Source organism: Lepidochelys olivacea (assembly GCF_965140295.1).
Source record: "Lepidochelys olivacea isolate rLepOli2 genome assembly, chromosome: 7".
NCBI classification, from domain to species: Eukaryota; Metazoa; Chordata; order Testudines; family Cheloniidae; genus Lepidochelys; species Lepidochelys olivacea.
The window spans coordinates 86,824,993-86,969,171 of record NC_140417.1 but is presented as its reverse complement, the minus strand read 5'-3'; the positions used below and the strand labels follow the sequence as shown (position 1 = coordinate 86,969,171).

At 42.3% G+C, this 144,179-nt stretch overlaps 1 long non-coding RNA gene across 1 annotated transcript; it reads right to left on the bottom strand.

Annotated features, from left to right (window-relative positions):
- Nucleotides 1-79,653: 79,653 nt before the first annotated feature.
- On the bottom strand, nt 79,654-136,188 carry LOC311523712. Its single transcript, XR_014712410.1, has 3 exons — nt 136,133-136,188; nt 128,764-128,882; nt 79,654-79,784 (listed from the first exon to the last, which is right to left on the bottom strand). It is a non-coding gene; the product is annotated as an uncharacterized lncRNA (long non-coding RNA).
- Between the last annotated feature and the right edge of the window lie 7,991 nt (nt 136,189-144,179).

Sequence of the window (144,179 nt, the reverse complement as noted above, 5' to 3'; positions counted from 1 at the left end):
TTGAAAACGCTATTTGTGTTCCAAAGTATGATAAATTGTGAGGGTATAAAAACTCTCATACCAGCATAAATCAGCATAAAAACCACAGTATGACAATATTTAGCAGAGATCTGAGGACAAAGAATATCTGCAACTATTTGTCCACCATAAGGACAGCAAAAAAAAATAAAGGAATTAATGCTGAAGCCTGCTTAGGTGAAAACCCTGCCCAGAGCCCATTGATAATGAGGATGCAGAGTCCATGAAATAAATGCTGTATTGACTGTTGGAAGGAAATATTCTTGTGCTGGAAATTCTTTCAGAAAGAAAGAAATCACAATACAGGACCACTTCTTGTCCTGTACAAGAACCAGCTAGCTGTTCAACCCTATCCAGTGGAATTGCAGAGAAGAGATCATCTGATATCCTTTTAAATTTATTTGTCTCCACAGTACACTAGGTGCTTTCCAAAAAGCAGATGAAGACATGGTCCATGTATTCGAAGTTGCCTAGAAACTTCATACCAAGAAACACTTGAGACGCCTTTACTACAATGTAGAGTCCCTTGTCAAGACAAATTTCCAGAACAGTAAGATACTGCTGACAAGATCAAGGATGAAAAGTAGCACCTACATACTATTGGACACTCAAAATGCACACAGAGGGTAGGATTATTTGCAGTGACATGAGAAAAAGTAGTTTTAATAATAGGTGTATTATTTAGAAAAACTTGGCAACAGCCCACAATTCAGTCTACATGGGCTTCTCCAGTATCCTGAAAGCAAAGATGTAATTCAATGCCTTTCCTGCCACAGACAGGAGTCTACCGCTATCCCAAGTGGAAACAAAGTGCGCTCTACCTGATGCCCACCAGATTCTCCATTAACTTGCAGAGAGCCCATACAATCTTGCAGATACAGTGCATGAACACTTTCCTCTGACACACCTCTTTATTTTGAATGGATGCTGCCTTCATGCTCTTGTTGGGGAAGAGGAAGAACTGGTTCCCTACTTTAGCACATCAGTGCAACGAGAGTAAAAGAGCCTTACGGGAGGGGAGCATCATATGGGCCCTCTCTTTCGAAAGAGATCATGTGGGATGCTGAGCTCTTTTGAGAATCTTACCCTTATTTATGTGCTTAAATGAGAGAGAGAAGCTGTTTTGGAAATCTTGTCCCAGTTGTGGGTGTTGAGGGCTTGAAAATCTGGCCCACAGGGAAGCATGTAATGGAAGGGGCTGGCATTGGCCTTCTCTATGTTAAAGAGGGGAAAAAAGTGTTAACAAGTGTGTTACTGATTCACAGAAAGCGAAACAAACTGGTTACAGTCAAGTGGTTTGGTTAAAGAGTGTGCCAGCAGCAAGCAATCTTTTCCTTAATTCCCACCCTTAGAAACACAGAATAAAGTAAAAGCAGAGAGGAATTATATACACAACCATAGTCACACGAGTACCATGTAGGTTCAAGACAAGGGAAAAATATTGTATAACAATAATGACAAGCAGACAAAATACAGCCAACTGCTGCCTCCTGCTGTAGCTTATGTAGAAAGGTCCCCCTGGGCTGTCCCCCTCTACTGTCATTTTGGTCTCTCTCAAAACTCTATTGAGTCTCCAGAATTTTATTACCAGACACCCCTTTTTTACATGTTCTCCCAAACACTACACTAAATTTACATTACAGCATATTATGGTTTCACTTAATGTGTTTTTCTCTTTTATAGCTGCATGTTTTCAACTTTCTTGCCTCTGAAAAGACCCCCACAGTGGAAAATCCAATCAAGTTTCAGTACAGCAATCAAGCTTTTATTGCGGTTGTGATTTTAGTTTGTTCCCAGGTGCACAGTCATTACTGTATCCTCTTTCTAACATATTTTCAAAACCTAACATTTTGTAGCAAGATGGTTCTGTTAATAAAATCTGCTTATTTCTTTGTTAGTACAGTACAGCACATAAAACAAAAGGAAGCTGCTGTTTCTCTTATGTATCTTAGAAAAGCCACACATCAACAGCCATCTAGGTTACCCAATAGTGCATTGTTTCTAACCTCACAAAACTTCACCTGATTTATTCAAGTTTGCTAATTTTTCACCACTCTTGTGCAATATATGACATGACTTTTCCCTGCAATTTTTGTCTTTATTTTTATTCCTCAGAACTAAGCAAAATAAAATCCCGTTATTTTAGGAGAAGGTGGATTCTCTTATTAGCTGCTTCAAGAAGGGCTTTACGGAGTAGAAGTAAGGTTATAGTACAATGCTCCTTTTATAATGCAGAGAAGGAGAGCACTGGGTTTGTACCTGAGGCCTCAATCCTGCAAGCTGATAGACACACATGACCGTACAAAGCCCCATTGGCTCCACTGAGGCTCCATGAGGTTGCAGGGGTTCACCCACATACATTCTATTGCAAGATCAGAGCCATAAGGTGATAACAATTGTAAGGACTGAGTGTACTGAAAGCTTAAAATAAAAAGTGCCCAGTAACTGCATGCAGTTCATGAACAGACAGTATGATCTGTTTCATGTAAATATGTTGGCATATTTGGAAGACAATTGCCAACCCCCGGGGAGGCTTTTGTGCTTGTCCATCCTGATAAAGGTCTCCTTTATTTTTAATAAACCAAACCAATCAAATTGGCCACTTCCAACACTGCACTATAATACCAGCATTGGCATGAGTCTGAGTGTTGGTGTGTCACTCAGAGAGGTAAGTGTCTTATCAAAGGAGCCATATTGACTACCTTTATTTTCAACTATTTTAATAAACTGCACTGGACTTAGTCTACCTGGAACTATTTAAGCAACACTGCAAACATTTTAACTTTAAGATATGTTTTACTTTTCATTCTTTCTGATAATTATTGTAAAGTGAACAAAGTAGATTTTAATTATATTGTAAAGGATGTTGAGATTTTTCAAGTGAATACTTTCTCTCTTCACTGTTCTACAAAATGGTAATTTACTCTATTACTCTTTCCTCTTGAAATTGACAAATTATTTGTAATTCAAAGAGAGCTCACAAATTTTAATGCCACTTTAAAAGAATGTGGGAATGTTTTAAAGTCTGTACCATTATTATTAATTTACTTACAACGTGGTAGTTTATGTGCCCCATTCAAGATCAAGGCCTCATTGTGCTAGGTAAAAACTCAAGAGTAAAAGCCTGTCTGCCCCACGGAGCTTGTAATTTCATATTTTGTTCCTTTTATTCTCGCCTACACAGCTTCTTTACTATTTAGCAGCTCCCATTACCATTAAACTTCCATTCTGTTTTCTAATGTTTCAGCCTAGTTTAGAAAATATATGAAATTATTAGGAAAGAAGTTTGCTGTTTAAGTAACTGACACTACGACTTTGTTTGGTTACAGTGTAATCAAAGACCTGTAGATTGTGTGGTGCTTAAAACTGGAGGTAAATTGTGATAGCAAAGCTTTTTAATGGCATAAAGAAGGGAAGACAGAGTGAGAGTTGCTACTGACTGCAAGCCACAAGCTGTTGTTTGAAGGCGCTACATTATCCACTTACAGTCCTATTTCCAGGGGTTTATAAAATGATTAAGAAAATGCTCCATGATGAAACTTATTACATAAGGTTTTATCCTGAAGCAAACTTAAATCTGGTTGAAATCAGTTTACTTCTTTATAAGTTATATTTTTGCAATTTCAGAATGCTCTTTTTTTGTGCTCTGATTTATAATCAATGTCTTCAGCTGAAGCCATCATATTTTACACAGTTATTAGTCCATGATGTAGACTAAAGCTTCTAAGCATTTCAAACAGAAATAAAAACAGCAGCCACTCTGTACAATGTGTTTGGAATGCTAAATTCATGTTCAGAAACCTAGGTTTGGGTAGAAAGATTCAGGACTATGCATATGGGTGCTAATTTGTAGGATCTGTAGCAGTCAGCTCCCCAGAGAGGTGGGTTGCTGAAGTAGCCCTATCTGTGGTACTCAGGCAGCCTTCACTGTGCCCAGTGAAACAGTGCCAGGTTTCTGCATGTATTATTTAAAACCTAGTTAAAATAAGCTACCAACTAAACCTCACACCAACTAACCCAATAAGCCAACTCTATTGTGTTGGTTTGCATTGAGTTTTTCAGTCTTTCCTGCCTACCTCACCACCATTCCCCCCGCCTCACCCCCAGCATCCTGCCAGACAACTAGGAAGCTCAACAAACCTCTTTTTCTCTGAAATCCTTTTCATATTGGATGAGTCACGTAGACCTCAAAAAAATATTCCAATATTATAGCATGCGAATGTTCCCACTTGAAAAAAAAAAGTCCTGTTTGTTTAAATGTTACTCTGAGGCCTGGAAAGGCTTGCTGTTCCCACCAGCTTGGTAATAAAATCATAGTCATAGAAATTTAGGGCAAGAAGGGACCTTGAGAGGTCATCTAGTACAGCCCCCTGCACTGAGGCAGGACCAAGTACACCTAGACCACCTCTGACAGGTGTTTGTCTCACCTGATGTTAAAAACCTCCAACGACAGGGATTCCACACTCTCCCCCCCCGCCCCCCGCCACCACCTTGGAAGCCTATTCTAGAGCTTAACTATCCTTACAGCTAGAAAGTTTTTTCCTAATATCTAAACCTAAATCTCTCTTATTGTGGCTTGTTCTCTAGGCTCACTGGCTTAATCAGTCCTCTTGTAACACCGTCCTCTTGTAACATCCCTTAACATATTTGAAGAGTGTTGTCAGGTCACCTCTCAGTCTTCTTTTCTCAAAACTAAACATGCCAAGTTTTTTACCCTTTCCTCATACGTCAAGTTCCATGTTCTGATGTAGATTGTTCCAGGCATTCAGACAAATACTGCAAGAAGATTGAGGATATTTGTGAAAGTTCAGAAAAATACATTTGATTGGGCTGTTCTTACTACTGTATGCACAAGTATCTATTAATAGACTTAAATGAAAAATACAGTATTTATTACATGCAGTGATGAATTTGGCCCACTATATTCACTGTCTTAACAAATGAAAAATTTTGCACAGTACAGTATTTTTTTAAATAATAAGGCCAACTTGCATAACAATGTCAATGTTCCTCTCCGTTTTCATGATATTGCTAACCCTACTGGATGTAACAAGCAATGGGAATGTTACAGGAAATGCTTTTTCTGATGAGATTTACAGCCTAATTTTGCAGTCTCAGCAAGGTTGGATATGGCGAGGGTAAACGTCTTGTTGGTTTCTTATCAGAACTAAATTTCTGAGGACTCCCCATTACTAGCTTGAGCATGAACTCCTACAAAAGGACCTGATCCAAAGTCCATTTGAAGTCAATGGGAGTCTGTACATTAATTTAAACAGTCTTTGAATCAGGCCATTGTTTTCCAAATTACTATTATTACTGAGGGAGAATATTACAACACGTTATTGGGGCCTTTCTTCTTTTATTCATATACAGTATTTATAATTCATTCCAAAAAATGTTTATAGTGGCATTAATTCTTTGTCTGGATTCCCCCCCCAGACCTTGATATACCTAATTTTCTTAATGTAGCTTGTGCAGCATCAATGGCTGAATCAACAGGAGAGCTGGCTGTATTTTAAAGAATCCTTATTGAGATTACAGGAACAAACCGTGCCGATGCATAGAAAGAATAGTAAATATGGCAGGTGACCAGCTTGGCTTAACAGTGAAATCCTTGCTGATCTTAAACACAAAAAAGAAGCTTACAAGAAGTGGAAGATAGGACAAATGACCAAGGAGGAGTATAAAAATATTGCTCGGGCATGCAGGAGTGAAATCAGGAAGGCCAAATCACACCTGGAGTTGCAGCTAGCAAGAGATGTTAAGAGTAACAAGAAGGGTTTCTTCCGGTATGTTAGCAACAAGAAGAAAGCCAAGGAAGGTGTGGGCCCTTTACTCTATGAGTGAGGCAACCTAGTGACAGAGGATGTGGAAAAAGCTAATGTACTCAATGCTTTTTTTGCCTCTGTACAAACAAGTTCAGCTCCCAGTCTGCTGCACTGGGCAGCACAGCATGGGGAGAAGGTGACCAGCCCTCTGTGGAGAAGGAAGTGGTTTGGGACTATTTAGAAAAGCTGGACAAGCACAAGTCCATGGGACCGGTTGCACTGCATCTGAAAGGAGTTGGCGGATGTGATTGCAGAGTCATTGGCCATCGTCTTTGAAAACTCCTGGTGGTCCCGGAAGACTGGAAAAAGGCTAATGTAGTGCCCATCTTTAAAAAAGGAAAGAAGGAGGAGCCGGGGAACTACAGGCCAGTCAGCCTTACCTCACTCCCTGGAAAAATCATGGAGTGGGTCCTCAAAGAATCCATTCTGAAGCACTTAGAGAAGAAAGTGACCAGGAACAGTCAGCATGGATTCACCAAGGGCAAGTCATGCCTGACTAACCTAATTGCCTTCTATGATGAGATGACGGGCTCTGTGGATGAGAAGAAAGCAGTGGATGTGTTGTTCCTTGACTTTAGCAAAACTTTTGATACGGTCTCCAACTGTATTCTTGCCAGCCAGTTAAAGTAGTATTGGCTGGATGAATGGACTATAAGGTGGATAGAAAGCTGACTAGATCATCAGGCTCAATAGGTAGCGATCAATGGCTCCATGTCTAGCTGGCAGCCAAAATCAAGCAGAGTGCCCCAAGGGTTGGTCCTGGGGCCGGTTTTGTTCAATATCTTCATTAATGATCTGGAGAATGGTGTGGACTGCACCCAACTGGAAGGGGTGGTAGATATGCTGGAGGGTAGGGATAGAATACAGAGGGACCTAGACAAATTAGAGGATTGGGCCAAAAGAAATCTGATGGGGTTCAACAAGGACAAGTGCAGAGTCCTGCACTTAGGACGGAAGAATCCCATGCACTACTTCAGACTAGGCACCAAATGGCTAGGCAGCAGTTCTTCAGAAAGGGATCTACGGGTTACACTGGCCAAGAAGCTGGATATGAGTCAAGAGTGTCCCCTTGTTGCCAAGAAGGCCAATGGCATTTTGGGCTGTATAAATAGAGGCATTGTCAGAAGATTGAGGGACGTGATCGTTCCCCTCTATTCGACATTGGTGAGGCCTCATCTGGAATACTGTGTCCAGTTTTGGGCCCCACAGTAAAAGAAGGATGTGGAAAAATTGGAAAACATCCAGCGGAGGGCAACAAAAATGATTAGGGGACTGGAACACATGACTTATGAGGAGAGGCTGAGGTAACTGGGATCGTTTAGTCTGCGGAAGAGAAGAATGAGGGGGGATTTGATAGCTGCTTTCAACTACCTGAAGGGGGTTCCAAAGAGGATGGATCTAGACTGTTCTCAGTGGTAGCAGATGACAGAACAAGGAGTAATGGTCACAAGTTGCAGTGGGGGAGGTTTAGGTTGTATGCTAGGAAAAATTTTCACTAGGAGGGTGGTGAAACACTGGAAGGGGTTACCTAGGGAGGTGGTGGAATCTCCTTCCTTAGCGGTTTTTAAGGTCAGGCTTGACAAAGCCCTGGCTGGGATGATTGAGTTGGGGATTGGTCCTGCTTTGAGCAGGGGGTTGGACTAGATCAGTGGTTCTCAAACTAGGGCTGCCGCTTGTTCAGGGAAAGTCACTGGTGGGCCGGGCCGGTTTCTTTACCTGCCGCCTCCACAGGTTTGGCTGATCGCGGCTCCTACTGGCCGCGGTTCGCCGCTCCAGGCCAATGGGGGCTGCAGGAAGGGTGGCCAGCACATCCCTTGGCCTGCACCGCTTCCCGCAGTCCCACTAGCCTGGAGCGGCAAACCGTGGCCAGTGGGAGCCGCAATCGGCCGAACCCTTGGATGCGACAGGTAAACAAACCAGCCCGACCCACCCGTGGCTTTCCCTGAACAAGCGGCAGCCCTAGTTTTGAGAACTACTGGACTAGATGACCTCCTGAAGTCCCTTCCAACCATGATATTCTATGAACAGCTGTGCTATTCTGTGCTAAGGGATCAAGTGGCAAATTGTGATAATTGTTGCTGCTTCAGCCTTAGCTAACTCAAACATACATGCCTGTGGGTGAATTTTGACCCTGTTAAACCTTGACCACACACCATAATGCTTTGTACAGTACTGCTCCTGGAGTTTGTAAAAGAGGTTATTTTGTCTGAATTGTCTCCTATTAAATTCTTATATATACACTACAGAAAATAAAAAAAAGTCCATGATCATTTATGGTATTAATATTTTTAGTAAGAGCCAGTAATATTAACTGCTATAAAATAGCACAGCTAGGTACATTTTGATCACTGAAGTTCCTTGTAAACTATATATGCAGTACATCCACTTACAGAATCCTAATCGAATTCCAAGATGGAAAAAAAATTCTATCAATACATACTGGGGATTATTGTATGAAATTAATCATTAATTATTCCACATTGCTGGTTCGCTGTCAGTGTTTGCACTTAATCCAACTTCCAAACCAGTGACCAAGGTTTAGAAATAACCTTGATACTGTCCCACCTATAGATAGCAAGGGACAGAAGAAGTAGGGAGGTAACACTTATTGGACAAATTCTCAAATCTAATCTGCAGGGCTTCAGAGGCCCAGTTCAGACCGCCAGAGAAAGTCAGAAAAGCCTCAAAGCATATCTAACTTCTGTCATCTGTTAGTGGGCCCCTGAGACCTGTTATGTCAGCTGGAGGTGATTAGAGCACAGCACCACTCTGACCATGCCCCCGTATATTCCCTACAGGGGAAAGGCTGGAAAGGGGTGGCTTAGATCCGATTAGGAGTGGTTCCATAACAGCCAGAGTTTTACCAGACCAAAGGAATTCACAGCTGCTTAGTCACAGCAGCTATTTGGCCCCTTAGTGGTGCTAGAGCAGCACAAAGAGGCCCCTAAAAAACATAGCAGCACATACCATCCCCTCCACAGACAGAGCACATAGATACAGATCTTCCGTGCAGAGAGGACGACACCAGCCCCAAACTGTGTTCTATGGGGGCTGTGTAAGCCTTCCTCCAGCCAAGCCGGCTGGGTGTTTTATGGATGAGTCAGTACATTTATGGTCTTATAGGTCCACAGGCCATTTCCCCATACATAAGTTTAGGGGGAGAGATGAAAATGTAAGGAGCTGCAGGAGCTACTGTAACCCTAAAAGCAGTAGTAGCAAACACTGAGCAGCTCTGCTCGTAGTCTATGACTGGAGGAAAGGGATATCTTCTTCACTTGGCATCCTCAGAAGCGGTCTCTACGCTAAGCAATTTTACCCAACAATTCTTAGTGGTGCTATTACAGGGTCAGCTGCATTGGTGAACTCCAGTGGAGGTGAGACTCCCACAGCTTCCAGCATTTTACCAACAGGGGTGAAATCTGACTTTTTATTTAATTTATTTATTTATTTGGTGGTGAAATTCCCCAGTGTAGACAAGGCAGGAGATTCTCTAGCTACTTCACTGGATTAGGGTTTCAACCCACAATGTTTTGGAGAAAAGACTTTATTTCAAATTGCGGCGAAGGAGGTCAAGTAATTTCCTTCAATTAATTTGCAATATGGCATCCAGTGACTTCACTGTTCTCTTGCCCATGACCCAATCCTTACCCTCCCAGTTGTGTGTATTTATCAAGGCAGTGAAATCCACTTACAGAATCAATAACAGCCACTTTCTTAGGGTGATTTCCAATTAATTGATTTACCCCAAGAGTCAATACTGAATGGCAAAAACTTCTGCTTAACTTTAGAACATAATTAGCATAAATTCTGTGTAATGGGGACACACACAGACTTTGCCAAGCAGGGTTAGCTGGTGATTAAGTGTTCAAGAGGTGCGAAATTCCAAGTCTGATCATTTAATACAGGGGCTGCTGAACAAAGTTTTAAAAGCTATGAAGATAAACTGAATAATAACTCACTGCATTTCAAGTCTTCTCGGGTGGCTTTATTAATCTGGTTTCTTCCCAGAGTCAGAATAGCTACTTAAGTGGAACAATAGGGCATCCACTCATAGATTAACAGATTATAAATCCAGAAGGGACCTATGTGATCATCTAATTTGACTTCCTGCATAACACCAGGCCATAGGATTTACCCCAAATACCAACTTTTGAACTAGAACATAACTTTTAGAAAAAACATACAACAATTATTTTAAAATTTGCCAGTGACAGAGAATCCACCACAACTCTTGTTAAATCGTTCCAGTAGTTAATTACCCTCACTTTTTTAAAAAAATTGCAACTTTATTTTCAGCCTGAATTTGTCTGGCTTCAACTTCCAGCCCTGGGATCTTGTGATACCTTTGTCTGCTAGACTGAAGCAGCCTCTCATCAAATTTCTGTTCCCCATGCAAGTTCTCATAGACTGTGATCAAGTCACCCCTTAACCTTCTCTTGGTTAAGTGAAGACTATGGCTACAACTGCACACTTTATAGCAGTGTTGCTGTAAGTATGCAGTGTATGCAATGTAGCTGCTCTTTGTCAGCAGGAGAGAGCTCTCCTGCTGACAAAATAAAACCACTCCCAATGAGGGGCGGTAGCTTTGTCAGCAGGAGAGCATCTCCTGCTGACAAAGCGCTGTCCACACCAGCACTTTTCATCAGTAAAAATTTCATGATGATCGGGGGATATTTTTTTTCACACCCCTAACCGACAAAAGTTTTACCAGTGTGTAGACATAGCTTCAATAGACTGCGCTCCTTGAGTCTGTCTGTCTCTAAGGTATGTTTTCTAATTATTTAATGATTCTTAAGGCTCTTCTCTGAACCCTTTCCAATTTATCCATTTCCTAGCTGTCTCAGTTAAGAGCAGTCCTACTGTCACCTCCCCCAATATCACTGAGTTTGGATGCCCATTATATTGTCATTACCTTGCCCTCCTGCATTCTAACAGACAGTGTTGTGCCGGGGCTTGCTCATGATTATACCCTTCATTCAAGATAAATGTAAGAAACAATCAAGCTCCTTAATAGGACAGATAAGCTAAAACAACAGGAGCCATTAGCCAAAACAGGTCCATGCAGGGCTAGTCAGAAAGGTTTCACTGGGTATCATTTGTTGGAGAGGTGTGTGTGGTGGGGAGTGTAGATGCAGGCAGAGAAACTTCACCGAAGGAGGGTGAAGGCAGCAAGGAAGCACCAGACGCAGCGGCACTGGTAGTGTGATCCTGAGAAAAAGCTAAGATAGCTCTGAGGCAAGCTGCAAGTTGGAAAGGGGCTTGGAAATTTAATAAAATGGAACTAGGCTCCTGTGGTTTGATTCCTGCTGCATTCAGGGTCTTTGCATGCATTCTTGTAAACAAACAATATTGCAGTAAACATATTTGATTCCATCAATTTCTGCCCCTGAAGGAATATACCTATAAGCTTAAGTGTTCAACACTTAATCAATTTTAGCTAAGCACTCAGGACAAAAGGAGTAATGTAACATCTATGCATTTTATGATCCAATCTCTTTGCATTATTCAATTTTTCAGTCATTCCTCCCTCCCACCCCAGTAGAGTATATGCATCGTTCTCTTAGCTTTCTTCTGAAGGACTTTTCTATAAGTATTATGTCTCTTTCCAACCTCAGTACTTACATGAATGTGTGTAACCCTTCTGCCAGATGGTGCCAGCAGCAATAAGGGCCGGGTTCAGTATCTAGGGGTTCCTTTTCAACAAAACAACACAAAACCAGCTCAAGCCCCCACCTAGTGACCTGGGACAATTACACACCACCCCCTGGATGCCTCTGAGAGTCAATATTTCCCTTCTCGCAAGCACAGAGTCTGAGTGTAGCAAAAACTTTTAATAACTCAGCATTAATTTGGGAAAACACCTCAACTAGGGTTCATAAACACAAACTGTGAGCAAAAGACCCACCCCCAAGTAAGTTGGGCAGTATCCTTTTCCCCTTAGGGTCTTAAGTCCAGCAACCCAAAAGTCCCTTTAACGTGCCCCATCCCTTCTCTGTACCCCACTCACAGTTACTATCCTTGGCCAGTGTAGCCCCAGAGTTCAGAGGTTCATCCACAGAGTTCACCTCCCACCCTGTGTGGAAGGTGGTGTGGGGATAAGGAGGCAGCTTACACATTGCACTGCTCAGGCACTCGCCAGCCGCCCTGCTGGCTGCTTGCCAAGATGTCTTCAGGGCCCCCCCACACGCTTAACACAGCTCTCAGTGATTTCAGATGTTAGTGGGGGAACCTCACTGCTGGTGTCCACAGGGCAGTCTCTTGCAATAGAGAAACTGTCCCAAAGCCGGTCTAGTACTTAGACCTAGATATCAGTGATTTCAGCTCTGCAGTGTGTAACAAGACTCTCAATTGAGTCTAAATTAGTTCTATTATTATACCATGGAGAGAGGAAGGGTAAAATGGTGTCTAGGACCCTTACACAGGGCCTCCACCACGAGGTACAAGTACTTATCCCCACCCTCTCTCAAGTCATTGGGCTTTGGAAGCCATGTCCCCTGCCTAGTGAGCGCCATTCAGTTGTGGGTGAGTTCCTCATTAGAGTGTGCCAGGTACAGTTCTGCTGCCCTTGGTTCGCACAACAAGGATCACAACCCTCTATTACTCCTGCCCCAATAACAGGGAGACTGGGGATCCCACACCAGCCACAAGGGATCATTTGGGTGTGTCCATACAAACAAGATCAGCTTCTGAAATCTTTTCCCATAGCTCACCGCTAGATGTCAGGGGAGAGCTCATTCAGACTCTGCTTACATGTGGATACACTAACCCTCCTCATCAGACAGGGCACGGTTTGGTGTTTCGACACCACAAGTCTTCAACATGCAACTTTGCTTGATTGTTTGCACACCATTCCCTGAGTTAGGTTATAAAGATTTATTTGAAGTGATATAGATTATGACATTTTAGGAGAGATTTTAATTCTGCCTCAGCTCAGTAAAGAAATTAAAATATTTATTAAATTTGTAATTTCAGCATGAAATGTTTTATATATTGTGCCTTTGGCACATGTCCAAAAAGCATTTATCAAGCAGCCCAGCTATGCATTATATTAGCTTTGCTTTTTATTGTACATAAACAAATTACCAGTTATTGCAAATGATTTATTAATTCAGTCATCTTCACACATGCACCAAAATTCTACCAAATGAGCTTCCAAAATCTCACTTAACATTGGGCATACAAAGATCTGGAATCAGGGTCACAACAACACAATACTAGACAACATTTTGACCTTTTGCTCAAAATCCTTTTAAAGGTAGAATATGAAAAGCTAAATGGGGGAGATTCCACTGACATATCGATGTAGAGTATATTAACAGTAGAAATGAATGCAATCCATACATCTTTCTAATGGTCTACAGAAGGGGGTCTTCAGACTTTTTCATATTGTAGATCACATCTTAATGGAGAGGCTGTTCCATAAATGTCCACACCCTTCCACAATCACACAGCCCACTTAACCCTTTCACACTAGGATCAACAGCTGCTAGTGTAGTGTCAAAACTGCCTTTCCCTTTAAAGAGACAAGGTGGATGAGGACCAACTTCTATTGGTGCGATACACAAGCTTGTTCAGAGAGTGGAGCCAACAAGTAGACTCTCTGTAGCATGTTTCCCTTAAGACACTACACATTTCCAAACAAATGCATAGGGGAGTTATTTCCTACAGAGTCCCCCAGGGTTTCTCAAGCACAGCAAAGGTTTTGGTGGAAAGAAAGGAAAATACCCAGTGGTACTATGGCTGGGGTAATCTGTGCTGCCACTAGGAGAGAGCTGTTGTAAAATATACTTGACTGAAGTAGTACCCAAGGGGACTGTCAATAGCCCAAAACAGCCAGTGTGCAGTTCCCTCTCGAGCCATACCCCAGGCAGGCCCCCAACGCTACAGTCATGAAGGTGGGGTGTTATGGAAGAGTTTGGCAGTTCTTTGCCAACTTGGTAACATCCTTACAATTGGAGTTAATGCCTGGGAGATTCCACCTGTTTGAAGGTTCCAGAGCATGGTTGTGATCTGGGCCCAACATAGTTATATGCACTAAATCTGATTTTAGACCCACTTCTAAAAACATATATCCCATAAACCCTTATGTGAAGCTCTATTTCCTCAAGCACTATTCTGAGCTAATAAAAATGCTCTCTGAAGTTTGACAAGTTACTTTTGGCACTCATGTCAGAAAACTTGAGGCCAAGAACTAACTGGTTAGAGAAGTCAGAAGTACATTTCACAGAAGCTACAGGTACTTCAGTTTGTGATATGTTACAGTCATTTTGAATTTGTGTTGCTTAAACCATCCCATGAAGCCAACAAAAAAGCTTTTAGAAGTGAAAAAATTCCAAACATTGTAATGCAGGAAGATGAGATAAACTCATGGCTGTTCAGGGTAAAGAACAATAAAACTGAAATGTCAAAAAAGATTTGTTTTTTTTTTAAATAAAGTCTTCCACCTGCCCCAGCAACCCCAGATTCAAAGATATAAAGCCTAATTCAATGCATCTGAGATGCGATATACAAACCTCACACTGGGCAACAAGGAGCTTTTCTGGACTTCAGCCCCACTCTGCCACACCTACAAGAGATGCAAAGGCTGGAGGAGGGGTTAAAAGGAAGCAGAACAGCTCAATTGCGGGCAGACCAGGGAAGGAGGCAGACCTGTACCTCACAGGGAAGGCAGAATCTCTCCCTACAACAACTGCCTAAAGGTCCCTCCCTGAAGGAAAGGAGGACCTGCTTCAGGTACACCCAGAGAGGCAGACATTCCCCACCCTCCATATGGACTCAGTTTATTTGTGTTAATTCCCCTTGTTTTGTTTGTCGACCACCCCTGAAGGGGAGAGACTCAGAACTGACCTGGCCAGAGGTCTAAGGTGTGAGAGGAGGCAGCTGCTGCTCGAAAAGGGAGATAGTTGCCATGCTATGCCTGACCACGAGGAGGCTCCCTGTGGTGAGCTGACCCCCTTCACACTTTCCTGTACAGACTGTGAACTGTGGACAATCAAGGGGTGGTAAGAAATGGCCCTGAGAGGGCAGCCTTAAGGTGCTCCTGGGTGTCGGACCCTTTTGTTGCCCTCACAGGACCCTGTGGAATGGGAGGACCTGGATTACTCTATCAAAATTCCCTCTGCAGGTCAAAGAGCCTAAGCCTTTGACCACTAGACAATGCTCCCCACAAGGAAGGATCATCACAGTATCACAAATGTATTCAGACCTTTATGTTACTTATATTGTCAAGGTTCCTCCCCCACTCTGAACTCTAGGGTACAGATGTGGGGACCTGCATGAAAAACCTCCTAAGCTTATCTTTACCAGCTTAGGTCAAAACTTCCCCAAGGTACAAAATATTACACCCGTTATCCTTGGACTGGCCGCTACCACCACCAAACTAATACTGGTTACTGGGGAAGAGCTGTTTGGACGCGTCCTTCCCCCCAAAATACTTCCCAAAACCTTGCACCCCACTTCCTGGACAAGGTTTGGTAAAAAGCCTCACCAATTTGCATAGGTGACCACAGACCCAAACCCTTGGATCTGAGAACAATGAAAAAGCATTCAGTTTTTTACAAGAAGACTTTTAATAAAAAATAGAAGTAAATAGAAATAAAGAAATCCCCCCTGTAAAATCAGGATGGTAGATATCTTACAGGGTAATTAGATTCAAAAACAGAGAGAACTCCTCTAGGCAAAACCTTAAGTTACAAAAAAGATACACAGACAGAAATAGTTATTCTATTCAGCACAGTTCTTTTCTCAGCCATTTAAAGAAATCATAATCTAACACATACCTAGCTAGATTACTTACTAAAAGTTCTAAGACTCCATTCCTGGTCTATCCCCAGCCAAGACGACTACAGACAGACACAGACCCTTTGTTTCTCTCCCTCCTCCCAGCTTTTGAAAGTATCTTGTCTCCTCATTGGTCATTTTGGTCAGGTGCCAGCGAGGTTACCTTTAGCTTCTTAACCCTTTACAGGTGAGAGGAGCTTTCCCCTGGCCAGGAGGGATTTCGAAGGGGTTTACCCTTCCCTTTATATTTATGACACGCCCCCCAAATCTCAGCTAGGGTGAAACACTGGCTGGGATTTCTTCCTGGAGCTCTAGGAAAACAGAGTTAATAAGACACATGCATCTCTAAATATACTACCAAGTACATAAAGACTAACAATATTTTCCACATCTCAAGGACGATTTTAACCAGTTGATTCTGGGAAACTTTCACGGGAGAGTGCATCAGCCACTTTGTTAGAAGCTCCTGAGATGTGTTGGATGTCGAAATCAAAATCTTGGAGAGCTAAACTCCACCCAAGAAGTTTTTTGCTAGTTTCTTTGACGGTGTGAAGCCACTTTAGTGCAGCATGGTCAGTTTGCAGGTGGAAACGCCGTCCCCAAACATATGGGCGTAGCTTTTCCAGAGCGTAGACAATGGCATAACATTCTTTTTCAGTGACTGACCAGTTGCTTTCCCTCTCAGACAGTTTTTTGCTGAGAAACGCTACAGGGTGGAATTCTTGATCAGGTCCTTTCTGCATTAAAACTGCTCCCACACCACGCTCGGATGCATCTGTGGTTACTAGGAACGGTTTGTCAAAGTCTGGGGCCCTTAGTACAGGGTCAGACATGAGTGTCGCTTTAAGCTTGTTAAAGGCCTTCTGACACTTTCCGGTCCACTGAACAGCATTTGGCTGTTTCTTTTTGGTTAGGTCTGTCAGTGGGGCAGCGATTTGGCTGTAGTGCGGTACAAATCGTCTGTAATAACCGGCCAAGCCTAAGAAGCATTGAACCTGTTTCTTTGACTTTGGGACAGGCCACTTTTGGATAGCATCCACTTTGGCCTGTAGGGGGCTGATAGTTCCTTGACCCACCTGGTGTCCAAGGTAAGTCACTCTGTTTAGGCCTATTTGACACTTCTTAGCCTTAACAGTTAGTCCTGCCTCCCTTATGCGCTCAAGGACTTTTTGTAGATGTTCCAGGTGGTCTGCCCAGGAATCCGAAAATATGGCCACATCGTCAAGGTAGGCGACTGCATATTCTCCTAATCCCGCTAGGAGACCATCTACAAGTCTTTGGAAAGTGGCGGGTGCATTTCGCAGCCCGAAAGGGAGTACATTAAATTCATACAGCCCGAGATGTGTGATGAAGGCTGACCTTTCCTTGGCAGATTCATCTAGCGGTACCTGCCAGTACCCCTTGGTTAAGTCCAAGGTAGAGATGAACTGGGCCCGTCCCAGTTTCTCTAATAGTTCATCTGTGCGTGGCATGGGATAGTTGTCTGGGCGAGTTACAGCATTTAGCTTACGGTAGTCCACGCAAAAACGTATTTCCCCATCTGGTTTGGGAACTAGAACCACTGGAGATGCCCATGCACTTTCAGAGGGGCGGATTACACCCAGCTGTAACATATCCTGGATCTCCCGTTCTATAGCAGTTTTAGCTTGAGGAGACACCCGGTAAGGTTGGACCCTAATTGGGTGAGCATTACCTGTGTCAATGGAGTGGTATGCCCGTTCAGTCAGTCCTGGGGTGGCTGAGAACGTTGGCGCGTAGCTAGTGCACAGCTCCTGGATCTGCTGTCGCTGCATACGCCCAAGGGTCATGGAGAGGTTCACCTCTTCCACACCACCAGCACATTTCCCTTCGTAGTAAACACCTTCAGGCCACTCAGCGTCGTCTCCTCCCTGGGCTGTAAACTGACAAACCTTTAATTCTCTGGAATAAAAGGGCTTTAGAGAATTAATATGGTACACCTTAGGCTTTCGGTTGGAGGTGGGGAATGCTATGAGATAATTAACAGCTCCCAGGCGCTCCTGGACCGTGAATGGCCCTTCCCACGATGCTTCCATTTTATGGGCCTGGAGCGCCTTTAAGACCATGACCTGGTCTCCTACTTTGAAGGAACGCTCTCTGGCATGTTTATCATACCAGGCTTTTTGCTCTTTTTGAGCATCCTGTAAGTTTTCTCTAGCAAGGGCTAAAGAGGTTCGGAGGGTGTTTTGTAGGTTGGTTACAAAGTCCAGAATGTTAGTTCCTGGAGAAGGTGTAAATCCCTCCCATTGCTGCTTCACCAACTGCAATGGCCCCTTAACCTCACGGCCATATACAAGTTCAAATGGGGAAAACCCTAAACTGGGATGTGGTACAGCTCTGTAGGCAAAGAGCAACTGCTGCAATACTAGGTCCCAATCATTGGAGTGCTCATTTACGAATTTACGTATCATGGCCCCCAAAGTTCCATTAAACTTCTCCACCATGCCATTTGTTTGATGGTGGTAAGGAGTGGCAACCAAGTGATTTACCCCATGAGCTTCCCGAAGGTTTTTCATAGTTCCTGCCAGGAAATTAGTCCCTGCATCTGTGAGGATGTCGGAGGGCCAACCTACCCTGGCAAAAATGTCTGCTAGTGCCTGACACACACTTTTAGCCCTGGTGTTGCTTAGAGCTACTGCTTCCGGCCATCGGGTGGCAAAATCCATGAAAGTCAGTATGTACTGCTTTCCTCTGGGTGTCTTTTTCGGAAAAGGACCCAGAATATCCACAGCTACTCACTGAAATGGAACTTCAATGATGGGGAGTGGCTGGAGAGGGGCTTTGACCTGGTCTTGGGGTTTTCCCACTCTTTGGCACACCTCACAAGACTGGACATAGGTAGAAACATCCTTGCCCATTCCCTCCCAGTGGAATGATCCCCCCAAACAGTCTTTGGTCCTGTTCACCCCAGCATGGCCACTAGGGTGATCATGGGCTAAGCTCAAGAGCTTGGCCCGGTATTTAGTTGGAACTACCAACTGTCTCTGAGGATGCCAGTCTTCCTGGTGTCCCCCAGAAAGAGTTTCCTTGTATAAAAGTCCTCTTTCTACAACAAACCTGGATCGATTAGAAGAGCTGAGAGGTGGTGGGTTGCTCCGTGCCGCCGTCCAAGCTCTCTGGAGGCTTTCATCTGCTTCCTGTTCGGTCTGGAACTGTTCCCTTGATGCTGGAGACATCAGTTCCTCATTGGATTGGGGACATAGGCTTGGTCCCTCTGGAAGCGATATAGGGGATGGAGCTGTTTCTGTTGACTGTGAACCGCTCTCCGCTGGTGCACTATGTTGGGATTCAGGCTCCGGCTGAGCCTCTTGTGTAGGGTTATCGGCTGCTGCCAGTTCAGGTTCGGTGGGGCCCTCTGGTGTTGAGGTTGCAAGTACTGGATTCAGTGCTGACACGGGGTCTGGTGTTGGTTGTTCGGCTGGTTCCGGTTCTGGGACTGGTTCCGTCTGGGTCTCTGGGACTGGATCCACTACTGCTGTTGCAGACATTGGCCTGGGGTCCAGGTCCATCACCTCTGACCGGGTCCTGATAGAAGTTTCCGGAACAGAGCTAGGCCTCACGGCTTGTTTAGCCTGGCTGCGGGTGACCATTCCCACCCTCTTGGCCTGCTTCACATGATTGGCCAAGTCTTCCCCCAACAGCATGGGGATGGGATAATCATCATAGACTGCAAAAGTCCACATTCCTGACCAGCCCTTGTACTGGACAGGCAACTTGGCTGTAGGCAAATTGAAAGAGTTGGACTTGAAGGGTTGAATCGTCACTTGGATCTCTGGGTTGATTAAATTGGGGTCCACTAAGGAAGCATGGATAGCTGACACTTGTGCTCCGGTGTCCCTCCACGCGGTGACCTTCTTCCCACCCACACTCACAGTTTCCCTCCGCTCCAAGGGTATCTGGGAGGTATCTGGGCCTGTGGACCTCTGGTGTGATTCCGGTGCAATGAACTGTAATCTGTTGGGGTTCTTGGGGCAGTTGGCCTTTACATGCCCCAGCTCGTTACACTTAAAACATCGTCCAGCTGACGGGTCACTGGGGCGAGGACGGTTGCTGGAGAACGGGGTGGTGGGACGATAAGGGGTCTGGAGGGTTCTTTGGGAGGTAGGTGGGGCTTTGGGCGGCCCCCGGTAATAGGGTGTGGTCTGGGGTGGTCCCTTCTGGTCTCCGCTCCAACTGCGACCAGTTTTCTTCTTCTCTGCCACCTCCACCCATCTGGCTCCAATCTCTCCTGCCTCAATTACAGTTTTGGGTTTCCCATCTAGGATGTATCTTTCTATTTCCTCAGGAACACCCTCTAAGAATTGTTCCATTTGCATTAGGAAGGGCAAATTTACTGGAGATTCAACACTTGCTCCTGATATCCAGGCATCCCAATGTTTTACAATGTGGTAGGCATGTCGGGTAAATGACATGTCTGGTTTCCACCTTAGGGCTCTGAACCTCCGACGAGACTGCTCGGGTGTTATCCCCATTCTGACTCTCGCCTTGGATTTAAACAGTTCATACTTGTTCATGTGTTCTTTAGGCATTTCAGCTGCCACCTCAGCTAAGGGTCCACTGAGCTGCGGCCTCAGCTCTACCATGTATTGGTCAGTAGAGATGTTGTACCCAAGGCAGGCCCTTTCGAAGTTTTCTAAGAAGGCCTCAGTATCATCACCTGCCTTGTAGGTGGGGAACTTTCTGGGATGGGAAGTGGTACCTGGAGAAGGATTGCTAGGGTTTGTTGGTATATTCTGCTGGGCCTTTATCCTCGCCATCTCCTCCACATGCTTCCTCTCTTTTTCCTTCTCCTCCTCCACATGCTTCCTCTCTTTTTCCCTCTCCTCCTCCACTTCCCTCTTGTGGGCAGCCTCTTGGTGTTGTTCTGCCTCCCTTTCTTGTTCCTTCTTCAGCTGCATGAGTTCTATCTGTCTTTCATGTTCCCTTTGTTTTTCCTCAGCCTGAAATTTGGCTAATTCCAGCTGTAGTCGAGCTGAGGATTTGGCCATTCTAACCTCTCTGTTTTTAACTAACTTTACACCCGAGGTTTAGAAATAAACAAACAAAACTTGGCTGTAAAATTTTGCTGTGCTGGAACAGAATACCTATTCTCGGATAGTGATTGTCAGCCTACAGAAAAAGACAATTCCCTTGTCTCTGCTCTGGGCCCAAATTAAAGCAAAAAACCTCCAACTACTTGGAAACCTGCTTACCCAGCCCAAAGAAAAAAAAATTTCTTTTCAAACCTGTGCTCCTTGTAAAACAAAAAAAAAAAAAATCAAAATCCTAAAAAAAACCCTGCCACTTTTGTCTCCAGGCAAATGGGTAGAGCACACCCCCCCTATTTACTTTTAGGAAGAAAAGAAAAAAAACCTCTGGGTTGGAAGACTGTGAATTTCCCTGCAGGAGTTAAGTACCCTGCCTCCAGGCAAAGAAAACCTGCAATTCACAAGATAATCCCCTTTTGTCTCTGCTTGGCCACAAAGCAGAGAGAAACCAAGCTGCTTTCAGTTTCAAAGCTGCTTTCTGGACTTCCTAAAAATTCCTTTTTAAAATCTGTATTTCTAGTTCAAAAAATCTCAACTGGATCTCAAATGATTTCAGGTTAATCCCACCACTGTGCCACCATGTCAAGGTTCCTCCCCCACTCTGAACTCTAGGGTACAGATGTGGGGACCTGCATGAAAAACCTCCTAAGCTTATCTTTACCAGCTTAGGTCAAAACTTCCCCAAGGTACAAAATATTACACCCGTTATCCTTGGACTGGCCGCTACCACCACCAAACTAATACTGGTTACTGGGGAAGAGCTGTTTGGACACGTCCTTCCCCCCAAAATACTTCCCAAAACCTTGCACCCCACTTCCTGGACAAGGTTTGGTAAAAAGCCTCACCAATTTGCATAGGTGACCACAGACCCAAACCCTTGGATCTGAGAACAATGAAAAAGCATTCAGTTTTTTACAAGAAGACTTTTAATAAAAAATAGAAGTAAATAGAAATAAAGAAATCCCCCCTGTAAAATCAGGATGGTAGATATCTTACAGGGTAATTAGATTCAAAAACATAGAGAACCCCTCTAGGCAAAACCTTAAGTTACAAAAAAGATACACAGACAGAAATATTTATTCTATTCAGCACAGTTCTTTTCTCAGCCATTTAAAGAAATCATAATCTAACACATACCTAGCTAGATTACTTACTAAAAGTTCTAAGACTCCATTCCTGGTCTATCCCCGGCCAAGACGACTACAGACAGACACAGACCCTTTGTTTCTCTCCCTCCTCCCAGCTTTTGAAAGTATCTTGTCTCCTCATTGGTCATTTTGGTCAGGTGCCAGCGAGGTTACCTTTAGCTTCTTAACCCTTTACAGGTGAGAGGAGCTTTCCCCTGGCCAGGAGGGATTTCAAAGGGGTTTACCCTTCCCTTTATATTTATGACATATGCTTTTTTCAGCACTTCAAGTAAACCCAGAAGTCAAAACATGACTTTGTCACTACTTAATTTTATATTTTTGCATAGACTTCCTGCACTTCGTACATGTGTCAAATCCTCCCAGGTATGCAAAGAAGTGAAAACTAGCAGAATATATTAACTCTAGCAACAATAACCCTATTTCTGTTCTTGCCACCAAAGGGACTGCTCAAGGTTGATATGAAGGGAAATAGCAACAGCGCTTCCTGAAGCAAAAAAGTGTGTGTCATAAATATAAAGGGAAGGGTAAACCCCTTTAAAATTCCTCCTGGCCAGAGGAAAAATCCTCTCACCTGTAAAGGGTTAAGAAGCTAAAGGTAACCTCGCTGGCACCTGACCAAAATGACCAATGAGGAGACAAGATACTTTCAAAAGCTGGAAGGAGGGAGAGAAACAAAGGGTCTGTGTCTGTCGGTATGCTGCTTTTGCCGGGGATAGACCAGGAATGGAGTCTTAGAACTTTAGTAAGTAGTCTAGCTAGGTATGTGTTAGATTATGATTTCTTTAAATGGCTGAGAAAAGAATTGTGCTGAATAGAATGACTATTTCTGTCTGTGTGTCTTTTTTGTAACTTAAGGTTTTGCCTAGAGGGATTCTCTATGTTTTGAATCTAATTACCCTGTAAGGTATCTACCATCCTGATTTTACAGAGGTGATTCCTTTACCTCTATTTACTTCTATTTCTATTAAAAGTCTTCTTGTAAGAAAACTGAATGCTTTTTCATTGTTCTCAGATCCAAGGGTTTTGGTCTGTGGTCACCTACGCAAATTGGTGAGGATTTTTACCAAACCTTTCCCAGGAAGTGGGGTGCAAGGGTTGGGAGGATTTTGGGGGGAAAGATGTGTCCAAACTACGTTTCCCAGTAAACCCAGTTAGAGTTTGGTGGTGGCAGTGGATATTCCAAGGACAAAGGATAAAATTAATTTGTACCTTGGGGAAGTTTTAACCTAAGCTGGTAAAAGTAAGCTTAGGAGGTTTTCATGCAGGTCCCCACATCTGTATCCTAGAGTTCAGAGTGGGGGAGGAACCTTGACAGTGTGCCTATTAAGTAACCACTTTATTCATGCCTACATGATTTGTCACTAAACCTTTCATCCTGCTATTGACTCTATTAGCTTCCTAAATGAATGTTCCTCATAGAAATAAACACACATTGGAGGCCTATCTGCATTGGTGAACAGACCCATTCTTGAAAACCATTGTCAGCAACAGGTCCCAATGCTGAAAACTGGTTACACACATATGAGGACAGGACAAAACTTTCTTCAGCAAAGTTGAGCAATTGTTCTTTAGACTTGGTGAAAACAAGTGCAGGTGAGCCACAGTGGAAAACATGGAATCCTGCCACTTCTGTGAGCACTCCCACCAAGGGAGTCCCACACGAAGCTCCAGGGCACTACATGATCTATTGTACATCTTGTGATATGTTCCAGCATCACATTCATAATCCAGAGTATTTCAATTATTTCCTTAAAGGGATGCTGTCAACTTGGGAAAAAAACCAGTCATATTTCCATCTGAAAGTTATGCAATTTCTACTGTTACGAGCCCCTTTAAATATCACTAATTGAGAGACCAAAGAAAAATAACTCTCTCATCAGTGTTTACTTTGTGCATTTGTCAGCACTTTGTCTCAGATCCACAAAGGTATTTAGGCATTTAAACGTGGATTTAGGTAATAGTCCCAGTTTTAAACACCACGACAATCTACAAAACCCCACTCAACAGCCCCCAAGCCTGTAGGCATCTAAATTCATAGAATCATAGAATCATAGAATATCAGGGTTGGAAGGGACCCCAGAAGGTCATCTAGTCCAACCCCCTGCTCAAAGCAGGACCAATTCCCAGATAAATCATCCCAGCCAGGGCTTTGTCAAGCCTGACCTTAAAAACCTCTAAGGAAGGAGATTCTACCACCTCCCTAGGTAACTCATTCCAGTGTTTCACCACCCTCTTAGTGAAAAAGTTTTTCCTAATATCCAATCTAAACCTCCCCCACTGCAACTTGAGACCATTACTCCTCGTTCTGTCATCTGCTACCATTGAGAACAGTCTAGAGCCATCCTCTTTGGAACCACCTCTCAGGTAGTTGAAAGCAGCTATCAAATCCCCCCTCATTCTTCTCTTCTGCAGGCTAAACAATCCCAGCTCCCTCAGCCTCTCCTCATAACTCATGTGTTCCAGTCCCCTAATCATTTTTGTTGCCCTTCGCTGGACTCTCTCCAATTTATCCACATCCTTCTTGAAGTGTGGGGCCCAAAACTGGACACAGTACTCCAGATGAGGCCTCACCAATGTCGAATAGAGGGGAATGATCACGTCCCTCGATCTGCTTGCTATGCCCCTACTTATACATCCCAAAATGCCATTGGTCTTCTTGGCAACAAGGGCACACTGCTGACTCATATCCAGCTTCTCGTCCACTGTCACCCCTAGGTCCTTTTCCGCAGAACTGCTGCCTAGCCATTCGGTCCCTACTCTGTAGCTGTGCATTGGGTTCTTCCGTCCTAAGTGCAGGACCCTGCACTTATCCTTATTGAACCTCATCAGATTCCTTTTGGCCCAATCTTCCAATTGGTCTAGGTCCTTCTGTATCCTATCCCTCCCCTCCAGTGTATCTACCACTCCTCCCAGTTTAGTATCAAATTCACTCAGCACCTACATTTTCTGCTTTAAAAGTTCCCTAGGTGCCTAAGTTTCTGCTTTGGGCATGAGCACTGTTGCATCCCTCTAGGCAGCCAGACATAGGTGCTAGAAATAGCAGTGCGGGGTGTTTTGCTGCACCCCCTGGCTTGAAGTGGTTTCCATTACATACAGAGTTTACAGTTTCTTTCAATGGCTCTCAGTACCCCCACTATACAAATTGTTCCAGCATCCCGACAGACATCTAGCTTTTGTCTACGACCCAGTGCCATTCACAAATTGGGGGAAAGATAGGTGGTGAAGAGCACATCCAACCTAGGGGGCCTAGGCTGGGAGGCAGGCTGGATATCTCACCGACTGTATCAGGTCCCATTCAAGATCTCTCTGAAGGAGATGGTGGAGCCCCATCAGAGGCAACCTTGTAACTTTAAGCCCAGTAGTTAGACCACTCATTGCTGGGGATGAGACACACCCAGGTTCACTTCCCCACTCTGCCGGAGAGGGAGAAAAAATGTGATTCAGGGTCTCTCCTTCCCCTCAATCCCTTGGGGCATAGTTAATTTCATTACATCATTGCTGGTGCACACTCTTTCCCAAGCCCTACCAAAGGATGCCCATTGGTAGCAGCAGAGTTGAAGCTGCATGGGCATAGGTAGGAAACAGTAGCAGGTGTTTGCACAGTGAGAAAGGGGATTTGGCGAGAGGAATCAGTGACCCTCAGAATGTTTGGGTTTATTGCTCTCAGTCCTGCTCAAAAAACCATTTTAAACAAACAAACGGAGAAGCAGAAAAATTTTTAACAGTTTTCCTAACGATTTTTAAAAATCAGGACATACTACTAAATGGATGCTTTATCAAAAATCAATTCAGTTTTAAAAAGGCAAATGTCTCTTTTAAGCATAGCCAAAATAAATAAAATCTTAACATAATGCAGGTTATCACCCCAAACACCTTTTTTATCCTTTAAAAAGGGTTAGTCAAGCCATCATGTATACCTAGACAGTGCGCACATAGTGGTAATATATATTTATATTAGGATAGCATGCATGTACTTAGTTGAAGATGACATATAGCTATAGAAAGTCTAGTAACATATTATGGTCTCCAGAACTAAATATGGGACTTGATGCCAAGAACTTGTGCAATTACCTCCTGTAATTCTAGGAATTTCTTCTACTGTGCACAGAGATCATCAGTCTATCGTAATTCCATGGAAAAAGGAGGTATATACAAAATTTGTCTTGGTTTTTCCCCAGTTCATCCTGATTTCTCCTAGTCTGTCTTTTAGGCTGTAAGCTCTTTAGAGGAGGGTCTACTTCCACCACTGTAAGGGCTGAAAAACTAACTCTCAATTTCCAATTGCAGTGTTGTTAGTGATTTGCTGGGTGGCAACAGCTCCCCAAAGAATCAGCAACAGAATAATCAAATACCACAGCATTGCTTTCAAGACTGAAACATTGGTTGCACATGAAGAAAAAGAACTTTTAAGAGGTGTAACAGTATCAACTGGTGACCCCTGCAACAATATATTTTACATCTCTCTCTCACACACACACCTTTTGTTCTTAATCATACCTTTCAGAAAAAGTGTTTCCCCATCTTCCCTCAGATACAGAAATTTCTACCAAAAAAAAAAAAAAAAAAAAATCAGCCTGCCCTTGGGCAATATGGCTAGGCCAGCAACAGCTCTTTTACACTCTAAAAATTTCTCCGTTTGAAAATCCATTTTCTCACATCCATGCAGGACTAGTAATGAGATCTTTATACCATGAGCGAGGAATACTACAGGGGAGCCTAACACCAACTTCTAGCCCTCAAAGGTGCAGATATAGCCATTTTAAGTCATGACTTTTTGCTTTTAGAAACAAGTCAAAAACTGGATACAAAAGTATTAGTTCAATTAATTAACCGACAATATTTATACAACATCAATATTAAGGCAAGGCAGGCATAATTTTATGCATATTGAAGGTTTAAAATCATCAGAAAAATGTCTGACAAAAATTATGCAAGATATTGGCACTGTATAATATAAGAAAAAATTGAGGCAATAGCTGTTGGCTTCATTTTATTGCCTGTTAAGTGTTACAGTGTTCATTTATCAGCCCAAACTTTTGAAATGCTACAAAATGTAGATCAGAACTGTCAGTGCAAATATTAAATGTGTATTTGTTCTTGCAAGCAATTGTATTGGAACATATCTCTTCCTCATTATTAAGAACTAGAAGAAACAGATATTGTTCATAAGTGGTAAATGAAAAGACAAAATGCAGTATCCCAGCGGTGTTACAGCTTTCAAGTTTTCTAATGAGCTTCAAAAGTTTGCCCCCCAAAATGCCTGTGATTGTAGCACTATGGGATAATTGAATCAGAGGTGGTGAGCTAAGGGGCTCTTGATATTCTGATTCAACACACATGCATGTTGCATATATAGTAATAATTTTTATTTATAAGGGATTTTATCCCAGGAATACAAATGCATTTTACAAACTCTGTAGAGAGGAATCATTTCATCTGTGCATCTGAACAGCACTTCTTGGCTGGAATGCGTGGCTATTTGAAACACAATGCAACTGCGTGCTGTAGAACAGGAAGTGGAGAATATTGTATCCATGTTTCAGAATATTTAATTATATTAGTGGTTTTTAAAGTGTGCAGGAATGGCCATTTCTGTGAGCTCTTGCATTTCAGGACTCTGAAAATTCCCCATCAGCCAGTGCAATTGTCAAATGCCACATGGGGGGGATCTAAAATGTTTATCAGGATTCAACACTACAAATCTGGCATTTTGGTCTCTGTCACACTGTTCAGCAGACAGCAATCCCTTCCAAACATGGAATGAGAGGGCTTTCATGATCTGTTCATCACTCCGGATGGAGACAGCTTGCAACATAAATTCTAATTTATCATTTGTAAAGAGTTCAAATGGGAAGGGAGCTTTGCTGAGAGGATGAGACCTGGAAAGATGTTTGGAGCAGCGGGAACTATATTTTACTCATGTTTTGCTGTAAAATGTTTTGCTATTTCTATTTTATTCATTTTAAGTTGCCTGTCTCTTACACACACACACACAGAGTTGTATATATTTATACACACTTGACTAAATAAAATCCTGTCCAGCTAGGGTGACCAGATATCCCAATTTTACTGGGACAGTCCCCATATTTGGAGCTTTTTCTTATATAGACGTCTATTATCCCCCACTTCTGTCCCCATTTTTCACACTTGCTAACTGGTCACCCTATGTCCAGCACAGCCCTTCATGAAATCTAGAGTTGAGACAAAACAAGAGAATAAACCACAGAATTACAGATCTTGAAAATATTTACTTAATTCAATTGATACTGTGCTCCCGCTCATTTTTCAACCTGACATTTCCACTGATGGATAATCTCCTTTTCCCTTTTAGACAGCCAATTCTATCTTCCTTGTAGCCTCTCAACATATCAACTTCCACACAAGGATTGTCTGTCATTTTATACAATTATTATATTTGTGAGCATGAAATGGCAGCAGCCTCTTACGCCCTTTTTGCCACCATCTTCCTCCTTGGCAGCATTATTGATTAGTACTATATCTAGGTCTGCACCTTATATGTTCTGTTTGGATTTATTTCCTTGCCTTTTGAAACTTCCACACATCTACAGTCACTTTTCCTCAGCATGGTAGAGTCACATTTACATTTAAAATGCAATTCATTTTGCATACAAAAAATATGCAACTTAATGCTGGCTGTGAATTTAAAGGAATCTAATTGGGTCAACCATATAAACTGAGGCATTTAAATTAAATGCCATAACTTCTTGGATCATACTATCCATATGCTACTGGAGTGACTTTATGTCTAAAACATGATTTATCAAAGTAAACCAAAATTAGTTTTTGGAAATGATTCAGTGCTACCACTCTGAACAACACATTTTGCCAAAAGAACTTACAATGTGTAGAAGATGCTAAATTGTGGGGTTTACAGAGCACAATAAATCTTTTGGCTATTACTGATGCAAATGTACTTATCATAATTTCAATTCTGTGTTCAAATTAAACATTTGGAAACAATAAAGCTCCTTGATGCAGTTTTAATTAGCTCATTTCTAATTCTGAACTAAAATAAATTAAGGATTCTTTTAAGTGGCATAAAAACAGGGCAAGAACGGAGACAAAATATCAAGATAAAGTTTTCTACTTAATGTATTCATTGTTTAAAAGTTGTCATGATGGCTTAAGTATCACACTGCAATAAGTCAACTTAATAAAATCAAAAAGTACTGAGCTAAGTTGTCCTGCAGCATTGACAATTAACAAAAATATCCTTTTATGTATTCATACCATCAAGAAATCTTGAACATCATAAAAGCATATACGCATGTGACTGAAGCTGCTGTAATATATAGTGCAAAGTGATGATCCTAAAGGTTTCTGTAAAAGCGTTGTATTCTGGAATTCAGACACTGATATTGAACCTTGAGTGGCGAAAGTCACTTCGCCTTCTTAACACAAACCAAGATGAGATGTAACTGTCCTTTTAAGTCCCTAAGCAATGTTCAGATAACGCTGATATGTCATAATCTATAACTAAAAAAACCATCAGTACTGAATCTGTTCTTGCTGTTTTCTCATCCACTGGAACCCAACCAATGATGACCTCAGTGACCCCATGATTAACGACAGAATTAATACTGAACTAAAGAGACATTTTGCACAATTTCAAGCAGACTCAGTGAGTAATGTATTCATTTCTCTTCTTCCACTCCCCCCTTCTTTCCATTTATTTCTATTACTCATTAAGATTCAATCCTACCAAGTGGGAACAGCTTTCAGATCTCTGTTTGAAATGGCAAATAAATGGAAAGAGTAAGGGATTCTCTATGCACTGAAAAGAAAAATAAAAACCAATATGTACTACTCAATGTGTTACCCACTACAATTAAGAGAGAAGTACCCAGTCCCTTTATTCCAGATATACTCAACCAATAATAAAGACTACACTCTGAACAATCACAGCACTATCTAAATAATCATCCAGTTAATTCCTAAGGCAATTCATGCCACCAAAGTTTATTTGGCAGATCTGGCTGGGTAGATTTGTTTTCGGGTGGTGTTTTCATGTCCTTTCTGAGGGCAAATGTGATCGACATTTAGCCCATACTTTGCCCAGCTATTGGTATCTAATTATATCCAATACTAATGCTACCTTAGTTTTCCCTGGTCTCATGCTGCATATCTTTTCTGGAAGGGTCTTCCTACCCAGTGCTATATTTTAAATATAGATCTATTACACATACCATAATAGTAATTGATATCATTACATTTTAAACATTGGGAATTTTAAACTTGACAAAACATCGTTTTTCCTCAACCTTGTTCGCAGACCAGGTTGAAACGCATTTACTGAAACTTTCCAAAGAAAATTCAGCTTGAAACACAGCATGGAAATTTCAGCCCAAAGGGTAAAAGTTATGGTTAGAGTTCTGCACAGCTGAAAAGTGCGTCTTATAACTGAAAGTATTAGACAACTTTAAGCATAGGTGTCACTACTCTGCCTATAATCCAGCAATTTTATATAATTAACAATATATAGCCTAGGATTCATAATGAAGACTAACATTCTGTGGCATGTGGTATGCTATTAGTAAACATGAAGGTACTTCGCAAACTGGCTTTTTGGCTGTGGCATGCATCGTTTTTAAGCAAAATAAAATAATCTGGCATGTCTTTCACTTCTGAGAGCCAGGTCATATTTCACAAAACACTGCAGGGCATATTGGATGGGAAGTACAGTAAAGTGCAGGACTCTCTGTAATTTGAGAATGACAAAAGCCTTGAGAAATAGAGAAAATATTTATTATATAAAGATAGGGATGAGAAATAAGACATATGTTTCCGTTAGGCAGTTTATCACACAATACTTCATCCCCTTCTCTCACTTCATGTAAACAACTGATATTGGGTTGTTTTTCCCACACACGCACTTATGAAATAATTAAACTAAACATTTCTTATTTATTGGCAATACAATTATCCTGTGCCTAGTTGTTAAATACTACCAATATTAGATCCATCAGACATGAAAATCCTACGTACGGATATGTGATGCATTTATGGACCCAAAGTCCTTCAGAATCATGCAAATTCACATTTGATGTAGAGCTGCAGCAACCAGAGCCAGAGAGGCCAGAGAAGCAGCCCAGGGAGCTGGAGGCAGAGCAGCAGCAGCGCAGAGACAGAGTGGTGGAGCTGGGGCTGGAGCAGCCCGGAGCTGGGTGCGATGAGCAGCTGAGGAGAGTGAGGGGGACCCTGGGCAGCAGGCCCAGCACAGGGAGACACCTCAGCCAAGAGGCTCTGCAGGCCAGGCTTGGATCATAACCCCTACAGGGCGGGGGCGACACTGGAAAGGGTCCTACCACTTAGAGCCTGAGAGTGTGTGGCCACCACCAGAGCAAGTGTCCAACCCACAAATATCCCTGCAGCACAGCCATGGCCTGAGAAGAAGGCCTGGGACTTACAAGGAACAGACTGTGAACTGCCCTAGAATCATAGAATATCAGGGTTGGAAGGGACCTCAGGAGGTCATCTAGTCCAACCCCCTGCTCAAAGCAGGACCAATCCCCAATTAAATCATCCAAGCCAGGGCTTTGTCAAGCCTGACCTTAAAAACCTCTAAGGAAGGAGATTCTACCACCTCCCTAGGTAACGCATTCCAGTGTTTCACCACCCTCCTAGTGAAAAAGTTTTTCCTAATATCCAACCTAAACCTCCCCCACTGCAACTTGAGACCATTACTCCTTCTCCTGTCCTCTTCTACCACTGAGAATAGTCTAGAACCATCCTCTCTGGAACCACCTCTCAGGTAGTTGAAAGCAGCTATCAAATCCCCCCTCATTCTTCTCTTCTGCAGACTAAACAATCCCAGTTCCCTCAGCCTCTCCTCATAAGTCATGTGTTCCAGACCCCTAATCATTTTTGTTGCCCTTCGCTGGACTCTCTCCAATTTATCCACATCCTTCTTGTGGTGTGGGGCCCAAAACTGGATACAGTACTGCAGATGAGGCCTCACCAATGTCAAATAGAGGGGGACGATCACGTCCCTCAATCTGCTCGCTATGCCCCTACTTATACATCCCAAAATGCTATTGGCCTTCTTGGCAACAAGGGCACACTACTGACTCATATCCAGCTTCTCGTCTACTGTCACCCCTAGGTCCTTTTCCGCAGAACTGCTGCCTAACCATTCGGTCCCTAGTCTGTAGCTGTGCATTGGGTTCTTCCGTCCTAAGTGCAGGACCCTGCGCTTATCCTTGTTGAACCTCATCAGATTTCTTTTGGCCCAATCCTCCAATTTGTCTAGGTCTCTCTGTATCCTATCCCTGCCCTCCAGCGTATCTACCACTCCTCCCAGTTTAGTATCATCCGCAAATTTGCTGAGAGTGCAATCCACACCATCCTCCAGATCATTTATGAAGATATTGAACAAAACTGGCCCCAGGACCGACCCCTGGGGCACTCCACTTGACACCAGCTGCCAACTAGACATGGAGCCATTGATCACTACCCGTTGAGCCCGACAATCTAGCCAACTTTCTACCCACCTTATAGTGCATTCATCCAGCCCATACTTCTTTAACTTGCTGACAAGAATACTGTGGGAGACCGTGTCAAAAGCTTTGCTAAAGTCAAGAAACAATACATCCACTGCTTTCCCTTCATCCACAGAACCAGTAATCTCATCATAGAAGGCGATTAGATTAGTCAGGCATGACCTTCCCTTGGTGAATCCATGCTGACTCTTCCTGATCAGTTTCCTCTCATGTAAGTGCTTCAGGATTGATTCTTTGAGGACCTGCTCCATGATTTTTCAGGGACTGAGGTGAGGCTGACTGGCCTGTAGTTCCCAAGATCCTCCTTCTTCACTTTTTTAAAGATTGGCACTACATTAGCCTTTTTCCAGTCATCTGGGACTTCCCCCGTTTGCCATGAGTTTTCAAAGATAATGGCCAATGGCTCTGCAATCACAGCCGCCAATTCCTTTAGCACTCTCGGATGCAACTCGTCCGGCCCCATGGACTTGTGCACGTCCAGCTTTTCTAAATAGTCCCTAACCACCTCTTTCTCCACAGAGGGCTGGCCATCTATTCCCCATGTTGTGATGCCCAGCGCAGCAGTCTGGGAGCTGACCTTGTTCGTGAAGACAAAGGCAAAAAAAGCATTGAGTACATTAGCTTTTTCCACATCCTCTGTCACTAGGTTGCCTCCCTCATTCATTAAGGGGCCCACACTTTCCTTGGCTTTCTTCTTGTTGCCAACATACCTGAAGAAACCCTTCTTGTTACTCTTGACATCTCTTGCTAGCTGCAGCTCCAGGTGCTATTTGACCCTCCTGAATTCATTCCTACATGCCCGAGCAATATTTTTATACTCTTCCCTGGTCATATGTCCAACCTTCCACTTCTTGTAAGATTCTTTTTTATGTTTAAGATCCGCCTAGGATTTCACCGTTAAGCCAAGCTGGTCGCCTGCCATATTTACTATTCTTTCGACACATCGGGATGGTTTGTCCCTGTAACCTCAACAGGGATTCCTTGAAATACAGCCAGCTCTCCTGGACTCCTTTCCCCTTCATGTTAGTCCCCCAGGGGATCTTACCCATCTGTTCCCTGAGGGAGTCGAAGTCTGCTTTCCTGAAGTCCAGGGTCCGTATCCTGCTGCTTACCTTTCTTCCCTGTGTCAGGATCCTGAACTCAACCAACTCATGGTCACTGCCTCCCAGATTCCCATCCACTTTTGCTTCCCCCACTAATTCTTCCCGGTTTGTGAGCAGCAGGTCAAGAAAAGCTCCCCCCCAGTTGGCTCCTCTAGCACTTGCGCCAGGAAATTGTCCCCTACGCTTTCCAAAAACTTCCTGGATTGTCTATGCACTGCTGTATTGCTCTCCCAGCAGATATCAGGAAAATTAAAGTCACCCATGAGAACCAGGGCGTGCGATCTAGTAGCTTCTGCGAGCTGCCAGAAGAAAGCCTCATCCACCTCATCCCCCTGGTCCAGTGGTCTATAGCAGACTCCCACCACTACATCACTCTTGTTGCTCACACTTCTAAACTTAATCCAGAGACACTCAGGTTTTTCTGCAGTTTCGTACCGGAGCTCTGAGCAGTCATACTGCTCCCTTACATACAGTGCTACTCCCCCACCTTTTCTGCCCTGCCTGTCCTTCCTGAACAGTTTATAACCATCCATGACAGTACTCCAGTCATGTGAGTTGTCCCACCAAGTCTCCGTTATTCCAATCACATCATAATTCCTTGACATCACCAGGACCTCCAGTTCTCCCTGCTTGTTTCCAAGGCTTTGTGCATTCGTATATAAGCACTTGAGATAACCTGCTGATCGCCCCTCGTTCTCAGTATGAGGCAGGAGCCCTCCCCTCACAGACATTCCTGCCTGTGCTTCCTCCCGGTATCCCGCTTTCCCACTTACCTCAGGGCTTTGGTCTCCTTCCCCCGGTGAGCCTAGTTTAAAGCCCTCCTCACTAGGTTAGCCAGCCTGCTCGCAAAGATGCTCTTCCCTCTCTTCGTAAGGTGGAGCCCGTCTCTGCCCAGCACTCCTCCTTCATGGAACACCATCCCATGGTCAAAGAATCCAAAGCCTTCTCTCCGACACCACCTGCGTAGCCATTCGTTGACTTCCACGATTCGACGGTCCCTACCCAGGCCTTTTCCTTCCACGGGGAGGATGGACGAGAACACCACTTGCGCCTCAAACTCCTTTATCCTTCTTCCCAGAGCCATGTTCTTCTTCCCAGAGCCCTGATATTCCAGAGACACTGTTTTGTGATGTTCCCTGCCACAGAGCGGGTTGATGGGTTTCCTTTAACCTTTCCCATTTTTCCTTATTCTTTTTAAAATTAATTATTGATTAAATAATTTGCATTTGCTTTAACTTGTATGTAATGGTCAGTGGGTCAGAGAAGTGCCCAGTGCAGAGAGAGTACCCCGGAGTGGGGACACCCTAGCCCCTGTCCTAGGTGACTGCAGCAGGGTTTGGGGTCGAGCCCCCCAGGAATCCTGGGCCCAGTCTTGTTGGGGTTACGAGTACTCTGCCAGACAGGAGAGTGGAAGGGGAGTCCTCAAGGGCAGGGAGGCCACTGGGTAAAGGAAGTGGGAGCGAGGACTCAGATCCTTTCGTTAGCCCACTTCACCGGGGTAGTGCGGAAGCCAGGAAAGTTCCCTACAATAGCGGGACTAATTTCCCCGCTTACACAAAGCACTTAAGCATACAGGTAGCAACATTGACAGTAATGCCTGAAAACTGCATGGAGACTATTTAAAAACACCATAATAGAGCTCAAACTAAATGTATATCCCAAATTAAAAAAAAAAAAAAAAAAAGAGGACCAAAAAAATGCCACGATAACTAAAGAGCAAAGTAAAAGAGGCAGTTAGAGGCAAAAGGACATCCTTTAAAAACTGGAAGTTAAAATCACACTAAGGAAAATAGAAAGGTGCATAAACTCTGGCAAGTCAAGTGTAAAAGTATAATAAAGCAGGAGAGAAAGGGTAGGAATAAATAGTCAATTTTCACAAGGGAGAGATGTAAATCAGTGGTTCCCCAAGGATCTGTACTGGGACCTGTACTGCTCAACACGTTCACTCTCTTTTCCAGAACATGAATTAACTGTGAGGTGTCAAAATTTGCAGACAATACAAAATTACTCGAGACAGTTAGGTAGAAAAGCTGATTGCAAGAGGCTACAAAGGGATCTCACAAAACTGGGTGACAAAATGGCTGATGAAATTCACTGTTGATAAGTGCAAAGTAATCCCAACTATACATACAACATGATAGGGCCTAAATTAATTCTTACCACTCAAGACAGAGCTTGGAGTCATTGTGGATAAGACTCTGCAAACATCTGCTCAATGTGCAGCAGCAGTCAAAAAAGCTAACAATGTTAGGAACCATTATGAAAGGAATAGATAATAAAACAGAAAATGTCATAATGCCACTACCTATATCCATTGTATGCCCATACCTTGAATACCGCATGCAGTTCTGGTCACCCTATCACAACAGATAATAGAACTGGGAAAGGTGCAAAGAAAGGCCACAAAAACCATTAGGTGATGGAACAGCTTCCATATGAGGAGAGATTAAAAAGATGGACTATTCATCTTAGAAAAGAGATGACTAAAGGGCAATATGATCATCAAAGGCATGGAGAAAAAAAAAGTGTTATTTACACAAAAGCTAGGGGTCACCAATGAAATTAATAGGCAGCAGGTTTTAAAAAAAACCAACCAAAAAAAAAAAAGTACTTCTTCACACAATGCACAATAAACCTGGGGAAAGGCTATCAGCCAAGATCATCAGGGATGCAACCCCATGCTTTGGGTGTCCCTAAATCTCCACTTACCAGAAACCTGGACTGGATGGCAGGGAATGGATCACTCAGAATTGTCCTGTTCTGTTTATTCCTTCCGAAGTATCTGTCACTGGCTACTGACTGCGACAGGATATTGGGCTAGATGGACCACTAGTCTGACCCAGTGTGGCCATTCTTATGTTCCTATGTCAATGAGACTATTCACATGCTTAAAAAAGTTAAATGTGTGCTCAAGTGCTTTGCTGCTTCAGATACATGGGAGGGATGGTGGCCTCCAATAAAACAATAGTTCAAGAGTAGCAAAAGACTACTAGGTATTCCTCTGCTCCTAATGGAAATATGCTATCTGCACTGGGTGAACTTGGAGAGGAGCAAGTAACCTCATTCCCACCCTATAAAAATGGCCTCAGTTGCTTTCCAGAAGGTAAAGGGAAGGTTAACGAAGGGATGTAGGCAAGGAAAGCTATGGCCATTTCTCCTGCTCCCTGGGTTTCAGTTTCCCCTGCTCCACACAGGACCACCTGATGTTGGTGACTTCAGTGTCTTGTCTTTTATCAATGTTCTTTTTGTACAACCAGGGTATTTCTCCACAACATTTCATTTAAAATTACAAGGATAAAGAAACGGGGCGGGTGAAGTAATATCTTCAATTTCTGTTGTTGAGAGGGTGTAAGTGTGAAAGCTTGTCTCTGAGCTCTGCTTCAGGTCTGGGTAAGTAACTCAAAGGCTACATCTACATTACAGTACTTGCAACTGTGCCACTGTAGCACATGTAGTGGAAACGCTCTAAGCAGATGAGAGCGAGTTCTCCCATCAGCTTAATAACTCCTACTTCTGTGAGAGGTGGTAGCTATATCCGTGGCAGAAGCTCTCCCACCAACATAGTGCTGTCTACACCTGAGCTTAGTCAGTATAAATTTACATCGCTCAGCCATAATCCAGTATTTCTATTCAGTCCATTATTTTTCATGTCTGGCAAAGTTATGAATTTAAGCTCCCAGGCTTGTCTTTTGAAAGCATTGTGCAGGTTTCCTTTGTGGATGACGACTGATAGATCAGATATCGAGACATTGCTTTGTGGAAAAACGTGTTCACCCACAGGTGATGTGGTGTTTTTCTATCTTTTATCATTTTCCTGTGAGAGTTAATTCGAGAGCGCAGTGATTGCCTGGTTTCACCTACATAGTTGCTATTGGGGCATTTTGTGCATTGCACAAGGTACACCACGTGGTGTGATAGGCATGTGTATGACACATGGATCTTGAAAGATTTGTTGTGGGGAGTGTTGATCATTGTAGCAGCATCTGTTGTTCTGGCAGGGTCTAGTGTCACTTGAGTTGATGTTTCCTGGTCTGTGGGGAGCCTGGAACCTTAAATTCATAACTTTGCTAGACAGACATGAAAAATCATGGACTGAATAGAAACACTGGATTTATGGCTTATTACAACAATTTGTAACCCACTAACAATCCCCACCCCTATCTGCTTCCCCCCCACACTCTTCCTTTCCTCCCTATGATTAGAGGGGTGTTAATTGGCCACGTCACCTTGAATGGTCCCTTAAAATGTGTTAACTACTTGTGCTAAACAATCTGTTCCACCTTGTGTTTAGCTGTGACATGTTGAGTACATTTTCCACACCTGAAGAAGAGCTCTGTGTAGCTTGAAAACTTGTCTCTCTCACCAACAGAACTTCTTCCAATAAAAGATATTACCTCACCCACCTTGTCTCTCTGATATCCTGGGACCAACAGGGCTACAACAACACTGCAAACAAGTATACATAGTCAGCCATTCTTACTCCTTTCCTACTATGCAATTCATTTATATAAGGAAAGGCTATAAAATCAATAATCTTGGTTTGAGTTGTTTTATATTAGACTATTATTTGTTTTAAATGTTGCCATAGCTGTGCCAGCATAATCACATAGGGTAAATCATAGAATCATAGAATATCAGGGTTGGAAGGGACCCCAGAAGGTCATCTAGTCCAACCCCCTGCTCAAAGCAGGACCAATTCCCAGATAAATCATCCCAGCCAGGGCTTTGTCAAGCCTGACCTTAAAAACCTCTAAGGAAGGAGATTCTACCACCTCCTTAGGTAACGCATTCCAGTGTTTCACCACCCTCTTAGTGAAAAAGTTTTTCCTAATATCCAATCTAAACCTCCCCCACTGCAACTTGAGACCATTACTCCTCGTTCTGTCATCTGCTACCATTGAGAACAGTCTAGAGCCATCCTCTTTGGAACCACCTCTCAGGTAGTTGAAAGCAGCTATCAAATCCCCCCTCATTCTTCTCTTCTGCAGGCTAAACAATCCCAGCTCCCTCAGCCTCTCCTCATAACTCATGTGTTCCAGTCCCCTAATCATTTTTGTTGCCCTTCGCTGGACTCTCTCCAATTTATCCACATCCTTCTTGAAGTGTGGGGCCCAAAACTGGACACAGTACTCCAGATGAGGCCTCACCAATGTCGAATAGAGGGGAACGATCACGTCCCTCAATCTGCTCGCTATGCCCCTACTTATACATCCCAAAATGCCATTGGCCTTCTTGGCAACAAGGGCACACTGCTGACTCATATCCAGCTTCTCGTCCACTGTCACCCCTAGGTCCTTTTCCGCAGAACTGCTGCCTAGCCGTTCGGTCCCTAGTCTGTAGCTGTGCATTGGGTTCTTCCGTCCTAAGTGCAGGACCCTGCACTTATCCTTATTGAACCTCATCAGATTTCTTTTGGCCCAATCCTCCAATTTGTCTAGGTCCTTCTGTATCCTATCCCTGCCCTCCAGCGTATCTACCACTCCTCCCAGTTTAGTATCATCCGCAAATTTGCTGAGAGTGCAATCCACACCATCCTCCAGATCATTTATGAAGATATTGAACAAAACCGGCCCCAGGACCGACCCTTGGGGCACTCCACTTGATACCGGCTGCCAACTAGACATGGAGCCATTGATCACTACCCGTTGAGCCCGACAATCTAGCCAGCTTTCTACCCACCTTATAGTGCATTCATCCAGCCCATACTTCCTTAACTTGCTGACAAGAATACTGTGGGAATGAAGCCTACACCTATGGAAGAGGTTTTTCTGATGGTTTTACTTCCCTGAATGATGGTAAATCGGTTCATGGAAGCATTCTTCTGTCGACATTGCTGCAGCTACACCAGCGCTTAGATCCACATAGCTATGTCAGTCATGGATGTGAATTTTTCACTCCCCTGACTGATGTAGCTATATCAGCCTATATTTTAACTGTAGGCTAGGATTAAAACAATTAATTTTAATCATCATTTCCCGAATCCTTGTAGTTTTGTGTTTATTTCTCATTTTTGAGAGCATATCTCTTTGCACAATTTGTCAAGGCAGAGAGTATTTGCGGGGGGGAGGGGGTTCCCTACAATTTTCTTGCATTGTTCCAAACAGTAAATCAGAATACACATGCGTTAGTAAGACAACAAATGTATTCGATATCATCATGCAACTCCAACTTACTATTAAAATATTTTGGCCCAAATCCTCAAAAGGTATTAGGCACCTAATTCCCATTGAATTTAATGGTAGTTTGGCACCTAAATTCCTTTGAGGATCTGGGCCTTTGTGTATGCAAATTTGTAATTGCTTCAATGAGCAATACTAAACTTGGAAAATTTGGTACATCCATCCATTTATTTAAATATCTGTATTATAGAGCACCCAGACAATCCAATCAGTATTCTGCTGAATGTCAATTTATCTCATGTAGCCCTGTTTTGTCCCAAGATATGAGAGAGACAAGGTCGGTAAGGTAATATCTTTTATTGGACCACCTTCTGTTGGTGAAAGATATTTTATGGGCAGTTTTGAGAGTATTCTTGGAATCATTACCAAAAAGTATTACAGACTATGAAATATCCAGAGATCTGAAAATGTCTTATACTTCACCTCTTAGGAGTGTATGGACTGCACAGGCATTTACACACACATGCTATGAACAGCAGACAGTCTAACTGTAGACTAGTACATCATAGTTCTTCCATTGTAACTTCCTACCATGGAATCATAGAGTATCAGGGTTGGAACAGACCTCAGGAGGGTCATCTAGTCCAACCCCCTGCTCAAAGCAGGACCAAGCCCCAATAGGATACACCATAAGCGAATAGGTGCAGAACACACTGAAGCATATAATAAAGACTGCCACAGCCACTCAGCCTTCACATTTGTGCTTCTGTGTTGCCACATGTGGTGGTCTAAACAAATGGGGCAGGACAGAAGAAAGAATCTATATTTCCACAAACATTACACCCATTAAGGCAAAACCATTCTACTTTGAAAGAAAAAGACTGACAAAGGTGTCAGAAATATTTCTCCTCCATAACAAGGTAACTGAAAGTTGCCATTTTGGTCTTACACGCATCTTAGAACTCTTGAGCAATGCGCAAACAGCTTTCACGGCATACTTCACAGAGCAGGGATGAGACAGTTCCAAAACAGGAGAGTCAAAATGCATTATTTGTTGGAATTAGACTAGACAGGGAAGGAAAGTAAGACTTTTACAACTGTCTAGTGATGCAAACTGGAAAGTTAATTTTCTACAAGTCTCTTTACGATGGTTGCGGTTCCAAATAATGAAGGATTATCTCTCTCCATTGCTGACTGTGCATTACAGAAAATCATGTCATTTACAATGACAAATGCCTTTGTGACTGAATGCAACTTCCCAGCATAAAATGCACTGAAACCAAACTATATGAAAAGCCAGAAGGTGGAAAATGGTGCTTGAGTTGCAGTCTCAGGGGCTCAGCCAAGATCTGACTTGTTACTTAGCCAGTGCCAGACACAGAAATCACATTAGCATTATAAATTAATCTCATTACTTTACTTACGCCAGAGAAATATTTGTAGACAATGCAAGATCAAGAAAATACTGGTATTAACTTTACTAAAAGTTTTCACTTTCAAACCAATCAATATTTCCTGAGTTTCAGCTGTAACTAATCATAATGAAAATGTACAGGTTTAATCAACCCAAAATCAATGTAGTCAAGTAAAAACAGAATTAGTACTGCTCCCTCTCTCCTTGTGCATCGACTCAATTCTGCAGCTATCAAAGTAGCACCTATAATATGGTTTAATGTTAAATCATCTAAAGAAGAAACTTAAGGAACACAGATATAGTTACATGCATACCCATTTCAAATTTGGGCAGGGAAAGAAACTGTTGACTAAAATGTAAGTGACTTAAGTGCCTAAATCCCTTTTGAAAATTGGATATAGGCACCTAGGAATATAAAGTCTCACTGAAAATCAACGGGACTTATGCTGTTAAGTACCTATGTCACTTCTGAAAATGTTAAATAAGAAATTGAGTAAGTTCAGTTTGTTTTACCTCAGGCTACCTATTCTCTAGTCCCTGACCATGGCCACTCCACACTAAGCAATCTTTAAAAAAAAATTCTCACTAATGCTAGCATTGAATAGGTGATATCACTTGTGGAAGCCCTAATGTGAACTAGGCATCTGCAGCTTCCATCATGTTTACCACTGTAATAGGGTAAAACTGGTAGGAATTTCTATGAATTTTCCTCTCTGTTCTTCTTCTTGGACCTGCTATAACAAGGGTGTCAAACATACAGCCCATGGGCTGAATATGACCCATGGAATAGTTTCATCTGGCCCGCAGACTTCCCATGCATCTTTGGACTTTTCTAACTGATCCCAGAGCCCACATTAGAGGGTATGATTTGTAAAGGGTTCTAGTGTGTTGCTCTCTAACTCCTCCATGTGGATCCTGCTAGTGTGCACTGATGAAGACCTGTTTCAAACAGGACTACCATCAATGTGCACTAAGGAATATTCAGCGTGCGCCAGCTGGGTCCACATAGTGGAGTTAGAGCACAACATACTGGTGTGCTCTACAACATCACACCCCTATAGTCCACACTCTGGCACAGCAATCCAGCAAAACCTGATGTACAGACATAGAACCACTTGGTCATGTTTAAGAGATGATGGTAGAGGCCTAAATCTGATGGAAGCTGGCATGTGTCATGGCAAAGCGAAAGGATACTGAAGAGCACTTACCTGCCCGCTGGAAAGTAGAAATCCCAACCAGGCATTGCAAAGGAAAGAAAACTTCCAATAAGTCAAAGGATGAATGCCTATTGCAACCAGTAGAATGACAAATTCCCCTTTAAGTTGAAAAAAAATTGGGGGGATACCTCTTCTTCTGTGCTTCCCTTCCTTGATTTATTCAGCTTGTGACAAATGGCCATCATATCTTTATCCACGAGGAGAACGATAGGTCAAGCATGTTTTGCATTTCAAGAGAAATAGAGGGGTAGCCATGTTAGTTTGTATCAACAAAAACATCTGCTTGCATCTGAAGAAGTGGATTTTTTACCCATTAAAGCCTATACCCAAATAAATCGGTTAGTCTTTAAGGTGCCACCAGACTCTCCATTGTTTTTTAAGAGAAAGAGAGAATTTCATATTTCTTTGTGGACATGAGTCCACAAGCTTGACTGGTAAAGAATAGAAAGTTGTGGTAAAAGAATACAACATTCAAAGAGACTAAGAAGCAAACCATGATGAAAATATAACAAGTACACAAGAAAGTTACATGAAGACAAATACTCTGAATTAGCAAAGCCAGTCATTGAAAAAGCAGCAGTAAGTGTTTACTGATGTTCAGCAAGTAAGTGATGCTGCTGTTAAGGCAAGCTACGCGATTACCCATTAAATAGTGGTGCCATCTAAACCATTATCTGAGGAAGAATTTTTGAGGAACTGCAGGCTAAAACTTACAAACTCGTTTGTCCAGGTAAGCAGAAAACTTTTGCAAATATCAGCCTCTCAAGAAACACAATTGCTGAGAGAAACAATGATTTATCTGAGGATTTGAACAGTCAACTCCAGGACAGAGCAAAGTCTTTTTTTTCAGATGCATTTGATGAAAGCCCAGATGTAGGTGATGTCTCTCAGCAGGCAGTGTTTATTCATGGAGCTGATGAGAAAACGTGTATAGCTGATGAGAAAATGTGTATAGCAAAGTAGCTTGTAGAATTGCTACAGATGAGAGATGCAATAACAGCAAACGTCCTCTTCAGCAACTTGGTGGAAGCTCTGAACAAATTGGATGTGGACTGGACAAGCACTGGGAGTCTAGCCACAGATGGGGTACCCTCAATGGTGTGCAAGAAAGCTGGAGTTGTGACAAAATTAAAAGGCCAAATTGAAAATGATCAACCATAACCAACAGTTCAGCGGTTTTCACTGCATTTTACATCAAAAAGCTCTTTATAGTATGTCAAGGTTCCTCCCCCACTCTGAACTCTAGGGTACAGATGTGGGGACCTGCATGAAAAACCTCCTAAGCTTATCTTTACCAGCTTAGGTCAAAACTTCCCCAAGGTACAAAATATTACCCCCGTTATCCTTGGAATGGCCGCTACCACCACCAAACTAATACTGGTTACTGGGGAAGAGCTGTTTGGACGCGTCCTTCCCCCCAAAATACTTCCCAAAACCTTGCACCCCACTTCCTGGACAAGGTTTGGTAAAAAGCCTCACCAATTTGCCTAGGTGACTACAGACCCAGACCCTTGGATCTTAAGAACAATGAACAATCCTCCCAACACTTGCACCCCCCCTTTCCTGGGAAATGTTGGATAAAAAGCCTCACCAATTTGCATAGGTGACCACAGACCCAAACCCTTGGATCTGAGAACAATGAAAAAGCATTCAGTGTTTTACAAGAAGACTTTTATTAAAAAATAGAAGTAAATAGAAATAAAGAAATCCCCCCTGTAAAATCAGGATGGTAGATATCTTACAGGGTAATTAGATTCAAAAACATAGAGAACCCCTCTAGGCAAAACCTTAAGTTACAAAAAAGATACACAGTCAGAAATAGTTATTCTATTCAGCACAATTCTTTTCTCAGCCATTTAAAGAAATCATAATCTAACACATACCTAGCTAGATTACTTACTAAAAGTTCTAAGACTCCATTCCTGTTCTGTCCCCGGCCAAGACGACTACAGACAGACACACAAACCCTTTGTTTCTCTCTCTCCTCCCAGCTTTTGAAAGTATCTTGTCTCCTCATTGGTCATTTTGGTCAGGTGCCAGCGAGGTTACCTTTAGCTTCTTAACCCTTTACAGGTGAGAGGAGCTTTCCCCTGGCCAGGAGGGATTTCAAAGGGGTTTACCCTTCCCTTTATATTTATGACACGCCCCCCAAATCTCAGCTAGGGTGAAACACTGGCTGGGATTTCTTCCTGGAGCTCTAGGAAAACAGAGTTAATAAGACACATGCATCTCTAAATATACTACCAAGTACATAAAGACTAACAATATTTTCCACATCTCAAGGACGATTTTAACCAGTTGATTCTGGGAAACTTTCACGGGAGAGTGCATCAGCCACTTTGTTAGAAGCTCCTGAGATGTGTTGGATGTCGAAATCAAAATCTTGGAGAGCTAAACTCCACTGAAGAAGTTTTTTGTTAGTTTCTTTGACGGTGTGAAGCCACTTTAGTGCAGCATGGTCGGTTTGCAGGTGGAAACGCCGTCCCCAAACATATGGGCGTAGCTTTTCCAGAGCGTAGACAATGGCATAACATTCTTTTTCAGTGACTGACCAGTTGCTTTCCCTCTCAGACAGTTTTTTGCTGAGAAACACTACAAGGTGGAATTCTTGATCAGGTCCTTTCTGCATTAAAACTGCTCCCACACCACGCTCGGATGCATCTGTGGTTACTAGGAACGGTTTGTCAAAGTCTGGGGCCCTTAGTACAGGGTCAGACATGAGTGTCGCTTTAAGCTTGTTAAAGGCCTTCTGACACTTTCCGGTCCACTGAACAGCATTTGGCTGTTTCTTTTTGGTTAGGTCTGTCAGTGGGGCAGCGATTTGGCTGTAGTGCGGTACAAATCGTCTGTAATAACCGGCCAAGCCTAAGAAGGATTGAACCTGTTTCTTTGACTTTGGGACAGGCCACTTTTGGATAGCATCCACTTTGGCCTGTAGGGGGCTGATAGTTCCTTGACCCACCTGGTGTCCAAGGTAAGTCACTCTGTTTAGGCCTATTTGACACTTCTTAGCCTTAACAGTTAGTCCTGCCTCCCTTATGCGCTCAAGGACTTTTTGTAGATGTTCCAGGTGGTCTGCCCAGGAATCCGAAAATATGGCCACATCGTCAAGGTAGGCGACTGCATATTCTCCTAATCCCGCTAGGAGACCATCTACAAGTCTTTGGAAAGTGGCGGGTGCATTTCGCAGCCCGAAAGGGAGTACATTAAATTCATACAGCCCGAGATGTGTGATGAAGGCTGACCTTTCCTTGGCAGATTCATCTAGCGGTACCTGCCAGTACCCCTTGGTTAACTCCAAGGTAGAGATGAACTGGGCCCTTCCCAGTTTCTCTAATAGTTCATCTGTGCGTGGCATGGGATAGTTGTCTGGGCGAGTTACAGCATTTAGCTTACGGTAGTCCACGCAAAAACGTATTTCCCCATCTGGTTTGGGAACTAGAACCACTGGAGATGCCCATGCACTTTCAGAGGGGCGGATTACACCCATCTGTAACATATCCTGGATCTCCCGTTCTATAGCAGTTTTAGCTTGAGGAGACACCCGGTAAGGTTGGACCCTAATTGGGTGAGCATTACCTGTGTCAATGGAGTGGTATGCCCGTTCAGTCAGTCCTGGGGTGGCTGAGAACGTTGGCGCGTAGCTAGTGCACAGCTCCTGGATCTGCTGTCGCTGCATACGCCCAAGGGTCACGGAGAGGTTCACCTCTTCCACACCACCAGCACATTTCCCTTCGTAGTAAACACCTTCAGGCCACTCAGCGTCGTCTCCTCCCTGGGCTGTAAACTGACAAACCTTTAATTCTCTGGAATAAAAGGACTTTAGAGAATTAATAGGGTACACCTTAGGCTTTCGGTTGGAGGTGGGGAATGCTATGAGATAATTAACAGCTCCCAGGCGCTCCTGGACCGTGAATGGCCCTTCCCATGATGCTTCCATTTTATGGGCCTGGAGTGCCTTTAAGACCATGACCTGGTCTCCTACTTTGAAGGAACGCTCTCTGGCATGTTTATCATACCAGGCTTTTTGCTCTTTTTGAGCATCCTGTAAGTTTTCTCTAGCAAGGGCTAAAGAGGTTCGGAGGGTGTTTTGTAGGTTGGTTACAAAGTCCAGAATGTTAGTTCCTGGAGAAGGTGTAAATCCCTCCCATTGCTGCTTCACCAACTGCAATGGCCCCTTAACCTCACGGCCATATACAAGTTCAAATGGGGAAAACCCTAAACTGGGATGTGGTACAGCTCTGTAGGCAAAGAGCAACTGCTGCAATACTAGGTCCCAATCATTGGAGTGCTCATTTACGAATTTACGTATCATGGCCCCCAAAGTTCCATTAAACTTCTCCACCATGCCATTTGTTTGATGATGGTAAGGAGTGGCAACCAAGTGATTTACCCCATGAGCTTCCCAAAGGTTTTTCATAGTTCCTGCCAGGAAATTAGTCCCTGCATCTGTGAGGATGTCGGAGGGCCAACCTACCCTGGCAAAAATGTCTGCTAGTGCCTGGCACACACTTTTAGCCCTGGTGTTGCTTAGAGCTACTGCTTCCGGCCATCGGGTGGCAAAATCCATGAAAGTCAGTATGTACTGCTTTCCTCTGGGTGTCTTTTTCGGAAAAGGACCCAGAATATCCACAGCTACTCGCTGAAATGGAACTTTAATGATGGGGAGTGGCTGGAGAGGAGCTTTGACCTGGTCTTGGGGTTTTCCCACTCTTTGGCACACCTCACAAGACTGGACATAGGTAGAAACATCCTTGCCCATTCCCTCCCAGTGGAATGACCCCCCCAAACGGTCTTTGGTCCTGTTCACCCCAGCATGGCCACTAGGGTGATCATGGGCTAAGCTCAAGAGCTTGGCCCGGTATTTAGTTGGAACTACCAACTGTCTCTGAGGATGCCAGTCTTCCTGGTGTCCCCCAGAAAGAGTTTCCTTGTATAAAAGTCCTCTTTCTACAACAAACCTGGATCGATTAGAAGAGCTGAGAGGCGGTGGGTTGCTCCGTGCCGCCGTCCAAGCTCTCTGGAGGCTTTCATCTGCTTCCTGTTCGGTCTGGAACTGTTCCCTTGATGCTGGAGACATCAGTTCCTCATGGGATTGTGGACCTAGGCTTGGTCCCTCTGGAAGCGATATAGGGGATGGAGCTGTTTCTGTTGACTGTGAACCGCTCTCCGCTGGTGTACTATGTTGGGATTCAGGCTCCGGCTGAGCCTCTTGTGTAGGGTTATCGGCTGCTGCCAGTTCAGGTTCGGTGGGGCCCTCTGGTGTTGAGGTTGCAAGTACTGGATTCAGTGCTGACACGGGGTCTGGTGTTGGTTGTTCGGCTGGTTCCGGTTCTGGGACTGGTTCCGTCTGGGTCTCTGGGACTGGATCCACTACTGCTGTTGCAGACATTGGCCTGGGGTCCAGGTCCATCACCTCTGACTGGGTCCTGATAGAAGTTTCCGGAACAGAGCTAGGCCTCACGGCTTGTTTAGCCTGGTTGCGGGTGACCATTCCCACCCTCTTGGCCTGCTTCACATGATTGGCCAAGTCTTCCCCCAACAGCATGGGGATGGGATAATCATCATAGACTGCAAAAGTCCACATTCCTGACCAGCCCTTGTACTGGACAGGCAACTTGGCTGTAGGCAAATTGAAAGAGTTGGACTTGAAGGGTTGAATCGTCACTTGGATCTCTGGGTTGATTAAATTGGGGTCCACTAAGGAAGCATGGATAGCTGACACTTGTGCTCCGGTGTCCCTCCACGCGGTGACCTTCTTCCCGCCCACACTCACAGTTTCCCTCCGCTCCAAGGGTATCTGGGAGGTATCTGGGCCTGTGGACCTCTGGTGTGATTCCGGTGCAATGAACTGTAATCTGTTGGGGTTCTTGGGGCAGTTGGCTTTTACATGCCCCAGCTCGTTACACTTAAAACATCGTCCAGCTGACGGGTCACTGGGGCGAGGAGGGTTGCTGGAGAACGGGGTGGTGGGACGATAAGGGGTCTGGAGGGTTCTTTGGGAGGTAGGTGGGGCTTTGGGCGGCCCCCGGTAATAGGGTGTGGTCTGGGGTGGTCCCTTCTGGTCTCCGCTCCAACTGCGACCAGTTTTCTTCTTCTCTGCCACCTCCACCCATCTGGCTCCAATCTCTCCTGCCTCAATTACAGTTTTGGGTTTCCCATCTAGGATGTATCTTTCTATTTCCTCAGGAACACCCTCTAAGAATTGTTCCATTTGCATTAGGAAGGGCAAATTTACTGGAGATTCAACACTTGCTCCTGATATCCAGGCATCCCAATGTTTTACAATGTGGTAGGCATGTCGGGTAAATGACATGTCTGGTTTCCACCTTAGGGCTCTGAACCTCCGACGAGACTGCTCGGGTGTTATCCCCATTCTGACTCTCGCCTTGGATTTAAACAGTTCATACTTGTTCATGTGTTCTTTAGGCATTTCAGCTGCCACCTCAGCTAAGGGTCCACTGAGCTGCGGCCTCAGCTCTACCATGTATTGGTCAGTAGAGATGTTGTACCCAAGGCAGGCCCTTTCGAAGTTTTCTAAGAAGGCCTCAGTATCATCACCTGCCTTGTAGGTGGGGAACTTTCTGGGATGGGAAGTGGTACCTGGAGAAGGATTGCTAGGGTTTGTTGGTATATTCTGCTGGGCCTTTATCCTCTCCATCTCCTCCACATGCTTCCTCTCTTTTTCCTTCTCCTCCTCCACATGCTTCCTCTCTTTTTCCCTCTCCTCCTCCACATGCTTCCTTGCCTCCATTTCCCTCTTGTGGGCAGCCTCTTGGTGTTGTTCTGCCTCCCTTTCTTGTTCCTTCTTCAGCTGCATGAGTTCTATCTGTCTTTCATGTTCCCTTTGTTTTTCCTCAGCCTGAAATTTGGCTAATTCCAGCTGTAGTCGAGCTGAGGATTTGGCCATTCTAACCTCTCTGTTTTTAACTAACTTTACACCCGAGGTTTAGAAATAAACAAACAAAACTTGGCTGTAAAATTTTGCTGTGCTGGAATAGAATACCTATTCTCTGATAGTGATTGTCAGCCTACAGAAAAAGACAATCCCCTTGTCTCTGCTCTGGGCCCAAATTAAAGCAAAAAACCTCCAACTACTTGCTTACCCAGCCCAAAGAAAAAAAAAATTCTTTTCAAACCTGTGCTCCTTGTAAAACAAAACAAAAAAAATCAAAATCCTAAAAAAAACCCTGCCACTTTTGTCTCCAGGCAAATGGGTAGAGCACACCCCCCCTATTTACTTTTAGGAAGAAAAGAAAAAAAAACCTCTGGGTTGGAAGACTGTGAATTTCCCTGCAGGAGTTAAGTACCCTGCCTCCAGGCAAAAAAAACCTGCAATTCACAAGATAATCCCCTTTTGTCTCTGCTTGGCCACAAAGCAGAGAGAAAACAAGCTGCTTTCAGTTTCAAAGCTGCTTTCTGGACTTCCTAAAAATTCCTTTTTAAAATCTGTATTTCTAGTTCAAAAAATCTCAACTGGATCTCAAAATGATTTCAGGTTAATCCCACCACTGTGCCACCATGTCAAGGTTCCTCCCCCACTCTGAACTCTAGGGTACAGATGTGGGGACCTGCATGAAAAACCTCCTAAGCTTATCTTTACCAGCTTAGGTCAAAACTTCCCCAAGGTACAAAATATTACCCCCGTTATCCTTGGAATGGCCGCTACCACCACCAAACTAATACTGGTTACTGGGGAAGAGCTGTTTGGACGCGTCCTTCCCCCCAAAATACTTCCCAAAACCTTGCACCCCACTTCCTGGACAAGGTTTGGTAAAAAGCCTCACCAATTTGCCTAGGTGACTACAGACCCAGACCCTTGGATCTTAAGAACAATGAACAATCCTCCCAACACTTGCACCCCCCCTTTCCTGGGAAATGTTGGATAAAAAGCCTCACCAATTTGCATAGGTGACCACAGACCCAAACCCTTGGATCTGAGAACAATGAAAAAGCATTCAGTGTTTTACAAGAAGACTTTTAATAAAAAATAGAAGTAAATAGAAATAAAGAAATCCCCCCTGTAAAATCAGGATGGTAGATATCTTACAGGGTAATTAGATTCAAAAACATAGAGAACCCCTCTAGGCAAAACCTTAAGTTACAAAAAAGATACACAGTCAGAAATAGTTATTCTATTCAGCACAATTCTTTTCTCAGCCATTTAAAGAAATCATAATCTAACACATACCTAGCTAGATTACTTACTAAAAGTTCTAAGACTCCATTCCTGTTCTGTCCCCGGCCAAGACGACTACAGACAGACACACAAACCCTTTGTTTCTCTCTCTCCTCCCAGCTTTTGAAAGTATCTTGTCTCCTCATTGGTCATTTTGGTCAGGTGCCAGCGAGGTTACCTTTAGCTTCTTAACCCTTTACAGGTGAGAGGAGCTTTCCCCTGGCCAGGAGGGATTTCAAAGGGGTTTACCCTTCCCTTTATATTTATGACATAGTACAACTTCAAAAAATGAATCATATGATCGATGTGGGTTGCTAAAACTACACATTTTATACAAGCTAGAGTCACAGCCACCAGCACTTCAGAAGGCTGCTGGAAGAATGTGACATTCATTGTGGACTGCAGTATCACGCTGAGCTGTGTAGAAGTTCTTTTATGAACTGTGTGATGAGAGCCAACTTTCCATGGATTAGAAAAGTAAAACTGTCACTGAATTACAGGACTATTAATGGCTTCAAGTCCTTGCTTTCATAATGGATACCGGAACTTGCTCAACAGAAGAATACAGGGGGCACAACCAAATTGTGACAGCATACTATGACAACATGCACAGTTTTGAAATTAAGCTACAGTTGTGGGAGAAGCAACTTTCCCCCCATAACTTGGCACATTTTCCTGTCTTGAAATCACTATGTGACACTGTTAGGACTTAATGTGATGACATAGAAAGGTATATGGTCAAAATTGCTGATCTGCTAAAGGAATTTCAAGAACATGAGTAGAGTTGGCAGTTTTCAGCATACTATTTTCTGCCTGTGTGCATGATGTACCAGAGGAGTTTCCAATGGAGTTAGATAACTTGCACACACTGTTGAAGGGCAAGTTTTCCATTACTGGTTTTCCCAAGTTTTCAATATTATCCCAAACAGAAGTCCTTTGCATCAAGAATTCTTTCTATGTTTGGAGGCTTGTACCAGTGTGAACACGTATTCTCTATCATAAATATCAACACATCTAAACTACATTCTCAACAAAGTGACACACACCTGAACACAATACTCAAGATAGCCTCAGACCAGCCATTTGCTCCAAAAGTTGATGCATATGTTCAAGCTAAGAGATGCCAGGTGTCAGGGAACAGCAGTAGCTGTCGCTAAAATCTAAAATTACCAACATGGCTTATTTCATTGAGTGACAGCGATTTAGATAGCACAGGTTTCAGAGTAGCAGCCGTGTTAGTCTGTATTCGCAAAAAGAAAAGGAGTACTTGTGGCATCTTAGAGACTAACAAATTTATTTGAGCATAAGCTTTCGTGAACATTCAGTGCATCCGCTGAAGTGAGCTGTAGCTCACGAAAGCTCATGCTCAAATAAATTTGTTAGTCTCTAAGGTGCCACAAGTACTCCTTTTCTTTTTTAGATAGTATAGTTATGCATTCTGTAGTTTATAAAGCATATCATTGAGAACCATAGCTGAAGTCAAATTACCATTGTGTGGACGCTGGTTAACCAAAACTATTTCCCAAAGGACTGATAACATGTTCCAAGATTTGAATGAAGCTTGGGACCTAGCCTGCTAAATTCTAGAAGATTGTGCCAGATCATAATGCTTGAACCTAGTTGTTTGGTACAATTTATAAGATACCCTAACTTACTGAACAGCTAACACCTACTTGTTGCATGCATTATATTGCTTTTTAAGTCTCATGCAGCTTCTCTGGTGGACTTTGTCATCTCTCATGGAGCTAACTAGAACTCACTGCCCAATGTGCAGCTGACACCTCTTCCTTATGCAGTTATTCAGCTTGACAGTTCAAACAAGTTTCCCCAGCACAGCTTGTCAGTTATTTGCTCCAGAAGTCATGGGATTTTGGATTTTACAATGGCGCTCTTTAATCCAGAGCTAAGTAGCTTTCTGGACTTGCTACCCTAGTTCCAAAGCCTCTCAGGATATATCTACACAGACATAGGTGCCGACTCCATGGGTGCTCCGGGGCTGGAGAACCCACAGGGGGAAAATGGTGGGTGCTGAGCACCCACTGGCAGCCCCTCCCTTCAGCTCCTAACCTGCCTCCCCCGCCAGTGTTTCCCGCCTGCAGGCCCACTGATCAGCACCTCTCCCCCACTCCCTGCACCTTCCTCCCACTGCGATCAGCTGCTTCGTGGCATGCAGGAGGCTTTGGGAGGGAGGGAAAGAGAGGGAGGGTGCGGCACACTGGGGTGGGGAAGGACGGAATGTGAGACTAATGCACTACAGGTGAGATTAATGCATGAAGCATTTCATAGATTCTAATCACTAAATACATTCTTATAAGATTAATACCTGTTTTGAGCAAAACTAGCATACAGGTGAACTGGTCTGGTCTCCAGCTATAAGTTTGTTGGTTCTTGGCTAATGCCTGCAGCCTGGGCAAGAACTGGCATCTGGCCTGCCAGTGTCACACAGGTGTGGTGTGGTTTGCTGTGCCAAGACCAACCATGCCTATGGCATCCAGGACAGCCCCCGGTGGTGCTATGGAGGATGCTTCATGCATGCTGAACATCTGCTCTTTTTGTACTGGGCTCCTTGGAGGTCATATCAATTAGAATGTTGCTGATACAGAGGCCAGCACCATTTAGCTTTTTTACCTTTGTCTGGCTCACACACAATCATGTGTGCATCATTCTCTACGTGGAGGGTGCAGGAAGGTGCTGCTGCGTAAGTGCCCATGGCAAGTTCAAGTTGTTGGGCCGAAGTAACCACTGGAGTGATTCCCAATTCATTTGGCTACTTGGACTGTACATTGGACAGAGGATTTCCTCTAGAAGATGAAACTGTTATGCATTGCCTGTGCAGGTAGTTAGGTGCGTGCGTATTTGGTCACAAGAATCTACATACTGAAGTGCTAAAGCTGGATTATACATTTCAGTGTATGTCTACACTGCAAAGAAAAATCTGTGGTGCCAAGATATGGAGCCGAGCTCCATTGACTCAGGCTTGAAGGGCTCAGGTTGCAGGGCTAAAAATGGCAGTGTACATGTTCCCACGCAGGCTGCTGTAAGGTCTCTGAAGTCTGGCGAGGATCTGCTAAATTTGGCCCCACAGCCTGAGTCCTGTGACCTGGGCCCTGAGACTTGGCCATGCAAGTTTTCTTGGCTGTGTACACAGGCACTGACTTTCTGATGTGCCGGGGGGTGCTTGACCCCAGGCCCTGCCCCAGGCCCTGCCCCTACTCCACCCCTTCTGCCAAGCCATGTCCCCACCCACCTCTTCCTGCCCCATTCCAAGTGAGATTAATGCATGCAGCATTTCATAGATTCTAATGTAATGTAATCTCACACACACACACATTATATATGTTTGCTTGCTTTAACCTGTAAATAACTCATTTCTTTTTTCCTAGTTAATAAACCTTTATTAGAGGATTGGCTACAGGCTTTATCTTTGGTATAAGATCTATGGTACCAACTGACCTGGGATAAGTGACTGGTCTCTTGAGACCAGAAGCAACCTGAACGTGGTATGATTTTTGGTGTAAAACAAATGACCATTTATCACTAATCCAGTTTGTTTGGGTGGTAAGACAGACTGGAGAGTCTAAGGGGACTGTCTGACACGCCACAGTAAGACTGTTATAGTGATCCAGGAGTTCACATTTGTTCCTGGTTTGGGGAAATCTAAATATAAACACACACCCCATTTGGGGTCCTGAGGTAGACACTCACAGTCATGAGTCACTCCAGACATCATGACAACCTGAGTTTGTCAAGCTGGTTCCAGAGGCAGTGTGTATACATTGAAGGAAGCCAATTAAAGAAAAAGACAAAGAAGAAGAAAAGAAATAGGGGATAAGTGGAGGTGTTGAGGAAAATGAGGTAACATGTCTGGATTGCCTATTCTGTTCCTGACTGGAATATAGGATCCTAAGATACTTGATTCCAAGTCATAACTTGTGTTCATATAAAGAACAATGCAGTTATAGTAGCATGATATATACATATGAATTTACTAACCATTTTGAACTGAAGCTGCTTTACTGTCATATCAACAGTTTAGCAATAGCATGTTGTCAGCACCTGCATCTTATAGTGTAAGACAATATAATTTTTTTGCAGTTATAACTAAGCTACAGAATAAACGCTTTTATGAAATGTCCTCTGCAGAGCCAGATTTGATGAGTGATTTGCATGTCACTATTCAGAAAGCATCCATTTTCCATACCTACAAGTAGTCAGCTCAAAAATGGCTCAGTTTTAACCATTTTTACTTGCTGTTTGCTCCCATGAATATATCCAGACGTAAAATGTTAATCTATTTTAGGATTTTATACTGCTGTCCATCATCATAGTATCTGTGCACTAATATGTCAGCATGTACCTACACACAAACATGAAAAACTAAAGTAACTTTTTTTGCAATGCTCCTGTTATAACTATTTTTTCATAATGTGCTCTAATTAAAAATATCTAATACTATACCACAGTAAAATGGCTCTATGAATATATACAATTGCTATTGTCAGAGGGTGCACCTGCCCTATAGCATTCCCAGCTATCCAAGTGTGGCACTGGAGGTGCTGTCTGCCTCAGTTACCCCTAAAGTCATCAGTAAGTTCAACAAGGCCTTATAAAGTGAAGAATGCCCCTTCTGAGGGGTTTCATTTATTAACCAAAGGCCCAATGAAAATACTATCAAACCTTCACCCCAGTATTTTAGCTGGGAGACAGAATTGGTCTTAATTTATAAATTTCCACCTTGGTCCATCACTCACCTCCAGCAAGGTTCTGTCACCTAAGGTCCCTTCCCTGAAGTCAGACCTTTTGCCATTATGTGGGGAGAATCCTTCCCCAGAGCCATGGATCTGTGGCACCCGGTCAACTGCAGATCTGCTCCGGAGTAGCGTGTAATTTCTGACAGGCTGGTTATCCTGCTACTGTCTGGGACCTTCTTGTTCCTCAGAGTATACCCTCCAGGCCCCTTGGCTCTGATGAGCTCTCCTGGCAGTTTCTCTTCCCAGGAGCTTCCAATCTCTGGGAAACACCTAGCTGAGCCCTGGTAAACCTTTATCAGGCTCATTAGCAGCCAACAAGTCACCAAGGGGTTTAATTACTTCCAAGTAGATCTGAGTTGGCTCATTCTCCCTTACAGGAGCCTGACACAAGTAAGCTGATCACTGAACCCCATAAATGGCCAGCCCCCATGGCAGTTATAGATTTATTATACCATACTGTATGTTGAGAATGGTACAATGTTGGGAAGCAGCTGCTTCAAAGTAATCAACAAGGCTCTGGATTACACTGAAACTTGAAAATAAAGTTGGTCAACACATTTTACTAATGAGGCTAGAAACCATCTGTAAAGAGAGTTATTTTCAGTCACACAAGAATTATATTTGCTTAATTTACTTACTTTATAGCCTGTAGCTGTATTACCTCAGACTCCAATCATGTTACATCTCACAGGATTAGTGGGATTGAATCTAGACAGGATTTGCGTAGGAAACCCTTGAGAAAAACCCTGCGTACAACTGGAAAGGCTGTTCATGGTCTAATAGATAGCAGTCTTTCCCTTTTAATGAGTATTAAATCCCATGTATTAGGAGAACATAGTACCTACAAGAACTCAGTCTTTTAGATGGGATGGCACTGGGTTTTGTATCTTGTACAAATAGGGTTGTCAGTCTATGTACCTTACTAAATTTCATTTGAATTAACTGCAGCATACTGACACCCTAAACAGCCTTTCCACATGTTCAACAGGTTGATATTCATTTCCTGTCAAACTTAGTTGTGTAGAGGCGTTTTTGTTTATTAAATAGTCACTGCATTTCACCTCAGACCACTCAGTTTCAGTGGTGTGTGAAGTAAAACCTGCAGGTGGAAAGTGTGGCTGCTACATTAACCTCAGAGTGCAGCAGGCATTCCTCATTCCTGCTCTATTAGCCCATGAGGAGTGGGGAGCAGAGCCATGCTCCTGCCACTTCCTTATGGGGAGTCTAGCACTGGCAGCAGCATTCGCCTCTGTGTATACTTCTGTGTGAATTTAGGAACACAAGGTTTGTAACCCTACTTGGACTGTTGCTTCTTGTAAAGCCAATACCATTAGGATCACATGTTAGCAAGTAGTAGTAGTATAGAGTTTTCTTTTGGGCATTCCTTTATTAGCAGGTTCTTGCAATGCAAGTATTTGATAGGAACTCTAAAACGTTATATATTTGAAACAGAGGTTTAAAGATGAAGGTTTTTAGTTGGGGACATGTCGGAACCCTTCTTAATTGCTCCACATGTTTATTCATTAAGGGTCCTTTGAAAATGCCCCTCAGTCCAGCATTGTGGCTACCACAATGTTCATTAAATTAGAGCTGACTGAAAAGAGAAATTCTGTCCCACAAGAAGTTCAAGTTCTTTAACATTACGTAGGATTTGTTGACTTTTTTTGCAGATTGAAAGCATCCACACAGAATTCCAACTCAAAAATATTAAGCTGTTTCATTTCTACATTCTTAATTGAAAATGATTTGACATTCCCAAATCAAAACATGTTGGGTGGACATTACAGCTGACAGAGAATTTCTTAACTAAATGTTTCATGAAAACATATTTTTTTAGAAAGTTTCATCAGGTCCTGGATCGAATTTCTAGTCAAATGAGAGAGAGAGAGGGCAGTGGGGGGGAACAGCTAACAGTCCAGTTAGGACTTTTCTGGGAAATCCAGGTTCAAGTCCTGCCTGATTTGGAGCAAGACTTGAATCTTGGTCTCCCAGAACTCAGGTGAGTGCCCCAGCCACCAGGCTATGAGGTCACACACACACACACTCTCTCTCCCTTTCCCAATGAATATTTAATTATTTCTATAAAGTAAAACAGCTTCAACAGGAGAGAGCCTGACTCTATAGCTTCCTCGGAATCAGTCAGAGACTTGAACCTTATCTCCCATATCACAGGTAAGTGCCCTAACACTTATATTGACTATTTTTGGGTGGCTGTCTGAAAAAATTCAAGGAGTCTAGTTTTCATTCCACTGTGGAACAAACAAAATGTCAGCATTTAATGTGAAATGGAATTCTTGTTTTCCAGTCAGCCCTAGATGACATTAATTTCTGCCTCTGCCTGAGCTGCCATGATACCTCATGGAAGCTGTAATTCCAGGTCACCCTTAATCACCATTTTTCCCCTACGGGACCAGCTTTGTGGCTGGACTACATCTTCCATGATGCACTATAGTATCTCCCTGTTGCTGAGCCACTCTAATGAATTGGAGGACTTGTGGCACCTTAGAGACTAACAAATTTATTTGAGCATAAGCTTTCGTGAGCTACAGCTCACTTCATCCGTTTCTTTTAGATATTCCTAATGGAAAATCCCACAAAAATGGAGTCTCTGGAAAATGTTGTGATCAAACCCATTTTCTTCATTTGAAGTATTTTGATCATTATTTTAATTAAAACGTGGGCAACCTCAGTGAAGTCTAACTGATATTATGGAACATCTTACTAGAATATATATTAAAACAGCTGTATCGGTACAGCTCCAGCGCTGTATGTGTAGTCATGGCCTAAACCACTGTTATTCAGAAGACAGTGGCACTATATTGTAAATCTAACAAGATTAAAATACCTACAAATGGGATTAATATACAGTGAAATATATTTTGATTTATTTTTATTTACCTCCCCATCCCAATCTGGTAGTGGCCCAAAGGTAGAGCCAAAAGGTTGAATGTGATTTGAGATGTGAACATGAAACCAGTATGAGTTGCCATATGACAAAAAAGATTACCATTAGATTTGTATGAAAAAAAATTGCATCAGAACCATATATTAATTTTATCACTCACTCTGCAATTAATCTGCTGGCATTTCACAGCCAAATGATTAAATTTCTGTTTCAATCCCCTCACAACCATCTAGCCTTTAAGATCAACTAAGCAACTAAAACCTTCAGGCCCTGGGGAAAATGTTTAAGACTTCTTCCTTCATCAATATTGAATGCTACATATATAGAGCTGAATGAATTCTAAAAACCACATTTTCTATGAATACTTGTTTGAATTTTTAAATAAATTTGCTTCAGCTGAATTCACATCCTTGTGTTCACTTCCTGCAACTAACCAAGCAAATGAGTGAACAGAAATGTCCACAAGAACAGCATCTTTTAAGCAAATACAGCAGAATATTCAGACACAGCCAATTTCAAATTCATCTGTTTGAGTATTCAAACCAAAAACTTTATTGCAAGAATTAGGTGTGATGAAAGCATATAAAATTTGCTGTAATTTCATTAGTTTGTGTACATGAAATCAAGTTTAAAATTCTGTTTTAACACTTCTTGAATATGGACAGAGGAAGAAAAAAAATCCATTCAAATGTATATATACCTGTACTGCGTATTCAGTCAGTAGAATAGCTTAGGATCTCTCAAATTGAAAAAAGTATTGTTTAGGATGCTATTAAATACAATACAGTCAAATATATTTCAAGTCCCTTTCACAAACCAGACGAGACAGATCAGCTGTTTCAAAGGACGTGTAAGATTATATTTAACACTGTCAAAGATGAGATAGCAGCAATATCAAAAGTCTGAAACATCGGATCTTGTCTCAGAGTACATAATAAATGATGTATGTTCACTTGATTTTCTCTTGAAGATATTCTTGCTGGTGAAGTTAATTGGTTGTGCTTGGAGTTTGTTTTGTCTATTGACATAGTAACAGAAACTAATGGACACATTATACTAGAGCATTGAGGATTAAAGTAATTCCTTAAATTGATTTAATTTGTAATGACTTTTGAACTCTGCTGGGAGCAATGCCAAGAATAGTATATGTTTCTAAGAAATTAAATAAATGTCAAAGATGATGTAAGCTTTTTTTCTTTTCAGAATTTGTATACACAAAGATTTAGAATTTCATTTGGTATTGTCAAATAGTACTGCCTTCCTGATGCCCTCCAGGTGTTAGATTTAAAAGGACTAAATTCTGAATTGACAAATCATAGTGAAAGTTACACATCAGGCCTGATTTTTAATTCCATTGCATCTGTATGGTACTGGAACTGGGGTCTGAGAGGAAGATGGCTTTACGCGGCCTGAGCACCATTCCATAGTCTTGGGACTGCTCATAGCATAAGTGAGAGTAGCCTCAAGGCTACTCTAATTTGCATTTGGCTAGCACAGCCTGAAGGGACTGTTCTAGCAGCTGAAAATAGCTACACTGCAAAGGTGCTCCAGGTACATGTCCTTTCATCCTTGCCACACTGGTATACGCCCTTATTCTGAGTGCAGTGAGGATAATGATGTAAAAGGGGCAATAAGACAAGGGGAAGTTGTGCTGATCAAATCTAGGTTAATGAGAAAATTGGTGGCAAAGAAGCCTAAGTCACACCAATTTGGAATTCTGCAGTTGGGTAGAACGACTAATCCCATTTACAGCCCCCTGCTGGTACAGAAGGTTGGACAAGAGGGCTAATTCATTCTGCACTGCTGCCCTCCTGTGAGTACTTTTTGACATGCAGGGGAAACTCCATTGGCCTCCCTCTGGGAAGCTGACTGTGGACCTTCTGAGTTGTCACAGAGAAGGCAAGAAACAGTGTGAATGGTGGAGACATGGGAGGAAAGACCACAGACTTGCTACTTTTTCTGTATTTCAAAAAGGAAAACACTTCAAAGTATTCCTTTGAAAGGGAGAAAATGGAAAAGAAAGAAGGATGGAGAAAATGGGAAAAATGGCAATTGAACTTCCCTCCCTTACTGTCCCCTGTGATCCTAGTGGCAGTTTGTGGAAATGACTACTTTTAGCTCACTTCTTAAGGATAATGCTAACCAAATTCACTTTTCTCAATGGAAAGTTAGACTTGAAAATGGTTATTGGACCACAAACTGCTGTTGAAAGGAGGGAGGTACGGACTGTATTATACTAGAAATATTTTTATGTTATTGTGCGCACACAGAGAGAGAGACTAAAAATTTCATTCTTCTTATCCTTCTACTAGAGGGAAGATGCACTGCGTGACTCTCCTCCCCAATACTCTAATAAGAGTAAGCCATGGAAGGGTATGTGCATTTATAGGCTATTGATGTATTTCTCAGCTGGTTGGCATGCACTGCCTGTTGTAGCTTTTTGCTATATTGAATTGTGATGGATATGAATGAGATCCCTAAAGTGGGTTAACACTTCTGAAATGGCTCAATTTGTCAGATTCTATTAAGGCTTCATCTTTTTTTTTCTTGTGGGGGAGAGGCTTCACTTCAATGTAGCAAATGTAATCATCCTAAAATGTCTAATAGGGTTGACAAAATAATGTCAAAATGACTGAGTAGGGAGATAAATTGATATGAGTTCAACTTTCTGCACTTGTATATTTTAATGAAAACACAAATCATGAGCCTGTTACATATAATACCCTCAACAGCAGCTAATTGGAGGATTTCAAACTTGAAATTTCCTGGAATATGAAAATATCAAACTTCCATGATTTAGTTTCAATTTGTTACCCTAGTTTACTGTACAGTTTAAAAAGAGAAAGCATTACCCATTTTATAGGTATTTTTAAAGATTTGTCTTAAATACAGTAGAGTGAATAATCTGCAAGAGAAAAAAAAGTTATCCTAGAGCAACTTGCACTGCAATTTTATTCAAAATTGTTCAAATTTTTGAGATTAATTCTTAGTTTCAGTATTTGAAATTCAAATCTATTGACTAGCTTTGATTGTGCATGTAGGTCACATATTATATAGTCTGTTTCCTCACTGGCCATCTAATTAGAATCAGATTTCCAGTGTAAATAATGTCATTCTGGAGTTTCAAAATTCACTTTTCTTCAGTGAATTCTATAATACTCTTAAAATGTGTTTTTCCATAAATATTCTCGCCAGTAAACTTGTTAGCTAGAATATCTGCTAGAAAACAATGGACATTTCAGAGACTATGTACTGAAAATTAAATCAAATTTCATTAGTGGCAGAAGATAATAGAGAGGGACACCCATGAGTCAACTACAATGCTTCTCAAGTGAAAGGGAAAGTCAGCCAATAAAGCCAACTACATTTACTTGGAAAAGGCAGTGCCTTTGTCCACTCCTCCTCCATCTTTAAAAAGAAGCTAGGGCTGGCAGCACCACTCTACTGAAAGGTTTCAGAGTAGCAGCTGTGTTAGTCTGTATTCACAAAAAGAAAAGGAGGACTTGTGGCACCTTAGAGACTAACCAATTTATTTGAGCATAAGCTGAGCTGTAGCTCACGAAAGTTTATGCTCAAATAAATTTGTTAGTCTCTAAGGTGCCACAGGTACTCCTTTACTCTACTGAAATAGTCTTGAACTCAAGAGAATTCATGGCTCTTTCTGCACCCAGCTGCTTTGCAGGTGTACAAAGGAGAGCTAACTGAGCATTCTCTCCCATCTTGTGCTCCCGCAGTTACCAGACAATCCACCCCAAAAAAGACAACACACAGAATAAAAGTGAATTCCGTTTTTCATTAAGCACCAAGATTCATATAAAGTCAGTTCTTGGTTTTCCAAAACCAATCATTTTGCTAGTAACAATTTTAAATGAGAAATCAGACCAATGACTTATTATCAAAGATTGGAGATGGGGACAATCTCCTAAACCATCTTGTCTCCACCAGCAGAAACCTATATGACAGGTTTCAATTTTAATTTTGGAAGATACCAAGATACAGATCTTAGAGCGATCTTGAAAAACTTAATACTACGACCACCTACCATTTTAGCCTAAGGAAGACAGGAGGTCACAAACTCAGGAAGATGTCTGAATGACAGCTCTTATGCAGTTTTATCTTACTGTGAACTGAAGGCACTTTTTATGCCAAAGCCAATGCTTCAGAAATTATCCACGCTAGTGCTGTTTTTGCTAGTGCTGTTTTTGCAGATAATACATAAAGATTGATGGTTGTATGGAACAGATGGACAAGAGGCATGGTAGAGGTAGAGAGAGCTTTGGAGATGCAGAAAAGAGCTTTTCCTTTTGTGAAAGATGGGAAACTACCAAAGGGTCTCAAGAAGTGGGAAACTGTGTGTGACACTGTGATTGCATAAGCCTGGAAATGCCTTATTTACTGCCGGGGGCCAGCAATCACAAAATGTAAGGAGGCCTTGCAAGAGACAAAGGGCAGGCTGGACTTTTTTTCCAGCCAGAAACACTTACAAATCTTGGACTCATAGGAAGGATGAGATCAGACTAGGAGAGGACACATCTCAGGATTTTTATTTCAGTGATGTGCAACTCTCAAGTACTTTTTAAGAGTACATTGCTTGTGGTTAACAAATTCCTTTGCTGAGTCTATGTTCCTTCCTTGCCTGCCACATTATCCTCAAACAGGATCAGGTAGAAGTCCAGAGTGTCTGTTGTCTATGGGGAGTTCTAGGCACACGTGTGTAAGCAACCAGAGGTCTTGGGAAGCTCAAGCACTGATTTCAGGTTTTATGGTGCCAAGGCATTGGCATTCCAGATCCCAAAGGAAAGACATCAGATAAATGATTTGAGTCTGGGAGTGTGTCCTATATACCAGAGCTAGAAACAGTAACAAGCTTATACCCACACCCAGTTGATGTGGAAGCTTGTGGACCCAGGAATTGGGTCCACTTTGTTGTATACTTAAAGTTAACAATGTTCTGAGATTGTCTAATAACAGGCTCAAATGGGATTATTTAATAAAAGATTAACCATGTGAGATTAGTACAGCATTATCCAGAATACAGAAAGAATAGATACATTTCCACTCATGGTGTAAGGAAGAGACCTGGCCTCTGTGTCTTTCTCCCCTATAACTGGTGAGATGGCGACAGTTCGCAATCCCTACCTAATTCCCAAAAGCTCAGTCTTCTTATAGGTCTTTTGTGAGACAAACAAAACTTTTTCAAGGGAAAAATACTTTCCCATGGCTAAAAATTTACCTTGTGTTCTGTTTTTCTAACAGATGGAATTTCTTCAGTTTACCCAATTGATGAGGAATCTCTAATCCTGTCATCATTCCTGACAGCTGTGATAACCAGCAGTTTTTATGGAGTTAAAAGCATTGCAGAAAAAAATTGCAACAACAAGTACCTCTTATCACCCAGTCTTGTTTATACTATACTTCTGAAAAACACTTTATCAGTTTGAGGGGTCTTTTCCCCTCAAACTGAGCCAGCAGTGTGCCCTTGTTGCCAAGAAGGCCAATGGCGTTTTGGGATGTATAAGTAGGGGCATAGCGAGCAGATCAAGGGACGTGATCGTTCCCCTCTATTCGACATTGGTGAGGCCTCATCTGGAGTACTGTGTCCAGTTTTGGGCCCCACACTACAAGAAGGATGTGGAGAAATTGGAGAGAGTCCAGCGAAGGGCAACAAAAATGATTAGGGGTCTGGAACACATGACTTATGAGGAGAGGCTGAGGGAGCTGGGATTGTTTAGTCTGCAGAAGAGAAGAATGAGGGGGGATTTGGTAGCTGCTTTCAACTACCTGAAAGGGGGTTCCAAAGAGGATGGCTCTAGACTGTTCTCAATGGTAGCAGATGACAGAATGAGGAGTAATGGTCTCAAGTTGCAGTGGGGGAGGTTTAGGTTGGATATTAGGAAAAACTTTTTCACTAGGAGGGTGGTGAAACACTGGAATGCGTTACCTAGGGAGGTGGTAGAATCTCCTTCCTTAGAGGTTTTTAAGGTCAGGCTTGACAAAGCCCTGGCTGGGATGATTTAACTGGGAATTGGTCCTGCTTGGAGCAGGGGGTTGGACTAGATGACCTTCTGGGGTCCCTTCCAACCCTGATATTCTATGATTCTATTCCCTACACATCTATGATTCTATTCCCTACACATCTATTTTCCCCACAAGATAATTAGATACAGCCTAGCACACAATCCGATGAAATTCCTGAATACTCACTCACTCATGGGTTAGGAGCCAATGCTCTAGGCCTTAGAATTCAAACAAACTCTCCACTAATACCATTAGGATTTGGGGAGAATAGTTCATATATTAAACAGGACTAAAAGCTTAATCTTTACTAACAGGTGCTAACAACTTGAAACAGACAAGTGACCATGTGCTGGTACTGGGACCAAAAATTGTAACAATGGTCAGGAAATGGGATGCTTGCCTAGATCACAAAATCACTACAGCATCTGGCAAAACTCTGAGTAATTAGTACTTGCCCATAAAAGATTGGCTGGTGCTTCAGGTAAGGATTTCAGTGCACTGGCAGAGATGTGTAAGAGAAGCTTGCATAGCTCATTCTTGCATTCTGACTGGTTTGAGCAAGTACTGATAGAATCTCACATCCAGCGACAGCAAATTCATATTTTCTTTTTACAATGTCGTGCCTATGTCCACCTGTTTGCTACATTCTAAACGGTTTATTTAGTTTATACAGACACAGTACAAAATAAAATGTGAACACGTTCATTCTGTCTGGTCTCTATCTCCCCCTGCACAAACACAATGACTGCACAAAGAGGAGAGCTTGCCCATGTAGAAACCTAGGAGAAGATTAATCAAATCACAAAGAATATCCAAGACAAGAAGTATTCATTCACCCAAGCAATGAAGTAGAGCACCAAATTTTTCACACGACCACAAGGTGATTCAATTAAGACAGCTGCCTACTATGATAGATAAAGACTTAAATATCTCCATGGTCCCATATTCAAGCTGAGGAGCTGCCAAAGAAATTTGAGAGAGGCTTAGGAAATGGATTTAAAGCAGCAGCAAGGTGACTCAGAATTTTATCACCTAAAATCTGATTGATTCATACTGAGGATGTCTTGCTGGACCACTTAAAAAGAGAGAAAAAAATGAGGAATATCACAGGCCTTATACAAGCTCATCTAATAGACACCAGTGCATTATAACTTAATCTGTATTTTTCAATAATTTATTGTAATATGAAATGTTGAAATTAAAATTCCTGAGGAATAATAACCTGAATATAATGCTTTAGCATGTAGACTACAATTTAATAAAGACTTGTCTCCTTTACAAAACTTGTAACAATGTTTTCACAAGGAGTTCATAATTATGGCTCACTTTTAAAAAAAAAAATCTGTGTAGAAAGATATTGTTCTGGAAGCCTGATGTGAATAATCAAATAAGCATATGATAGCAAAAGAGAGAAAGATCTCTTATAGTTTAATGTTTAGGTGCTTAACGTTATCCCTTCAACTTCCACATCATCCAACAGCCTTTTGTTCTAGTATGTACAGCAGAATAGATGAAGTAGAACTCCATCTAGATAGAGTCTTTGGTGATTGCTAGTGTGATATTTCTCTTTCACTATTTTATCCAAAATATTCAGGGCTTTTATGTAGAGCATTCAGTAGTGAAATGCTCCTCTGTTTGTGAGGCTTCATTTAAAGTAGCATTACTTGCTGTGAAAGTACTTGATATTTACATATAGACTAATAATTGATGGCCCTAGAGAGAATATCAAGCTATATTTCACTTGAGTTTTCTGCTGAATTCATAAATTGTGAGAAGAGGTTGAGTGGTTCATTACTGGCAAAGTGCCAACAAGAAATTTAGATTTGTATAGTATTTATTCAAGATTCATCTGGTTTTTGGGGTTGTTTTTTTTGTTTGTTTGTTTTTTTCAAAAAAAGACTATTAAAAGGGAACTTACCAACACAAGAGAGGACCACAGACAAGTGTGTGCGCACATGTGGGATAGTCAACAAATGAAATCAGCTCATCTAGATATTTACCTAGTTTTACAACAGGCTACATAAAAAGCACTAGCGAAATCAGTACAAACTAAATTTTCATACATACAATGACTTGTTTACATTGCTCTATTTACTATACTCTGAAATAGAAGTACAATATTTATATTTCAGTTGATTTTTTAATTATATGGTAACAATGAGAAAGTAAGCAATTGTTTAGTAATAGTGTGCTGTGACATTTTTGTATTTTTATGTCTGATTTTGTAAGCAAGTATTTTTTAAGTGAGGTGAAACTTGGTTACGCAAGACAAATCAAACTCCTGAAGGGTGTACAGTAGTCTGGAAAGGTTGAGAGCCACTGCACTAATATACTACACCATACACCCACAACCCATACACTCCTATCCAGACACCCCATGGTCCTGGCTGTCTGGATTTCTTCAGCAAAAAATACAAGTGAAATAACAGTATCCTTCTCCTTCACTGCACCAACGAGGATAGTGTTTGTCTTAAAGGATGCAGAAAGATGATAATCTAGTAACCTGTATCTACAGTTTACAAATGGCACCTGCAATTCTCCTATAATCACTTATGGTGGGATCAACTGCAGGTAAAAATGATCAATTTTAAGCTCTCTAGCTGACTGACTGAGGAATGAGCGAGAGGGTGAGCAACGAGGTGACTGAATAAAGAGGCAGTGAACAGTGCATGATTATCTTTAGCAACTGGTGAGTCACATGCCAAAATGCATAATTCTATGCCGTGTCTGTCCTTGTCTACTCATTAGCCTCTTTAGTAAGACAAGAATATAAAAGTAAGTTTTATCATTGAAACTTTAGACCCTAATTAAACAAGCCTTTTCTTTCTTAAAGGGAATTCAAAGACAGGAGAAGATGGGGCTGCAACCAAGTACATCACACACAAAAATGCAATGCCATATGGCCAGAAAACTGTAACTAATTTACAAATCGTGATTTTGTAAAATAACTATTTCAGCTATATTGTTGCAAATAGGGAGTAAAGGAATAACAGACATCCCTCAAAATAATTATGAAATTTTCTTCTGGTTTTCATCTGATCAGGTTAAACAAAGCAAGACAGATTACTCCAGAGACCTAGGCTATTTATCATCAGTATTTTAAAAGTCTGAACACTATTATCTGCATTAGCTTAACCAAAATGTAATAAAAAAAACCCACTTAACAAAAACAGTTTTAAAAGCTTCCCTTAAAGATACTGAGCAACACCAGAAATTGTTACAGGATTCAGGACATTGGATTTTCTTCTAAAAGCATTCCCAATAATAGCAAAATTAGCCTTCTTTCAATACATTTCCTCTTCTGAGTCTTTACAAAATATTAACTGCATTATGATGAAAGAAGGCTTTTTTATCTTCGGCAAGGTAGCAAAATACATTCAAGATTAATTATACTCTGTTGGTAAACTTAACATACATCTGCAGCATTTGGGGTATCTATTTTACAACCTTATTTTTTTTCCCACTGCTATTTAAAGAGAGCAGGGATGAGGGCAACTTTGGGAAATACCCAGGAGACGTTCTTCAGGGAAGGGAATGCGCTCGGTTTCCCAAGGTTAAGGGTATTGGAATCTAGCTTAATTTGTACCGTCAGTGCCAACTGATTGCCTAAGCTTTAATGATATGCCTCCTGGAGCAGTACTATCCTGCTATTAAAGATGAGGGCCCTGGATATATGCCAGGGGGCAGGGAAGGTAATGAAATAGAATAATAGTTTATGTAAAACATTATTTACTTCCTTATATACAAGGCAAGGCTGAAAGGGCTAGAATCCATAATATGTGGATTAGTTAAGTACTTATACAAGGAGATCAACTTAATTTGGTTTAAAATTAAAGATATGCAAGGGCAAATACTCCCATAGCAAATAAAAACATTTGAGACCAAGTGATCTCAGACGTGACAGCCCCACTTTACAAGCACCCCTCAGCTTCAGAGTTCCCAGCTCCCAGGCACATCACTGCTACAGTTCCTAGACAAATTTCAATTGCATACAAAGTGTCCCTTGCTCTCTAGAGAATGCCACCATCACAGTCAGAGTCCAAAAACAGCACATCATCTCAGACCTGGATGCAAACAGAGTATACTGTTCTCTGAGAGCAAGGGATTCTCTCTCTGGTATAAAGTCTTCCTGTTAAAAAGATGGGTTTCTTAATGAGACCCCAGTAGTCAGTCCCTCCCTCCCAGGGCTTACAGTTTGTAAAACCACTTCAGGGTACTAAAGGTATTTTCCTTCCCCTTTCTATTAAGCCTATTAACTCCTCCTCCACTTACCAGGTAAGGGTATAAACACCCACATCATATAAGGGAATAATGGAAACTCTAAATCCAGCCTGAAGTCAAGTTTAGGCAAATGAGTTAACAGGGGGAATGATCTTCAAATGTACTATTTAAATGTATTCATCTGGATTTTTAAAGTCTGACTCTATCAAATCTGGTTCCGATAGGGTCCTGGTGCCCATATGCATGGGTAAGGGTCAACAGCATCACGACTTCCTTTTTTTAAAAGCATTTCAGTTTTTTATATACCAAAAACCAACGGGGCTGATTCTGACCAGTAAAGAACGACAATGTGATACTGAAAGAGCAGTACTTAGGCATAATTCCTATTATATCAAAACCACAGAAGATGGGATTACACAAAGATTTACAGAAAAATTAAAAGAGTCATCATAATCAGAACTAGAATTAGAAACTTGAGAAAGTTGTCATCATCATTAACAACAGAAAGAGCCATTAAACCTTAACTTTGTTTACAAAAATCTTTTAGAATAAAGGAAGGTCTGTTTACCTTGTGAATTCTAGGACTGCTGAGCCAGACAAGATGGGTTCTGGGAGGGAACTGGAAGGATTGCTGATAGAGTGAGGATACGTCTACAGTATGAAATTATTTCGAAATTATCCTATTCGAATTTTCGGAAGCTATTTTATACATTCGGTCTTCTGTGTCCCCACTAAAGCGTGTGAATTCGGCAGATTGCATCCACAGTACCAAGGCTTGCATCGAATGTCAGAGCGGTGCACTGTTGATAGCTATCCCACAGTTCCCGCAGTCCCCGCCACCCACTGGAATTCTGAGTTAAGCTCCCAGTGCATGATGGGGCAAAAACATTCTCGCGGGTGTTTCTCGGTGCGTGTCATCAGAAAGTTACGGCAGACAATCGTTTCACGCCTTTTTGGTGTGCAGACGCCATACTGCTTTCAGCAGATGGTGCACCGCTGCTCTCCTGCTACTATGAATCCACCTCTCCAACTCAACTCAGCTCAGCCATCGTGAACCAAGCAGCACAGCTTCCACCGCCAACTCTGCTCTCCCGCTATTGCCACACTTCCGAGCTCCTCCATGTTGTCTGTCCTGGGCTCCCAGCTCTGTGAAAGCCACAGAAGACAACCATTTTCCACTGTTGTTCGGCTACTGTGAACCAAACAGCACAGCTTCCGCCGCCACTCTGCTCTCCTACGTTTTGCACCCTTTTTCCAGGATTACCCTTGCAGGCGCCACAGCCATGGAGCCCGATCAGATCTCCGCTGCAGTTTTCACCATTGTAAATACCTCGCGCATTATCCAGCAATATGTGCAGTACCAGCAAAAACCGGGCGAGGAAGCGACGGCAGCACAATTACTATACTGATGAAGACATGGACACAGACAGCACGGCATGTGGCGATTGGGAGATCATGGTGCTGTTGGGCCAGGTCCATGCTGTAGAACGCTGATTCTGGGCCCGGGAAACAAGCACAGACTGGTGGGACTGCATAGTGTTGCAGGTATGGGATGATTCCCAGTGGCTGAGAAACTTTCATATGCATAAGGCCACTTTCATGGAACTTTGTGACTTGCTGTCCCCTGTCCTAAAGCGCAAAGACACCAAAATGAGAGCAGCCCTCACAGTTGAGAAGCGAGTGGCCATAGCCCTGTGGAAGCTTGAAATGCCCGACAGCTACCGGTCAGTCGGGAATCAGTTTGGAGTGGGGAAATCAACTGTGGGGGCTGCTGTGCTGCAAGTAGCCAACGCAATCATTGACCAGCTGCTATTAAGGGTAGTGACTTGGGGAAATGTGCAGATCATTGTGGATGGCTTTAATGTGCTGAGGTTCCCTAACTGTGGCGGGGAGATAGATGGAACACATATCACTATCTTGGCACTGGAACTCCAGGGCAGCCAGTATGTAAACCGCAAGGGGTACTTTTCAATAGTGCTGCAAGCACTGGTGGATCACAAGGGACATTTCACTGACATCAACATGGGATGGCCAGGAAAGGTGCATGACGTTCGCATCTTCAGGAACTCTGATCTGTTAGAATAACTGCAGGAAGGAACTTACTTCCCAGACCAGAAAATTACTGTTGGGGATGTTGAAATGCCTATAGTTATCCTCGGGGACCCAGCCTACTCCTTAATGCCGTGGCTCATGAAGCCATACACAGGCACCCTGGACAGTAGTCAGGAGCTGTTCAACTATAGGCTGAGCAAGTGCAGAATGGTGGTAGAATGTGCATTTGTATGTTTGAAAGCACGCTGGCGCAGTTTACTGACTCAGTTAGATCTCAGCGAAACCAATATTCCAATTGTAATTGCTGCTTGTTGTGTGCTCCACAATATGTGTGATAGTAAGGGGGAGACATTTATGGCGGGGTGGGAGGTTGAGGCAACTCACCTGGCGGCCAGTTTCACACAGCCAGACAACAGGGCGATTAGAAAAGCATAGCAGGGCATGCTGCACATCAGAGAAGCTTTGAAAGCCAGTTTCATGACTAGCCAGGGTACGGTGTGAGAGTTGTGTTTGTTTCTCTTAAAGTTACCTGCCCCCTATTATATATATGAAAGGAAATAATGTCACAATTGTTTAAAAACCTTTCTTTACTATTTGTTGCACAAAACTTTGAGAGAAATCAGAAGCTAGATGGGGGGGGTCATAGGGTTAGGGGGGTGGAGGAGGAGGGAAGGACAAGTCCAGAAACCAAATCAAAATTTAGGATATGCCAGCTTTCTGCTGCTTGTGCAATCCTCTAGGGTTGACTGTGTGGGTCCCCGTAGCCTCCCTCCCCGTGTTCTTGGGCGTCTGGGTGAGAAGGCTATGGAACTTGGGCAGGAGGGAGGGCAGTTATTCAGGGGCTGCAGTGGCAGTCTGTGGTCTTGCTGCCTTTCTCGCATTAGATCCACCATACAGCCATGTTTCACCATACACCATACATGTCAGTTTGCTCTCCCATGAGCTTAACCATAGCATCCTGCCTGCTCTCATTGCGCACGTCCCTCCTCTCTTCGTATTCATGTAACGCTTTACGCGACTCTGCAATTGTTTGCCTCCATGCATTCAACTGGGCCCTATCAGTGCGGGAGGACTGCATGAGCTCAGCAAACATGTCGTCGCAAGTTCATTTTTTCCGCCTTCTAATCTGGACCAGCCTCTAGGACGGAGTAGATAGGGGTCGCATTGAAACATTTGCCCCTGCTGCAGGAGCAGAAAAAGGGAGGGTAGTATTTTAAAAGATACATTTTAGAGAACAAAGGGGACACTGCTTCTCAGTGAAACAGGCAATTCATAGTACACAGCACATGTTCTTTCTGTACAAGGTCTCATTTTGCCTCTTATACTGAAGTGCCTGCCACTTTGGTGTGAGTAAGACATCATATGCAGCCAGGCAACAGAATTCAGCTTGCAGGCAATGGCCAGGCAACGGAATTCAGCTTGCAGGCAGCCTGCAGGCTCTCTGGGATGATTGCTTCACACAACACCCTCCCCACACACACACACACACACACCCCGCAGGGCTCCGATGAAGCTCTGAGCAGGGATGAGCCCTTTAAACTAAACACAAACAGCCCAGCTCAGCTGGGTTTCCCCCCACCCCCCATCGCGTGGCTCCGATCAAGCTCTCACTCACCAGAAGTGCCTTCTCCTGGGTCATGATCCGGGAGCATGCTTTGGGAGTAGGGGGATGCTATTGGCTCCAGCGTTAAGAATAGTTCCTGGCTAGGGGGGAAAACAGATTCCCCACTTGCCGCCTGTGCACTGTCCTCCTCCTCTTCATCCTCCAAAAACTCATCCTCCTCGCTCCATGCTACTCCCCCCTTGCAGGTGTCCATGGATGGTGGTGGGGTAGTGGTGTCATCGCCCCCCCATAATTGCATGCAGCTCATGGTAGAAGTGACCCAGAGTGCCCGTTCGCCTCCCTGGCTTTTTGGTACGCTTGCCTAAGCTCCTTGATTTTTGTATGACACTGTTCTGTGTCTCTGGAGTAGCCTCTTTCCGTCATGGCCCTAGAGACTTTAGCATTTGTATTTGTGTTCCTTTTATTGGAACATAGTTCTGCCATAACAGATTCGTCTCCCCAACATGCAATGAGATCCAGTACCTCCCGTTCGGACCATGCTGGAGCTCATCTGCGAATCCGGGACTGCGTGGTCTCTTGAGATGGTGGGCTCTGCATGGGAGCCTTTGATGGTGGACTCTGCATGGTCGCCTCTGATGGTGGACTGTGCTGATGGTCACTTGTGCTGATGGTGACCAAACAGGAAATTCAAAAGTTCCCAGGGCTTTTACTACCTACCTGGCTAGTGCATCAGAGTTCAGAGTGTTGTCCAGAGCAGTCACAAGGGTGCATTCTGGGATAGCTCCCAGAGGCCAATATTGTCAAATTGCGTCCACAGTACCTGTAACCAGGAACTGCGATCTTGATTTTAGCGCTACTCCACTTGTCGAGGTGGAGTACAGAAATCAGAGTAAAGAGCCCTTTAAATCGAAAAAACTGGTTTGGTCATGTGGACGGAACCAGTTTTATTTCGAGGTAACTCGGCTAATTCTGAAATAACCGCATACTGTAGACCAGGCCTGAGTGGGAGCCCCAGCTGGGTTTGTGGTACTAACTAGATTTAACGAAAGCTTTTAACTGAATTGCTTTACTCTTCTTCTGGACTCTCTTACTGCTCACTCCTCTCATCAGACTCTGCTGTACCCAGCTTCCATGAGTCACAAGAAACAAGGTCATCATAAGCCTTAGCAAAGCCTGGGGACACATCCCGGCTGTGAGTAGGATATGCATTTGTGTATTGAGGAAGCTCAGGTAAGTGACATTTGGATAACTGTGCTTGCACTGTAGACTGACTAAATGAAAGTTGTGGCTCTAGCAGTTGCCAGTAGCTACTATTATAGGAAGGGTACAACAAATTGTCCATTGTAATTTTCTCTCTCACATACACACACACTCATTCAGTTTGGGGTGGAAATTTCCATATTTGGTCCCTGTTCAAAGATGAAATTTTGAGCAAAATCCCTTGCAATTATTTGAGTTACAAGAGTAACAAAAAATACATTTTCCTAAAAGTAGAAATACTTTCTTTTTTCAAGTGTTTGCATATGAGCAAGTAGCATATCCACCATGTTCCAAAACGGCAGATGTGTACACTCAGAACTCACCCTTTTCTTGAGATCCAGCTTTAATGAGTTACCACAGTCATAACAGAACAGCCATCAAACCTGTTTTGCAAGTTTAACTGTTCCCTGAGATTAGCATAGACTAAAATCATCTGATGAGAGGCCTATTCCTATAGTCAGTGTGAGTTAACAAGCTGCACCTGCCACAGCAAGTCAGCAAAACTCAGCTCCCTCCATGGTTCCAGCTCCTACTAACCTACTTTATCAGTGTACCCAGGCACTCTGTTACAGAATAATTTAAGGGAATAATTTAAACAGCTGGACTTTTCAATAAGACCCTTGATTTATAATAGATTATAATGATTAAAACAGGCTTTGGGAAATATGAAAAAAATAGGCTGTAAAACAAAGATGATGGAGATTTGAAAATACTACACCCATCAAGAGAGGAGATAAGAACAGAACTAGGGAGTTTGGGGCTCCCATCCCATTAGGCCACCTCAAACACAATATCTAGGCAGTTCTGCAGAATAAATCATATAAAGTTAATCCTAACTCAAACTAGGTAGCACCTCAAATTCCACCTCATTCCATTATTAAAGTTATGAATGTTTAAACTAATGAACTAATTTTCTTCAAAGATCGCTTGTTTGGCAGTGTACATTCAGACTTAAAAGTCAGGACAAGTCTGAACACACTCAATAATAAAAATAATGCACAGTTATCTCTATTCTTTATTGGACCTAACAGAAGAGAAACATGAATAAGGTGCTTTGCACATTCTTGTCTTTTTTCTTATTGTTTCTTTTGGGTTTTTCTTTTTTTTTTTTTTTTTTTTTGGTAAAAGTGGTTGTCTGTATAACAATTCTGAAGTAAATTTAAAAATGCTTTGACATAACAGAAGTCCAAATAATAATGAAAAACATATCTGGGTGGCTTGGCTCTGGGGAGGGGATGAGAGGGCTCCTCCAGAAAGGTGGTAGGACTTGGGGCTTCAGCTGGCCCAGAGCTCCTCTGGCTAGGTGCGGGGGGAGGTGCTTGGGTCTTCTCTGGGTGGGGGGCTTTTGGCTCCAGCCACAGGGGGCGCAGGGAGTCTCAGGGCTCCGGCTGCCAGGGAGTGGGGGCACGGGCGGAAGGGGTGGAGTCGGCAGCTAGCCTCCCCAAAAGGGGGCTCCGCCCACTGCCCATATGCCCACCACTCACCTCCTTTTAAGGGATGGAACTACAGATTTCATCCTCACTGCTGGATTTCCTGACTTTTGGTATCTCAGCCTTAAAGTTACATAAACACTATTTTTTGAATGGTCTCTATATTGTAGCTTGTTTTCATTCAAGTCTGCAAAGTTCTTTGGGATCCTCCCTGATGTAACAGTCGAGATAAAAATAAGGTAATTTATATAAGTAATGTCCAAGAATACATGGCTCCAGAGTTTTGGTTCAGCCTATGAACTAGAGAGGAGCCAGCCTTAAAGTCCAGATTCAGCAAATGGTGAGTTTATTGGTCTCTGGGCTTTTGGTTAGGGCTCATCTCTCATGCATTTCAAACAATATTCAAATAACAGATTCCAAGGCCAGAAGGGACCATTGTTGTTATCTATTCTGACCTCTTGAATAAGCCATAGAACTTCATCAAAATAACACTTAGAGTATATCTTTTAGAAAAACATCCAATCTTGATTTTAAAATTGCCAGCGATGGACAATCCCCCATCACCCTTGGTAAATTGTTCCAGTGGTTAATTACCCTCTCTGTTAACAATGTCCACCTGTTCCCAGTCTGAATAAGTTTAGCTTCAGCTTCCAGCCATTGGCTTCTGTTACACCTTTCTCTGATAATTAAAGAGCCCATGATCAAATATTTGTTTACTAGGTAGGCACTTATAGACTGTAACCAAGTTACCCCTAAACCGTCTCTTTATTATTATAACAACAACAGAAGAACTTCTTGTTCAACAAATTATAATAATGAAATAGTAGGGAAAAATAAACTTCACTTGCAAGGGGGGAAACAGTAATGCAGTATTGCTGCCTCAGAACTTTAAGGAATCTTCATAAGTATGGTTCATTGCAGTAATAAAGTCAAAAAACTATTATTCAAAAAGAACAATTACAACAATGCAAAGTAGCCAATCACAACTCACTGTGAGAGCTTCATTACAGCAACAGACTAATATTACAAAAGAAAATTGTAATACACAAGTTATTTTGAGCAAAAAGAGTACTATAGGGCAACATAAATGTAACAGTATTTTTTATCAGCAACAATATTTACATTCAACCGTTATTAACAAATTTATTTGAGCATAAGCTTTCGTGAGCTACAGCTCACTTCAGAAAGCTTATGCTCAAATAAATGTGTTCGTCTCTAAGGTGCCACAAGTCCTCCTTTTCTTTTTGCGAATACAGACTAACATGGCTGCTACTCTGAAACCATTCAACAGTTATATATACCAGCAAGAGGAGATAGTGACACATCATAACCTAGAATGACAACTGGAGGTTTACACTAAATCACAAGAAGCATAACAAAATGCAGGAAGCTTTTCACTTTTTTCCCAAAAACACAACCCTGTCATTGCTAGTTTGGGGATAAAATTAAACTCTATCTCCACAGAATCTCACCCACCTGCTCCTGTAGTAGGCCCATAACCTCTGGCTGAGTTACTGAAGTCTTCAAATCTTGATTTAAAGATGTCAAGTGACAGAGAAGTTACCATTTACTCTGGTTCAAACCAGCATGTGATCTGTGCCCCATGCTGCAGATGTAAGCAAAAAAAAGCATCCTAGGATTGCATTAGCCTTTTTTCATGGCCACATGACATTGGTGGCTCATAGTCATCCTGTGATCAGCCAATACACCCAGGTCTTTCTCCTCCTCTGTTGCTTCCAATTGATATGTCCCCAGCTTATAACAAAAATTATTGTTGCTAGTCCCGAAGTGCATGAGTCTGCACTCTTAAATATCATCTAATTTCTATTACCCAAGATTTTGAGGTCTGTATGATATTACGGTCCTCCTTTGTATGAACAATAACTCCCAATTTTGTCTAATCTTCAAATGTTATTAGCACACTCCCACTTTTCATGCCAAGATCATTAATAAAAATGTTAAATAAGTTTACTCCCAAGACAGATACTTGAGGAACTCCACTAGTAACGTCTCTTCCCCCTGATAGTTCACCTTTCAGCATGACCTGTTGTAGTCTCCCCCTTACCCAGTTCCTTACCCACCCTTAAATTCTTGCATTAATCCCCATCTTCTCCAATTTAATTAATAATTTCCCATGTGGAACTGTATCAAATGCTTTACTGAAATCCAGGTAGATTAGATCAGCTGATTTTCTAGACAAAGGAAATACAGTAATCTTAAAGAAAGATCAGGTTGCTCAGGTACAATGCTCTCCTGGAGGTACTCTGAAAGCAGAGTTTCTGGGGAGGGCTGCCTTATTTCGTCCTCCACGATAGGACACTTTACCACGCCAAGCCAGTAGCAAGTATTCTGCAATCATTGCAGCACAAAGCATGGCAGTGAATGGTCCTGGGTTTTGGTCGCATTCAAGCAACATTCGGTCTATATCTTTCTGTGTTAGCCTCAGTAGAGTGATATTATTCATGGTCACCTGGTTGAAATAGGGGAATTTTTGTAAGGGAACAGTAAAAGGACCCCATTCATACTGGGCTGTTTGCGCTTGGCTAAAAGGGATCATCCCAGAGGATAGCCACATGGTGGGGGGGAGGGGTGAAGGGATCATCCCAGAGAATAGCCACGTGGTGGGATGGGGGTAGGTGTGTGCTGCACATCCACCCGAAAACCACAGCCCCTCCTTTTAAATGTGAAGCCCAACCCATCGCTTGCTCTGGGAAAGGAGGGCGCTGCAGTTTGAAACCATTCCCACATGTTATGAAGGCATAAGAAGCCAACCCCGCGTACCAAAAGGCTTACCATGGCTGACTGGAAACCGAATTCTGTTGCCCAGCCGTGTGTGATGTGTCACCATACCGACAGGCGCTCAATATAAAAGGCAAAATGCAACCTTGTACCTAAAGCACAAGTGCTGTCTGCTGTGAATTGCTTGATTCACTGTGAAAGAGTCTCCTTTTGTTCTCAGAAATTTTAAATTTCTTAAATTTTACTCTCCCTTAAATTTTACTCTCCCTTTTTATCTCCCCCCAGGTGCAAATGTTTCTACGCTCCCACTATCATCTCCAGCCCAGAGGTTATCAGAGATTAGAAGGCAAAAAAAATGCACTCGCGATGGCATGTTTTCTGAGCTCATGTAGTCTTTCCGCACTGATAGGGCACAGCTTAATGCATGGAGGCATTCAGTGGCAGAGACCAGGAAAGAATTAAGTGAGTGCGAAGAGCGGAGGCAGGACACGATGCTGAGGCTAATGGGGGAGCAAATGGACATGATAAAGCATCTGTTGGGGGAGCAAACGGACATGATGAAGTGTCTGTTGGAGCTGCAGGAAAGCCAACAAGAGCACAGACCCCCGCTGCATCCACTGTATAACCACATGCCCTCCTTCCCAAGTTCCATATCCGCTTCACTGAGATGCCCAAGAATGTGGGGACAGGGGAGGCTCCAGGCACCCAGCCACTCCACTCGAGAGGATGGCCTAAGCAACAGAAGGCTGTCATTCGAACAGTTTGATTTGTAGTGTGGCTACAATAAACAATGTGTCATTGTCCTTCCCTCCTCCCGCACCCCACCCAGGCTACCTTGTACATTATCTCTTTTTTTTTTTAAAAGAAAGAGAGAAAGAAAGCATGGTTTCAAAACAATAGTTACTTTATTTCGAACAGGGAAGGGTGGTTGGCTTACAGGGAATTAAAATCAACAAAGGGAGGGGGGCTTTGCATCAAGGAGAAACACACACAACAGTCACACCGAAGCCTGGCCAGTCATGAAACTGACTTTCAAAGCCTCTCTGATGTGCAGTGCGTCTTGCTGTGCTCTTCTAATTGCCCCGGTGTCTGGGTGCTCAAAATCGGACACCAGGCTATTTGCCTCAACCTCCCACCCCACCATAAACATCTTCCCCTTATTCTCTCAGATATTATGAAGCACACAGCAAGCAGCAATAACAATTGCAGGGAGGGATAGCTCAGTGGTTTGAGCATTGGCCTGCTAAACTTAGGGTTGTGAGTTCAATCCTTGAGGGGACCATTTAGGGATCTGGGGCAAAAATTGGGGATTGGTCCTGCTTTGAGCACGGGGTTGGACTAGCTGATCTCCTGAGGTCCCTTCTAACCCTGATATTCTAAGATTATTCAGTGGGAATGTTGGTTGCGCTGAGGTCTGATCTAGTCAGCAAACAGCACCAGCGAGCTTTTAAATGTCCAAAGGAACATTCTACCACCATTCTGCACTTGCTCAGCCTATAGTTGAACTGCTCCTTACTACTGTCCAGGCTGCCTGCGTAAGGCTTCATGAGCCATGGAAGCAAGGGGTAGGCTGGGTCCCCAAGGATAACTATTGGCATTTCAACATCCCCAACGGTAATTTTCTGGTCTGGGAAGTAAGTCCCTTCTTGCAGCTGCTTGAACAGCCCAGAGTTCCTAAATATGCGAGCACCATGCACCTTTCCCAGCCATCCCATGTTGATGTTGGTGAAATGTCCCTTGTGATCCACCAGTGCTTGCAGCACCATTGAGAAGTACCCCTTGCTGTTCACAGACTGGTTGGCAAGGTGGTCCGTGCCAAGATGGGGATATGCGTTCTGTCTATTGCCCCACCACAGTTAGGGAAACCCATTGCAGCAAAGCCATCCACTATGACCTGCACATTTCCCAGAGTCACTACCCTTGATAACAGAATGTCAATGATTGCATTGGCTATTTGGATCACAGCAGCCTCCACAGTAGACTTGCCCACTCCAAAATGATTCCCGACTGACCGGTAGCAGTCAGGCGTTGCAAGCTTCCACAGGTCTATCGCCCCTCGCTTCTCAGTGTCAGGGCAGCTCTCATCTTGATATTTCTGTGCTTCAGGGTGGGGGAAAGCAACTCACAGAGTTCCATTAAAGTGGCCTTATGCATGTGAAAGTTTCGCAGCCACTGTGAATCGTCCCATACCTGCAACACTGTGCGGTCCCACCAGTCTCTGCTTGTTTGTCAGTCCCAGAATCAGCATTCCACTATATCAACCAGCCCCACTGCCGCCATGATGTCCCAATTGCCACAGCCCATGCTTTCAGGAACATCTGTTTCCATGTCCTCATCAAAATCCTCCTTGTGCTGGCATCTCTTAGCCCAGTTCTGTATATACTCCAGCATAATGCGCGAGGTGTTTTCAATGCTTACAACAGCAGAGGTGACGGTGAGCTGAGCAGGCTCCATGCTTGCCGTGGTATGGCGTCTGCACAGGTAACCCAGGAAAAAAGATGCAAAACGATTGTCTGCAGTTGTTTTCACGGAGGGAGGGGCAACTGACGACATGTACCCGAAACCACCCGCAACAATGGTTTTGCCTCATCAGGCATTGGGAACTTAACCCAGAATTCTAATGGGCAGCAGAGACTGCTGGAACTGTGGGATAGCTACCCACAGTGCACCACTCTGTAAATAGATGTTAGCCATGGTAGTGAGGTGTAGCCAGCCAGCCAGCCCCACCCCCGACCAGCATTGCTGGAAACACAGGAGGAAGCCGGAACAGGGCACTTAACATATATTCCAGCACAGCCTTTGAAGCTGTGAAAGCACAGGTGTGCTGCTACAATGTGCCTCTGGGAACAGATACGACGATTAAGCTCACAGCAGGCAGAGGCCCTGTGACAGACATGGCTCTTAGCCCCTACTAAATAGCGTGATGCACACACACCAACATCCTAGGTGGGAAAATATTTACCCTGATAAAAGAAATGTCCAGTAGTCGAAACTTATTGTTTCTCTCCCTTGCAAGTGTAAACTACTCTTGCGAAAGCTGGCGTCACCCCGACAGACCAGCCTCAATTTGGCATAAGAAAGGAGAAAGAGAATAAAGGAGTACAGAGGTATAAGTAGGGGACCTACAGCACCATGATTTTTGAGTGCTTTTCACTATCTATCTGCTGGTCAGATAAGTGACAGCCTCCCAAGGCTTCTGCAGCTAAGAGGGTCCCTACGCCTTGTCCCTTATTCGTCTTTCCGCGGAATTGAGTGACCGATCCCGGCTTGGCACCACTGGAATCGAGAGATGCAAGGAGGGTAAGAAGCACCCACACCTGATCTCCTACCTTTAGTGTACATATATTTTGAAATAGAGCTCTATACTTTGTTTTCTTTCTTTGGGATTGTGGCTTCAGTTTTGTAACTTCTTTGTGTGTGTAACATCTCTACATTTAAATAAGTAGGCACTAGCAATTTTGTAACCACATGATTAGAATCTAGCTTAATAAATTTTGGTAACCATTTGTGCATAAGCCTGACTTGTTTTCTCTGGTTTACTGTAAAGCAGCCAACACAATTAAAGAACCTCAGCCATTTTGGCTCTAAAGCCTGGCCATTAGGTGAGAGTACTAAGAGCCTAGCGTTGAGTTGTGCCGCCTCCACGGGGCAAACTCTTGGGGCACCTGTCAGTCAATCCTGGCTGCCCGCTGCGAAGGAGCTCTGAGCTCTAGCACTTAAAGTCACGGGTGTGGAGAGGCTCTTAGTGCTGCCATTGGGGCACCTGTCAGTCAGTATTGACTGCCCGCTGCGAAGGAGCTCTGAGTTCTAGCAGTTAAAGTCACGGGTGGTTAGGACCTTGGGGCATCCGTCAGCCTAGCCCGGGCTGCCCGCCGCGAAGGGACAGTGCGTCCTAGCGGTTAAAGTCACAGATGGTATAAACGGGCATAGCTGGCACCTCACCAAACATCCTTGGCCGTCGGCTAACATGAGGACACACTCTGCCGACTTAATGCATTTAGTGGGGACATACGCAATCGCCTGTATAAAATCAATTTCTAAAAATCGACTTCTATAAAATCGACCTAATTTAGTAGTGTAGACATACCCATAGATACTAAATTTGCAATTCTCCAGTCATAGGGCATGACCCCCAAGTTTACTGATTCATTAAAAATCCTTCTAATTGGTCTTGTCATTTCTTGTGCCAGTTCCTATAATAATCTTGAATAGAGATTATCTGGAACCCCAATTTGGTCCCATTAAGATGTCTGAATATGGTTTCTACTTCACATGCGGTAATTTCTAGTTCTGTATCTCGGTTCTAATTAGCCACCTGGCAACTGCCCCCAGTATCCTCATTATCCTTATTAAAAAGCAAGTCCAAGTATTCACTTAGGTGTGGGGGCCTACCTAGATTATCTTAATCTCCACCCCATCCTCAATGCTTAGAGGTCCCACTACTTCTTTCCTTATATGTCTAAATAACATTTTACTATTGGTTTTAATTTCCTTTACACGATCCAGCTTTGCTTAGCTTTTGGCATTTTTCATTTTTTCCATGCACTTACAGGTAGCTTTCTTGCTAATCCATTTCTTGTAGGCTTTCTGTTGTTGGGAGTTTTTTTTTAAAATAGCCTTTTGAGACACTTGTTCATCCAAATTACTGAACTTTTCTTCATTTCACAGCATACAGCTCCATGGGAATATGTGATACCCAAGTTCAGAATAAAACTAAATCATGTGGCTATCTGGTGATCATGGAGGAAATCACTTCTTACTCTTTTTGATGTCAGGTTTCAGAGTAACAGCCGTGTTAGTCTGTATTCGCAAAAAGAAAAGGAGTACTTGTGGCACCTTAGAGACTAATCAATTTATTTGAGCATGAGCTTTCGTGAGTTACAGCTCACTTCATCGGATGCATACTGTGGAAACTGCATGATGATTATTTATAGCCTCAGCAAAAAGAAGTTTTCACTGTGGAATCTGTTTTCCATTGTACAGCACTAAACTTGTGCTTTCATAGGAGAGGACTGATGCAAATAGGCAAAATGTAATTTCTGCTGCCATCACATACCTTCACTAGCTGAAAACTCCTGTATACTCAAATATAACATTCAGAATCACATCAGAGAAAAGAAGTAGGAATGTCCTAAGGCTAGACTGTGGAGACAAGGCAGCCCACAGAATCTTCCTGTGGTTCTTAGATAAATGTAGACTGAAAATGTCCCACGTGTCACCAACATACTGATTTTGTTCATGCTCAGAGATCTCACAGAACCTGGTAAAACTAATAAAACATTTATTTTAAATCTGCAGTCTAAGTGATGTACAGGAAGTTTTTGTCTGTAAGAAGAGAAACAAAGACCAAGGTATGACTTTCTGCACAGGGAAATTCCAGGAGGGCAGACTAGATAATTGTGATGGTCCCTTCTGGCCTTCAAGTCTATGAGTCTCCTACCAAGCCTGCCTCAAAAGCTGAAGCAGTAGCCAACAGTGCCTACTAAACATGATGCCATGTCAAATTACAGCTGGAAAAAGTTACTATATGAAATATCTGCAGGGTAAAAATCAGGGTTTAGTGTGTGAAAATATTTGAGAAATTAAAGAAAAGACAAAGATATACATGTGATATCCTGACATCACACTATAGGGCCTGAGCCATTGCCAAATTAAAACAACTGGAAAGCCTACTATTGACCTCAGTGGTTTGGATGAGGCCCATAGTTACTACAGAAAAATAAACATTGATTGGAATTAATCCTGTGTGTTACTTCACTGACATTAATGGGAGCACTCACATTCATAAAGTTAAGCATATGCATAAGTGTTTGCAAGACTGGGGCCACAAGCATTTGGAGCCAGATCCTTGGCTGTATTCAGCTTAACTAGCCCCCCTAAAGATTCCTTGTGTTGGGGAACCCTTGTGTGATGTTGACCAATCACTGCAGCTTGTTATGGCTACATAGCAGCACCTCTGCCTCCCTTCTGGTCTCTCTGAAAGCAAACACCTCAGGTCTTGGCCCTCTTGTCCTTTACCTGTTTTGGGGTAGAATTTTGTGATTCTTCCACTGTTAGACTGGGACTCAGGTGGCTTAAATCTGCCTTTACACCCAGACCTTCCTCCAATCTTGCACCAGCACAGCTTACATGAAGCTGCACATCTGCGTCTTTAAATTAAAAAAGAAGGAAAAAAAACTATATATGGAAGAGTTATATTTAGATGGAACTAGTTAAATAATGCCCCTCAAATACAATGCCCCATGGATGGATGGGTTCACTGATGATTTTTTTAATTAAAAAAATTGATTTATTTGTTGTACTCTGTCACGGTTCCTCCCCCACTCTGAACTCTAGGGTACAGATGTGGGGACCTGCATGAAAAACCTCCTAAGCTTATCTTTACCAGCTTAGGTCAAAACTTCCCCAAGGTACAAAATATTAAACCTTGGACTGGCCGCTACCACCACCAAACTAATACTGGTTACTGGGGAAGAGCTGTTTGGACGCGTCCTTCCCCCCAAAATACTTCCCAAAACCTTGCACCCCACTTCCTGGACAAGGTTTGGTAAAAAGCCTCACCAATTTGCCTAGGTGACTACAGACCCAGACCCTTGGATCTTAAGAATAATGAACAATCCTCCCAACATTTGCACCCCCCCTTTCCTGGGAAATGTTGGATAAAAAGCCTCACCAATTTGCATAGGTGACCACAGACCCAAACCCTTGGATCTGAGAACAATGAAAAAGCATTCAGTGTTTTACAAGAAGACTTTTAATAAAAAATAGAAGTAAATAGAAATAAAGAAATCCCCCCTGTAAAATCAGGATGGTAGATATCTTACAGGGTAATTAGATTCAAAAACAGAGAGAACCCCTCTAGGCAAAACCTTAAGTTACAAAAAAGATACACAGACAGAAGTAGTTATTCTATTCAGCACAATTCTTTTCTCAGCCATTTAAAGAAATCATAATCTAACACATACCTAGCTAGATTACTTACTAAAAGTTCTAAGACTCCATTCCTGTTCTGTCCCCGGCCAAGACGACTACAGACAGACACAGACCCTTTGTTTCTCTCCCTCCTCCCAGCTTTTGAAAGTATCTTGTCTCCTCATTGGTCATTTTGGTCAGGTGCCAGCGAGGTTACCTTTAGCTTCTTAACCCTTTACAGGTGAGAGGAGCTTTCCCCTGGCCAGGAGGGATTTCAAAGGGGTTTACCCTTCCCTTTATATTTATGACACGCCCCCCAAATCTCAGCTAGGGTGAAACACTGGCTGGGATTTCTTCCTGGAGCTCTAGGAAAACAGAGTTAATAAGACACATGCATCTCTAAATATACTACCAAGTACATAAAGACTAACAATATTTTCCACATCTCAAGGACGATTTTAACCAGTTGATTCTGGGAAACTTTCACGGGAGAGTGCATCAGCCACTTTGTTAGAAGCTCCTGAGATGTGTTGGATGTCGAAATCAAAATCTTGGAGAGCTAAACTCCACCGAAGAAGTTTTTTGTTAGTTTCTTTGACGGTGTGAAGCCACTTTAGTGCAGCATGGTCGGTTTGTAGGTGGAAACACCGTCCCCAAACATATGGGCGTAGCTTTTCCAGAGCGTAGACAATGGCATAACATTCTTTTTCAGTGACTGACCAGTTGCTTTCCCTCTCAGACAGTTTTTTGCTGAGAAACACTACAGGGTGGAATTCTTGATCAGGTCCTTTCTGCATTAAAACTGCTCCCACACCACGCTCGGATGCATCTGTGGTTACTAGGAACGGTTTGTCAAAGTCTGGGGCCCTTAGTACAGGGTCAGACATGAGTGTCGCTTTAAGCTTGTTAAAGGCCTTCTGACACTTTCCGGTCCACTGAACAGCATTTGGCTGTTTCTTTTTGGTTAGGTCTGTCAGTGGGGCAGCGATTTGGCTGTAGTGCGGTACAAATCGTCTGTAATAACCGGCCAAGCCTAAGAAGGATTGAACCTGTTTCTTTGACTTTGGGACAGGCCACTTTTGGATAGCATCCACTTTGGCCTGTAGGGGGCTGATAGTTCCTTGACCCACCTGGTGTCCAAGGTAAGTCACTCTGTTTAGGCCTATTTGACACTTCTTAGCCTTAACAGTTAGTCCTGCCTCCCTTATGCGCTCAAGGTCTTTTTGTAGATGTTCCAGGTGGTCTGCCCAGGAATCCGAAAATATGGCCACATCGTCAAGGTAGGCGACTGCATATTCTCCTAATCCCGCTAGGAGACCATCTACAAGTCTTTGGAAAGTGGCGGGTGCATTTCGCAGCCCGAAAGGGAGTACATTAAATTCATACAGCCCGAGATGTGTGATGAAGGCTGACCTTTCCTTGGCAGATTCATCTAGCGGTACCTGCCAGTACCCCTTGGTTAAGTCCAAGGTAGAGATGAACTGGGCCCGTCCCAGTTTCTCTAATAGTTCATCAGTGCGTGGCATTGGATAGTTGTCTGGGCGAGTTACAGCATTTAGCTTACGGTAGTCCACGCAAAAACGTATTTCCCCATCTGGTTTGGGAACTAGAACCACTGGAGATGCCCATGCACTTTCAGAGGGGCGGATTACACCCAGCTGTAACATATCCTGGATCTCCCGTTCTATAGCAGTTTTAGCTTGAGGAGACACCCGGTAAGGGTGGACCCTAATTGGGTGAGCATTACCTGTGTCAATGGAGTGGTATGCCCGTTCAGTCAGTCCTGGGGTGGCTGAGAACGTTGGCGCGTAGCTAGTGCACAGCTCCTGGATCTGCTGTCGCTGCATACGCCCAAAGGTCATGGAGAGGTTCACCTCTTCCACACCACCAGCACATTTCCCTTCGTAATAGACACCTTCAGGCCACTCAGCGTCGTCTCCTCCCTGGGCTGTAAACTGACAAACCTTTAATTCTCTGGAATAAAAGGGCTTTAGAGAATTAATATGATACACCTTAGGCTTTCGGTTGGAGGTGGGGAATGCTATGAGATAATTAACAGCTCCCAGGTGCTCCTGGACCACGAATGGCCCTTCCCACGATGCTTCCATTTTATGGGCCTGGAGCGCCTTTAAGACCATGACCTGGTCTCCTACTTTGAAGGAACGCTCTCTGGCATGTTTATCATACCAGGCTTTTTGCTCTTTTTGAGCATCCTGTAAGTTTTCTCTAGCAAGGGCTAAAGAGGTTCGGAGGGTGTTTTGTAGGTTGGTTACAAAGTCCAGAATGTTAGTTCCTGGAGAAGGTGTAAATCCCTCCCATTGCTGCTTCACCAACTGCAATGGCCCCTTAACCTCACGGCCATATACAAGTTCAAATGGGGAAAACCCTAAACTGGGATGTGGTACAGCTCTGTAGGCAAAGAGCAACTGCTGCAATACTAGGTCCCAATCATTGGAGTGCTCATTTACGAATTTACGTATCATGGCCCCCAAAGTTCCATTAAACTTCTCCACCATGCCATTTGTTTGATGATGGTAAGGAGTGGCAACCAAGTGATTTACCCCATGAGCTTCCCAAAGGTTTTTCATAGTTCCTGCCAGGAAATTAGTCCCTGCATCTGTGAGGATGTCGGAGGGCCAACCTACCCTGGCAAAAATGTCTGCTAGTGCCTGGCACACACTTTTAGCCCTGGTGTTGCTTAGAGCTACTGCTTCCGGCCATCGGGTGGCAAAATCCATGAAAGTCAGTATGTACTGCTTTCCTCTGGGTGTCTTTTTCGGAAAAGGACCCAGAATATCCACAGCTACTCGCTGAAATGGAACTTCAATGATGGGGAGTGGCTGGAGAGGAGCTTTGACCTGGTCTTGGGGTTTTCCCACTCTTTGGCACACCTCACAAGACTGGACATAGGTAGAAACATCCTTGCCCATTCCCTCCCAGTGGAATGACCCCCCGAAACGGTCTTTGGTCCTGTTCACCCCAGCATGGCCACTAGGGTGATCATGGGCTAAGCTCAAGAGCTTGGCCCGGTATTTAGTTGGAACTACCAACTGTCTCTGAGGATGCCAGTCTTCCTGGTGTCCCCCAGAAAGAGTTTCCTTGTATAAAAGTCCTCTTTCTACAACAAACCTGGATCGATTAGAAGAGCTGAGAGGCGGTGGGTTGCTCCGTGCCGCCGTCCACGCTCTCTGGAGGCTTTCATCTGCTTCCTGTTCGGTCTGGAACTGTTCCCTTGATGCTGGAGACATCAGTTCCTCATTGGATTGGGGACATAGGCTTGGTCCCTCTGGAAACGAGATAGGGGATGGAGCTATTTCTGTTGACTGTGAACCGCTCTCCGCTGGTGCACTATGTTGGGATTCAGGCTCCGGCTGAGCCTCTTGTGTAGGGTTATCGGCTGCTGCCAGTTCAGGTTCGGTGGCGCCCTCTGGTGTTGAGGTTGCAAGTACTGGATTCAGTGCTGACACGGGGTCTGGTGTTGGTTGTTCGGCTGGTTCCGGTTCTGGGACTGGTTCCGTCTGGGTCTCTGGGACTGGATCCACTACTGCTGTTGCAGACATTGGCCTGGGGTCCGGGTCCATCACCTCTGACCGGGCCCTGATAGAAGTTTCCGGAACAGAGCTAGGCCTCACGGCTTGTTTAGCCTGGCTGCAGGTGACCGTTCCCACCCTCTTGGCCTGCTTCACATGATTGGCCAAGTCTTCCCCCAACAGCATGGGGATGGGATAATCATCATAGACTGCAAAAGTCCACATTCCTGACCAGCCCTTGTACTGGACAGGCAACTTGGCTGTAGGCAAATTGAAAGAGTTGGACTTGAAGGGTTGAATTGTCACTTGGATCTCTGGGTTGATTAAATTGGGGTCCACTAAGGAAGCATGGATAGCTGACACTTGTGCTCCGGTGTCCCTCCACGCGGTGACCTTCTTCCCGCCCACACTCACAGTTTCCCTCCGCTCCAAGGGTATCTGGGAGGTATCTGGGCCTGTGGACCTCTGGTGTGATTCCGGTGCAATGAACTGTAATCTGTTGGGGTTCTTGGGGCAGTTGGCCTTTACATGCCCCAGCTCGTTACATTTAAAACATCGTCCAGCTGACGGGTCACCGGGGCGAGGTGGGTTGCTGGAGAACGGGGTGGTGGGACGATAAGGGGTCTGGAGGGTTCTTTGGGAGGTAGGTGGGGCTTTGGGCGGCCCCCGGTAATAGGGTGTGGTCTGGGGTGGTCCCTTCTGGTCTCCGCTCCAACTGCGACCAGTTTTCTTCTTCTCTGCCACCTCCACCCATCTGGCTCCAATCTCTCCTGCCTCGATTACAGTTTTGGGTTTCCCATCTAGGATGTATCTTTCTATTTCCTCAGGAACACCCTCTAAGAATTGTTCCATTTGCATTAGGAAGGGCAAATTTACTGGAGATTCAACACTTGCTCCTGATATCCAGGCATCCCAATGTTTCACAATGTGGTAGGCATGTCGGGTAAATGACATGTCTGGTTTCCACCTTAGGGCTCTGAACCTCCGACGAGACTGCTCGGGTGTTATCCCCATTCTGACTCTTGCCTTGGATTTAAACAGTTCATACTTGTTCATGAGTTCTTTAGGCATTTCAGCTGCCACCTCAGCTAAGGGTCCACTGAGCTGCGGCCTCAGCTCTACCATGTATTGGTCAGTAGAGATGTTGTACCCAAGGCAGGCCCTTTCGAAGTTTTCTAAGAAGGCCTCAGTATCATCACCTGCCTTGTAGGTGGGGAACTTTCTGGGATGGGAAGTGGTACCTGGAGAAGGATTGCTAGGGTTTGTTGGTATATTCTGCTGGGCCTTTATCCTCTCCATCTCCTCCACATGCTTCCTTGCCTCCATTTCCCTCTTGTGGGCAGCCTCCTGTACCTCCTTCTCCAGCCGCATGAGTTCTATCTGTCTTTCATGTTCCCTTTGTTTTTCCTCAGCCTGAAATTTGGCTAATTCCAGCTGTAGTCGAGCCGAGGATTTGGCCATTCTAACCTCTCTGTTTTTAACTAACTTTACACCCGAGGTTTAGAAATAAACAAACAAAACTTGGCTGTAAAATTTTGCTGTGCTGGAATAGAATACCTATTCTCTGATAGTGATTGTCAGCCTACAGAAAAAGACAATTCCCTTGTCTCTGCTCTGGGCCCAAATTAAAGCAAAAAACCTCCAACTACTTGGAAACCTGCTTACCCAGCCCAAAGAAAAAAAAATTTCTTTTCAAACCTGTGCTCCTTGTAAAACAAAAAAAAATCAAAATCCTAAAAAAAACCCTGCCACTTTTGTCTCCAGGCAAATGGGTAGAGCACACACCCCCTATTTACTTTTAGGAAGAAAAGAAAAAAAAAACCTCTGGGTTGGAAGACTGTGAATTTCCCTGCAGGAGTTAAGTACCCTGCCTCCAGGCAAAGAAAACCTGCAATTCACAAGATAATCCCCTTTTGTCTCTGCTTGGCCACAAAGCAGAGAAAAAACAATCTGCTTTCAGTTTCAACTGCTTCCTTTCCAAAGGAAAAAAAAATTCTTTTTTAAAATCTGTATTTCTAGTTCAAAAAATCTCAACTGGATCTCAAAATGATTTCAGGTTAATCCCACCACTGTGCCACCATGTCACGGTTCCTCCCCCACTCTGAACTCTAGGGTACAGATGTGGGGACCTGCATGAAAAACCTCCTAAGCTTATCTTTACCAGCTTAGGTCAAAACTTCCCCAAGGTACAAAATATTACACCTTGGACTGGCCGCTACCACCACCAAACTAATACTGGTTACTGGGGAAGAGCTGTTTGGACGCGTCCTTCCCCCCAAAATACTTCCCAAAACCTTGCACCCCACTTCCTGGACAAGGTTTGGTAAAAAGCCTCACCAATTTGCCTAGGTGACTACAGACCCAGACCCTTGGATCTTAAGAATAATAAACAATCCTCCCAACACTTGCACCCCCCCTTTCCTGGGAAATGTTGGATAAAAAGCCTCACCAATTTGCATAGGTGACCACAGACCCAAACCCTTGGATCTGAGAACAATGAAAAAGCATTCAGTGTTTTACAAGAAGACTTTTAATAAAAAATAGAAGTAAATAGAAATAAAGAAATCCCCCCTGTAAAATCAGGATGGTAGATATCTTACAGGGTAATTAGATTCAAAAACATAGAGAACCCCTCTAGGCAAAACCTTAAGTTACAAAAAAGATACACAGACAGAAGTAGTTATTCTATTCAGCACAATTCTTTTCTCAGCCATTTAAAGAAATCATAATCTAACACATACCTAGCTAGATTACTTACTAAAAGTTCTAAAACTCCATTCCTGTTCTGTCCCCGGCCAAGACGACTACAGACAGACACAGACCCTTTGTTTCTCTCCCTCCTCCCAGCTTTTGAAAGTATCTTGTCTCCTCATTGGTCATTTTGGTCAGGTGCCAGCGAGGTTACCTTTAGCTTCTTAACCCTTTACAGGTGAGAGGAGCTTTCCCCTGGCCAGGAGGGATTTCAAAGGGGTTTACCCTTCCCTTTATATTTATGACATACTCCATTAGACACCTTGAATCATGCTATGATGAAAGGACAACTGCTGGACTGTATGGGGGAAATCCCAGCCCCACTGGAGACAATGACAAAACTCCCATTGATTTCATGGGATCAGGATTTCGTAGGCTGAAGTCTGCCCCACATACTTCCTGAATTGCCAGCTCAGTTACTCAAAGTGGGTGTTAAAACTGAATTTTAACTGAAGAACCCAATCCTGTGAGATACTGAGCACACACAATTTCTGTTGACTTCAATGGGACCAGAACGTGTTCAGCACATTAGAGGAAACATGCAACACCTCACAAGAGCAGACCCTCAGAGAATGTTTCTTTATTTGAAATGAACCAAAATGAAAAAAATTTGTTCTTGCTAAGATCTTGGGACGTGACCCAGCCATCCTCTCCCCTGTATTAACTGTAAATAGATTAGATGGTTGTTTTAAACTCAGTCTACACTGGGGAACCACTATACAATATGGCTTTACACTGGGGGATCACTATACAATATGGCAAGGCCCCAAATTTGTATCTTGTAGAGACTGTTTCTGATGTCATAATGCTATAAAATTAGGGGTAACTCCACTGTCATAAAGGAAGATATACCTACATAAAACTGGCATATCCCCAATGCCCTGAGTTCCATAAAATGGTAATAGCACGGCTGGCCCCATCCCCACAGGTGGCAGCAGTTTATGGACCTGAACTATAAGACCACTTATTTGTGAGAGTAAAGTTTTAGGATCAGGCTCCATGTTATACCAGGCCACGGGAAGTACTGTGGTCTAACGCAGTACCCTGACACAGTTAACTTGGTAGTGCAGAGAAGGATCCTTAGAGTGAATTAGAAAAAGTATAAAATAAATTAACTGCATAAAATGTTATGATCTCCCACATCCAATTATTTTATGAATATTTCCCCCTCTATAAACACAACAAAAGAAGAATAGTTCATTATTGATAAAAATCATCAATCCATGCTACTGCTGTAGAAGATTGGTTAATTTTGTCTTTGACATAAATCTTGATTTCACCATTTTTAGGGATACAGATAAACCATCAGGAAATTTATCATGTTCATCAATTTTCTATTTACCAAGAATATCTCCTTAGTGTAATTTATTTAATTTGAATATTTGGATCTGGTTTCTAGCACTTTTTTTTTAAACAAAATGGAAGAAACGGTCACTATAAAATTGTTCATTTGCACAACAACATGTATCTTTCAATTAACCATTGTCTCAGAAAGAGAAAGGCTGATCACTTTGCAAAATTCAAAACATACTCCTACAGAGCAATATGTTCTTTGGGTATTAGAGATAACTGCTTCCAAAAATGTTATGTTTCTAGAACAAGTTAGAATGGTCTCCGTTGCAAATTTTCTATGGAAATCCGTATTGATATCCCAGAACTCAAACTGCTGAACTGTTTCATCCGTCCTCAGGCGTACAGTACTGAGTTCTTAATCACATCTTCAGTGATTCATGTGCTGGTAGGAAATAACTGCTGTTTGTAGCAGTGCAAGTACTTTTATATGTTCCTGAAGCTGGCAAAAATATTTTATCATGAAAATAAACACTTCAGCAGTATCTAGGACTTTTTTCCCCACTTACAGGCAGCAAAGGGGCTTGTTAGGTGAATCCCAGGTGTGTACTGCCAAAAGAAAAACGTCTGAAAGTAAAGCAGACCTTATTGTAAAAGCCATTGGACAAACTTGCATTCAGTTGAAGCTGCAGCAATTAGCTAAAAAAAGGAATTGTGCAGAGTAGTTTCTCTGAGGTACAGTATGGATTAACTACAGTAGGATCCATCTGATATGAAATATTACATGAAAAAGGAGACTAAGTTGTAGATGTATTATCTTCTATGCTACGTTGAATAGACTGGGTTAGTTGTACTTAATTTGCTGTGTTTTATCTTCAGCAATCAACCCTGTAAATGTATAAGTCCAGTATGACCTTTGCATTGGCTACTTTGTGCCACTCTGGCAAATAAAAGCAGCTATTATTTATTTATTTAGCGTTTGAATATTCACCGAGCCAGCAATAGTGTTCTGAGTGGAGCTCTCAGAGCCCACCACTTAATTTGATTAGCAGGCACTTTGCCTCATTCTAGCAGCACAAAGCAGCCATTAAACTCAGCCTAACCATTTATGGCTGCTCTGTGTGGCTACAGTGAGGCAAAGCAGTTGGAGTTCGCTAATGTATCTGACTCTTTTTGTGGGGGTAGGTGGGGAAACAGTGTGTGTTCAAGTAGTTAATGTAGACGACTGGGAGTAGGAACTCTTTTGTCTGTTCTTGTAGCAGAGCGACAGCTCACCACCATGGCACCTCCTGCTGGTCACTTTGGGAATTAGCTCAACTCCAGCTCCAGAGTGCACGCTGCTGGCCAGTGTCTCACCTTCTTCAGACTCCCCATCCTCCCGGACTCTGGTACCCTATACCTTGGGGTGCTGCTCCCTGACAGTCCCCACACTTGGGTCTCCCCTCCAAGGGGAGCCCCCAACCCTCTATGCCCACCTTGCCTCGGTGGCTACTGCTGGTCTTCATCTAGCTCCCCGCTCACTGGGGCAGTCTGTTATGGCCACTCATCATTCGCAAGGGGTTAGGACCAGCTGGCTCTGCCTATTTGCAGGCTGCACCTCTGGGGGTTTACAAGGCTGGAGCTCCCCAGGTCCTCTTCCCCTTCCCCAACACTGCTCTACTTAGAATCATAGAATATCAGGGTTGGAAGGGACCTCAGGAGGTCATCTAGTCCAGCCCCCTGCTCAAAGCAGGACCAATCCCCAATTAAATCATCCCAGTCAGGGCTTTGTCAAGCCTGACCTTAAAAACCTCAAAAGGAAGGAGATTCCACCACCTCCCTAGGTAACACATTCCAGTGCTTCACCACCCTCCTAGTGAAAAAGTTTTTCCTAATATCCAACCAAAATCTCCCCCGCTGCAACTGGAGACCATTACTCCTTGTTCTGTCATCAGCTACCACTGAGAACAGTCTGGATCCATCCTCTTTGGAACCCCTTTCAGGTAGTTGAAAGCAGCGATCAAATCCCCCCTCATTCTTCTCTTCCGCAGACTAAACAATCCCGGTTCCCTCAGCCTCTCCTCATAAGTCATGTGTTCCAGTCCCCTAATCATTTTTGTTGCCCTCCGCCGGACTCTTTCCAATTTTTCCACATCCTTCTTGTAGTGTGGGGCCCAAAGCTGGACACAGTACTCCAGGTGAGGCCTCACCAATGTTGAATAGAGGGGGAACGATCAAGTCCCTCAATCTGCTGGCAATGCCCCTACTTACACAGCCCAAAATGCCACTGGCCTTCTTGGCAACAAGGGCACACTTGACTCATATCCAGCTTCTCGTCCACTGTCACCCCTAGGTCTTTTTCTGCAGAACAGCTGCCTAGCCATTCGGACCCTAGTCTGTAGCATGGGATTCTTCAGTCCTAAGTGCAAGACTCTGCACTTGTCCTTGTTGAACTTCATCAGATTTCTTTTGGCCCAATCCTCTAATTTGTCTAGGGCCCTCTGTATCCTATCTACCTCTCCTCCCAGTTTCGTGTCATCCGCTAACTTGCTGAGGGTGCAATCCACACCATCCTCCCGATCATTAATGACGATATTGAACAAAACCAGCCCCAGGACCGACCCTTGGGGCACTCCACTTGATACCGGCTGCCAACTAGACATTGAGTCATTGATCACTATCCATTGAGCCTGACGATCTAGTCAGCTTTCTATCCACCTTATAGTCCATTCATCTAGCCAATACTTCTTTAACTTGCTGGCAAGAATACTGTTGGAGACGGTGTCAAAAGCTTTGCTAAAGTCAAGGAACAACATGTCCACTGCTTTCCCCTCATCCACAGAGCCAGTTATCTTGTCATAGAAGGCAATTAGATTAGTCAGGCATGACTTGCTCTTGGTGAATCCATTCTGACTGTTCCTGATCACTTTCCTCTCCTCTAAGTGCTTCAGAATTGATTCCTTGAGGACCTGCTCCATGATTTTTCCAGGGACTGAGGTGAGGCTGACTGGCCTATAGTTCCCTGGATCCTCCTCCTTCCCTTTTTTAAAGATGGGCACTACATTAGCCCTTTTCCAGTCATCTGGGACCTCCCCAATCACCATGAGTTTTCAAAGATAATGGCCAATGGCTCTGCAATCACATCCGCCAACTCCTTTAGCACTCTCGGATGCAGCACATCTGGCCCCACGCACTTACGGTCGTCCAGCTTTTCTAAATAGTCACTTCTTTCTCCATAGAGGGCTGGTCACCTCCTTCCCATGCTGTGCTGCCCAGTGCAGTAGTCTGGGAGCTGACCTTGTTCGTGAAGACACGGGCAAAAAAAAAAAAAAAAAAAAAACATTGAGTACATTAGCTTTTTGCACATCCTCTGTCACTAGGTTGCCTCCCTCATTCAGTAAGGGGCCCACACTTTCCCTGACCTTCTTGTTGCTAACATATCTGAAGAAACCCTTCTTGTTACTCTTAACATCTCTTGCTAGCTGCAACTCCAAGTGTGATTTGGCCTTTCTGATTTCAATCCTGCATGCCCGAGCAATATTTTTATACTCCTTCCTGGTCATTTGTCCAATCTTCCACTTCTTGTAAGCTTCTTTTGTGTGTTTAAGATCAGCAAGGATTTCACTGTTAAGCCAAGCTGGTCGCCTGCCATATTTACTGTTCTTTCTACACATCGGGATGGTTTGTTCCTGTAACCTCAATAAGGATTCTTTAAAATACAGCCAGCTCTCCTAGACTCCTTTCCCCCTCATGTTCTTCTCCCAGGGGATCCTGCCTATCAGTTCCCTGAGGGAGTCAAAGGCTGCTTTTCAGAAGTCCAGCGTCCATATTCTGCTGCTCTCCTTTCTTCTTTGTGTCACGATCCTGAAGTCGACCGTCTCATGGTCACTGTCTCCCAGGTTCCCATCCACTTTAGCTTCCCCTACTAATTCTTCCCGGTTTCAAAGCAGCAGGTCAAGAAGAGCTCTGTCCCTAGTAGGTTCCTCCAGCACTTGTACCAGGAAGGGGTAGTGATCCAAGGGTTTGATGAGTCTCAGCAGTCTCTCCAAATTTCTTCACCGTCCTTCTGACCCTGCTGCGCAGCCTGCTCTGAATCTTCAGAATGTTGTGACCACAGAAGCATATCCTGACTTCTGTCCAGGAAATCTTCAGTTTCTCTTTTGCAACGCAGGGTCGATACTTGTTTCTCCAGACCCTGAACCTTCTCTTCCAATATGGAGACTAGCTTGCACTTTCTACAGACAAAGTCACTTCTGTCCTATGGAAGAAAGACAAACATGGCACATCCTGTGCAGGTCACAGCAGCTGAACACTCACCATCCATATTACCTTCCTTCTATGAGCTTTGTCAGGAGTTGTAGTAACTACTCAGAGAAGCCTGCAAGATGTAAGCCTCAGTGGGCGCTCCCCAGGCAAACTCCCGCTGTCTGACGCTCAACTGGTTCGCGGCTGACTGGCTTTTTATAACAGTCAGGCCCACTCAAGGCTCACCTGGAACAAAGCACTCCCAATTCACACTTTTCAAACAATCAAGCACATGGTCAAACTGAAACTGACACAGATACTCACCAACACATCCCCCTAATGCAGCACTTAGCGTACCACCTCTCAGACAGATCCCAGGCAAACTCCCTCTGTTAGCCTCTCCACTGTTCGCCGCTGTACCATGCTCTCAGGCAGCTAGCCCTTCCCACTCCAGGGCTAGAGTGAGACTTCTCTCCAGCTCCTGGCCCCCAGCCCTCTTATCAGGGCCAGCTGGGCCCTAATTGAACTGGCCACAGTTGTGGCTGATTGGGGAAGGCTAACTTGGCTGCTTTTAACCCCTGTTCTCCAGGAGTGGGGCAGTTGCCCCACTACAGTTCCCTTCTGCATCTCAGCTTCCTTATTGGAAAAGATGGGCAATATTTAGCTTAAGGACTATTGCAAGGTTTTTCAATCTATAACTTATTTCTGGGAGATCATTGGAGGAAAGTGACACAGACTGGGGCTCTGTCTGTGCCAAACTGAACTCTATTTTGTCTTGTGAATATCACTTTTGATTGCAACCTTCACTTTGCATTGTAATCTCCATGTACAATTAAGATATCCATTTTGTGTTGAAAACCACATGGCCCTGGAAAGGCCAGTCTATTCTAGACACTGTCCAGCTCAAGCTGGGGGTGGGATTCCTCAGAAAGAGCTAACCCTGAGAGAACTATTAATGTCTATCAATGGAACATCTCCCCTGCTGAAACAGTGGATTTTCTAGCAGTAGGTTCTATCGATTTCCACTGATTCCTAAAAGCCTGACTGAGAAGAAGAGGATGGGGAGGCTGGAAGCTAAATTCAACCAGCAGAAGCAGATGGGGAAACAGAGGCTCAGACAGATTTAAAAGGTGGGTGTTTCTCTGAACCTGGTGGTCTCTTGCTAAGGGGAGAGAAGGCAGAAAAGCCTGCCTACCCTAAGGGTGTTGACCAATCCCAGGTGTCATAGGAGGGGTGAGATCAGTGTAAGGAGCTACAGCTGGAAGTATGTTGTTTTTCAATGATCTGTAAATATCAGGCATACTATATTAAGAATACGGTGTCTATGGTTAAGAAATTCCTTTGCTAAGCCTGTGTTTCTTGCTTTCCTGCCATATTGTCTCTGAAGGGTTTAATTAGAAAACAGAGGTCTCATAGCTAGGTGGACTCTTTGGAAATGGATTTAAGGAACAGGGGGTTTAGGAGGACTGAAGTGCTGGTTTGGGGGCCTAAAGTAGCCAGACTACAGGGTTCCACTACCCAATGAGGGTGTTGGACACAGGTTCTATTCCTGGGAGTGTCTCTGAGATACCCAGAGCTTGGAACATGACCAGTCCTTACCCAGACCAAGGAGGGCTTCAAAACACATGGTGCCCAGGATCTGAGTCCACATAAAAGAGATGGGTTACTGTCTAGACAAGAGGACTAGGCCATACAAGAAAACTGTTATACAAATGTGGAAAGTATTACTACTACTCTGTATCCGATGAAGGGAGCTGTAGCTCACGAAAGCTTATGCTCAAATAAATTTGTTAGTCTCTAAGGTGCCACAAGTCCTCCTTTTCTTTTTGCGAATACAGACTAACATGGCTGCTACTTTGAAAACTACCCTGTTGTGTGTGCGCCCTTCACTCCCAGATCTGCTACCATTCAAAACCTACAACTAAAGATATCTGGGGAGAACAATAGTCACGCATATGTTAAACGCACTTAAATATATTGGACTGCACTACCTTTTTGGAAGGACAGAGTAGAAAAAGTATAAGTTTTTACCAAGTCTAAGGAGGACAGTTGGCACAAGAGCTGTGTGAAATTCACTATTTTTCTTTTGTAGATTTGTGTATGAAATTCATTGTGTTTCATGTAAATTTGCAACAAACACAACTTTCTATGACATTTTGATAATTTCTCATGAGAAGAAAAGCATAGTCCCACTCTTTTTATATAAGCCATGTTTGCTTATTAGAAATTCAGGAACCTCAGAAAAGAAATCCAAAAGAATGAGCATATTTTTCAGTCTGTGACAAAAAAAACCCTGAATTTTATTAGGAATATTCTACCAGTTGTCAGCACCCGCATGTTTCCTGGGTGAATTCATTGAAGTCTTTTGCCCAGTGGTAAAAGGAGCTGCAAAATATAGCCATAATGTTAACATCAATGTATCAGAACTCTTAAAAATAGATGATTTATAAACAGAAATATTTCAATAAGATTCTAAACAATGATCCTACATTAGAACATTTAGGAACCTGGAGCTTTTGTCAGTTCCTCAGCAAAACATGACTAAAGGAATTCATTAGGTGAGTAAACTTACCTAAAATATTTGGACAGTATGCAGTAAATTATGTTCTTTGCTTTTACACATCCTTTTAAAATGTGGCAGATAAAAATTCTGGTTTTTAGTTTCTCTGGATACCAGCTAGGAATCTGGGCAATAAAATGTCACTTTGTAATAAAAAAAATCATATTTATTCCAGAAGTTTATGTGGAAAGGGGAAGAACAATAAAACTATATGAGGCAGCATCTTTCATAGCTAAAAATGTGAAAAATCTTTCCGATATACAGCACACAGAAAGGTACAATATACACTAGGCCAGATTCAGTCCTGGCACCAAGCAACATAAACCAGATCACAGGTCTCATAGCAGAAATTCTACCAGGGAGGCATCACAACACGATTGAAAGCTTCCTTACAGTGAGACAGCCATGGAAGACCAGTGGGGCCCATAATGAAGGCAGAGCTAGCGGTGGAGAAGAATGTGACCACAGTAATTAGGAAAGGCACTGATGCAGCACATCCCTACAGAAGCTTCAACCATCAGAAGCCCTGATGAAGCCACCAGGTGTAAATTACCGTTGCTCTGCTCCCAACTCCATGCAACTCAGAAGATTGAGTACACAGTAGAAATCCCAGTTACCTTCTCCCAGCAGTGAATCTGAGCATGGTGCACAAGCCACCCTTACTGACTCAAGGAGGTGCAATATGCATTTCTTTTGCACCTGCTTGATAGTTGACTATCTTTAACCTTTTAATCATAATAGATATTCAAAGATGGACGACAGTATTGGGATGCCACTGAATGCATCCGATGAAGTGAGCTGTAGCTCACGGAAGCTTATGCTCAAATAAATTTGTTAGTCTCTAAGGTGCCACAAGTCCTCCTTTTCTTTTTTTAATATTGGGATGTTTATTGAACACTATATGAAGCTGTTAGTCCATAGAAGTACACGGTTTTGGATTAATAAAAATGGCAATTTAAAATGTATTCACAGCTGAATATGAACAAATCCCAGTTGAAAGATATTAGCCCTTCTGCACTATTGTAGAGCAATTGGCATTTATGATTCCCCATAGCTGAAGAGTCAGAGTACACAGTTGGGTGTAACTCCAAGGAAACACTACAACAAGAGCCAGATTTGGAAGAATGATTGCCTTCTGTTTCCATTTGTTTACAGAGTAAGCCAAGAGGAACACAGTGGGCACTGACAGATGTGGTGTAACAGAGATTGAGGGTCTGTTAAAGTTTTTTTCCCAGAAGCTCCGCACTATGTGGACTCTATTTCTCAGTGGCTGAACAGTTTCTCATTCTTCAGCTTTAATTTTTTTTCCTCCAGTTGTGGCTTTTCTCTGCATATTTCTTCAGTCAGTTTCTAGGTGGAAGTTTTTTACAGTGCTCATTGCATCAGAATTGAATGGATAAATCATAAGAGGTTAAAAATACAGATAACTGTATAACCTTGCTTCGATTCAACATGACAGAAATGGTCTGATATAAATTTGAAAACTCTTCATTAGGTGGATCAAGTCCCCTCATCTGTTGCTTCCCCATTTAAAAGAACTGCCAGTCCTGGAACAGTAGGTCTCACCATACAGATGCTGATGTCTCAGAGCTTATTTTGCAGGTTAGTTCCTTGGCAAGCTTGATTACTTGAGTCACAGTCTCTATTAGGATGAAATGACATTAAGATCCTTGGAGCAAGAGGCACTAAAAGCCTATTGTATTTTCCAACACACATCTAATCATGTTGTAAGTGGAATGCCAACATGTGACGACATCTAGAATCAGCTTGGGACCAACCAGGCCTGAATAATTTTCATGCAGACATTGTCATAGAGACAATGGTGAATGAATATTTGAAATAGTTGACAAACAAGTTTGCCTTGGAGGATTGTTCTAGTAATGCTTCCTTGCTGCTGATCTGCAGCCTGAATAATGCAAATCAAACCAAGCTGTACGCACTACATTTACTGACAGTTTTTATGATGTTAGCTGCATTATCTCAGAACACCACCTGGACAATAGCATTAGGAAACTGCCATTTATCAGAAATGTTCAGAAATGCCTCTAAAGTGTCTCCATATGTTTGCTATCAAAATCTTCTCAATGTAGCGCAACGGTTTTTTTGGTGAATTCCTTTTCTATCAAGTGTGCTGTTAGTCCTAGAAAGAATTGTGAGGTGTTGCTCTGTGTCCATATATCTACAACAAACAACAGCATTTCATGGTTTTCACTGGCATCATCATTTGTTGCCAGATTATTCATATATAACATACCAAATGGTATAAGGAAATATCTAGTGCAACAAAAGCTCCTGGGGCTCAGCAGTTTACATTGGCTGGTTATTGTCAGCTCATCAAGGACAATGTGAATTCTCTTTTCATCTAAAAAATTAATTTCCCAAGGTCTCTTTGGGCTACCCAGTCATCCGTAACCCTGTGTGCGCTCATTTGAGATTGGCCTTCTATTCTGAAGCCTCAATTTTACATTCTGATAACCCTTTCTAGGGTATTATATTAAACCTTATTTCCACATGCCTTGTGGAACAGCCTGCCAGTGCATTTCCAGGAAAGACTGTCATTTTGCATAATCTGCATCATCTTTTCATAAATTAGTCTCACTATGAATTTGACATGAGAATAAGTGATGTTTATACACAAACCAGGAAATAGAAGGCAGGGATAACAATCATATTATATTATTGTTCTGTAAAGAACAGAGACATCTTGAGGGTTCCATTTACTTTTTTGCATTTTGCTTTTCCACCCCTTCATTTCTTCTATTGGAAGAGAGAATTCTTGGGGGGAAGTGGCTTGGCAACCAGACTTGCCAGAGTGCGTTCAATGCACAGGGAGCAGTACAAAGGAAGGCATGGTGGTGGGAGTGGAAGAAAGGAACAAAAGGGACATTGAAAATAACATCACTTGTAGACCTAAAGGTATTGCGAGTGTGAAAATGAGACCAAGTCAGAGAGATAGGATAAGCCTTAAAAATGTAGGTCCTTGAATTCAAGAACATGAATTTGAACAGTGCAATGGGGAACCAGTGAACTGAGTCAAAGGGTGAGGGAAGGTTGATGTGGTCTAAGGGAAAGATGAGCATCTTGGATGGACTGAATTTGGCAAGGGTAATAAAAAAAAGCAGGGAAAAAGACAGTTGAGGTAGGTAGGATGAGAAATGCTTTGAGTGTGGATGAGCACCTGGATCATTGGAATGGAAAGGATGGGGTCGCTTTAGAAATGTTGTGGAGGGGAAAAAGTGACAGGATTGAGTCACAAACTACCTGTATATGAGCAGAGTAGAAGGGCAGAGAAGAGCTGAAGATTATTTTAATCATGTGGCAGGTGACAGGGAAGACAATGGTGCTATCAAACATACCAGACACTGGACATGGTAAAGAAGACTTGAGAGGAAAGATTATGAGCTCAGTTTTGGCAAAGAGAGCTACCATCCAAGATAGTAAACTATCTTGGGCAAGGACTTTCCTAATCTTTGCTTTATAGCATCCAGCACAACAGGGCCTCAAATCTAATTATGCCCTTTGGATGTTATTTTAATATAAATTATTCATAAAATAAATAAATAATAATAATTAATAAAAAATGTCTTAATCTCACATGGCTATTAGGTATTTTAATTTTGTTCAGCACTATCTGAACAATTCCAAATAACTTCATCAATAGATTAATCCAGAGACTAAATTTAGATCAGGGACTCAATCTAGTTGTGCATGTGTCTACACTTAAATTTGTCTCCCACTGATGTAAACTTTCCATTACACCGACAGTAACACCACATCCCTGAGCAGCATTGAGCAAAGGTCAATGTATTGAGATTGACACAGCGCAAATGTAGACACTGAATTACCTATGCAATGCCAACCACCTCGGACATCATTGGCAGAGATCAAACCTGGGACCTCTTGAGCAAAATGCATGAGCCTCTGCTGCATAAGCTAAAAGACACATCTCTCTTAGCCAACGCTGTAGCAGGCTCATCAGCCTCTAGCTGGCCTAGCCACTACTAAAGAGGGCTACACCAAACAGGCTGGGGTCACACCTATGTTGACCCTAACAGCCCTCCAGGAATTGTCCCACAATGCCAGACACTGAATGCTCTGGTCACAGTTGTGACCTTTACTGCCTGGGGGTCATGGAAACTGGAAGGACCCCTCACCCTTTAAAGCCCTGTGGATTTTTGAAATGCCTTTTCCTGATTGTGCAGCTTGGCAAGCACACCTAGCAAATATCCACTGTTGGGCACCACTTCCAGCTGACCGTGCTGACTACATGCTCCAGCTTAGAGTAGACCAGAGATATTGGAGCTCCTGGGCCAGTGGGGAGAAGAGGATGTGCCACAGTAGAAAAGTGGATATCTATGAGCAGATTGCAGGGGGAGGGAGAGGGGGACAAGAGAAGAGGTATGACAGGGATCAGCAGCAGTGCTGCATGTAAGCAAAGGAACTGCACCAGGCATGCCAGAAGGCCAATAGTCAATCCAGTACCAAGCAGCAGGTCTGCTGCTTTTACAAAGATCTGCATGCCATTGTTGGTAGAGCCCTATCGCAACCCTGCACACCACTGTGGATATCTCCCAGAAGTCCAAGTCACAGGCCTCTGGCATGAACAAGGAGGACAACGATGACAGAGGACATATGACCACGGGGTGTGAGAGAGTGGAACACCTGCGCAAGATAAAGAGGAGAAAGAAGAGGACTCAGGATAACATGTTCAGCGAGATCCTGAAAGCCAGTGCTGCATCAGACCATGAACAGATGGCCTGGAGGATGAATGTTGCAGACTGTATGGAGAGGGAAGAGCGGACAGGAGAAAGGGCTAGGAGTCAGAGATGGATATGCACCAGGTCATAATGGGGCTTCTCCAGGAGCAAACACAGATGCTGTAGACTGTGTTGGACCTAGAGGTCCAACAATTCGGGGCTCACCTCCCTTTGCAGTCCACAGAGAACTCCAGTATAGCACCATGCTACACCTTCCTACCCCCAACATTCCATGTGGCAACAGGGATTGCATTCCTACTCCTATCACTTCACACTAGGGAACATCAAGGACAACCAGAGTTTCACATACATCAACCGTGGCTCTCACAGAATAGTGTATGTGTAGCTAAAATGGACATTAATGTTCCTTCTCCTTCTTTAAGCTCTGATCCATACATGTATTAGGGTTTTAATGTATTTGATTTTAATTTTGACAGAATTTTTGAAGTATTTTTTGTTACTCAGTAAAACTCTATTGTTTGGGAAATAATTCATCTTTACTAGTTCCCAACGTATGCTGCAGAATGTCTGGAAGTATTGAAAGCACCCACTTACTTCTGATTGTACACTTTTACACAACTCATACGATCAGTGAGACACACAGTGCAATCCTAAAAATACAGCAAATATCACAAAAGTAATAGTTGTTATATTCACAGATGTGCATCAAGCACCACAATATTCCTAACAGGCCCCCAAACTGCAGAGCCAGGCAGAGCACAGTACAACCTACCACATTACTGTGGCTCGCTGTTAAAGTTCTCTTTCAGAGCCTTGATGAGGCATCTAGCTCCACATGGAGCTCTGATATGATTAAACACAACATTAAAGTATGATATATATTGTTTCTGTTAAGAAGGCTTTTAAGAACGATTGACACATGGCTTGCCAGTGGGTTGTTTCAATCAACTTGGTTAACTTTATTGCAAAAAGGTTCACGCTCCACCTATAAAATATGATTTTCTTCAACTTTCCTATCCCCAAAGTAATTGGTTCAGTTTCTGAATGTAGTTAAGATATATCCAAGTTTTTTGTGCTATATTATTAAGAGCAGAGTTTCCATACATTTCACATGATAATACCAGAAAGATTTCACAGAGCACTTTGTTAGCTATAGTAAATATATCTTTGTAAAGGAAACTGTCTGCTCAAATAAAATTGCCTGCAAAACCAAAACAGAATGCCTTTGAAGTCACCAAGTTTATTTTGATTATGTGGCAATTACATTTTAACTTTATTTATTAACCATTTAACTGCCTAATCAAGAATCTGCATCATGAAAAAAAATAGCCAACTATAGCACGACAGAGACGTAGTACGATGTGCATCACCACATAGTACAAATTTTGATTATAACAGAATGAAGAATTCCAGCTATACACGCTAGGAGCTTTAGCCAGCTCCTAGTTAAGCCAATGGGAGTCTCTTCATTGACTTCAATGGGCCCTTTAACAATAACCCTAATCTGACTTTACCACCACCAACAACTTTATATGTTTTTAGAAAGAGAGAATTCCTAACAAAAGAACCAAGGAAAACACCCACAGGCCCCCAAGATTGTAATAAGACATGCTCTGTTCCCATCTTCTGATGCCCCAGGAACCTCTCAGACTCTGTCTAGTAAGGGGCAACTTTATGTGATTTATTAACATTCTCATCACCAACCGTCTCATGCAGCAAATTATTTACAGTGCTTCTCTACCTTTAGCTCTTTCCCACAGGGCCAGAAAAGACCACAAGTCTTCCTTCTTGAGATCACTGAAAGCTCTGAACTCAGCAACCCCAGATCCGCCCTCCCCAGGTACAGTCTTCCTGTGTTCTTCTTATATACCCCTCAGCTAATGGGGTATTTATCTCATCCAGCCTCCCAGCCTGATCAGCCAATTAGCTTGCACATCCTCAGTCAGCCTTCTCCAAGATAGCTGACTGATGCTTAAGTGATCAGAGTGTTGCTCATCTCACAGACCTCCTTACCAGCCCTCATATAGGAGACATGTTGGGGGTTGGGCTAGAGATGGGGAGTGTGCGTCAGGGGCAGGGCTACGTGCTGCAGAGATGCTGGCCTGCTCTATGGCCCTGGGACAGCCTGGGGTGGCTACGAGAACTTAGGCTCCCAAAGTTGTTAAAGGTTTGAGCTGTAGCTCACGAAAGCTTATGCTCTAATAAATTGGTTAGTCTCTAAGGTGCCACAAGTCCTCCTTTTCTTTTTGTGAAAGTTGTTAAAGTTACACTGGGGGACATTTTGACCCCTGGCATAGGCCATAATCAGAATAGCACAGGAGTGGCATAAAGCAGTGCTTAAATTTGTGTCAGGGCTGAGTACTGGCACCTCTAGGTTTGGCAGTTCATAGCTCTGGCACCTCTGCGCTCGCTGGATCAGTTGTGAAAATAAAAAAAAATTGCTTGAGCCCTGGCATCTCTTTCGTTACAAATTAAGCATTGGCATAAAGCCACCTTAGCTCCCTCCCTCCCCACCCACCATCGCTAAGAGGTACAGCATGGAATCTCACTCAATTTATATACACACTTTACTAGAAATTTTTTTTACCACGAAAGAAGGAAACACAATATGAATGTTACACAATGAGACAGTCCCTTGAATGCCTTTAGCTCAGGCAAGGAGGCACTGAATCAGCACATGCCACAGCTCTCTTGACCATGAACTCTTTCCAGCCATCTGTGCCCAATATTTGGGTACAGTGGCATCCTCTAGCCACTTTAATGCAAGAAAGGCTGCAGCCACTTCTGCCATTGCAACCTGTCCCTATTGGACATTCAGCCTTGGGAGCCTTCAGATAGGATTTATGCTATCAGAAACTATCATAGACCCAGGAATGGCTATAGTCCAAAATCTGTAAAGCACTATGGAGATGAAAAGTGATCAATGAAAGCTAAGTACTATTAATAAATATTAAGATAAAATAGTATCTATATTCACTTTCATTAGGATGAGGTTTCTATCTTGAAATCAAGCTTTTGACCATGGTAAGGACATAATGATATGGATTACAACTTCTTCAGAGTACTGTACAAAACAATTTCCTAATAATAAAGATAAAAATTTAATGCACAGTTAACCAGCATGTCCATGAATAAATCTTGATTAATTACATGGAATGCTAATCAATTCGCAAAATATGACCAGAGCCCAGTGAGCACCACATATGAGTTACAATAAAGCAGGAAAAATTATTTCCCTTCTAAAAGGAAAAGGAGTCAGGGATAATGAATGATGTAGACAATGATGGTGGTCCTACAGCAAGCTCTATAACAGGAGAGTGTTTATTTTCCATCTTCTGGAGGTTATCACTATTACAAAACTGTATATTTCATTTTACAAAATTATATAATTGGAATCATATATTTGTATTATAGACACCATTTCACTTACACAATATAATCAAGCAAAATTGCTGTATGTTGATCTGTCCACCGACCTTTAATAAAAAGTAATAATTTATACAATGTAATTTATCTCCTGATTGTTTTGCTGTACATAATTATTTGTATGTCTTTGAGATTACATCAAACTAGTATTGTGATTAACACTATCTTCCAGTAGCTAGACTTCTATATTGCAGCTTTTTTTAAATTTTACTAGTTTCACCATAACTGATAAAATGCCTCTTATCTAATTGTGCCCCAAACAACTAGCCCAGGAAACAGATCGTTCCAACAATCTGTATTTACCCAATTGTTTTTTAAAATGAATGCAAAAGAATTCTCAAATTCTACATGTAGGGCCTCATTCCCATTTACACTATGACCACTTGACATCTTCCTGGCAAGATAAAAGAGCTTTAAAATGAATGCATAGTGGTACAAAGTGGCCTGAGTATAAATGAGAATTAGACCCATTGCCTTCTACCCTACGGGGAGGAGGATTGGGAAGAAGGTCAAATGGTGACCTCCAGTGAACAATGTAAAGAGAAGCAAGGGAGCCTTGTAAAGGATGGAAAGTCCTTCCCCATATAGATTAAGAAGCAGCACCACCTATGTGCTGTGCTCCTCGTAACCCTTCAGAAAACCTTGTGCACCAACAACACAGCTGATTTGTGGTTTTTGGAAGAGGAGGGATGACAGTGGTGAGCTACAGACCTAGTAGAGGATGCCATTTTGTTTTACAATGCCCATGCAGAGGCCAGACGGAATCATCCTGCAGGCCAGATTCAGCCCCCAGGCACCCAGTTAGACTACATTTTTTTGTAAATTCTGGGGCATGCATATCTTGCATACATAGATGGCATGCTACTGAACTCAACTCAGCACACCCTTCTCAAAATGGTTGGATTTCAAAACTGAAATTAATGCTGTTCTTTGCAGCATTTATGTCCCCTCTTCAGTTTCTCATGATGTAAGAGAGAAGTATAGTATGGAGGGAGAGGGGGGAGGAGCCAGTGGCATCATGGCATTTGAGTGCGCTATACAACCAAGAGGAAATAAGCATCAAGAACAGTTTGAGTGTGCAGCACATCTTGAAGATGCCCAGGATTCATAGGTCTAGGACCTCATCTCCCTGTGGATACTCAGACTCCACAGTGTTTTAAGGACACTCCTCTTCCCTACACACAGCTACAAACCTCTCCCTGTGAGTGAAAAAACCTGATAGAAATCAGACAAATGATAGACTTAAGAAAACTCCGCACACTCATTCCCTTCCTGTAGGTTTTTCCATGGTAGAGGGAGTATATGAATCAATGTAACTAAGGCTACATTTTAGTCATGGGTATTTTTAATAAAAGCTATGGACAGGTCATGGGCAGTAAACAAAAATTCATGGCCCATGACCTGTCCATGACATTTACTAAATACTCCTAACTAAAACTTGGCCCAGGGTACCATGGGTGATCGGGGGGGCACGGATGGTGCATGGCCCAGGGCCTCCGCTGGCGCTAGGAGGGAGGCTGGGGGGCAGCACACGGCCCACGACCCCTGCTGGTGCTGGGAGGAGAGGGTTAGTGGGGCTTGCAGGCTCCCTACCTGGCTCCACATGTCTCTGCAGATCCTAGGAGGAGGGGCAGCCAGGGGGGCTCCGAGCGCTATTCCCACCACAAGTGCTGGCTCCGCACCTCCCATTGGCCGGGAACTGCAGCCAATGAGAGCTTTAGGGGCAGCACCTGCTGGCACAGGCAGCATGCGGAGCCTCCTGGCCCCTCCACCTAGGAGCTTCAGGGACTTGCAGCTGGGAGCCAGGGAGCACCCCCGCCGCCAGGTAAGCACCACCCCACACCCCTGCCTCAGTTCTGAGCCCTCTCCCACACACGCAAACTGCTGCTGTTGGCCCAGCATCGGCCACCGTAGAAGTCACGGAAGTCTTGGAAAGTCACAGAATCCATGACTTCCATGACAGACACACAGCCTTAAATATAACCAATTAATGACTTATTTTTTGTCTATTCAGGTGTCAAGATTCTTCATTAGTGACACAAAAAAATCCCCAAATATGTTCTCTTTGCTTAAAACTTTACTCTACATTTCCCCCAACATTTGTACCTTGCACCATTCCATTCTCTCTCAGCATATGCACAGTGTGCCCAGCCATTTGATTTTCCTCATTCACCTTTAACTTACATTGCCTTTCTTATTTTGTCTGTGTGATTCACCATGGCCAGAGAGCAACAGGAGAGTGTTAGAAGGGAGCCTTATTCCCTGTAGAGGGAAGAAAATTTGCTCTAAATTATTTAAAGCACCTGAAGCCAATTAATGCACCTGAAGCCAGTCACATGATAAAACCCCCCAGCTTCAATCAGACAAGAGGAGGAGTTTAAGCAGAGTGGATTGGTGTTGGAGCAGAGAGCAGTTTGGAGGGAAGTAGAGGAGCGTCTGGAGAAGTGCTGTGGTGGGCTAAGAAGACCAAGACCCTAGCTAAAGGGACACCTGGTTTGTGCAAAGGGAGGGCAGGAAGCCCCACAAGCTGAAGGGCAGGAGAGGGCAGTAGCCCCGAAGAAGGAACCTAGTTCTAGTGGTTTACCGCTATCCCTGGGCTGGGACCTGGAGTAGAGGGTGGGCCTGGGTCCCTCCCTCTCCACTCCCCCCCATAGGACACTAGTAGGGCAGTTAATACCCTAGTTCAGGGGCAAGAAATGGTGCCCTGAATCCGCCACCCAAGAAGAGAAAGCGCAAGACCCATCATAGTAGTGCTAGCAATTTGCCACATCTGTTATTACATAATTGTCTTAATACTCAAATTAGTAAAACCAGTTTTTAATATCATACATTACTGTATACACAAGATTCTAATGCAACCCTTGGAAATGCCCCGGAAAGGAACATGAAGTTCCATATATTTTGACATATTTCACAGACAGAAAAGAAGCCGTAACTCCTAACATTGTTATGTGTCACATATTGCACTTATAGCCTGAAGACCAACAAATTCCACTAGACCCCCCGCAAGCTTTCCAGCTCTAATCTGGATCCTCCCTAGAGAACATGCACCACTGGCTTCACTCCTCTTCTCCCCAGAATTTGGAGAAAGATTCAAGGAGCTTGTAAAAACTTTTTGAAACTATTATTTCATAAAGTATTTATATGAAGCCTTGACAATTAGATGACTCCCAAGACTTGTTTTGCCATATATAATACAACTTTTGATCAATTTAGGATGGGTAGTAAGGGAGAGCAAACCAAAATCAGTCTGTCTCTCCATTCCCCATCCAAAGCTGCTAGGAGGAAGTAGTTCATTTATTTATCTTATATCCCACTCCACCACAGCAGTTTGTCCCAGAGGTGCTCTCTCTTCCTTTGCCTGTATGTGTCCAGTCTTCAACACCTAACACAGAGCTAAGCAGTCTGCTCCTCTTTCTGGTCAGTACATGCCTATCTGATAAACCAGCAGGTATTCTTGTGATCTCTGAGCCAGTCCCATATCATTAGAAACAGTAGTTTTTGGTCAAAACTGTTTTTATTCAAAAATGCTGTTTTTAAAAAACTGAAATTTTTCACAAAGTTATATTGATTTTGATGAAAGTTTTATTAAATGTTTAGGGTTTTTTATTTTGAAGTGACTGTTCTGAAATTTTATATGAAACAAACAAAAGGAATCCAAATGAAATATTTTGAGTTTAATCAAAGTGAAATGTTTTGATTGACCAAAACCAATGGTTTTTTTCAGAAATTTCAAAAAAATTGAAACTTTGGCTTTTCATTCCAATTGGGGATGTAATTTTTTTGAAATGCTGAAATTTTTCACAGGCTGAAAGATCCATTTTCCAAGCCACTCTAAATATCAATCATCAGGACACAACGGTGTGTATGTGGCACAATTAGCTCTACAGCATCACCAAACAGCCCCGACCATTAAGGGGAAAAGAACTGTTTTGGCACACAGCATCCACCTTGAGATCTGCTGATATCCAATGCCATGAGAGCAGCAAAAGGAAGGGTGGTGAGTTTCAAAGGCCTTGCAGAGAGAGGAAGAGCTACATGATCTGCCTTTTTCCATAGAAAAACTAATGGTAATAGCACCAAACAAGTTCCTCAAAAAATTATATTAAAAATAAACAAACTGTAACTGAACTCAGTTTATATTAACATTTTAATTTGGTTTCACAAGTGAATAATCTAAATCATTGTTGCTTGAATACATTAGATACTAACAAGGCAAAAAATAGAGCACTGGACCAGCCAAACTTCATATATTTCTTACATTGCTGTATAATATTCTTGCAAGTACCAAGAACTAATTTTCTAAAACACGTGTGCTCATAGAAGTTCCTTTCATACTGTTTTATTTTTATTTAGTATGTATAGAGTTAAAGATCATGGGAAATTATATCAACTACTAGGTTACAGCTGGTCAAAAAATTTCCATTTAAATTGTTTTGCAGCGGAAAATAGGGATTTTGGCTGAACAACATTTTTCATGAAAAGTGAATGCTTCTCATAGAAAAAAAATATTTTATTTTTAATAAAAGCATAAATGGTCTGAAAACTTAAATGTTTTAGGATTTTCCCAAAAAATTAAATAATTCAATTTGGATGTGTCAACGAGGTTCCTGATTGGGAGTTTTAACTTGGGTGCATTATGTCTCCGTTCTTCTCTACGGATGGATGGTACCACCTAGTGTTTAAGTCCCTGGGTCACAACTCTTCCGTCTCTAACATCCCTTGCTGTTGGTCACTCCAGCATGGCGGTGGTCTATCTTCCAGTACATAGTAACTTGGCCCTGCAGCTAGGTCACTGTTGAAGTCCACCCTTTTCCAGGGTAATAGGGTCCAATAAACTGAAGTTCAGCATCCCCCAAAAAGGAGATTCCAGCCCAACTCTGTAAACCCTGAAGTAAGTGTGTAAAGGCCTAAAGGGGCCCAATGTCTTTATCCCCCTGGCTGGTAGGGAATCCTGGGCCCTCCCTCTCTACCATGGTCTGACCCAGGCCCTATGAGTGACAGCAATTTTAAGCACCCAAGAGCTCTCTGAGGCTGCCTGCCTAGGCTACTTCTTACCATTTACTTTCCCAGTCTAGGATGAGCTCCATCAGTCTCACAAACAATACAAGAAAAGAGAACAAAGGATTTCTTGATCCTTAAGGATGAGGTAGTTCCTCTTCCAGGGCTTGCAGTAACTGCCACTTGCATAAATACCCCTCCTTCCCCACAATAAGGACTCCTGCTGTGCCCTTACTTAGAAGCTTTCAGGATAGGATGTGGGGGATGGACCCATCTGCTATTCCTCTTCCCGTGTCCCCAACTTTTTGAGCTGTCTGGCTCTCTTAAAACTTCTCTTCCATCTGAAGCAGGCTCTGTAGGTGGTGAGGTGGGGCCACTTGGGCCCCAAACTGCTCCTTAACCCCTTCTATCTCAGCTTGGGGTTTATATATCCCATCACATTCCCATGAAGCACGGCTTCCCTTTACCAAAAGAGAATACTGTAGTATATCATGGAGTATATAGTCTGATCTGAGATCCTGGCTTATAGAGGAGAATGGGAGTATGAGGCAACTACAACTCCCATGAGGCATGACAGTGGCATTTCTAAATAAAAACTTGTTGTTTTTTTGGCCAAAATATTTTAGGTTTTTATTGTTTTGCTTAAAAGTCACAATATTCCATGGAAAGAAAGTCCACTGACATACCCACTTCTTTCTGGCCCACCTACTATCCATGCTCTCCCCATAAAGCAGGCCCTGAAAGGTACATTGAAGCAGTGAGTTGTGGTGCCTTTTTCAAAGGGAGGAATGATGTCACAGATTTATCCAATCTTATTCAGAGATGATCATTCTCTGGGGCTGCTACTGAGAATGGCACACAGACAAAAATGGCAAACCCCACAACACATTTTCTAATATACCCACAGTTCCCAGAACTAATTCAGCATATCAAAAAATCTGACTGTTGTAAATTGACATTTTCCACTCATTTTCTGTGAAAAATTAATGGGTTGGTGGGAGTCTGGCATTATGGTACAGTAGTTTCTGCTTTCTCCTCTATTTCTCATTCTCACTCTTCTCAGATGCACTACCCCAGCCTCTAACACAGATAAGCTCAGAGCCAGCCTTATAGTTAGTGGGGACACAAGCAATTAGGCTACAGTGAAGACAACTGCCAACGGTAAACTTACATCCCCTTTTCATCTCACTATTAGAGCGAGACCCAGGTATATTTCCTCAATGCCCCCACTGCCAGAGAGCAAACAAGTCTATTAATTTTTAATTTGCTTACTTTAGACTAAGAAGTTTCTGAAGGTCACCCAAAAGTATCAGGCCTCAAGTTGTCATTCACAATCCTAAAGCCACGGTGTGTTTTGATTCTGTCAGGAACATAACAGTTCTGGAGTGGAAGCTTGCCTTAAAAGGAGCAATGTACCCTGTCACAAACCTTTACATGAGTGTATGATCCCTTTCCATGTTTTTACTCCATCACAACCACTACAGTGCTGGAGAACGCTTTATGTCTCTATATATTCCTTTGAGGACAAAATCACTTTAAATTCAAGAGATGCCCTATTTAGCTGACCTCTGAAATCACCCTCATCAACATTTTTATGGTATCACTATTAATAAATCTTTATGCTTTCCTGTTGAAAGTCAAACCCATCCAGCCACAAGATGACTACTGCCCTTTAACTCTATGCATTTATGTGTATATTTTTCATATTACCTTGTCATACTTTTACTTCAGATAATGATATCTCAGCAATTAGAGATAAACTGGCATGCAAATTGCTAGTAAGCAAGTTCCCTTTAGTTTCCTAATGTATGGTATGGTAAAAATTCTACTTCCAGGAATTATGTCACAAGCAATGATGAGGAGCAATATCTAATGCACTCAGTAATAGATCTGAAGCTTGACACAATGTTCTGGTTTTGCAATATAGCTACATTCTCATAATTTGAAACTACATCATTCCCAGAAATCCATCTTTACTGTTAAATATACTCTGGTGATTTCTCATCCTCCCTACTGAAAACTCCTTTTTTTTTTTTGTAGGCTCTCTGCTCCCATCTATTTTACCAACAGTCCATCCAAAGCACTGTTGCCACAATCATATTCTGTTCTCACTACATTGATTGTGTCTCTCCATCTCATGAAACACTCTATCATCTCTTTATCTTCTGCATAACATTCAAACTTCTCTTCATCTTCAGATATCTCCAGAGCATTGCCCTTGCCTACAACTGTGTCCTCTCACCTCCTTCTGGAAACCTCTCCAGACTAAACTTTGCCTATGCTTTTCTTTTGATCCTCCAGACCTTGGGTTATCTTACACAGTTTTGTGTAATGAACAATGGCTGAACACACAACAATGCCAAGGCTACCAGTCAGGATTGGACCGAGAACTTTCAGCACCCAAAGCACAAGCCTCTAGCACTTGAGCTAAAATATCTAGCAAACTGAATAATCACTAGAACCAGCCACTAAAGGGAATCACAATCACATTCACCATGTTGTACCTGTAATAGGCTCCTAAGGATGACAGAGTATTGGTGTCAACAATTTATTATTTCAGTTTTAAATTTCTAGCTATTATACATTTTAAATTGTTGCAGATCTCTGTCCAAAAGGGTCACAAAGCACTCAACGCCACCATACATTGGCTGAATCTACACTGGTAGAAATGGAAATAATTTTGATGCAACAATTCCTTGCTGAAAATTTCCATACAAGTTATCACAAGAAGGATTTTTTTCTTGTAAAATTAAAAGAAATAACTGTTGAAGTATAGGGACCTTTGCATTTAAATGTATTTGAGCAAGAGCCTAGTGAGTTTTCATAGACTGATTAAAACAGATACAACAAATACAAGTCTGTGTCAATCAAGAGATGTCTTTGTTAGGAATAAAGAATTTATGCAGTCATTAGAATGTAGCCTCAAGGGTTTTTTAGGTTTTTTTTAGTGCAAGTTCAATTTTATACCAGTGTCCTGCCCTCTCCTTACACAGAGCAAGAATTCCTGAAGAAACTAATAACCCTCTGGAACTAGCCACATTATGAAGATTAATAATTGATTCAACAATTTTGTCAAACATTCTGTAAGGTTAGCAAAGAGCAAGCAGCTTCAGTTAACATTACAGTACAGCCCCACTAGCTGTTTGAAAGGATCCTTTTTGCAACCCTGTACACACTGACTCTTTCTATTTTTTTGTGGGAAACATATTCTCTCCCCCCCCATCCCCACTCAGACAAAAAAATAACTTAAGACTATTTATAAGCAACAATAATGACAATCTAAAAACAGCAACCATTTTAATATATTGCATATAGAGAAGTGTAATTTCTGAGTCACTTTCTCCTTTTCCTCTAACACCAAGTTTTTCCTTTGATTTTGTTTTAAAAGAGACTCTGCATTTTTTAAGGCTGAAAGCATTGCCTCCCTTTGCATCTCATATAGCAGAAGAATGTGTTGTAGATAGAGGGATAGAGATGAGCAAAGTCATGGGTAGGAAAGCCTTTCATTGCATGCTTAGAATAAGCCTGCAACGAGTGCCAGAAATTCATACACTGACATCTTAACAATGGCCACCTGAGGAACTTCATGGTTTTTAGCCCTCATAAGGAGTAGCCACTGTATACAGTATGAGAAGGAAGAAACAATTCAGCTTCCATTCTGAAAGAGCCAGTGTACTTCTGTACATTTTTAAAATGTTCATGAAGATGGGCAAATAAACCATAATTCTGATTACAGGGTAAAAGTTAAAGATTTTTAGCTATTATTTACATGAGCGGAAATCAATAACCTCCCTGTGGCATCTCTTTTTGGCTGCCTCAGCAGGTGACTGTGATGCAGATTACACAGCTGATCAGAATGGTGGGTGCCCGGTATTGTGCTAGGCAGATGGTTGCCTACCACAGGGAGAGTTCATCTGGAGGTAGGAAAGCTCACAGGGATAAAAACGATGATTACAGTGGCACCTTAAAGACTAACAGATTTATTTGGGCATAAGCTTTCGTGGGTAAAAACCACTTCTTTAGATGCATGGAGTGAAAATTACAGATACAAGCATAAATATACTGAAGAGAAGGGAGTTACCTTACAAGTGGAGATCACAGCCAATTCAATCAGGGTGGATGTGGTCCACTCCCAATAATTGATGAGGAGGTGTCAATACCAAGAGAGGGATTGTGATTTTGCCACCCATTATTGTTCCATTTCAGTGCTACTTTTAAAAAAGGCAAGCTAGTTTGGAATTGTTGTGGTGCAAGTGGGTAGGGTTAGTGTTGGTGAGCTTTCCAGGCAACATCTTTCAGTTAGTGATGCAAATTCAAGAGTTCAACAAATCAATAAAGTACATTGGAGCTACACAAACACTGTATAAACGTATACTTTGACATGGGCCAAATCCTGCAGCCCTTATTCTCATGAGTAGTCCCATTCTCATGCACACAAATACTTCCCAGTTCACTGACTGCTCATGTAAGGGTTGCAAGATTGGTCTCTGAGAGCTAGATCCTTCAAACTTCTGAGCATCCTCAGTTCCTGTTATAGTCAATTGAAGTTGCGTACATTCAATACCTTGCAAGGGTGCTTAAGCTCCTTGGAGGATTGAGCCCTTAATGCTCCAAATGTGGTGGATTTTTCTTTCCACACAGATACAAAAAACCCTCCTCTCCAAATCTTTCTAGTATTTGCTAGCTAGCAAGAACAAAATCCTGATGCTTGCCTGCAAGATACCAGTATCCTGTTAGTTCATCTGTACAACACACCATACCATATATATATTAGCAAGAGGGGAAGGAGATCCAGCAGAGAGAAAGACCATAGCATAATTAAGGAACCTTTTTTAATCACAGGTCTACTATTTTCTGTCATCCTCAGGGGTTTTATCCTCCCCTTCATCCCATGGCAGAGATAATGAATACTTACGAGGAAATACTGCAATCAGCTAAGCAATTCATTTTTGAGTGATTTTAGTTTGGTTCCAAACAACTAACCCAAATTTTAGCAGGGTGAATTAACCTTAAAGACCCAAAATTGTTTTTTAACCAACGGTAGACGCAAGTAGATCCTTTTTAAGGTATTTATTTACTTTTTTAAAATCTCTTTAAAATTCACAGTCTTTTGCCACTTCTTGATTGGATTTGTTTTTATCAACTACTCTCAACCATCCTCATTTCTTATTTTGTGAAGTCTGTCTCAAACACATTTCCAAGAGTCAATTATGTTTAATATAGCTGAACAGAATACAAAACAAAAATGGGACAGTGAACAAACCCAAATATTAAAATTTGCTCTCCTTTGTTATTTTATCTTTGCCATCTCCCAGTACACAGACATAATGGAAGAGACCAAGAATTTCTACAGTATTAGACTTCAGGCAGTAATTACCGGTACTGTGATTTTCCTATTAAATTGAATAGAAAGCAGCAGGGGGTTGCCACAACATGACCCACTTTATTGCAAAATAATCAGCCACTGCCACTATAGCTTTCTAAAGAAGACTGAACTATGCAGAGTAGCAGGAAAAAAGAGCTAAAGTATAAGCCAAGTTTTTATTAATATTATATGCCTTTATTTTTCAGGAAACAAAACAGTGTACTTTGTGAATATTCAACAAGAATGGCCAAATTTGGTATGCACAATATGCATGCAAATTAGATTCAGAGAGCTACCCGTTGCAAATATTCCCTTTTAGTCATAAATTAATGATTATTCTTAGCTAAGGAGATGAACTTTATCAGGACTAGCAATAATCGTGTTGCTCTGTTATCTTCAGCGACACACACGATTGGATTCAGTAAGCATGAAGCACACTTCACAGAGAAGAAAATAATAAATCTGAATTTATAAAAACAGAAAATCTGGAACTCCAGACCAGTAAATCTGATAGTCCTTCAATTTAGGATAACCCAATGGAATTAGGACAGTTGAGAATTACACTATCCTCAAACATGTCAGTTATCTCTGTATAGAGTGCCAGCCTTTATATTTTTCAACAGACTGAGGATAATCCTGCCTACAAAATGTTATCCTACTCTAACATGTCTCAATGGTGCTCTTTCTAAAATGGCTCACATCCTAGTAAAATCGCCCTGTAGCCAATCTGGACCAAAAAAGTATAATTAATCTACCTAAAAAGCATCCTACAAACAAAAGGGCCTGATCCAAAGCCCACTGAACTCAAGGGATATGTCTACACTGCAATCATGTAGTGTGACTACAGCTCATGGAGACATAACTGCACTAGCTTTAATCTAACGTGGATAACCGTAGCCATGAAGCTGCAGCATCTCAAGCTTCAGCATGGGCTAGCCAAGTAATTACCCAGGGATCTGGGCAAGCTTATACTGGTGCTGTCACAGCTCCACTCCTCCAGGCTAGCTCAAGCTGCAGTCACGCATGCTCACAGATTAAAAGACTCCCAGTGTCTTCCATGGGCTCTGAATTGGCCCCATAATGCATTTATCTACACTACAATCCTACGAAGTAGTAGCATTATTGAAACTGAAGTTCCAGACAATGATACTGGTGAAAGTTTCATGAAAAGTATGTGATTGTTTAGTTATTTCTAAGCTCTTTCATTGTTTTCACAAATAAAATATTTGATTACACAGCTATTTTCCTATTCAAATCATTCAGACAAAAATTGAAATAAAATACATACACACTTTTCTTAAAATTCACGTTGGTTTAGAGGAGTCTGAGTCACTGAGCAGTAAGAAAAACAAATTTATTTTTAACTTTACCTACTTCTTAATCAAGAAGCTTAAATGACAAAGCCCTGTTGGCATCTTGTGTATTATTTTTAAATGCACATATTTGCACATGCAAATAAATGCACAGTTAAGGACCCTTTCCTGAAAGCTGCTAGGTACTCATCTTAATGGAAATTGAGGTCATTGGCCACCTTGGAAGATCGAACCCCTTAATCTTTAATGTATACTAATTTCTGCCTTTTTACACAAATAAGAAAATAATTTTGTCTCAACAATCTCATAGTACTTTCAGTATAAGAATATCTAACCCAATATGGTGTCATTATTATGCTGACAACGTGTGATTACAATAGCAAAATTAATTCAGTGCTAACCTATGGAGAGCCCAGGGTGGCTCCATTATTATGGCATATTAAAATAGGAAATTGCTTTGAAAGTAAGTTCATGGAAAAGTCATGGCAATGCCATTAAGAAGCCTCTATGGAGAGTACAGTGATGATTTGATAGAAAAACAATTTAAATGCCTGTTGCATGGAGATCCTCATTACAAAGCTTTTATGATGTGAGATTACCGTAGCAAAATAATTTCCATACATGTCTACAGAAATTCTATGTGGTTAAGAACTCAGGACCAATTCTACTGTCATATGCAGTGTGCAGCTACCATTAAAGTGTGAAATGGTGTAAACATTATTTTAACCAAGTGTATGCAATTATACCCTAGTTCCAATGTCAAATTAAAATGAAACCATGTCAGTGGTAGTTCTATTACACAGCTGCTGGATAGGGAACTTTTATACACAAAATAGAGAGGACAATATTCTAAGCTAAACTCACAACACAAGAGAATTGTATCTCCAGAGGCTGGTTGCCAGCCTACTTACATAAGTAGGGCTTACATAGGGCCTGATAGTGGGTCCATAGCAGTGCAGGACCAGAAGCAGATCAGGAGCCATTTGTGGTTGGATGATTTTTGACATCTCTTGCCTTCATAAATTTTCTAAACTTTCAAAAAAATTAAAGGTTTGCATTTTATTTTTAATCTTTTCATAACTATTTAGCTTTTTGTTTGTGTGTGTTTTTAAAAACCTGTTGTGCAAGAGGAGGAAAAAAACACTCTAGCTAGCATCCACATAAACTGATCATGCTTTTTAATGCTGACTGGTTATCTATAACCCTCTCCTGATCCCTGCCCCCCAACAGGGGTCAGGGGTCATGCAAAACTGATTCATTCCCTTTAACTTATTAAACACCATCGCCCCTTCCGGTTTTTGTTTTCATTTGTCCTGACTGCAGCTTCTCATCCAGAAGCCCTCTCCCCCACCAACTTGTTTTCTGCAAAATAATATTTCCTTAAATTCTCCCTATATGTTTCCTTGTCATTTGTCCCCTACATTTGTCAAGAATCTTCAAATACACCTTAAGGCTTCATTTTATAAAAACACCCTGCGCAAGTTTAACTATTCAGTTGAATTATGCTCAAAACTAAATAAAATCCAGTCGTGCAGTCTCTTCCTGTATGTAAACCCCATTTGTCATCTTGGGAGCCTTACTTTATCATTTTTCCAATGTATCTATATCTTTCGTCGAACTGGATAATCAAAACTTGACCCTCTGCTCCAAATACAATTTAGAAAGTGCTTCATAAAGTGGTAGTACAAAATACATTGTCTCCCCTCTATACTATTCCCCTCTTGACACAAACCAATATTATATTAAACTTCCTTTACTGCCATTGCTGTACACTGCAATAAGGATTTAAATGAGAGATACATCCTTACAGCTAGGTCTTTTTATGCTACCAGCTAATACACTGAAATTGAAACTTAGCATGGACTTTATTGCTACACAGCTTCATTCCTTCACACACAGACATATTACATATTTTATCTCAGAACCCATTATCAATTATTCTGTAAAACCGCTCTCTCTTTCTGAATCTTAACCACTCCTTATTTTGGTGTGCGATGGTTGGCTATCATGGGGAGCACCACCTCATGGTCTGGGGTTAGACCCTCTGAAATGTGGAGGGGAGCCTGGGCCCTCCAACTCCACCAGCCCATGACCCTGTGAGGGAACCAAAGGGTCTGATATCCAGCAGCACCTTCAGGCTGCCCTCCCAGGGCCACTTCCTATCATCCTTTTATTGTCCAAAGGTTTCAGTGTATAGCAGGAAGGTGCGAAGGGGGTCAGCTCACAGCTTAGTGCCTCCTCGTGGTTAGGCATTGCATGGCAGTCTCTCTTTCAGGGATAGCAACTTCCCCCTACTGTGCCTTGGCTCTCCAGCCAAGTCACTTCCAAGTCTCCCCCTTTCCAGAGTAATCCACAAACAAAACAATGGGAATTATCACAAACTCAGCTAGTTTAAGGGCATGTCTATACTTGCCATTTAAAGTGGAAAAAGTCCCTTTTTTGCACAAAAACCATAGGAGCATCTACACTTGCCAATGACTTTTTGCAGTCAAACTCAGAAGTTTCACCGCAAAAAGAAAACCACCTCCAGAGAGGCATACAGCTCTTACCAGTGATGCTTTTGTGGTGATGTGCAAGTGAAGACACGTTCTTCCTGTTTACACAGCTTTTAGCCTCTGGAGGATATCCCACAGTGCCTAGGTGACCACTCTAGCAAGCAGCTCTCTGCTCTGTTGCCAGCATCCCTCCCTCCCCCTGTAAAGCCCCAAGAACTTTGAAACTCCCCTTCCTGTTTTCTTGGCAAGTGCTCATTTATCTGACCAGGTTACAATGCCTGCTCCACAGAACAAACAATCCCCTGCTTGGAGCAATGCTGAGCTATTGGAGCTTATCAGTGTTTGGGGAGAAGAGGCTGTGCAGGGAACCAAGGTGCCCCCCCCAAATCATCCCCGCACCTTCCCACAGGACCCATCATCAAACTGGAGAGAACTGCACTGTGGAATATCTGCCCTAGAGCACTGCTCTCATCAGAGATGGAAGTTCTGCTAATGTAAACACTCTCTGACCCCTGAAGAATTAAATGAGAACACAAACCAGCACTTTACTTTCACTGGTTCCCTATCACCAGTGAAATTTACAGCGCAAAATCTCTGCAACTGTAGACATACCCTCATGAGAAAGGTGGCAATGCCTCCCTCTCAGGGTGTATCAGAAGCAGGGCCCAACCTTCAGGCAGATATTGTTGGGAAAGCTCCTGCCTTCCCTCAGCCTTTTCCTCAAGAACTGCAAGTTAAAGACCTGCTCTCTTCCCTGGTCTGCCCCCAAATGAGCTGTTCTACTTCCTTTTAACTCCTCCAGTCTATTCATCTCTTGCAGGTATGGCAGGGTGGGGCTGGCTGGGCCCAGAGCAGCACCTTAACCCCTTGTTGCCCAGTGTGGGGTTTAATATTCCATCACATGATGTCATCTACAAAGTTAATGATCTTACACGTTGTACCTTTGTCTAATGTACTTTGTGAGAATTCTGAATGACAGCTGCTTTCTGATGCCAACATCAGAAAATGTTACATACTCTTTGGAAGATATTCATTTAAAAAATAGAGTGTGCATGTAGACAAGTATAAATATTTTGTGCTAACATTAAAGAAATGCTTAATGTACGTAGTATTCCATACAAAAAATTATGTTAAGAAAATATTAAAGTTGAACAGTTAAGCACTCAAGTCAGGAAATACCAAAATTAAGGCTAGATTTTCAACTTTCACTCTGCTCCCTTATGTCTATGAATTATTATACAGTTGATCAGACAGTATTTCTCAAATTATATATTGTAATGTAATATCAGACTTTATTTCTATACTTACATACACAGGTAGCATCTTGTAGTACTACTGCTCTACATACGCTGGACAGAGTCTATAAAGGTCAATTATATGTAAAGACATAGTAACACAACATATATAATGGGCTCCAGTGAAAATGTGCTGATTTTAGATAACCTGCTGAATTTTCAGCTGAGTGTAGTTACTTGCCTTCTTCTCTGAATTGCACCTAGGATGGTCTGTGCTATGCATACTTATGTAGGAAAATTAGCTTCATAAATAATTGCCTCTTTGCTTGAATTTCACTTGAGGAAATTTCTGCAACTGATTGGGGAAAATGAATCAAATATGACTGTTGACTAAATTATGAAAATGTATACCTTAGAAAGAACTTATAAAAGAAGCTGCAGATGTGGATCCATGTATATATAAGGGATTCTTTACCTTTCCTCCTCCTCCTCTCTTTGTCATTGCTGACAGTACCACCAATTCTCCACATCACACGGGTCCATAACTTGAGTATTGTCTTTGAGCTAGTATCTTTTAAGGCGATGTGACAGAGTGCGGGGCAACAGCACCTACTGAGAATCCGGGGATAGGCGGGCACAAGGCCCCTCCCCCCAGTGTAAGGGGAGGAGCTACCACACCCGGATCTAAAGTGATTCCAAGGGACAACTAATGAAAAAACAGGGATGGAAGAGGGGGTCACAGGGTCAAAAGCAGGGAGCCAGAAGAGGACACCGAGCAGAGAACCCAGGACAATGCCCACTTCTCCTCAAAGGTGTCCAGGGAGCCAGTGGACGCAGCCCAGAGGAACTCTACCCAGAGACAGGACTCTGGTCACTGCATCTCTAATTAAATTACTCCAGGGCAGACCTCATAAAGAAGACTGTGCCCAGCTGATAGGCTGAGGAGAATTGAGATGTTAATAAGGCCATTAAGCAGGTGATACAAAAGGCTCAGGAAGAAAGCAGAGAGAGGGAGAGAGAGCTTACTCTTTGCTGCTTGCTCAGGAGCTGAGGGCTCCCTAGGACTGTAGGCATAAGGCAATACAGAGTTTAAGGGTCATGAAAACTAATATTGTGAATAAACTATATGGGGTGTGTTACTAGCAAAAAAGATTTGAGGTGTTTGTGGACTTGAACAAAGGTAGAAGCAAATGGCCCTGCTACAGGCTAATATAGATAAGGTCACAGACACCTACTTCACCCCCCTTCAGGCCACTCCAATACAGCTATTAAATTCAACTTCCTTGCCAGTCTACCTCAGCATGTTACCTACCTCTGTGACTCCCTCCTCTGGCTTCCTCACTTGTAATGCACCAGCTTCAATCAATTTGCTTAAGGCCTTTTACAACTGTGCCCCGTGCAATTTAGCAGTGTTTGTCTCATCACATAGGCCCCTGCTACCTCCTCTCTAACAACACCAGCAGTCTTGACAGTCCATTTGTTCAGTTCTCCCACAACTATCCTCATGTTTTCTTCCATGTGTCACTTGTTCTTGAAATGTCCTTTCTGAGCTTACCCATACAACCATGACCTTCTTCTTCAAATACCTCCTTTTCTCTGATGCCTACAAGGAACTAGCCAGTTTATAATGAGTAGGTTAAGTGGCAGTCAAATATAACCTGTGCTGTCTAGTTTGACGGTAAGCCACTATGCAGGTTTTTAAGTACTACCTGAATAAAAATATTAAATATAAAAAATTATGTTAAGGCTAAAGTTTCATGGCAATTCAGAATTGAAGTTCAATTAAAGCTCTTGACCTCTCACCAAATAGTGACATTTGAGAGTACTATGAATGGCACAGCCTTGATGTTTCATCTGCTCTGAATGATTAAAAACATTCAGATCAAACTTAAATATTCCCACTAAAAATATTCAGTATGTAGAGAGGAGAAATTATAGTACACACTTGTTTTCTCAAAATTATACAATGCATGATCTCATTTATGGATGGAACACAGTGCTTCCTTGGTCATATATCACATTAACATAATCATTTCTTCTTTCAATTTTTCCTCATTCCTCAAACTTCACCTGCTACAAAGCAGAGACCTGCTTAATTTAGGAGATTCCAGAACAAGCTTTTGAGGGATTTCTGTGTATCACTGTCAATTCTCTCTTTCATGATTTCATTTTCTGAATAATCTCATAGTTCATTACCTTGTTTTTCTCATAATTTTTCAATGTTTCCAATCTAAAGTGAAGTATTTAATTATTCTTTATTTATTAGGGTTTTATCTGTGTTTAATTATGATTAATTTCTAAAGCCTGTATTTATGCTTTCACAAACTATTGACTAGCACACACATTTTTCATCATACTTTTCTTGGATTCACACCCTGCATTAATTCATGAATGACTCCTACTAGAGGTAGGTAATAATAGGATAAATCATTCCATACTGACATTCATGCACTATCCTTATATTTTCCAACTCTCAACCTTGTGCAGGCTGATACTGTGAATGTCAGTATAAACAAAGTGGAGAACACAAGTCAGTCACATGTGAAGGCCCCAAGTGGACCATTTGCCATTTTGCTATAAAATATGGCCAAGAATTCACACTCAGATCTATTTAAAATGATGAAATTCCTCCCATTTACACCATATATGAATTCAACCCTATGACTGCATTATTATTATTAATTTTATTTCTAAATACTTGATTATATGTTTACATTTGATAAACCATCAGGGACCATTCCTGCGTAATTTGCACAAACAACACAAAAATCACATCTGGAGAAATAAGAATGTGTGTACATATATATACACACCGTATTTAAATCTATGGACCTCTTTAGTGACATTCTAAAACACATTTGAACAGAATATCTTATTTTTGACCTTTGGAAACGATCAACATGATCCTGTTCTTGCAAACACTTAAGCTTGTCTGTTAACATTAAACAAGCTTGACGTCAATGGAAATGCTGATGTGCTTAAAGTTAAACATGTGTATGTGATTGAAGGATCAGGGCCTATATGTTTTATATAAATGGTCCTTTGTGTTAAGTCCTTTATTTTACAGCATTTCAGTTGATCAAGCAAAGCTACTTTGTCACCAATAGAAGGAGCTTTTGTATTAACATAATAGAACATAGCTTTTTGCAACTTATTACAGAATGGTCATACTTGATTAAGGAAGAGCAGCAGAGCACCGAATAAGACATATTTTCTTATAAATCTCAATAATTGATATCTATGCAGCCTAAAGTTAATTTTTCCTTGTGGCCTTACCTGTCAGGAGAGAGGACTGCATTTTTATTGTATTTTTTAACCTTATCAAACCCTGTACTTCAAAATTTATGCCAGGGATTCCTAATGAGATATTGAGCTTTTTACTTTTACATTGCTGAGATATTATTGGATGTCACCAAGTGGTGTAATTACAAATAAGTAGAATTTCTAAGACTAACTAAATACAGAGGTAGTTTGATCTTGAACAAATGCTTGATGTTAGTTGTGTTTCAGCTCTTTTTAAAAAGCTGAGAGTATCACCTGAATATATTCTTTCTGCTTGAGGGTCTCCTGCAGGACTTGTATTTTAGATGCAGAGCTCTTACTTACTGGTTAAATCCATGCAAAACAAATATAAAACATTACACAATGTCAAAGACACACAGTACAATTTCCACTTTGGTTCAGGTCAATAATGAAAGCTGCTATTTTTTAATTGTTCCGGGGTCTATGTTAAATAAACTGGCAGCCTCAATATAGCTCCTATGAGAAGAGTGCTTATATCACAAAACACATCATCAGAATTGTCTTTACATGACATTTTTGCTAGAATTTGAGAAAGAAAGTCCAAGACTGGTGATTAACTCAAACTACCTTCATACTGCTATATGTGGGAGGTCTCTAAATCAGGTTTGAGACATTATGTGGAAACTTGAACTTATACTTGAAAGGGCTGTATCCATTCTATGGATAAATAAAGGGCTTTGAACTCCAAAGTTACAGCCAATTTCTCAAGTACCAAGTTAATTTAAAAAACAAAAGAGTAGTGAAAAAAAGACTGCTTATGTTCTTTCCTTCTGAGATTATTACTCAGCTCAAGCCATTCTCTCTCTCTCTCTCTCTCTGTGTAGAGACAGTCTTGGAAGCTATTTAGAGAACGACAAGTGCACTACTATTGATAGGGTTTCATCATAATAAAGGAGCACAATGTATGGGAACACAATGTTTTTCAAGCTCTATCAATCTGCATTTCACAGCTCCTAGCAAGCACCCAGTCCTGGTCACCCACTAGGACTACTGTGAGGGGAGATAAGCATCTGTGCTCTGTTTCCCCTGGGGTGTGTGAAGTTTCTGGAGTCTCAGCAGGGTGCAGCACTGGTTTCTCTCTTGGCATCTCTTCACATTTCCTGGGCACTAACTCTCAGTCGAAATGGGGCTTCTCAGCCCACGGCACTAGGCCCTAGTACCAGCCCTGACATCCCAGTTATTTAAACACACTCCTTTCCCAGCACTATAGCACAAAGGGGAGACGTTTCTGGTTTACAGTTTAACTCACAGGGGCACACAGTACTTGTAAAGCAACGCACACACACACATTCTTTGCACACTTATGCTCTTTTATACTTAGTCATGTAAAGCACAGGAGAGTTCACATCCTACAAGACACAAAACAAATGTCCCTCCCTCACTTTCCTCAACACTCCAGGACATACTTTGGACTGGGGTCTGGGTCCTTTGGGTTGTCCAGGCCCTTGCAGCCACTTGGGCTCAGGAAAGCAGGTATGGCCCCTACCTCCAAGAGGCTGCTACGTGCTGGGTGACCTCTCCCTCCTGGAGATCCTTAACCAGCTTCTGTGACCTTGCTCTTTCCTGCCCCATGCTTCCTCTACCAGTCTCTCCCTGTTCCTTTATTAAACCCTTCCTGGTCACGTGGTCTCTTTTCTTGTAATCCTGATAAAATTTCCAATGTTTCTACTTTCCAGTTTCCCCCTCCCTTTAATCTAAAACTGGATTTTCAAGGTTTGAGTTGTTTCTTAGCATAACCTTTGTGAGATCTAAGTATTATTGTTAGCCTTAAGTATTTTCCATTGATCCTGCCTGGTGTGTATCTGTTACATGCCCTGTCAGCAATTCACATACATATCCGAAGAAGTGAGCTGTAGCTCACGAAAGCTTATGCTCAAACAAATTTGTTAGTCTCTAAGGTACCACACGTACTCCTTTTCGTTTTGCGGATACAGACTAACACGGCTGCTACTCTGAAACCTGTCATAATACAGCTGTTTTTCATAATACAACTTAACAATATCAGTCAGAACTTAACTTATAAAGTTGCACAGATGTAGTCCCAACTCATTGCAACATACGCCACCGTCATCACAGCCAGTATCTGAGTGCTTGTAATGAAGCCCATCCCTATAATTCCTCCTACCACCATTTGTAGGTCCCTGTTACAATTAGACATTCACTAAATGTACATCACACTGAGATTAATTAAAGCTGCTCAGAGCACTGTTAATTATTAATTCGTTTTCTGTAGTTGCTTACCCTGTAATTGCAGTACACAACATATGATACTTTGACTTTGCCCTGACCCATCCCACCATTTTTTGGCATTTGCAGATCTTTTGTTGAGCTTCAGGGAACCTGTTTTAGTACAAGTTGGAACGGTCGTTTATCAAGCATAATATTTTAACATGTGTAGAGCTGTTCTGACTAGCTACAAGAACTCCTTTGACTGAGATCAGCAGATCCATTTGAACAAATAGGCCATTCTTAGTACAGAGTTCAGTTCTGGAACTTCTTTTTCCTGCCAGTCCCACAGAGTCTTTGATTACCTGCAGGGCAGAGAAAGTCTCATTTCTTTTCTCAGGCACTTGCCTGTGGGGCTTGGGAAAGGGTTGTTTGTTTTTGGAGAGAGCCATTTTTCTTCCACTTGAATGTGAAGGGGCTAAAGTCGTAAATTTTTTAGATGTGGTATAGTCATGGTCAGGAATATTTTTATAAATCTATAAATAAATAAATACATACATTGGGAGGCTTGCTTTGTAGTGTGGTACCAATCTTTTTGGCATGCAAGCAATGATAACACATAGCCCTAAATTTTCCCTTTGTGTGGGTTTTTCCAAAGGAGAGTGATTGTGACCTAGAATTTTAATCAAGTGAGAACAAGGTCACAATTTCCTCCCATAACAATAGCTGAGTTCACTAAGGCTCTGCTCTCCATGGTTAAATCTAAGTTCTTAATATTTGTTGGTCTTCAAGTTCCATTCTAAAAACTTAGCACTAGACACCCTGAGGTACCCTTATCTCTTCTAATTTATCCAAAATTCAGCTATATTAGAATCATAGGGTTAGAAGGGACTGCACATTAAATGTTTCTTTATAGAATTCAGAAACTCTATTGGCACAAAATTGAATGAACTTTGGCTAAACATAAAGTAAAATACATGGCATACTCTATTAGCAAGGGGATACCACCTTATTTAATAAATCATCTTTTAGCAGCACTTTTGATTTTTTTTAAAAAGTCCTGTACCCTAGAGGAATTTTCATTTTATGTCTCAAAAGGTCAATTTATTAAAATTTACTGTATACAGATTAAGTAAGGACTCTCTGAAAATTCTCAAACTTACCTTCTCAGCTAAATACATTCTCTGACTCTGCACTTGGGGTAATTGCAGTAGTGTTTTAGATCCCTGGGTAGATGGATGTAATAATCCTATAAATCCCAGATATTCGGCATCCTCAAAGGCTATAAAATATTTATGAGAGAATATAGTTTCAGAGACATCTGGTGGTTATACAATCCTAAAGAAAGAAATCAACAGTGCAGGTACTAAACATAAGTTCTACTTTTCAAACAAAAGTATCCTATAAAGAGAAAAAAGTGATTAGTTTACACAGTATCTGTATGAAGACTGAGGGAGATAATTTGCCACAAAAGGTGTTGAGTAACATGGCAGCTTTGCTCCCATTAAAACAGAAAAACATCCTTAAAGAGAAATAATTGTATGTTTCTTTCATCACAGTCTTAGTGTGTAGAGGTTTTGTTACATATATATAAATGCATATAGGAAAGGAAAAATAGAAGCACTTAGAGGCAAAGTGAAAGATCCAAACAATCTTTCTTTCCTTAACAACTTATTTTAATGAATAACACAGACATTTTAAAAGGAGCATTATTTAACTTTATGGCCTTAAGACTTTTTGTACTTAGTGATACAACCTTACAGATCTTCTATTAGGATATAAAATGTAGAATCGCTAATTTGGAGATATCAGACCAAGTTCTGCTCTCATTTATACAGACTTAAATCCAGAGAAACTCCACTGAAGTCAGTCACTTAGAATTTAAACTAGAGTTACAGTGCAGAATGTGGTCCATCTACTATACCTGATATAATAAGGCTGTGATTGTATTGGAGAAAAAATACTATAATACAGATTTAAAGACCAGTAAAACAAAGGGGGGGAAATGGGAATTTATAGCTTCTGGGCATGCCTAAAATTGAGTCAAGATGACTGACTTTTTAATCCCCAACACCTTGCTGTGCCTCCTTTTACTTAAGTCCTTCTCTCTGATTTTGGCTTATCCAGTCAATTGGCAATTTTCAAGTGTATGTTAATTGCTCCTGTTTTACTAATTCTAAACCAAATGGTTGTCACTGCAAGACAGCTTTGCCCTTGACTCAGATTCTTCACATGCTCTTCTTTTTCTGACTGTTTATAAATATTGTAATAATTTTCTGCCAAAGAAGTGGCATGATTGTGATTTACATGACCAATGAAACATGAACCAGTTTTTGACAGGAGGGAGAAGGCAAAGGTATCCTGCAACCATATGCCACTATTGCAATCCCTCTTCTTTATCAAAAATGAAGAATATTAAGAGTAGGTTTATTTTGTTTTTAATCTTTCATTTGTAATTTGAGAAACAATTTTGATACAGTCAAGATATTTCAGTTTAAAAATTACCTGTTGATTACTGGAACTAGCATCCCCTCTACTCCGATGAGATGCTCAAAAATCACAACTGACCAGTGGTCTAATTCTCCCCCATGGAAGTTAAGGCAACTTCCCAAGAATCCAAAATTTGCCTACTTCCTCCCTTTCTTTCTGACTTGCCTGCTCTGGGAGTTGCCTTCTGTAGTGTTTGATTATGTACATGAGGAAACATCTGCAGGCCACTGCAGCAGGCATCCTAATGCCCCTCTGGGGCCAAGGAACAAGTTGTAGCAAATCCTGGGCCCAGTAATATCTGTTGTTCTTGCTGCTCCCTTCTGTCCTGAGAGCCCCTGGTGACTGAAGGCTGCAATGGCAGATGAGCGGAGCAAGAGTAGCAGCTGAAGTTAGAGCTCTAAGCACTCAAATAGCTGATGATAGTGTAATGGGACTGTTGCCCCCTTACTAACATTCAGTGCGGGTGTTTTAGTTGCTAGCTCCCAGTACTAAAAAGGGGGAAGGGTGGATGGGGAATCAGGGCCCTGAGACTGACAGCCCCCAGGAACAATGGGGAGAGGCCAATGCTCCAGGTCAGCTTGAATGACAGGGCGAGCAGGCTAATCAGGGAGTCAGGAGGCCAGGGAGGTCCCGTCCTCTGTGTGAGCTGGAATTGCCTGGGTCAGACACAGTGAGGCCGAGCTAAGGAGAAAGCAGGGGCCCAAGCTAAGCTGGGGAGCAGAGGTGTGCCAGATCCAGAAGGGCCAAAAAAGCAGCCCAGGAAGCAGGTCAGTGCTGGGAGCAGAGTCACAGAAGCAGCCTGCAGAGCAGACCTGTCCTGGGAGCAGAGCTGTAGCAACCAGAGCCAGAGGGGCCAGAGAAGCAGCCCAGGGAGCTGGAGGCAGAGCAGCAGCAGCGCAGAGACAGTGGTGGAGCTGGGGCTGGAGCAGTCCGGAGCTGGGTGTGATGAGCAGCTGGGGAGACCGAGGGGGACCCCGGGCAGCGGGCCCAGCACAGGGAGATGCCTCAGCCAAGAGGCTCTGCAGGCCAGGCTTGGATCGTAACCCCGACAGGGGGGGCGACACTGGGAAGAAGGGTCCTACCACTTAAGAGCGTGTGGTCACTACCAGAGCAAGTGTCCAACCCGCAGCATCCCTGCAGCACAGCCAGGGCCTGAGAAGAAGGCCTGGGACTTCCAAGGAACAGACTGTGAACTGCCCTGACATTCCAGAGACACTGTTTGTGATGTTCCCTGCCACAGAGCGGGTTGATGGGTTTCCTTTAACCTTTCCCATTTTTCCTTATTCTTTTTAATTGTTGATTAAATAACGTGCATTTGCTTTAACTTGTATGTAATGGTCAGTGGGTCAGAGAAGTGCCCAGTGCAGAGAGAGTACCCCGGAGTGGGGACACCTTAGCCCCGTCCTAGGTGACCGCAGCAGGGTTGGGGGTCGAGTCCCCCAGGAATCCTAGGCCCAGCCTTGTTGGGGTTACGAGGACTCTGCCAGACAGGAGAGTGGAAGGGGAGTCCTCAAGGGCAGGGAGGCCACTGGGTAAAGGAAGTGGGAGCGAGGACTCAGATCCTTTCGCTAGCCCACTTCACCGGGGTAGTGCAGAAGCCAGGGAAGTTCCCCACAATAGCGGGACTATTGCCCCGCTTACAATAGCATGCTGGCTAAGATTGGGTTGCCATGTCTCTCTGCTCCCTTCCCCCCCACCAGTGTTTGCAATTTATCAGGAGAATATACAACATATATTAATTCAGTTCCAATGGCATCTGCTCTCTTCCACCTCTGGAAAAGGAAGAATACATTCTGTGTCTCCAGGGGACCCATCCCCCGATTTGAGAACCTCTGCTGTAGAGAACCAACTTCCCTGGTATAGAAGCATTGCTCCTTCTGGAGCCATGGTCCCATTAACTTCCACCCTACTTACCAAAAAGGGTGCTAGCTCAGAGCAGGAGTTAATGCTGCTCTGGATAGTGTTAACTATATATATATACACTCACACACATATATATACACATACACACACACACACATCTGTGAGTTATTTCCATCAGGTTCAATGGGAAACAAACCACAAAGTGTAGCTGCTTCCCTTACTATGAGTGCCCTTGACCTCAAAGCTGCAACCCCATGAATTTGTGGAAGGAAAGAATATCATAGTGTTCCTTCCTCTCCTTTCCATCCCCCCATGCCAGAGATCTAAAGGGGTTTGCCCCCCAAAACTCCCTGACCCTAAACATTAAGATGTATCCCATAGAGCTGCCTGTCTCTCTCTTCCTACTGCCAGTGCAGGAAAACAGGAACTAGCCCTTAAGCAAGAAAATAGACATTTCGGTATAGCTAATTTAACTGTGGAACACAGAGTTCATCATTCAGAAATGTGCTTATATTTAAGTGCTCTTGCTGTTTCCCAGAGGGATATTGAAAAGCACCTGGTATGCAGTGATGGATCTCTACAGACAGATGTTAGCACAGAACCAGCAGCAGAGCTATCTCCCAACCAGGCACTGCCATCACAACTAATAATTCTGTGCCTGCGTACACAGGAGGGAGTTGAGACTCTGGACTCGGCTTTTGTAGAAAACCTGTACATTGTGGAAAGATCACAGCCTTATTTACTTTGTACATTTATTTCTGTTCACTAAAGTGCTACGCTACAAAATAAACAGTTCCTTAAAAGTTTTCCAGGGCCGGCTCTACCGTTTTTGCCGCCCCAAGCAGTGAAAAAACCTGCAGCCGCCGAATTGCCACCGCGGACGGCAGGAGAGAGAGAGAAGCTGCTGTCGAATTGCCACCGCCACGGAAACTGTGCCGCCCCTTTCTGTCTGCCGCCCCAAACACCTGCTTGGAACACTGGTGCCTGGAGCCAGCCCTGCTTAAAACTAAGATATTTTATATTTATCAAAGATATTGACATTATTTATCTTTTGAAAAATAAACTATTTTTCATACACAGAATAACTGGCAAACTGATATTTGGCTCCTTTTAGTTACATAAAAACTTGCTAAATTAATTTCTTCTTATGTTTCAAGCAGTAATAGAATTGGCTTTTTATATTAACATTCAAGTGATCCTCACCTAAATCATTAGTTAAATTATCATCATTTGTCGAATAAATCCTTGCCTCCACTTCGAGATAATCCACGGTTAATAACAGTGTTGTGCAATATTGAAGCCTGCTGGGGAAATCTTAAGAACTTTAGATGGCCTGTATTAAAATGTATTACTAGATCATCTGTATCAAGGCATCTGAATCTCATTTGCAGAAGCCCAGAAGTTATTTCAGTATCAGTGCTGATTTTTTGTGCTTCATTATGTTTTAATTCATGTTTCTGAAGATTTGGAATTGTAGTTAAAAGGCATTTCTTTAGGGAATAGCTATTATCTGCATTTTCTGAAAAACAATCCAAAGAAGTGAAAGGATTGTAAAAGAAACAATATTTTACATCATATGAAGTTAGGATTATTCTCTGAGGCTCTATGCAGATTAGTGACCTTCCTTAATGTGTAAACCAAAGCATGCTGCATTCTGGGTTCACATGTTCTGGGATCAGGCCATTTTGGGAATAATCAAGCAGTCTAGCTCTGGTATGGGGTAAAGCTGAAGAGACAAAATGTTACTACGTTCTTTGAGCAGCTAAAGGATGATATTTATAGGACTGGGAAATAGGGAACTGTCAATATATCAGATAGTCACTAGCCAAGGCCAATAATAACCAATGATAATAACCCTAATCAAGCACCAGCAGGGAGTTCTAATTAAAAATGGATGGGCTAATATGACCCTGTGATTATTACAGGACAAACAGCAACTCCACCCTCCATCTGGTCTCTCTGGGTATGTCTACACAGCAAAGAAAAACCTGCAGCTGGCACATTCCTGCGGCTCGGGCTGCAGGGCTGTTTCATTGCTGTGTAAACTTCCAGGCTTTGGCTGCAGCTCAGTCTCTAGGACCCTGCAAGATGGGAGGGTCCCAGAGCTCAGGCTCCCGCTATGCTGATTAAATTGGAAGGATTAAAATTAAGTCAAGCTATACCTTTGAACAAAAATCTAAAACAATTACTATGCAAATGCACAAGTGACACACTACTGTAGAGGATTTAGGACATATGCTCTGTTATTCAAAGAAGGTTTAGGGACTCTGAGATAATTATTTTAAATTGTGAAGATATTTGGCAAAGATGTTGCTACTGATTACATGTGTAACCATGCTGAGTTTAAAGACGCACTGTGAAAAACGTTCACCTAAATACTTTAAACCATGTAAAACTCATCTAGCTTTGAAGTCTCATTACAAACTCAAAACTTAGATCAGGTTTATCAAAATGCTTACTAACAATCAGAAAACCTTGAGTGAACTCAGACCCAGTTTCAAGCAAACAAACGTACTACTGATGTGGGCACGATATTAATTATAGGCCAAATGTTGATAGCCCTATTCAATTTTTATTCAGTCTTTATGCAGGCAAGCTAATATTGTTGACAGTGAGAGTTCTCTTAAATAGAGAATTGGCAAACAATAATTTGGAAAAAAATTGACTTTCAATGATCTTTGGATCAAACTTTAAGGAAGAACCACAGAGTTTAACCCGATACGATTAATGAATTGCCTCTTAAATTAGTGAGTAATGTACATAGAAGAGTTTCAGAGTAACAGCCGTGTTAGTCTGTATTCGCAAAAAGAAAAGGAGTACTTGTGGCACCTTAGAGACTAACCAATTTATTTGAGCATGAGCATCCGATGAAGTGAGCTGTAGCTCACGAAAGCTCATGCTCAAATAAATTGGTTAGTCTCTAAGGTGCCACAAGTACTCCTTTTCTTTTTGTACATAGAAGAATTATTTTGTCTACACAGATTGGCAAGTAACACTTCCTACAGCATATATCTTCATTAAAGACGGTAATTTTTCTTACACAATAAGTGTGTACATCCATCAATAGGGAAAGGTGAATCTAAAAGTTTGGAGGTTGCATTCAAATAAGCACCAAAGCTTATTCAAAACTTAAAAAAATACCTGTACCTCTTGGGCCTACAAAAGTGAACTGGGAATCTCAGAAATGTTCTCTCACTGGATTTCTAGTGCTTCCAGGCCTGCTGGAAGAATAAAGAGAAGAACTTTTTGTTGTTTAATTTTGGCACTTCTGCTTCTGTTTTGAAATTGAAGCCAGGGACCAAACTGAGCCCTCAGTTACACTCATGCAGTGTCAAATGATGCTAGGGCAAAATATGGCCCCAGAAATGGTGAGATACCGAAAAAGAAAAATAATAAAAGTTATCCAAACTTATCGTTTTAGGATAGAGTTCCTACTGGGTGGTGGTCTCATTGGACTGAATTGCTATCCATCAATTGCCTTTATTTTTTTAGGTCACGTAGTTAAACTTCATCCATCAGCAGTCAGTGTTCTGCTGGGTCTTACTTTAGAATTCTAGATTAGCATTGGCAAAAGCATAACAACCATTGAAATTCACCTAATGATAAAATTAATCTTAATACTTGCTTTTCTCCACAGCTATCCATTTATCAATTTTATTTCTATTTGTGTTTTAATGCCTTGCTTTCTTTTTGTTTTGTTACTGTTTACTCTCCACTATGTTTCCATTGACAACCTGTAGTCTGGAGGGTTTTAAAAAGAAATTATGGGGAAACTGACAGCAAATTATTTTTGCAAATGTAACACACAATGGAAGAGATTACAAAGTTGTCCTTCCTCGTGTATCATTTCTGCTTTATGGTCTATGAACTTAGATATTGTTGTCATGGAGTCTGCATGTTTATGTTTTTTTAAATAAGGTGCAAATGCAAAAGTTAACTATATAACCTGTGTTATCTTTTCACTATGTTATTGATTTTTCCCAATCTATCAATAGACATATAATACACAAAGCAGAAAGAAGAAAGGATAAATGTGTCTTTAATAATTTTTTGCCATGGCTTGTCAATGGGGGAAAATGAGGTAAGAACATGTTGCCCCATGCCCTGCACCCCTCAGCAAAGGACCATGTTATTCACGTTCCTACCAACTCACATCTCTATGGTCTTTCAGCTTCTCACCTGCATTTGTCTGATGCAGCCGTTTTCAAACACTTTTGTCCGTACCCCATCTGACCAAGACCACAAGTGGAGGATTAGGCTCATCAGTACTTCCCTCTGGAGTTTGAAGGAGTCTTGTCTTTTTTGGATTCATCTGCATGAAATTCAGCAGTAGGTTTCTTAAAAGAAAGATTAAGAACAGAGATTACCTGAATATTTTGTAAAATCAAGTTCATTCCTCTTAGGTTAGTTGCAGAGAAAAGCAAAGAAAAGCTTACCTTCCCTGAATCATAGAATCATAGAATATCAGGGTTGGAAGGGACCTCAGGAGGTCATCTAGTCCAACCCCCTGCTCAAAAGCAGGACCCATACCCAATTAAATCATCCCCTGATCAGCCTGACAACTGAGACTGAGATCAAGTCTCTTTCTGATCATCCCCTGTTCAGCCTGACAACTTCTCCATACTGTCCAGTGGAGCTGGTTGAAACCTGGAATTTCAGTTTTGTGGAAAATTTTGACATTTCAGAATTGATTGGTTTTCATTCCAAATCTGAACAAAACCAAATATTTTTGAAATTTCTTGTGAAAATGGAAATTCTGGAAAAAAGGGTTTCAAAAAATTTTTTGTTTCAGATTTTTAAATTTCATTACAGAATTCCAAAAAAAAAATTATGGTTTTATTAATTTTTATATTTTTATTTATCTTTATATTATTTGATAACATGTCAATAGTAGTGCATACCATGCGCTACTATTACTGACGTGTCATGACATGACAATGTAATAGTTAACATTTTATTTTTAAAATCATTCATGGCCGATGCTACTTAGTACTGATTGAGTCTTCTAATCTTTTCTATTTCATAGTGTCTCCTGTCCATGCTGTGTCAAAATGTTTCATTACAATACAAACATGAGACACTTAGATCTACAGAAGTGGCTTTTACTGGTGTAGCTTATTCCATACCTGGTCAAAACAAGCTATACTGATAAAAACTCAGTTTTGCCAATGTAACTGTGTCAATGCCGGGGGCTTTTGCGACCCGCATAGCTATGTTGGCCAGGGATCACATCTTTCACACCCCTGACTGACATAATTATGCTGGCAGAAGTCTATAGCGTAGGCATGTCCCCAGTCTACACATTGTCTAGTGCCACCAGCATATAAAATACAGGAATTTAAAAATCAACAATTCCTTTATACTCACACCCACTTACCAATGTGTAATTTACCTTTTTCCTTTCCTGCCCCACTGATCCTTACATATCACCTCTAAACCTGGCCCTCTGAATCTAAGGGAGCCTGCACTGGTGTAATTTACAAGCCACGGAGTTAGAAGAGGATGTAAGCTGAAGTATGGGGTGACTCAACTAATTTACATCTAATTACATATGTGGCGAGAACTGTTTTGCTGTTAGCCTCCTCTCTCTTGTGGCTTCTTGACATATAAATCACACAGGCTTAGGCTTGCTGAGTGGGCCAAATTCAGAGGCTATTTGCACAGGAGATGTAAAATTATATTTGGTAAATGAGTGTGAATAAGATTGTAGCTTACACTTAAGGCTGCTAGAAGTCGATGCATAATACACCACCTCAGACTCACCTCTGATTTTGTGATCATTAAGGTAGAGTCAAGGATAACACTGTGTACTTAAGCAGGATTTTTGTTCTCAGTTTGCATGTGCTGAATAAATTTCAGTCATTTAGTGGAATATGAGAGGTTTTACTATATCAATAACTTCAATCCTAGTACAAACGCAGAGCTAGTGTGAAGGGACTGATACTTGTCATTTCTCTTCGTTCCACTAGCATGGTTCAGAATACAAGTATATAGTTTCAACTGCAGTTTTCATAAGCTCCTAGCAGCCCCTTAACAAGAAAGGTTAATGTATTAAAATACCATGCATTTTGCTCTAGGTTTCCCCACCATTTAAACAGTGGGAAATTTTAAATGCAGAGATTTTAAAATCAAACTTAACTTGATGCTTTCTCCAATGTGAATATGTCCCCAGCAATGGCAGTCCACAAGAATTCCCCATGGTCTTTCTGTCATTCATAGTGTCTGTGTTCTGCTATTTTATTTTGGAGGAAAACTGCCCTTCAACTTGCCTGAAGACACTAAGTAAATGGAAAAGAAGCTGCAATATTCTGACAATTCTTTGAGGATGGTACTTTTGTATTTACTTACTCTTTATTTAAAGAAGTACAGAGCCATAAAAAGTCTGTTCATTTTCCCTTCTTTTGAGGAAGGGTGTCGGTTGTAGACAAGAAGTCTCATTCACTGTGACCTTTAGATAGCAAGATCTGAATACAAATTCACCATCTCTTGCTATGAGAATGACAATTTACAAATAAGGTTATGAAAAAGGATCTGTACGAACAGCAAAAAGCTAAGAAAAGGGTTATAAAGGAAAGTACCCACTTTGTGCACTAATACCTAAACATAATAAATTTCGGAAGAGAAATTAGTGTCAAATTACTCTCTATTTAAATATTATGCTCAGATACCTAGAAAAATGTATGTCATGTATTCATAATATCATCATAGATGACCAAAGGAAAAAGTACAGCATAGACTTTTTATGCATCATACATGCAATACACATCCTTTTTGCTCAGATTCTCTGACTAAAATTTACCCCTGGGTTAGCATAAGGTTATGCACCATTAAAGTCCTATGTAAGTGCAGGATCTACTCCAGTGCACAAAGTATGCAGAAAGTATATGTTACATACTTATTATCTGACAGGGCCAGCTGCCATTCCAAAATAACTAAGTACACATAGGTGTGCCCAGACTACCTTATATAGCAAAAAAAAAAAAAACTTGTGGAAAATGTGCCCAATTAAACATTATTTCTGTGTTGTTTCATATATCATTTATCATCAGCAGGTAGACCACAATCAGTTGTGATTCTGTCAGATCTCAGAGACTAAGCAGGATCAGGATGGCACACTGATGTAAGATCTTAAAAGACAAAAGTCAAGGTGCTACAATAAACGGTGATGACGTTTTAGTAAATGGTATTCTTCCATCTGAGTTGATATTGATTCAGAATCTGAACATGGTGTTATGGGATTCTGTTCTGCAGGAGGTCCTGTCTTTTGAACAAGGTCCTGACCATTTGAGTTTATTAGAGTTTTTCTAAGAGCAGGGGCCTTACCATTAGTGTTCTGGCCAAATTCCAATCTGGGTAATTTAATTCTACTTCCTAGAGGGTAAGGGATGCATCTATTTAAGAGACTACTTTTAGCACCCACACCTCAACCCTGACATGTTATCACAGTGATTAATATGTTTTAGGTCATTTTTGTTTTCTGGAAGTGAACTTTCCCAGACTAGCAGCAGGGAATTGTCAACAGAGAAACTTTGTCTGTGGAACCTCCTGAGTCTGCCAAGGGCTACGTTCATCTGGTTACTCATGGATTGCTGCTATGCCAAGTTGAGAGTCCTTTGTATGGTGGAATGGATGGTTTTTCAAACATGTTGTGAGGAACACTGCTGCCATGACGGTAGGTACCATCAAATGCTTAAATAAATGCAGAAGCATAGTTTGTACATTTTACAAGGGCCTTTGTGATCCTTCAGATGAAAGGGATTACGTAAGAGAGTTATTATTTATTAGTAGCATATTAAAGCTCACAGTAGAAAGTATATACTCTATTTTGATCAGCCCAGCAGTTTGAAAAGTCAAGAGACTGTAAGAAGTTCTCAGCATGTTACTATGAAATATATTTGAATGTAATTTTTAATGCAATTATCTTGAAAATATTTTCAAATCCATTCCACAGTTTATTCATCCTAAGAAGTATTTTTATATTTTAATACTTTCAGGATGATAGGCTGAGCAAAGTGACTCAGTTGTCTTTTACTGTCTAATAGTTTATCCTTTGTATAGCACTTTGAGATACATGGATGGAAAGCATTATATAAAACTAGGTATTCATTATTATTCTTATTGAACTGTTTCAGAGCAACATGTGAAAAAGGACACAACAAATTTAAAATAAAAGAAGACTAGCCTTCACAATTATCTAATAATAGATTACAGAGTTCAGATCAGTATGGACCAGAAGTCAATACAGTCAGAGTTGATGGGTAAGGCTACGATTTAGTCATGGGTATTTTTAGTAAAAGTCATGGACAGGTCATGGGCAATAAACAAAAATTAATGCCCGTGACCTTCCATGACTTTTACTATATACCCCTGACTAAATCTTATCTGGGAGGGACACTGCTCTGGAGGACCGGGGGAGCCCCTGCTCTGGGGGGGGCAGGGAGGCCACCAGCACCAGCTACTGGGGGCCACTGAGCAGCACGCTGCTCCTGCCACCCCCGGGACCACTGCTCGTGCGGTCCCCAGGGCCAGCCACACCAGCCGCTGCTCAGGTAGTCCCTGGGGCCAGCTGCCCTGGGCCGCTCCAGCAGCGGCCAGTGTGGCTGACCCCATAGCTACCTAACCAGCTGGCCCCACTGATGCAGAAGTCATGGAGGTTGCGGAAAGTCACTGAAACCATGACTTCCGCAAACCTCCATGACAGACATGGAGCCCTATTGATGGGCACGCTGTAAGAGAATAGGGTGGTCTTGTGATTTCAAAAATGATGACCACTTCTATAAACAATATATATCATATGTGAAATGAGTGGGCCATATCACAGAAACTACCATCACAGTTTGTGTGAACTGACCATTTGGTTTAGTTTTGGCACAGAGATCAAAGGCTTTAAAAGCATGAAGATTGAAGAACCCTCTCAAATCTGGGGGTAGTCCCTATAAATTAGTGAAGTATTGGTTAGGTGAGCTTACCTCATATAACATAATAATGGCCTAATCTTTACTTAATGGATAATTGATTAGCAATGTATAGTAGATTCATAAGTAATGTATAACCAATAAACATGCAGGTTTTGTATGCCTGTGTAATCAAGCATGGTTATGACATCTGTATAATCTTTCGGAGATGGAAAAGTACAAACAAAGGTTTCTAGCAAAGATATCATCATCTGAAAATCCTGTTATTGAGTTTGTGGAGTGTTTAGGCAAAACAAGGCAAGTTTCTTTCACATAAATAGGACGGATACAGTTTTTAGCAATAACAAAACTAAGGATCCAAGAGTGCAAGTCTACAACCCAGGGCTGTGGAGGCTCTAAATCACAGACATTCCCTCAGCATCATCAAAGGGGATGGGTAAAGCAGTTTCTCACTGTACCTGGAAGTTCAGAGCCTACAGGAAGTCCTATAGGAGTACCTAAGCCCTTCTGCCACCTGATTGGTTCACACCATTATTTAAGCCAGGAAGTGAGCCAGATGGATTGTTTTAGCAACTGTGCAGACTTCCTGCAGCTACCACATTGAACCATGCTCTTGCTTGCCTTCTACAATCCTAATCTAACCCTCTCCTGATTCCTGACCTGCTCCTCACTCCTAGCTGCCACCTTGCTCCTGCTCTGGGCCTGATTTTTGCCTTTGCTCCTGACCAACAGCTCCAACTTCTGGCTCTGGCTCAACCCTTGGCTCTGGCATTTGGTATCTGACCGCAGCTCCAATCCTCATCTCTGATTCCTGGTGCGGACTCCAGCTCTACCCCCTGGCTCTAGTATTGGCATTTGATTCTGGCTCTGACTCTCACATCTGTTCCCTGACCTGGACACCTGCTCTGCCTACTACAACTGAGTCCTGCTCTGCCCGCTAGGCAAGACTGCCTACATTCTGGTTCCTAATGAAAAATAGAAAAACATGTAATAGTGTAATCTGGAATAACATATGTGGTAATAAACATTGCCAAAAAGGGAAGGATAGATGGGTATAGTGAATGAGAAGAAAGGGATTCATAAAAGAGAATGTGTAATATAGTGTATAAAAGTCCCTAAAGTCTATCTCTCTGTGAAAATAGCTAGTTCACTAGCCTGCTACATCCCCCTTGATCACTAAGGTATAACAGTCTTCACCTATACCAATAAAGCCTGGACAATGGATCCAAGAACCATGTTTTAGCAGTAGATTGTGCTTTCTTTGGGTAAGCAAGGAAACCTGTGGACCTTACTAGACAGGGTCCTAAAAAACTGTAGCATATCTGTGGAGAAGTGTGAGAGTTTGCAATGAGAGTCTGTGGTCCATTTGTTTTGTGGATAAAAAAGAGCATTCAGCACCTTTCACATGAATACTTAAATTCAATGCAAAATAGAATATAAAGAATGTAAGTCAAAAAATGTTACAGTATATATTGATTAATTATGTTGTATTGCTAGGCCCATATATATTTAACATTTTGTGATCATAACAGTCCTGAATAAGATATGAGAACAGGGTAAATATTATATTATAAAGGCAATAATCTATGTTATTGTAAACTTATGGCTGATGATTTTATTTCACAAATCAGGAAATTCTAAATTATGACACCAATAGCAACCATAATTCATCCCTCTTCTATTTTGTATTACTGTACTGGATGGTGTTCATTTTAATGCCTTAATATATCTGCAATGTTACTGAGTTACAGTGATTTGGGGCAGTATATTTAAATTCCTGAACCAGATTTTGGTCTCAGTTATATCAGTATAAATCTGGAGTAACTCAAATGCCTTTGTATGTTTTATTGTAGATTTACACTAGTTTTACTAAAAAAGAAAAGGAGTACATTTATGCTCAAATAAATTGGTTAGTCTCTAAGGTGCCACAAGTACTCCTTTTCTTTTTGCGAATACAGACTAACACGGCTGTTACTCTGAAACTAGTTTTACTGATAGTAACTCTGGACCCCTGGCTTCAGTTGGTTTTAAAAATAAATGTCTTGATTTTGAATAACACCTTTTTAATTAGTATAATTTTGATTTATTGCATTTTAAATAAGGCAAAAGACTAAAAAAAATAAAACTGATCCATTTCAAATAAATGAACTCAATCGTATTATTGTCCAAGTATCACTCAGTAGACTGATGCTTATGATATCAAGTCAATGGCGAAGTTCCTATTGATGTAATTGGGAACAAAATTGGATGTCATATGTGCATGTATATGAATTTGTGATCTGATATTCAAATAAATGCTTGAATGTAGTCGTTAGAACTCTATGAAATGTATATTATAATAATTTGGGGAATTTTTTTTAAAAAATGCGTATTTGTTTCAGTGTGCCGTGATCCAGATATATGCACACTCGATACCAAGTTTTGGTTCTTTTGACATTACTGTGGCAAAATTCTCACCGACTTCAAGGAGAGCAAAATTGTTTGAAAAAAAGGTAGTAGGAAATAATACAGTATAATGCATTCATTTCATGCAGACTTACTATTTGTAAACCCAGTTTCTTCAAATCACATCAAAGGACACAAATTCTCACTGCATATTAAATCTATATTTGAAGGTCACAGAAAAGCATTTCTCAATTGTCCAGGCACAAAACTAACATCTGAAAAAAATTCATAAATGCTGAAAAGTACTTCTCACTTCTTGCCCACCTCCCACAAATGATGATCAGTAAGAAACAGTTTAAATTTGCTTACTTTTTTCAATTCAAATGGAGATTAGAACAAATCTGTTGGATTACTCATGTGCTTTAAAGTTAAGAATGTGTTCAGATGTCTTGCTTGATTAGAGCAGAAAGCTCTGAATGTTGCAAAATCAAGCTCTATTTGCATTGCAAGGATAGCAGATGCTTGTGTCAGTACAGACTCTTCTTCCATAATATAATTGTCAAGGGTCAGGCACACCCAGTCCCTTCCAAGGGCAGGGCACGAGTCTTGATAGGCCCACAGTCATGCCTGCTCCCCTGGCTCGGGGCTGTGCGGCCTAGCAGTCGGAGTCCATAGCTGCTCCCCACCCCGGCTCCTGGCTGTGCAACCTAGTGGCCCAGACTGAGCCAGGCTGCTCCCTCTTATACTGGTGTTGCACTTCGAGCATGCCCAGTACGGCTCTGCGGGTGTGGCCTCCTCAGCCCACAGTGAGGGGTTAACCCCCGCAGTCCCAACGTGGGGCATGCACGCCCCGTAATACTAATCTTTAGGAATGTGAGAATAATGGCATAGTGTACAGAATCTAGGAGAATGTGTTGGCAATTGAG